General features: G+C 40.7%; 1 protein-coding gene across 5 annotated transcripts; it reads left to right on the forward strand.

Moving 5' to 3' along the window:
* Window positions 1-20,509: 20,509 nt before the first annotated feature.
* On the forward strand, window positions 20,510-82,067 carry Cep120 (centrosomal protein 120). Of its 5 annotated transcripts, none has more exons than XM_027400904.2 (22): window positions 20,511-20,651; window positions 20,804-20,869; window positions 25,037-25,193; window positions 26,875-26,989; window positions 29,587-29,728; window positions 32,488-32,636; window positions 36,415-36,612; window positions 38,959-39,186; window positions 40,113-40,329; window positions 41,531-41,708; window positions 44,294-44,443; window positions 45,059-45,241; window positions 49,199-49,219; window positions 49,418-49,514; window positions 49,599-49,754; window positions 50,698-50,787; window positions 51,871-51,963; window positions 53,273-53,434; window positions 56,512-56,634; window positions 63,551-63,649; window positions 75,095-75,240; window positions 80,287-82,067. In XM_027400904.2, exons 2-22 carry the CDS (start codon window positions 20,821-20,823, stop codon window positions 80,522-80,524), a joined length of 2,991 nt encoding a protein of 996 aa, XP_027256705.1. In that variant the 5' UTR covers window positions 20,511-20,651; window positions 20,804-20,820; the 3' UTR covers window positions 80,525-82,067. The 5 variants fall into 5 exon arrangements, with proteins under 5 accessions (XP_027256707.1, XP_027256708.1, XP_027256705.1 ...); XM_035440146.1 differs by lacking the exon at window positions 20,511-20,651 and adding an exon at window positions 20,676-20,694; XM_027400906.2 differs by lacking the exon at window positions 80,287-82,067 and having other exon boundaries at window positions 20,510-20,651; window positions 75,076-75,202.
* Window positions 82,068-144,179: the final 62,112 nt, after the last annotated feature.

The following is a 144,179-nucleotide window of genomic DNA, read 5'->3' on the forward strand; positions in this document are numbered from 1 at the left end:
ACAGTTACTATCTGATAGATGTAGTTATTTATTATTGACAGTGAGAATGAAGGCCAGAGAACCCAGAAGTGATTTATATGTGCACACAGGTCATGGTCCTTGTGTACTTTTCTTCCCATATCCTTTTCTACTATAAGAGTACAGCTTCTTGACAGTTTCCCTTCCAGAAAAGACTTGAAACTGAGGCTGTGTAGGTCTTCATGGAAACCATGGAGCCACCTGTATCCCCAGTTACCCTAGCACTGCTTTATTACACCAGCCTAAATTATTTGGCAGACAGGCAGAGGAAACTCTACCAATTGTCTCAGAACCTGAAGAGTAAGTGGGTTCCTGTCTCCATATTTGACTGAGAAGAATAAAAATGTAGAAAATGAAACTCAGTGACAGATGTATATATATATATATATATATTTCTGGCTAACTTTTATGTTATTTATTTCCAATGCATACAATTGTTTTTTAGTTCACTGAAGGTGCACTAAATAAATGCACATGTCTTCTTTGAGGCAGGATCTGGGATTGAACCTATGATCTCATTAGTAAAAGGTGAACACTCTACCATTGAGCTGCAGCCTCAGCCATAAATGCACAATTCTTGTTAGTAGAAACAAACACCAGAAACTTAAGTTTCCATTCAGAATCACCAAAACCAAATCTGAAACAGCACTTTCTGCCTTTATGAACTGTACAAAAAGAGACACATACCATATTATTTATTCTGGCTCTCCTCTAACTTCCTTTTCGACTGGGTGTGTATATTGGTGAGATAGCACTGTGTTCCATTATTTGTTCTGCAATACTGGGAATAGAACCCAGGGCCCTGCACTTTCTAGGCAAGTGCTCTGCAGCTGAGCTACAATTCCAATAATTTCTCAAAGGCATGGGGTCATTAACCCAGATCAAACTATAAGGAATGCATAATAAAAAAGAAAATTATAAATTTATTCTTTTAGCTCTTACAGAAAGATATGATGATGTGAAACCTTTGCACAAGAACAGAATTATCATGTCATTTTTTTTTAGTGTATAAAACTCCATCCTGATCATACATTTACTCATTTGCTACTTGTTTATGAAGCTGTTTTGTGAAGGTGTTTTATTTTCTAATTATAGTCAACTCCATTGGGGCAGAGTCTTTGGTCATTTTCTTGTATTCCCTCAATGAGTATCTATTTCAAAGCTTCAGAGAAATGAGCTAACAATATCTACATGTATGTGACACATTTTGTTAATAATAAAACAGATAGTACCAGGATCCAGACCAGGCTGGTGAAACCCACAGAAACAGTTGACCTGAATATTGGGGAGCTCTTGGTCCCCAGACTGATAGCTGGGATACCAGCTTGGGACTAACCCAGACCTAGGAACGTGGGTTTCAGTGAGGAGACCTTGGAGATCTACAGGACCTCCTGTAGTAGTTCAGTAATTATCCCTAGCACTTTGGGAACCCTATCCACATACAAGGATACTCCCTGAGCTTAGACACACAGGGGTGGGCCTAGGCCCTATCCCAAGGATATGATAGACTCTGATGACCCCTTATGGAAGGCCTCACCCTCCCTGGGTGAATTATATGTAATAGGTAGAGTTTTAGTAGGGAAGGAGGTGGTAAGGGAGGAGGGGAAGGAGTGGGAACTGGGATTGACATCTAAAACAAACTTGTTTCTAATTAAAAAAAAACAAAATAAAAAAAACAGTACCTTGAAGAAATTTTATAAACTCTCTTAAATTCTGAAAGATGTAACTTAATTGAAAATAAAGACATGATGGGTGGTGGTGGTGCAAACTTATAATCCCAGCCCTCGGTTAGCAGAGGCAGATGGATCTCTGTGAGTTGGAGGCCAGCCTGGTCTACAGAGTGAGTGCCAGGATAGCTAGAGCTGTTACACAGAGAAACCCTGTCTCAAAAAAAAAGAAACAAAGAAAAGAAAAGAAAATACAGACATGTTTGTTTATTTTCACAGAGCAAGGGGAATCTGCAAGTCAGCAGAGTTTGGTTTATATATACTGAGTACATATACGTGTATGTATGTATTCCCTGCATGACTTTATATAATATTTTATGCTAAACCTGATAAATAATCAAAACCAGAAGCCACTCATGGGGATATATGCCTATAATTCTAAGCAATCAGGAGGCTGAGGCAGGAGGATAACAGGTTTGAGGTTAGTTAGACTACAGAGTTAGAGTTTGCCTTAAAAATTAAAATAGAGCATTTTTTTAAAAAAAATCTGTTTATTTCTATAAATAGCACTCATCACAGAAACATAGTTGTTATTACATATGTACATATGCATATTCATGTGTCAGGTTTCATCAGTTGCTTTTAATCACAACCTTGGACCATGATTAAAAGGCACCTATGTTGTTATGCACTTGCACAGACATGTGCTTCCATGTGACAAGTGACTAAAAGGATTACAGCATGGCAGGCATAGTGGCCCAAGCCTTTTATCCCAGCACATGAAAGGCAAAGGCAGATGGAATACTGTGAGTCTGAGGCCTGCCTGGTCTACAATGGGAGTTCTAGGTCAGCTAGGGCTGTCTAGTGAGATCCTGTCTAAAGCAACAACAGAAAGGTTTACAACATACACTTTCTGCTTTTTCGAGACAGGGTTTCTCTATGTAGCTTTGGAGCCTGTCCTGGAACTCGCTCTGTAGACCAAGCTGACTTCAAACTCACAGAGATTCACCAGCCTCTGCCTCCCAAGTGCTGGGATTAAAGTCGTGTGCCACCAGACTTTCTTAATATTTTATTTTTATTATTTTAAGTTGTGGATGTGTGCATGTGAATAAAGGTTCCACAGAAGCCCCAGGTGTTGAATCTCTGGGTCAGAGGAGGGCATTAGATTCCCCAAATGTGGACTTAAAGAAAATGGTATGCCATCATGTGGGTGCTGGGAACCAAACCCAGATCCTCTTTAAAAATTAAAAAAAGAAAATAAGAAACTATTTCATATGTATAAGAGTTTTGCCTACATGTGAGCTATGCACCAAATGCATGCCTGGTGTTCGTGAATGCCAAAAAAGCACATTGGACCCCCTGGAATTGGAGTTTCAGGTGGTTGTGAGCTGCCATATGGATACTGGAAATAGAACCTGGGACCTTTGGAAGAGCAGCCAGTGCTCTTAACCACTGAGCCATCTCTCCAGTCCTGCATCATTTCTACATAAGTTCTAATTGCCTCTTGTGACAAGGGCTCTGCCTCTGAGAACATTGTCTATGAGATCTATGGTTCCATTTTTAACTTAAGGCTGTTTCTCACTGAAGGGCACACATCAGGACACCATTGACACAGAGGACAGTTTGTGCCACTGAACTTAAGCACCTGCCTTTAAGGTAACCAGCCCATGTCTGTTCGTACGTAATCTCCACTAGGAGCCTGACAATATCCATCAGCATGGAACCACCCATGAATTATGTCTGCATGGGCTCTGGATTTCAGTTTCTCTGTAATACTTCAAGAAGCAAGCTGAAGTGATTGGGCGGGAGAAAATATCTTCTGAATTTGTTCCATTCGGGAAATACCTTGCTTTGCCAGAGAGGTACTGAGCAGCTTAAACAGAAATGCATTTTCTCACAGTTATTGAGGCTGGAGACCAAGCTGGAGCCGTGAGCAGGCCTGGTTTCTTCTTAGTCTATAGACTGTATTTGTCTTCCTGTACCTTCACACTGACTTTCTTCTGTGTGTCTGTAGCCTGATTTCAGACCACCGGTCACACTGGGTTAGGGCTCACCCTATCAAGTGTGCCTCCTCTTCCAAGTCCCTTTCAAAAGTTCCCATCCCAGCTACTTCAGGTTGGGACTTCAGGAGAAGCAAGCTGTCTGGGTGTGGTGACTCATGTTGGAAATGGCATGGGAAGTTGAGACAGGAAGATTGGGAATTCGAGTTCATCCTCGGCCAAATGAAAAGACTACCCAAGACTGTCTCAATGCCCTTTCACCCATCCTGAGAAAACAAACAGTTTTGATCTACACGATCCAGCCCATAGCAGGAAAATTCAAGAATGTGGGAGCATACCCTGACCAACGTGGCATGAAGTTACAGCATATAAAGTAATGCCTCCACTGCCCAATAGCTCTAAATGCTGGCTTAGGGCCATACCAGAGACAGCTCTCATTTTACCTAGGACAGCTTCCTCTAGCACAGCATTTGCTGGAGAGGGATGTGGGCCCCTGAGCAGGATGTTAGGTGATATAAATAACATTGACTCACATAGTGAAAGTGATTTAATTTCCTTGCATTTCTGGGGAAGTCCTTGGACTGACAGTCTGGGTTTGTCAGTAATGATTTTAACCAGTGTTAATTCCTCCCTACTCAGTTCAAGACTATTCTTTGTTTTTTTTTTTTTCTTAAACAAACAGAATTTTTTCTTCAGGCTCAGAAGCCTCAGCATCTAGCCCTGACTAAAAACTTTTTAATTTTTTGTTGTTGTTGTTTTAGTTTTTCGAGACAGGCTTTCTCTGTGTAGCTTTGGAGCCTATCCTGACACTCCCTGTGGAGACCAGGCTGGCCTCGAACTCACAGAGATCCACCTGCCTCTGCCTCCCGAGTGCTGGGATTAAAGGCATGCACCACAAATGTCTGGCACCTTTTAAATTTTATTTTTATTATTTTATACGTATGACTGTTTCATCGGCATTTACATCTGTGTACCATGTGCATACAATGCGCACAGAGGCCAGAAGAGGGCCTTGGATCCCTTGGAACTGGAGTTACAGTGGACTGTGAGGGGCCTTGTGGGTGCTAAGAACAGGAACCCAGTTCCTCTGCAAAAGAGGCCAGTGCTCTTAACTGCTCAGCCCCTAAGTGTGTTTTCTGTTGTGTACTTCCTGTCACTGAATTCAGAAAGTTCCCTTGCATTTCTGTTTGTGGCAGGATACCGCTTTGCAATCGAAACAATGTAAGCAATAATGTTTAAAAATAAAACTGGTAGGGCAATAGCACAAAATCATGAAGTTGGCCTGTGAGGATCTGGTCTTGAGAAGCTGCCCTACTGTGTGGTATAAACAGGCAAACCTATCTTATTTGAGCTTTTCTCTAAGGGACAACTCCTTAAAGTGATGATGCTTGTTGTTCCCCCTGCCAGTATTATGTTCATCACTCATCTCCAGGGGCCCCAGTCTCCACTGGGACTATGAGGAGCAGAGTGGGGAGGGACTGCCTTCGGCTTGAATGCTTCCAAACATTGCCACATGCACTCAAAGCAAGTAGTTCACTGTATACCTCCATTTCTGGTTTCAGTATCAACCCTAACATTAGGAAGGCCCTTGTTTGACAAAGGAGCATTGAGCGGTTTGCTGCAGATCTCTACACACAAGCAACATTTTTTTTTTTAACTTGTATCCAAATACCGAGAAAATCCCCTATCTTATTCATAATTTTTCCCATTCTTGTTTTGTTTTACAAGTGGGTGTTCCATTCCTTCCTTCTCTGGATTTCTGATTTGATGCTGTGTGTACAGTCTAGGCAGTCCCATTGGGATGATAGGATTTGTTTGTGTAGCAGAGCCCAGCTTATCCTCAAAATTGGTTAAATGACCTATTTGTGTAACTGCAAAGGTTTTAGGAGAATTATTAGTGTATGAAAAACTGCTCATGGTAATCTAAAAAAAGAAAACATCATTTCTGGAAAGAGCACTAAATTTTAAAAACATATGACCAGAGTGGGTTCGTAAGTGATTTGAAAGCTATGCTAACTGTATTAAATATTAGTTAACAGTAGTTGTTCAGTGGAAGAAGAGATTTAATTTTGTATTCTTTCAAAAGGAGGTTTTAAGTGCAAAGCAGTCTTAGCACAATTAGTATATGATTGCATTTTGTTAGATGAACATCACAGTAAACAAAACTAATTTTCTATCTGTGGATGATCTTGAACTCCTGATCATCCTGCCTTCATCTCTCAAGTGCTTGGATTACAAGATTTTACCATCACACGTTATTTATTTATTTATTTATTTATTTATTTATTTGGTTTTTTGAGACAGGGTTTCTCTGTGTAGCTTTGGAGCCTATCCTGGCACTCGATCTGCTGACCTGGCTGGCCTTGAACTCACAGAGATCCATCTGCCTCTGCCTCCTGAGTGTTGGGATTAAAGGCATGTGCCACCAACGCCTGGCCACAGGTAATTTATAAGGTTTGGGGATCGAACCCACAGCCTCAATGATGCTAGGCAAGCACTCTACCAACTGAACTGTGTCCCCAGCCACAAATGAATAGTGCTACCCAAAGTGCATAGTGCTACTCAGTGTGTATTCCTGCCTGCTTCTCCCTTCCTGATTATACCCTAATTCTTCATTCTAAAAGTTTCCATTAATACAGCATGCTATGGTTAGGTAAAGAATGAGGCTTTTAACCATCACAAAATGCCAACGACCTTAAAGCAAATCTCAGTGAGAGGATTTGTGCTTAGCATCTGTTTTACCTGTAATGTCCTTGGCACTAATGTCAGTGCTGATAAGAAGTGATTAAAATACATCTCTTGGTGAATAATTCATGTATTACATCATCAAGTTGAAGAATTACATTGAAGATAAATTGCAAGAGCTCCTCAGAGGGGACCAGAAAAAAAAAAAAAATCCTTGCGCTTTTGAAGGCAGTTCAGGGTCAAATCATTTACTAACTTAAATGGATTGAGATAGTTAAACTGATGTTAATCTATAAAAAAAAATACAAGCACGGGAATAAGGCTATGAAACTAAAGATGACACTTTGGGCTTTGCCCTGCTCCGACTCTCCCCCTACCAAAGAAAGGAAGAAAAACCAAAGATGAGTTCCTGTCTTAGTTGGGGTTTCTATTGCTGGGAAGAGATACATGACCACGGCAACTTTTACAAAGGAAAACATTAGTTGGGGTGGTTTGCTTACAGTTTCAGAGGTTCAGTCCATTATTATGATGGCAGAGTGCAGGCAGACATGGTGTTGGAGAAGTAGCTGAGTCCTACATCTTGCAGGCAACAGGAAGTTCACTGAAAAACTGAGTAGTATCTTGATCATAGGAAACCTCAAAGCCTGCCCCTATGACAGCAAATTACTTCCTCTAACAAGGCCACACCTCCTATTTAGTACCACTCCTATAAGCTTATGGGGGCCAATTACATCAAACTTCCACAGTTTTTTAAAGAAGGTTGGAAACTAACTCTTTTGAAATGACACTATTACATTATCTGTTTTGTGTCTAGGAGATCAGTTTCCTTATAGTAAGGGAGGGGGAAGGAATTTTTTTTTTTAGTTACACCTAAATAGCTTAGTGTCAAAATAACCATGGAACACCTGTTGTTAGAAAAATCTTGTGACTTTCACACACATTTATGTGGAGTTCATTCTTCTTGTTTGTTTTTGTTTTTGTTTTTGTTTTCAAGACAGCGTTCCTGGATGTCCTGGAATTTCCTCCATCTACCTCTGTCTCTTTAGTGCTAGGATTAAAGTCGTGCACAACCACTGCCCAATGTGTTTGCTTTTCATAAACAGGACAGTGTTTATTTTGTACCCTATAAAGCCTTATCCACTTGACCCCCTTCTGCCACTTGTATTTAATCTTCCAGACTTACTCATTTTTACATATTATGATAGTGTGTTAAAGCAGAGGAAAGGACACATTTAAGCTGGCCGAGTGATGATTAAGATTTAAATTGATTTCTATTTTGTTGACACTGAATGTGAGAAGAAAAGAAATAGCTATACCAAAGCGCTTGAGTTAAGAAGAACTTCATTAAGTTAACTCCATTCTTTTAATGTAGATATGCACTGATGAGGTTCTAGAATGGAAGGTAGCATCTCATCAGGTCTACACAAACCATGGGAGCTGATTTATGTTTCCTGCTTTCAAAACACAAATCCATTGAGAACAAAAAAATGTGCATTAAAATATCTCAATGAGTGAAATTTTGACTGAAATAAATAATGTCTCTGGATGTTATATTCTTTGAAACTATCCATGGTTGACTTATGCATGGGTGGAAGGGAGAGAAGGACTGTGCTGAACATCGTTGCCTTGTTACCAGGTATCAAATTAAACTACTCGGGTCTCAAATGGATTTGAAGTTAATGAAAGAACAGACTCCTCGGCAGTTCTACCCTTTCATATCAAAACGGTAGCATTAGGGACCCATACTCCTGAGAAAAGGTTGGACAGGGGGAGAGTTAATTGATCTGCACAGAAACACTTCAAGGGAAAGGGCAAGGAAAGAAACTCGACTACATGTGTAAAATGAGTGTCCCCTAAGCTCTACTCCTAGAGGTGGTAAATTATCGGATGAGACGATAACAGGGTCCGCTGAGATGCATTTGTTAAAGCGTTTAATACTCTTAAATGGGAGCAGACTCGAGCCCTGAAAAAGAGCTGTTCAGGTTTCCTAAAACTTAGAAGCTTACTTTAATTAAAAACAGAAATTTCCAGTGAACACTACTGGAAATAGATATATGGCAAGTTGATTCAATTCCCTTGTGTTGGTTCAGAGGCTGATTTATCAAGATAGACAACTATGTGGATTTTAGTATTTGAAATTTGAAGAAACTGTTGGGAATGTTACAGTGCCTGGTGGTTCAGTGAAGGGGAAGGAGAAAGTTCTGGGAAATTTTCTGCTTTTTAAATTGAAAACATTGGAGGGAGAAGGGACTTACATGTGAAACAAGCTTGTTCCCTAACTTGAAATAATAAAAAAATTTGAAAACATTGAAGTGAAACAAGCTAATAATAATAATAGCAACAACAACAACAACAACCCTGGCATTTACCTGTAACAAACTGTTACCATGATCTTCTGTCTTGAAGAAATGAATAGGCCTAGTCTGGCCTTGAAAGGGCTCTGTAGCCCAGGCAGTCCTTGAACTCCTGATCCTCTTGCCCTCACCCCCAATTTCTAAAATTACAGTTGTGTCCCACTATATGTTGTTTCAATTCAGGCCTGGGTTCCTTGCTTCTAGTCTTGCAGCCTCTCAGTGAAGTCATTCTCTTTGGTGGTCAGAGTCATGTGACACTAGCAGTGATGATATCAAAGTATCTCTCTTCTACAGTTTTTCCTTTCTTTACATTTATAAAACAGACATGTGATACTGTCTAAAGTCAATCTGTTTGCTCTCATTTCTGACATCCCTGCAAAATCATCTCTTTATAGTCAGCTTTTCTGGGTTTTTAGTTATTGTAATTTCATACAAATATATAATGTACATTGAATCAGTCTTCTCATTATTCTTATCTCTTTCCCCTCCTGCCAAGCGTCCTCTTCCTCAAAAGTCCCCCTTCACCTTTTTTTTTTTTGCATATGCCCTACTGCATTTACTTAGGCTTGCTGCATGGTGGGAGGTGTTTACTTGAGCAAGGGTAGCTGACTACTAGCTATACCATTGAGACTTCCCTTCTCCCAGCAGCCACTAACTGCTTATAGTTACTCAGGGAATGGTGGGTCCCGATCTGTGATGGAATGTTGTTTGGCCCAGTCATGTGCAGGCTATGAGTTCATGGGTGCAACAGCCATGTGGTCCAGAGGACCGCATTCCACAGCACTCCTCTGTCCTCCGGCTCTTACATTCTTCCTTCCTTCTCTGCTATGTTCTCAGTCTTGAAGGATTTGATGTAGATGTCCCATTTAGGTCTGAGCACTCAACAATTCTTTGTTCTCAGCATTTGACTAATTATGAGTCTGCCCGTTAAGATGCTCACTGAAAACAGAAGCTTCTCTGACCAAGGTTGTGGGTACCACCAATCAACACGTGTATACATACACACTTAGGAGGTTGTATCAGACTTTCTTTGGGGCCATCAACCAGCTCCCAAATCATAATTGAGGAGTTATTATTAGTTGTGAATGCTCGGCCTTATTTTATGCTTGTCCCACTAACTCTTAAACTTAAATTAACCTGTTTCTCTTCATCCATATTTTGCCTCAGGGCTTTTTATCTTTCTTTTATTCTGTATCTCCTACTCCATGTCTGTCGTGCTGGCAGCTGCCTGGGTGGCCTTGGGCATCTACCTTTTTTTCTCTTACAGTCTCCCTTCCTTCTCAAGCCTAGATTTCTCCTCCAACTTATTCTATCTGCCCACCAGTTCCGCCTATCCTTCTACTGCCTAGCTGTTGACCATTAAGCTTTTTATTAGGCCAATCAGGTACCTTAGACAGGCAAAGCAACATATCTTTACATCATTAAACAAATGCAGCTTAAACAAATGCAGCACATCCTTTCATAGTTAAAGTAATATTTCACAACAGGAGATAGTATGACAATATGCCCACGTAGCAAAACAGCAGTATTAGGCTTCCCCCATGGCCTATGTCCTCATTAGTAATGTACTTTTTGCCAGGCTTTCAGGAACTCAACTTTTAAATGTCTTCTAAAGCAACATCGCAGGCATTCCAGCCCACTAACTGATTGATTTTTCACATTATTTAAGAAAACAGTTCTTAAATCAAATAGATTATAGTGTTTTTCCTCAATGTGTCAGAGATTGGATGGTGATTTTACCCACCTGTAGACAATGTTTCTTAGTTATGTATTCCTTTATATGTGTACTGATTATATAGCTAGCTGTACATGGCACTGCATACTTGTGATCCCAATATTTGGGAGGCTGAGGCAGGAGGAATGCCTCGAGTCCCCAACCTGAGCTACATAGCAAAAACCCTGTCTCATTAAAAACAAAGAAATAAAATTCATTTTCTACTGTATATCACTGGCATAGGTATAATTCTAGCATTGTAAGTTTAGTTTTTAAAAACCTTTTGAACAAGACTTTATTGGGCTTTCCATTTCTTCTTCTTTCTTTTGTGGTGGGGATGGGACAAGGACTTGCTGTGTACCCAAACTGGCCTCAAACAGTGACCCTCCTGGTTCAACTTTCTGAATATCCTAATTATAGGTGTGCACCACCATATCCAGTTATACTGAGCCTTTACCTACAAATATCCTCAAGGTATGTTTATACAGTAAGTCAACAGTAGTAAGGAAAATAGGCAAATTTATAACCTACTGCAAATCTTGTGCATCAATTTTTAGAATATTGTATATGTTTGGCTAATATTAGGATAAGCAAGTCAATATTGACATTAAAGATTCTTAAGCCAAAACTTTTTTTAATAACCACTGTTTTTTCTTGGAATTAATTCTTAGCTGGAACATTAATATGATTAAAAAAGCAATTCTTATCTATATCAATTTAAGACATGAACTAACATTTTATTACCACGTTCAACAATTATAAGGGGAACTTCCAGATTAATATCTGTTGCTAAAATTCCTTCCTTTGGGGCTGGAGTGGCTCATTGGTTAAGAACATTGGCTGCTCTTGAAGAAGACCTGGGTTCAAGTCCTAGCACTCCCATAGCAGTTCACAACTATTTATAACTCCAGTTCCAGGGGATCTGATATCCTCTTTTGATCTCCTCATCAGGCATCCAGCATCAGGCATGTATGTGGTACACTGACTACATGACAAAACACCATATACACAAAAACCATTTGATCCCTTAGGAAGATGTAAATTATATCTACCCCTCTTCCTTCAGACGAGCCAAGGTGTGATTCCACCAAAGTTTACTCTGAGCAACCAATTAGTTTATTGGACTAACTCACAAAGCGATTGGTGGAGAGTTATGGGCAGGAGTGTGAATGACTTTAAAGTAGCCACACTGGAAGGTCTTCCTCCAGCTTAAATAATGACTCCCTCGTGGCTGTGTAGGTGGAGCCCCCTCCCCTAATTCTTTCTTACTTAGATCTTCTAGCCTTTCCCAGAGACCCTAAGGCCATGTGCAATTAGGGCCAGAATTGCATGCAACTGTTTGGAAGAGTGGCTAGATGCTCAGGTGAGAGTCCCATGAGCCTCTTTGTCCCTTCTTCCAAGAGTAAGCTGAATAGTCAACAGCCCATCACTGATGACCTTTTGTGAGCAAGCCCATCTATTTCCTGAAGTTGGTGGCAGTTTAGCTTAGATGATAGTCTTATGCAACAACGTCCAACCTAACACACCTAGAAAACTTATGGCATCCAAGTGAACTCTCCTAAGAATATCATTTACATTGTGCCTAAAACAATGACTTCATTATATAATGAGGACAATAATGTTAATTTTAACTAACCCCATGAGCATTATGCAGAAGTAGGACATTACTTCCCTTTAGGTATAATCATTCTCCTGTTCCCTATTGCAAACAGCTTTTAGTGAGATCTTGGCTCTAAGGTGTAAGTGATGAAGGTCCCAAAGGTCCACCAGGCACTTAACGTGGACAGGGCTTGAGTAGAATAAAGGCTGAAGATGAAGTCAGAACAAATTTTCTTAGGATAATTTATGTTGTCTTTAAAACCATGCACATGATTATTGTATCCGTATAGCTTTGCACTTCTTTTAGACATTATTTTAACTTCCTACCTTTCATGAACCTTTTTTCTCCACAGCATGATGTGTTGTGTCTCTACTCCAGTATCTTGACCTGGCTCCATGCTCTCAGGAGCTTACGTTGACTCCCGACTGTGAATCATTACAGTAACTTACAGCAAGTGTTCAGAATCCCTGCACTCTGACTGTTATCGAGTGGCCCAAGGCATCCACCTTCAGGCTTTTTCGTGTGTGCAAAGGTGGAGCCGTCTCTCTTCACTGCCTGTGGTGTGGCTGGAAAGACCGGAAGAGGATCAATGTGTGTCCTGGGTTTATTCATCTGAACTTGGGTCAAGTACAGATAGGAAATGGCTTCCTTCTTCTACGCCTGCTTTCAAGTGTGCCCCTGTTTTTTACTCTCTCAACTATGAAGAACAGTTGATTAGATGTAAGGATTTTCCGATCACTTTCTGCTATTAACATGTCAGTTCAGCCCAATGTAGGCCAATTTCAAATTCTAACTCATAATTTGGAATATCATTTCTTCCCATCATCAATGTTTTCACCTAAGGGCTCAGATTAGGGGAGGGAATGGAATCCACTCGTCTTCTCTTTTTGGTAGCCTTTTCTTTCAATGAACTGGGATCAGATACGGAGAAAGACTAATTATCCTTAACTTAGCAGCCTCCCTTGTTTGTTACTATTTCTCTGTTCAAGATCCATTAGTCCCCCAGGCCTTCTGAGTGGCTCTCAGCTAAATGCAGTCCTACTAGGACTCCTGAGTAAGTTATTCTAGGAATGACTTTTAGGGGAGGGGCTTCCCAAGACTATATATTCTGTCCTGGGAGACCCACCTCACTCATAGAAGACTCCTCCCACTAAACTGCTTCTGAAACCCTACCAGTTCCCATGTTGGGTTTCAGTCCTCGGCATCTAGCTTCTGCAGTCTCTCCACCCCTTGGCCCATCCTCTTGGACACCAAGATGGCTCAGTCAAGGTGCCCAGCCACTCTATGCTTTCACAGGATTCTCACACATATTTTTAAAGTAAAATGTAGTTGCAAGATGTGAATCAATTCACCAGTTCTCTCTCTCTCTCTCTCTCTCTCTCTCTCTCTCTCTCTCTCTCTCTCTCACACACACACACACACACACACACACACACACACACACCACAATTTCCTTTTCTCTCTTCTTGGTTTAGGGTAAGGAGGGGGAAACCCTTTCACCCTAAATTGATTTATTATCTTTAGCAGCTGAGGCATGGCATTCTTGGCATCCTTTGGGTCACATGTGGCACTACCAGCAAGGCCAGCACTTCTATTTCTACTGGACATCCTGTAGGTTCTTAGCACCTGCTAAATCTGTACACACTTCTGACAACACAAAGTGTTATGTTGACAATGAAGCCATCCTCAACTGAAGATAGCATTGTGGTTTATGGCTTCACCAAACGATAACAGTTATTAGATCCTTTATTAAACAATGCTGACCCAGGCACTTGTGTGTTGTTGCTTAGGGGTGTGGTGAGAAACTGAGGGAGATTCCTCCCACTTACTCCTCCTTCTTACAGCAAAAGGGGGGACTGAACCCAGAGTCTCATGCCTTCTAGACAAGGGATCTACCACTGAGCTAATCTGTAGCCCTTGAAGGAGGTGTTCCTCCTCTCTGAACCTGGTCAATATGTCTAGAGCCTTACCTGGGATTTAAAGGGTTAGCTTCTTTTGTTATTTATTTGCTATATTCATTATATCATGGAGCAGCAAAGGATCACTTCATACCTTTCAAGTGTATTTATAATATCTACATTAAACAGAACACCTATAGCAGATACAATCTTGGTAGAACAGAAGAGCTCATGTTACTATTCACTGGAGTCACACTCCTATCTGTCACACTCCTATTTAGCCCATGCCTGGAAACTTCTCTGCTAGACAGTGGAGCAGGCTGTTTTTAGTTCTGCTATTGCCATCAGTCTGTCAAAAGGAAGTTTTGCAGAGAAGAAATCAGCACATACCAAACTTGCTTTGATAGGAGAATCAAAGTCCCATAGGGTCACAGAGTGGTCTAGAGTCCTTCACTCCAACACCCACTGCCAGTTCCACACTCTGGAGAACTTTCAACAATCTTCTTTAGTTGGAGGATAGCCTGGGCTACAAAGTAAGTTCAGGCCGGCCTAGGCTGCACAGTCAGACCATGTCTTAAAAATAATAGGCAAATGAACAAATCTGCTATCTCAAGAAGGTGGTCATTCTACCAGTGGCACAGTCTCTTAAATTATTTATTTATTTACTGTGTGTGTGTTCAAGCGAGTGCAAAAGTGCAAGCAAGAACACTGTATGTAGGAGGTTGCATGCTAGCTGCAGCATACATCTGGAGGTCAGAGGACAACTGCCTGTGTTGATTCTCTGCATCCACCTTTATGTGGGCTCTGAGGATGGAAGTCAGGTCATAGGCTTGTATGACAATTGCCTTTATGTATGGAGACATCCTAAAGCAGATGTTCTCAACCTATGACCCCCATAGGAGTTGCATATCAGATTGTAGTTATGAAGTAGTAATGTCTTAAGGTTGGGGTCACCACAGCATGAAGAACTGTTTTAAAAGGTCACAGCTTTAGGAAGGTTAAGCCTAAAGTGGAAACCTAAGCAGTATTTCCCCACTTCTTTCTTTCTTTCTTTCTTTCTTTCTTTCTTTCTTTCTTTCTTTCTTCCTTTCTCTCTTTCTTTCTTTCTTTCCTTCTTTCTTTCTCTCTCCCCCCAACCCCCATCTAAGAGTCTTATGCATCCCACAATGACTCAAACCCACTTCATAACCAGGTTGGCCTTGAGTCTTCTGATCTTCCTGCCTCTGTCTCCTGAGTATTGCAATTACAGGTGCTAACCATGATGCCCATGGCTAAGGGCATCATGGCTAAGGAGAGAACCTAGAGCTTCCTGCATGCCAGGTGAGTGTCTTAGGGTCTCTATTGCTGTGAAGAGACGCCATCACCACAGCAACTCATATAAAGGAAAACAATTGTGGTGGCTTGCTTTCAGTTCAGAGGTTCACTATATTATCATCACAGTGGGACATGTTGGCATGCAGGCAGACACAGTGCTGAAGAAGTAACTGAGAGCCCTACAGCTTGCAAGCAACAGGAGGAAGTGGTCTGTCTCACTGGGCATGGCTTGAGCATAGGAGACCTCAAAGCCTGCCTCCACAGCAACACACTTCCTCCAACAAGGCCACACCTACTCTAACAAAGCCACACCTCTCAATAGTGCCATTCCTTTTGGCAGGGAGGAGTGTTTTCTTTCAAACCACTACAACAAGCATTCTACCAACTGAGTTGTGTCCCTAACCCCTGAAGCTGCATTTTCTATCCCCTTGCCACAGTTCCGGAAGTTTCCCTAGATCTACATTCCTCTGCAGAGTAAGAAACCTTCTCTCAGCCTCTACTCTACACCCACCCTTGAAAGAACCACTGTGACAAACATGACAGGATTTTTCAGAGCCTATTCATACCTAACATACCTCTTAAAGGTGACACCACAAGGACAACATACAAAAATGTTGCTTTTATTTATGCCCTTAGGTTCAACCCAAGCTCCACTCAAAGCAAAAGTCATCACTGGCTTTCCACCCTGGAAACGGAATAAACCACTGATGTGCTGTGTTCTCATTGAGAGCAGGTGCTGGGAAGTCTTGCCAGGTTTTACCTTGCTGGTCACTGTTGAGATGGGAAACATCTGAACCCACTTTGTTCTTGGAAATCTAGAGAATTTGTTGATTCTGTCCCACAGAGGCAGATAGTAAACTGAGGCCAAGATAGCAAATCTTTGTCTTCCTCCCCTTTTCTTTCCTGCCCTCAAGAGATCCATCCAGGAAGTCCAATGTTAATCTCCAGCACATCCGCTCAGCCTTTCCTTCCCAGTTGTAGGCACCCTTTTCCTGATTACACTTTTCTTTGCCTTCTGGAGACACGAGTTATAATATGCACTTAGGCAAATTTGGGCTAGAGGTAACTAGTCTGTAGGCAGAACATTTTGTTGTTGTTGTTGTTTTACGCTGAAACTCATTCCCAGTATTTAGAAATTGGATGATTTCACAGCAGAGTCTATAATTCTGGCTTCTCGTGAAAACTGGAAGATCTTGGTAAACAGATATGTGCCAGGAATCAGCTGGTGTAGAGCCACCTCCTATGAAGCTGTGGTGGCCTGCCTTCACTCAGGCCCTGCCTGGTCACCACTCATTTCTAGTTTTGACCTACCGAGATGTTATGGCTTCATAAAAGCCAAGAAGAAAAATTGTTTGGGAGAACATTACCCCAAGAATATGGGTCTAAGCCAACAAGAGAAAATATAAGGAATTTGGTTATCTTTGCAGAAATAGAAAAGCGATAAATCTGACGATAACATCTTAACAAATGATCTTTTCACATTAAAACAAAAGCCCGCCATATTGGGAGATTTTAATTATGCCTGGGCCCTGCCCAGGTGAGATGCTGTCATGTGAGGCTGAGAGAGCTGGTGGTGCTGGAGAGCCCTTGCTTTGGAAAAGCACTTGCTTTGAAGTTAGGAGGACTGATGTTCAGATCCCCAGGGCACACATAAAAGCCAGACAGGCTAGACTAGCCAGAATTGGTGAGCTTAGATTCAGTGAGAGATCCTGGCTCAATAAAGTGGCCAGACATTGAGCAAGATACCTATTCATGGAGCCTATTCACAGTCTAACATAAACCATGTACATGTGCATTTGCACCTGTATAGATGTCTCTTCACACATGCGTCTATGCATACACTGGCACACACCACACACTCATACATAGGCAAACAGTGAGAGAAGAACGGTAAACCTTGCCTTACTCATGGAAGAGCTGAGCCTCTGAGCAAAACTCCTTGGCATAGTCGCAAAGTCATGGAACTTGGAGCTCAGGTATGCCTGATTTTCCCATGTTGAGCTCTACAATCTCCAATGAGGATTAGTGACCCTTTCTCAAGGGATGAAAGACATTCTAATCAATTGCCCCATTTAGTTATATAGGATGCTGCTTTAAAGGGCTATTTGCTATGGCACCAAATTAGTTGTGTTTTTGTCCCCGCCCCCCCCCCCCCCCCGCATCTTCCTGCCTCTCTCTTGAATTCATTTATTCTCGGACAGTTTCATACAAGTCAATGATGTATTTGATTGTGTGTGGAACTCTTTTCTCTCACCCCTCCCAACACCCTCCAATATGTTTGCCCCCTCCCGTCATGTCTGTTTGTCTGTCTTTTACCTGCAATCACTGAATCCAGTTCTTGCCAGAATGCTGGCTAATCTTGTCTCCCTGACCCTGTGCAGGTCTACTGCAGCAAGTTCATGGGTGCAATGGCCATGTCACACTAGCATGTCACACCACTGTCCACCTTATTCTCCAGCTCTCATATTCTCTCTCTCTTCTCTTCAGTGATATTCCCTGAGCCTCGGAGAGGTTATCTTTCTGTTTCTGAGTCAGGGTCTCACTCTGTGGCCTAGGTTGGCATAGAATTTATAGTAATCCTCCTGCCTCAGCCTTTTTAGTACAAAAAGCTGGATGCCTCCACATCATCTCATTCCTTTTTCCAAATGGAGGCTGTTTTTCTAAGTTCTCGAAGGTCAGGTTTTAATACCACGTTTTTTCAAATAATAGTTATTCAATAAGCGTGTTGATTTTATTAGTCCTGGGAGCTTGTTTTGATTTTATTAAATATATATCTGGGTCTGTTGATGCAAGGGGGGATGGGCTGAAAAGGAAAGTATTAATAAAATTTATAATCTCTTCTGTGTTGGGCCATAGACATTGTAGAAAATGAAACATAAAAATACTACATATCCAAAATGTGAAATAGATATAGAAAAAGAAAGGTTTGATGTGAACCAAGATGCCCTTTTGTTTGTAGAAATAGAAAGCTACATAATAGGATTAGCAAACTAATGAATTCAGTACCTGTCAGTTTGAATTTGCATACTTATATGCTCATAGTGTAATGACTCTTCCATTGTCTCTTAGATACGACTCACATATGCTGTAAACATTTCCTTATGTATTTGGAGACAGTAATTGGTACTTCATAAACTTATAATAAAATTTCCTCTCATGAGTTTAACCTAACATGTGATGTTTCAGGCCAGAACCGAAGCTGCTGCTGTCCACTAGAGCACAAGAAGGGAATTAGATTACAGAATCGTGGGTTTTAGATGATGATGGAATTACAGTCCATTACTACATGGCAACTTTCATATTACCAATTTTGTACAGTCTGTGAAAATAATGGCAGCATGCAAATGATATTGATGACTTTTTAGCAACTCCTGTGAGGTGATTTCACAAATGATTGTGTTGTTTAGGGAAGAAATCCAGATGCAGAGAACTGAAACAGGGACAGTGATTGCTCAGTGAATAAAAGCATCTGCCTGCCTCATGACCTGGGTTTCATCCCTAGGACCCACATAATGGAAGGAGAGAACTGACTTGCAGAAGTTGTCCTCTGACCTCTAAGTGTGGCCCCACAACACACACACACACACACACACACACACACACACACACACAGAGAGAGAGAGAGAGAGAGAGAGAGAGAGAGAGAGAGAGAGAGAGAGAGAGAAATATATTTTTGAAAAGAGAGTTATATAAAAAATTTTACTGCAAGAAAAATGGTGTGTGTGTGTGTGTGTGTGTGTGTGTGTGTGTGTGTGTGTGTGTATTCCACGTGTCCAGATGCCTGAGGAGGCCAGAAGAGGTCATTGGATCCCCATCCTGCTGGAATTAAAGATAGCTGTGAGTTGCCCCCATGCATGTCAAGAACTGAACTCAGGTCCTCTGGAAGAGCAGCAAGAATGGTTAACTGCAGAACCATCTCTCCATTCCCCCATCTTAGTTCATTTGATTAATTTTACAGATTTTTTTTTATGAGACTATTCCAGCTTGTAGTGATAACCTAACCTGGGCTTTCAGCCTTGATGGATATCCTAAAGGAAAATAAATGTATTTTTAAATAAAAAATTATAAATTATAAAAACAGTTTTATAGCAACTAAGTTATGAGATTATTCACCTAAAAAGATAACTATAATAGTGTTTAACATCACACTTTAGATAGGAAAAAAACCTACTTACAGGGCCATCATGTGATTCTGCCTACTTTTGATACTATTTTTTGAGGTTCTCCACAAAAGAATACAATACTCTATAATGCACATGAAGTTTAGTTTTATAGGAATACCACATTTCAGAAAAACCTCTGAGGAGTCCCAAAGGGGGTTTAGAGATAATCTAATGTAGCCCCCACATCATTTTCTTCCGAGGACAAAGAAGAGAAAGATAACAGTGCAGAAGATAGCAACAGGACTCAGAGATTTTATTATAACTGTTCTCAAAATGTCTTCTAGATTTACGGAGCAAGAAAGCAGCCGGAGCCAGCACACTGAAGCCCACTGCCTCGGTGAGATCTCGCTTCAACTGTTTTACTTTTTGCCCCATCATCTGTTATTGTGCTTTATTTTTGATTGTAAGAGAAATTCTCAGTTTTCTAGGTTTTAAGCTAGATTATCTTCAAAACACGCCTAATCTTTCCTGAAAACAAAGTTTGAAATTGGAAGGGGAAACGGGTTCACGGCATTTCCACGCCTTAACTTTCGGCCTTGATTTTACAAATTTACTATGTCTGGTTAAAACCTACACCTTTAAATAACCTCGCCCACGTGACCATGTTTTTGGCCTTTTTTTTTTTTTTTTTTTTTTAAAAGAGGTATTTCTAAGGTACAGCCTATTCGGGGAGGGATTACGTCAGCGTCAGCGCCAGCAGTTACAGTAACTACCGTATTGACACTACGTGTTTCATAGGACAAATATTTAAATATAAGCGCAAAACAGTTCACATTCAGGTCATTATTTTCTCCGTGACTTACTACATTCAGTTCTGTTGTGCCAAGTGCCTGAGAACTAGCATTAAAAAAAAAGTTTTATTTCTCAGATAAAAACTGAGCATAATGCTTAAAATACGCGGCCCTCCTACTCGAGGACCAGGAAGCGTTTAGGGCAGTGGTGCGGCTGCGCAGCCTGCGGGTGTTTGCTCCTGCCTTTCCGCAGACGACCAGGAGGTGGCGCTGCGGGCGAATGCAGTAGCGTCTCCCTAGGGCTCTGGGAAAGAGCGTAAAAGGGCGGGAGGTGAAGCGGGCTGGTGGACGTTCTATCCCCGACTGCCCTGGTCTCTATAGCCCTTTGTCCTCCAGCCTCCCCGGGGCTCTGGGCCTGCGGGCCTGGTTGCTAGGCGGAAGCGGGGCGCGGCGGCGTCCGCTGCGGCTGCCCGGGCGTTTGAAAAGCCGCTTAGCGGGCGGCAAAAGGTGCCGGGGCTGCGGGCGTGTGGGGCGCGGTTGCCGAGCCGGGGTAGGGTTAGGGTCTGGTCGGCGGCCCGGGGGAGCGGGGCCGGTCGCTGCGGAGCCTTGGAGGCCTGCGGGGTCCGGCTGCGCGCCTCACGGGGGTCTCTTCCCTTTAGACCCCGCCGCCGCGACCATGGTCTTCAAGTCCGACCAGTTGCTCATCGTCGTGTCCATCCTAGAAGGTGAGCGGCCTCCGTTGTCTTCTTTTTTTTCTTCTTCTGCAACTGCTGTTTCCCGAACCTCAGCCGAGTAATGTGTGACCACGGCTTTGTTAACCTTACGAACCCTGTCATCTCTGCTTTTGTAGTCCCCGAAGACTTGTTCAGTTGCATGGAGCTAGGGCTGTTAGGCAATTGATTTAAACATCTCCCCGGGGAACGTGAGTGCTATTAGGGATAAGTGATATTTAGCGTGACTAGCCGTAGCCCCAGAGAATGTAGGAAAAAAAAAAAAAAAAACCGATCTCCATCAGAAGCGGCCTGTCGATGGCTTTTATATATGAGCTGAAAGTGCCTGCAAAGCATGTTCTGTGCAGCAGCCCCCGCTAATGCCATTTTTAAGAACTTTGCCATTGACTTTAATGTACCATTTCAGATGTATTGCGGAGGCTGTTCCCTTTACGTGTCTTGATGGCGTACCTAGGGGACTACGGTCGTTAAGGTGTATTAAATGATCCTTACATGTTTGTTGAAGGAGTGATATTTGTTTATAGGGGACTTATTGAATGTCAGGTGCTGTGATGGAAATGCAGGTGGCCCTAGGTCTAGAAGCTACCAGTAAAGTGGTGGGGAGTGTGTCACGAAGGCATGACCTCCTCTTCTGGGGAATGTTTTCCTGAGGAGATGACGTGTATTTGGGTCTGAAAGCTAATAAAGGAATGGGTCAGATGACAAAAGCTGGACAGATGGTCTGGCTGCAATGAGCGCTTAAGGTGTGTGAAAAGAAGGTATGTTTTGCTCTCGGGTGCATTCCATAAGCATTGCTTCTATTCAGTGTAGTTAGCTGACTGCAGCAAAGTGGAGATTATAGTTGTTCTGTTTATTGGAACAGGTTATCAGTATGCAGAGTCATCGTGAGCGTTTATCCACAGTGGTATTTATTGGTTAGACTCCTGTCCCCTCATCAGAGAGGTATGGTACTATTTGGGTACTATTTGAGAAGAGGGAAGAAAAACAGAGTAAAAATAGTTTCTGAATTTTGGAATAAGAAATTGACCAGAAGCTAATATTGTCCCTAGCAATATTAATTGTCGCTCCTTTACTGCTTAAAAAAGCAAGCCTGAGCAGGGAGTGGCTGGCTCATGCCTTTAATCCCAGCACTCGAGGCAGGCGGTGAGTTCCCGTCACCACCAACCAAACAAACAAAGAACAAAACAAAACAAACTCACAAATAAACACCTCCCCCCCCCCCAGAATGAAGTAATTTTCTAATTGGTTGACAGAGGCTTTTAAATTTAGAACTGGCCCTTCTCTATGAAAAAAAGAAATGTAGTGATTTCCTGCCTTCCGTGATATAGGTGTCTGTTTATTTGGGGTAGACAAATTAGTGTGCAAGACACCACATTTGGGCAGCACTATAATAAAAACTTGATACAGACCATAAATGTGGCTTTGGCAGTAGAATAGGAGTAGGGTTTGAAGTGCCTTCCATCCGAAGCTTCAGACAGACAAGGAAGTGTTGTTACGGTGATTGGATATACCAGGTTTACAGGAATGAACGTGGTGGGTGGAAAGAGGCAGAAAGATGGCTGTGGTAGAGAAAGGTAAATGTTTAGGAATATTGTACTTGGTCCGAAAGAGCTAGGATGAGTTGGCCTGGGAGTACCTTGAGAGACAAAGAGTTAAGAGTTGTCATTCTAAGAGGAGGGTTGGTGGCTATGGCTGTAGTCCTAACTAAAAGAATGAACTGAACTCATGTTTGGTTTAGGAATTATATTCAGGAAAGCGAACCTGGAGTCAGGGATGTCGGTTAGGTTGCTTCCACAAACATACCTAAAACTGGCATGCGGTCCTCTCCCCATCTGGTTGTGTTTACATTCAAACCAGGAACCTGGGATTCATCACCGTCTTCCGAAGGATCGCCAAGAGTTGTTGATTTTATTATAGGTGCTATGTACACACAGATGAGTCTCCACTGTGTGCCCGGCTTCATACCTTCATCCTCACCTCACCTGATGATCTCAGTCTGTTTTCTAAACATTTTCTTTCCTTCCAGAAACAACTACTGCCCTGAACTACCTGGCAGTAATCTTTCTGATCAGCAGATCTTGCCTTAAAGTCTTCCAGAGTTCCCATAATGTCTGCACTCTTAGAGTAGAAAACATGGCCCCTTGTGGTAAGACTCCTGCTGGCCCTTTAGGTTTCATATGTCCTCAGGACTCCAGTTGTATCTAGCTACTTGTAATTTCTTAGTTACATATCTAGAAATGGATTTCTAGAACTGAATTTCTCCATCAGTCCAAATCATGGTGTGCTTGGTTCCAGAATAAAGAACAAAATAAAACAAACAAACAAACAAAAAACTACAGCATAACAAACAGACTTCTGTTGTCTGCCTCTTACTGTGTTAAAAAACTGTGGCTAAGGGTAGCTGGGAGGAAAGGGCTTATCTCATCTTACATGTTCCAATTTCAGTTCATCATTGAGGGAATGAGAGCAGGAACTGTAGCAGAGTCCCCGGAGAAAGATGCTTACTCACCATGGCATCCTCAGCCTGCCTTCTTTTATACCACACAGGACCACCTGCAAGAAGTGGCTCGCCCCACATCATGACTGTCGTTAGTCAAGAAGATGTCCCACAGACTTAGCTACAGGCCAATCTGACAGGCATTTTCTCAACTGAAGGGCCCTCTTCCTAGATGACTCCAGCTTATGTCAAATTGGCAAAAACCTAACCAGCACCGAGTTTTAAATAAGACCCTCTGGCTGACATTTTTAAAGGGCAATTTCATATTTATTTATATTTGTATCTGTGTGAGTGTATGTGCACACCTATTCACACCTCTAGAAGACTAGAAGCCAGTTTTGGGTCACCTCCTCAACTGCTCTACCTGTTCTCCGTGAAGCTAGGAGCCTTCGAGCCTCAGTGATTCCCGTTGTCCTGCAGCTGATGGTACATCAGCTGTGATTACAGGAAGCCTGGCTTGTGACTCCAAACTCCAGGCCTCATGATTGAGCAGCAGATACACTGTTAAGTCTCTCTGTCCCTAGCTGACATTCTGAAGACTGCAGTCAGGTCCTATCCTGTCCTGTCCTGTCCCGTCCCATCCCGTCCCGTCCCGTCCTTTCCTTTCCTTTTTTTTCCTTTCCTTTCCTTTCCTTTCCTTTTCTTTCCTTTTCAAACCAGAGTATTTATTTTGTGACTGATTGTCAAAATTCTGAAGATGAACTAAATGCTGAAACAGTTTCCCCTCGTTTCCATCCCTGGGCAATCTCTCAGGTGCCTCATTGGTGCAGTCCTGGTACTATTCTGTCTCTCAGCCTAGGCACTCCCAATTTTACTTTTCCTTCCGTGGGTAGTCCAGGTTGGCCACAGGTTGACGTCTGAAGGCCTTTGGATCACAGGGGTGGCACAGTGTGTGTCTTGCTGCATTGCTTCCAAACAGTGCAGTTCCTTGTCAGCTTGCCTCTGTGGGGCCAGAGAGACCCTGGCTTTGGTTTTGGTTTGTTTTGGGGTCCCATCTCATCCAGGCTCTTTGCCTCCACTTCCCAAGTGTTGGGGTTATCTGTGTGTGCCACCATCTCATAAAATCCAGGTCTTTGCTGCCCATTTAATTCCTAACCTAGTAGCTTTAATCCGGGTGAATAGCATGGAGAGGGGCCTATTTATTTAATAGTGGTTAAAATTCCCCTTCCTGTGATCTCTCTCACTAGACTAAAAAAACAAAATAATTACTTCAGTGCAAGATTGATAGGGATTCTTGCTGTTTACTTTCTTCCAGTTTTGAAATTTTCCCTTCCGCTAGACCCTTGGTTTTCTTTTTAGGACCAGAACCTGTTTTATTCTTTTTAAAGCCATTTATTTTACTGTTTGTCTTTCTACTTTTTAATGTGAGTCATAAGTGTGTTGCATGGTCTGATAACCTGTTAGAATTGCAGGCTTTCAGGCCCAACTAGACCTACCCAACCTGAATCTACATTTGTGCAGGATCCCCAGGTCGTTCATATGCGCATTAATATTGGAGAAGCAATGATTGCTAAGTTACAGCTTTCAGTTTATAAAAGTAAGTGCAGATGTATTTGTGAGATAGTTTATGCAATGTCAAGCTAGCTACCTGGACATACACCAATATTTAAAACACGTTTTGTGACCCTGTTTAATTTCTGTATATACCTGTATTCTTTTTTCAGGTCGCCACTTCCCCAAACGTCCAAAGCATATGCTTGTGGTGGAAGCCAAGTTTGATGGAGAGCAGCTGGCTACTGATCCTGTCGATCATACTGACCAGCCAGAATTTGCTACTGAGTTAGCCTGGGAAATTGACAGGAAAGTTCTTCATCAACACAGGTGAGGCTACTCTCAACTGTCCCAATATCTTTGTCCTCTTTTTGTTTGTTCGCTTGTTTGTTGTTTTATGGCTTTTAAGGTACATTTCATAACTTACTGATTATGGTGCTAATCGTATTTGTTGAATATTTTGTTTTGTGGGTGTGTCTGAGACAGGGTCTCTCTTGGTTTCATTTCTTGTTGCTGTGATAAAGCACCTGATGAAAGTAACTTGAGAAAGATTCAGTCCACAACCCCAGGCTCCAGACGTCACTGTAGGGAAGTCAGGGTTGCAGGAAATGGAAGCAGCTGGTCACATTACATCAGCAGCTGGGAGCAGACAGCAATGCGTTAATTCGTGCTTGCTTGTACTCAGCTCCCCTTCTCCACTCTTAAACAATTCAGGATACCCTGCCTGAGGAGTGTCGTTGCCCACAGTGGGCAAGTCTTCCCCCCTCAAATGGACTTAAAGTGTAACATCTTATTTTTGTTTATGAACTTTATGGCTAGAAATAGTCACGAACAGCAGTACTTTTATTAAATGACAAAAATTACTTTTTAGGGGGTTATTTTTGTTTTGGTTTTTGAGACAGGGTTTCTTTGTGTAACCTTGGCTGTCCTGGAACTAGCTTTGTAGACTAGGCTGGCCTTGAATTCATAGACATCTGCTTGCCTCTGCCTCCCAAATGCTGGCTTAAAAATGTATCTCTAAAAACTGGGCGAAGTATAGTTTCCTCTAACCTGAGGTGGGGCAAAAAGAGTTCAAGGCTGGCCTGGCCTATCTAGCATTCTATCTCAAAGAGAAAAAAAAAGAAAAGGAAAAGACCCACCACCATCAAAACTCCCACATAATAACTTCAGTACTAAATCAAGTCAGAACAGAGAATTTACAAAATGCAAGAATTCTTACTGCTTTTATTACTGGATTATACTATGGATTTACTTGAAGGATTATTAAATTCTTAATGGATGTTAAAATTTTGTCTTCGCTGGCATTCGGAATATTTGATTATTCTGAGTTCTTGTAATTAGCACTGTGTGATAAGCAACTTTGATTATTTAGGCTAAGAATTCCTAAGTGAATTTTGTGCTAAGTGGAGGTAAATAGTGATCCCATTAGCTAAGTGATGGCAACATCTATTCCGCTCTGTGCATGAGCTGGAATAGGGCTTCCCCAATTCCCAAAGAGCCCACACTACCTGTCACTGTCAGCTTACAGAACATTGTCAAGTGTTGTATTGCTAAATTTTAGTAGTTAGATTTTATGGAATTTTTTTTTTAAATTTTAAGTTTCCTTTTTTTTTAGTTATATAGGCAAATATGTATCTTATATGTGATAGTACTGTATAAGAAAGATAATTTTTTCATTCTCAAACATTCATGGTAATTTCTGACTTGCAGAAGGCCAAATACGTCATAAGTGTGTAGGAAAAATTAACCTAGTTAGTATACAGAAAACTAGATTAAAAATAATGGTTCTTTCCAGTTAAAAAGTCATTTAGAAAATACAGACTATATAATAGTTGGCCCAACAGACATATAATCTGAATAATAAAGTGTTCTTGAGGTTGCTAGAAACTTAGCATAATACAAGAAAGACTCATTGTTGCTCACACACATTCTTGTGCAGGTCACAGCACACTTGTATCAAACAGTATAATATAAGAAAGACTCACTGTTGTTCTCACACATCCGTGTGCAGGTTACAGCGCACTCCTATCAAACTCCAGTGTTTCGCCTTGGATCCTCTGTCTTCTGCCAAGGAAACCATCGGCTACATTGTTTTGGATTTAAGAACCGCTCAAGAAACAAAGCAGGTATTGTCCATTTGGTTCTGTTAATTATTATGATAGATAGTTGGTTAAATAAGTACCAAAAGACAGAACAGACTGCTGGGCCAGTTGCAGATCGTGGCCTTGGGGTGAGGTAGAGATTTGAAGGCTTTAGTTTTGAGTTGGATTTATTCTTGTGAATTGTCTTTCTCGAAGAGTGCAAACCTGGGTGGAAGTCCCTGGCCCCTGGGTGTGCTGAGCTTCTTTTCAGAGGCTGTCTCCTCCAGTGCCTCAATTCACTGAACATCTGTCATTCTCTGTTCTTCTGAGTTCTAATCTAGAAGTCTGCTACACGCTTTCCTGTGCCCTCCTTCATAGCCATCCAGTCCAGAGGATTTTGTCCCCTTGGAATCTACTCTGCATTTTTGTACCTGCTGCCCCAATTAAAGCTTCCATTGTTTTATACCTTGGCTAACATAACTTCCTACTTGGCCTCCTTGCTTCCTAGTTCTGTACCCTTGCAGTCATGTTACTTAGTTGTGTCTATTAAGTCCAGGCTCAGGACACTCTGCTTTCCCTAACCTTCCTCATGAAACTGGATACTTTTCAGAACTTTGGGAGACCAAAGTTTACAGGGGGATTACAAGTTTAAGGACAGCTAGACTACATACTAAGACCTCACCTTCTCCAAAATAGCCCCAAAATCTGATGATTAAAAATTTGTATCAAGCCAAAATCAATGTTTTTTAAAGTATCGGTACCTGACCACAGTGCTCTCGTATCTGTGAGTACTGAGATGTGCCTTGGCTCAGGTTTCAGGCTGCATCTTAATGCCTCAAAACAGCAACAGCACTCAGGAGGCAGATGTCTGTGAGTTTGAGACTAACCTGCTCTACAGAGAGGGGTCTAGGACAACCGGGCTACACAGAGAAACCCTGTATTGAAAAAGCAAAAAAACAAAACAAAACAAAACTTCAACACCCATCCTACCACTGAGCTGTGTCATTAGCTCTTATTTTGGGACAGATCACACTAAGTTACCTCTGCTGGCCTCAAACTCATTCTGTAGCTTTCAGGCCTCACCTCCCAAGTAGCTGAGACTACAGGGTATGCTACCAGGTTTGCCTTAACTTCTTTTACTGATTGTGTCTCTTTCAGGCTTGTGTAAATATTATATTTCTTATATTATTATAATAATCATATTAGAGAGCTTCTAAAAAAGAGCCTAAAAGTTTTCACAGTACTTCTCAACAGTAACGCATTTAAAGATAGATAAGGCTGGCCTTGAACTCCTAGTACTTCTGCCTATGCTTCCCAGAGTGCTGTGATTATAGGCATGCACCAGAATGCCCAGATACATTAAAAACATTTTTAAAAAACTTTAAAATTAGTGTCTTTTCAGTTTCCTTCATTGTTTTGTTTTTCTCTTTCCACAGTTTTTTTTTTAAATTATTTGTTTGTGTCTGAATGAGTGTGTGCTTTACATGTGTGCACAGGTGTGAAATGGCACCCCTGCTGACTGTGGTTCCTGCACCTGTGGTACACTTTGTTGTGACTTGAGCCATGTGTTCTGGCTGGGGTGGTTCCTGGGATTTCTTAGGGTGTTGTCTTGTGGGTAGTCAGGTAGTTTAACCACATGCTCTGAGAAGATCTTTGTTGTCAGTGTCTGCCAAGTAGTGGCTCATAATGCAGAGCTCACTGGGCCTTTTCCTTAACATTTTATGCTATTTCTTAGTTACTGTTCTATTGCTGTGAAGAGACACTGTGACAACTCTTATAAAGGAAAATGTTTAATTTGAGGGCTTTCAGTTTCAGAGCTTAGTCCGTTATTGCCATGGTGGGAAGCATGAAGGCATGGTGCTGGAGAAATAGTTGAGAACTACTTCCTGATCCACAGATAGTCTGGGCCTGGTGTGAGCTTTTGAAACCTCAAAGCTCACTCCCAGTGACACACCTCCTCCAACAAAGCCATACCTACTTTAATAGTGTCATACCTCCTGATACTTCTAATCCTGTCAGATATTTCAACTCCCTGCTGACTAAGCATTCAAATATATGAGCTTATGTGGGACATTCTTATTCAAACCACCACAAATAATAACATTTTCTTTTTCTTAATTGATATGAGCAAGAAGAAGAGACCTAATAGCACTGAGCGAAGGAGTTAAGGGAACAAATGATTAATTAGGCTTTTGTTACTGAAGGATGTTGTGAGATTGGAGACAGAAGGCTGAAGATAGACAGGTGTTGTTTTCTCCCCTGTAAAAGCATTGGAATAGTTGCAAAGAAGACAATCTGAATGTTTTGGTATATTTCTCAGAGGGAAATTTAGTTGCTGGATTCCTAATTAGAATTAATTTCTTTTGAAGAAAATGTGGAAAGAAGTTTTGTGTTCTGAGACACTTTTGCAGATTTGGCCACGCTAGAGCTCACTGTGTGGACCAGGTTGACTTGTAGCTCAGAGACGGGCTTGCCTTTGCTTCCTGAGTGCTGAGATTAAAGGCTGAACTACCATATGCCTGGCCTGTGTTTTTTAAGAGGTGAAAGGTACTGAAAAGCTGTATCGAAAAGTGAAAACTTTAAGGAACATTCTGAGTATTTGTCCCTGTAAGTTTCACCGTGCTTTCTGTTTTGTTACCTAGGCACCCAAGTGGTACCAGTTGCTGAGTAACAAATACACCAAGTTCAAGTCTGAGATACAGATAAGTATCACTCTGGAAACAGATACAAAGGCACAGGTGGATAGTTTTAAAGCAAAAGGAGCCCCTCCTCGGGATGGAAAAGGTTTGTCATTTCTGTCTCTTGTGGGTTTTTGTTTTATTTTGAGACAGGGTCTTTCGTAGACCAGGTTGGTGTTATTCTTTGTCCTCCTTCTCTGTCTCTCCATTGTTTGGGTTATGGGTGTGCACTGGCACATGGAGTTTGTGCATCTTCCCTTTAGGACCTTCTTGCACAGGTTCCTCTGCACTAGCACTTTAGGAAGGGTGATGTTGCTGGAACTGTGTACAGGAATACAAGCTGATTTACCCTGTGCATCAGGCAAACATGATCCATGCACACATGTAACATGTGCAGGCTTGTTTACAGAGGTTTGCTCTCATTTACAGATCTTAGAATCTGGGAAAGCTTTTGTTTCTTAACTCAATAGATACTCGAACAGAAAATTTTATGTTTTAAAAATTACTTAGAAAAATTTTCTTTCCAGGATGAGTATAGAAAAGCCTGCAAATGTAATATACTTTATTATTTGTGTGTAGTTTAACAAAGTCTAAGTACATCTTTTAAATTAAAATTTATTTATTGGTAATCATATCTTACCATGTAGCACTGGCTGGATGGAACTTGCTATATAGACCAGGTTGGCCTAAAACCCACTGAAATCTGCCTGTCTTAACCTCTGTCCTTGCCGCCTGAGGGCTGGGATTAGGGACATGCACCAGCACACCTAGCACACTCCCTCTGTCAAGCCTCTTTCTGAACACAGCTAGTCCCATTCTTGAAGGAGTTATCTTGACTTCTCTCTCTCATCTGCTTTTTTTTTTTTTTTTCTGTGTGTGAGTGTTTGCCTGCCAATATGTTTGTGCAGTGTCCTCAGTTACAGACAGTCGGGATGTGGCTGCTAGGAGCCGAACCCCGGTCCTCTGCAAGAATAGTCAGTGTTCTTAGCCAGTGAGTCTTTCCCTCCAGCCTGAGACTCTGATCTCAATACCATCATCACAGTCGCCATTAAGTTTCAGCTTATGTTTTTCCATATGATTTTAATATAGTATGCATTCAAATTGACACTTTGAATTCCTTTGTGTCACAAGATTTATCCTTGTTTTTTTTTTTTAATTTCCAAACTTAGAGGTTGTCTTCTTGATTGTGCTTTCTGTTTATTTTTCTTTTGTTTTGAGACAGTCTTGCAATGTAGTACTCACTATGTAGCTCAGGTTGACCATAAATTCATAGCAATTCGTCTGCTTCAACATCCAAGTGGTGGGGTTATAGTATGAGCCACTGTGCTCAGCTGGAGAAACCTATTATAGATACTATTTTTAACTCCTGAGCTCTGTTGGCCTTATCTCACAATAGCTGCCTGTGCTTAATGTGTGCAGCAGTATAGTGCTAAGTGCTTTGCTTTCAGAGTTTAATTTGATCTTCAACAACCACATAAAAGCTTTGTGGAAGGAAGAATGGAGACGGAAGAATACACAGTTTTCTGATACAACTAAATGACCTTGGGATTGGGATTTCAGCATTTGGCCTAAGAGTCTGTGCTCTTAACCATAGGCTGTTCTCAGGCAATGCTGCAGTAAACACATTCCAATGAGGTGGACCCCTAGAGGAGAGGGAATGCTTGCTGATGGTCTGAGTACATAGATTTTCATAAGCCATGAGACATTCCCACCTGAAGCTTATGCTAGTGAGCCACTAAGAGTACGCACTTTCCTGCATTTCCACCCGCACGTTTATCTAATTTTAGTTTGTGTATGACCTATTCTTTTCCTCCTTTAATCAGTTTGAAAACCTCTCAACCCTATCTAATCTTTTCACACTGATGCTCATTTGACTGTGTTGGTCTCTTCTCAGAAGTTTTTGATGGTTTTCCCATACTCTTAAAAAACAAAGACTATAAAAATTACCTGAGAAATGTCAGTGTGCTGAGGTCTGTCCTTGTTTCTCCAGCCACAGCTCTTTCTATAGTCAGTTCTTACTCAGTGATCAGTTCTTCGTTTCTGTATTTAATTGTGGGCACTGAACACAAAGCCTCAAACATGCTGGACAGGTGTCCTACTGGTGAGCTGTGTCATCAGCCCTTGTTTTGTATCTTTTGTTTTGAGACAGTATCTTAGTTGCCCAGGCTAGCTTTAAACTAGCCCTACGGCTCAGGCAGGCAGACCTTGGACATGGGGTCCTTTAGCTCCCTCCATATCTGGGATTTTAAGGCTACTCCATGAGGCTTCCTCAGCCTTCATTTCTTTGACTTTGTTAATTTGCTCCTTGCTCCTGTCTCTGTTACATACTGCCCTCTATCTGAAACATGCCTTATAGTCCCTGGTCTCTGTTTACCTCTCTCTATCAGCCAAGTCTAGCATATTCTTCATTCCAGAGTGCATAGATTCATAAATAAATGTGTGTGTTACATTCCTTTTCTGTGTGGTCTATTAAGTGATTTAAAAAATACTTCAAAATATTGTTTTTATGTACAGAAAAGTAAAGTTAAAGCTTCCTAGAAGAAATTAAAAGAAGCCTTTTGAGATACTGTGTCCATGAAAATGGCAATTTCTTAATTAAATAAATACAACAAGCTTTTAAATGTTTATAATTGGCTAGGTATTGTGAGATGAGCCTGTGATCCTAGCACACAAGAGATTGAGACATAATGATTGTGAATTCAAGGCTACTCATGCTACATAGTAAGTTCCAGGCTAGATTGGGTAACATAGTAAATTTTAAACCAAACTGGCCTATATAACAAAAATCCTATATAAAGATAATAAAATAGTTTAGACACATAAAGTATATATGTCTAATATATTTTAATTTTTTTGTCTGTAAAGTCCCTGCTAGCCTGTGTGGAGTCGACCCGAAGGACATTGTTGCAGTGTTGAATGAGGAGGGAGGCTACCATCAGATTGGACCAGCAGAGTATTGTACCGACTCCTTTATTTTGTCAGTGACCATAGCATTTGCCACCCAGTTGGAACAGGTAAGGTATTCCCTCAGATTTATGATTCTATCAAGAGTTTGGAATCATGTTTGTCCTCTGTGAGCAATTGTATTTACATACACATACCCACACAGACTCAACTTCCCATACATGCTTTAAAAATCAAATACAAAAATCTTTTAAAATTTTTTCATGCTAGTAAACATTTTTTTGCTGTAGATTTCAGTGTCTTGGCAACAAGAGAATAAATTAATTTTCAGATTACGAAGACTGACCGTCAGTAAACCATGTTTGTATGTGTATGTGGCATTGTAAGAACGAATGAAAGCAACTTCTACACTTGCTTTTTGAACAGTATACTTTGTGAAGACATTAGCAATGTCGGGAACTCTTGGATCTGGGATTATATTTCACTTTGTTTGTATGCTTATAAACATTAGGCTGCTGTCAAGGGTGCTAGCCCAAGATGAACTGTTCTTGTGTCAGAATCAGTACTTCCTTACACAGCACAAGAAGCAACGTAAAAATTGGTATATTTTCTTTAGCTTCTCTTTCCCCATCCTTGGTTACTTTTCTATGCTGTGATAAAACTGTGAGCAAGGCACCTTTCAGAAGAGAGGGTTTGTGTCTAAGCTTTTCCCAGGGAAAAAAGGCCATGTGACGGAAGACATGAGAGTTGATGGCAGGTATGGTGGTAGGAAGCAGATTGGTGATTTTTCTGTACCTGGAACAGGAAAAGGGTGGTTGTGACTGCTCCCTGGTTACATTTCCATTTGGGTGACACTAAGGCGTTGGGTTTTTCTCTCTTAGTGCTTACTCAAAGGCAGGGAGAAAGCAGCCCTGCGAAGGGTTATGACAAGAAGATACAGGAACATAGAGGGCAGCTCCTTCAGTACTGGATGGCCAATCTTACTTCTTTTTTAAAGCCTTGAAAGCTTTGAGTGAACCCCAGTGTCTCTGAATTATAGAATGTTAAAGAATTTCTAAAAGATTCTCTGCTTGTAGTGGCAATTACTTGGAAGTTAAATATAGTACGAAATATATGAAGCTGCCATAATACATTTTTATCATTTTTTTTTATCATGAAAGAAAGTAAACACTTCACCTAACTAAACTCCTTTGAGGTAATCACTGTTAAGAGTAGTGTACGCTCCTCCAGATATTGTACCATTCTTACTTACCATCAGTCAGCTCTGATCGGCACTATCATGGCATGTTATCTTTTAGCATCACTAAAGCAAAAGGAGGCACAAAATAACTAAGTCATTTTCTCAAGGTTTCATAGCTAGACTGAGAAGTGGGTGTTGTAGTGTGCCTCCAGAATCGGTGTTCGTTATTTTATACGAAAGAGTGTTTTTCCTGCATGCATGTCTGTGCACCATTTGTGTGTCTGCTACCCACAGAGGCCAGAAGAGGACATTGGATTCCCTGGAATTGCAGTTAGGGATAATAATGGTGAGCCATCGTATGGATGCTGGGAATTGAACCTCTGAAAAGCAACAATTGGTTTAAACCACTGAGCCATCTCTTGAGCCCTGTCTTATAACTTTTTAAGCCTAACAATACATTTTACTTAAGTTTCATTTCATGACAGTATGTAATTATCCTCTGTGATCTATGATATCTGACTGTATTTAAGGCATTTCCTATTGAGACAGGAAATGTTCATAGCTTAATGCTTAGCAGTCTTTTAGTGAACATTTGGAATCTGTTAGAAATGTTTTGTATCTTGCCCATTGTGCTGGCTCATGCCTGTAATCCCAGCACTTAGGAGGCTGAGGCAGAAGAATCTGAACTAGAGACCAGCCTGAACTACATGAGTACCTTGAAGAGACTCTACCTGGCACGAACATGGCAAACATGGTACTGGCAGGCCTTGCCCTTTTGCATTCCTTTTGCCTTGCTAAAAACCATTAGATTAATTCTTAAAGCTAATCACCAAAGTCTGTTCCCTTATTTGGCCACTTCCTCCTCCTGAGGCTGACACCAAGGTCCAGCTATCAAAGTATTTAAGTCCAATAATCAAAAGCCCCCTTTGGTTCATCTAATTAGCATGCCATTAAAATTAAACACCCTTTACATTTATAAACCACCATTTACCTATGTGTTGTCTCTGTCTCCTCTCTATCCACAGGCCTCTCCCTTGTTCCCTTTCATTTCTCCCTTGTCCTCTATCTCCTATCTTTGTCTCTTATTCCCTGCCCCTCTGTCCCTCTGGGGCAAATAAATCTCCTTTGTGCTGAGAACTTGGTTTTGGGGTGTCCTGAGCTGATACTGATCCTTTCAACCTTGACTCAGAAAACTAAAACACAAAAAAGATGTTTTCTATCTTATAAACAAAATACCATGTATTAGTCATGTATTTCCACAAAGCTAGCAGCTAAAAAGTGACATAATAGTGACATTATGCAGCCACTAATGATTTGGTCTTAAAGATGGTTTTGTTTGTTTGTTTGTTTGTTTGCTTGTTTTGCTTTTAAATAAAATGCATGAACTAAGATGCTAATCTATTAAGTAGCTTGGATTAAGACTTTCAACATGTTTTCATTTATAAAGTGGAGCCTTTTGCTAGAGTAAGTGTCAGCTATAAAGTATAGGATAATAAGAAAAGTTTAATTTAAAAGATTTGGCTCCTTCCAAAAAGAACTTTCACACATTCATGTTGAATTAAATGAGAACCTGAAAACAACAAAGTGTTTGGTCTCTTTGGACTTTTCTTTTGTTAAATTAATTAATGGATTACTTGGTGTCTCTTATAGCTCAGGATAGCCTCAAACTCAATGTACTGTTGAGGGTGTTCTTGAACTCTTGATCTTGTTGCCCTCACCTCTAAGTATTGGAATTACACACTTGCCTCACAACTTCTTTGTGCATTTAAAAACTTAATCAAGTTAAGTAACTGGGTGTGGTGGCGCATGCCTTTAATCCTAACATCAGGGAGGCAGAGGCAGGCACGTCTCCTGAGTTCAAGGCCGGCCTGGTCTACATTGCAAGTTCCAGACCAGCCAGCACTGCATAGTGAGACTCTGCCTGTCCCATACCCCCAAAATGTTAGGGCCTGGAGAAATGGATCAGTTGTTAAGGAGGCTCACAACTGCCCATAATTCCAATCCAGGGAATACATTGCGGGGTTTTCTGACCTCCATGGGCATTGACTACAAATGCTGCATTAACATACATGCAGGTAAAACACTCACATATATAAAGTGAAAATAAATCATTTAAAATTAATCAAATTAGTAATTTGGGAGCAATTAGAGAAGTAAGCTGTATGGTATATACCTAAAACCCACCACTCAGGAGGCTGAGGCAGGAGGATTGTGAGTATCAGAGCAGCTTGCCCTACATAATGAGACCATGTCTCAAAAATACCAAAAGCTGGGGATGTAGCTCAATTTTAAAGCACTTACCTAGCTAGCATTTGTAAGACTTTCAGTTTGGCTCCTAGCAGCACCACCAAAAGAAACCACTACCCAGACAGAAAGAAAATTCTGTATGGTTATTTTTTTCCTTCCTTCCTTCCTTCCTTCCTTCCTTCCTTCCTTCCTTCCTTCCTTCCTTTCTTTCTTTCTTTCTTTTTTTTTCCCCCAGGGTTTCTCTGTGTAACTTTGTTGACCAGGCTGGCCTTGAATACACAGAGATCTGCCTGCCTCTGCCTCCCAGATCCTGGGATTAAAGCATGTGCCACTACCACCCAGCCTGTATGGTTAATTTTAAAACTTGAAATGAGTGAACATTCTTGGAAGATTTTTGGAGTGCAGCAAACACATTTGGATTGCCTTAGATTCTAATACTCTTCCTCTCCTTGCATGTTTAGTTAATTCCATGTACCATGAAGCTTCCAGAAAGGCAGCCGGAGTTTTTCTTTTACTATTCTTTACTGGGAAATGATGTTACCAATGAGCCTTTCAATGATTTGATCAACCCAAACTTTGAGCCCGAGAGAGCATCTGTTCGCATACGTAGCAGTGTGGAGGTCCTGCGTGTGTACTTGGCTCTCCATTCTAAACTGCAGGTAAGTGCCTTAGCAAATTGTTTTCTACTAGAGATGCTTTTAAAGCATTGAATGTAAAGTTGAACTTTGTCTTAACCTGTATTGTGTTTCAGTTGTAGAGATCGTTTTGCCTTTTTGAATTTTTAGGTATTAAGGCATCAGGCCATTGGAATCGCAGTTACTTCAGAATGTTTGGAGTTAACACATTACCACCTAACTACTAAGAAAAGAGATAAATCGGTTATCAGTATTATGTAGCAAGAGGTAGTACTTAAAGCTAATTGAACCTGTGCCTACAGGCATGGTATTTGCATTATTTGTGGAGGTGGTAGCTGTCAGTACACAGATGGATTCTTCATGGCAGAATTTGAAGTTACTCTACTATATCTTATGGTGGTTAGCTTTGATCAAACAGTTGTTAGACTCTGCATTCAGGGCGGCTCATGAGAAGAGGCATTAAATGTTAGAGGTACTAAACCTTAAGGATGGCTCTGCTAAACCCAAGATATTTAGAAAACTGGAAACTGTATAAAACATGACAATTTGAGAAAAAGCACTTTCAGTTTTATTCTGTATCATATTCTTACCAAGAGCACTGACTTACCTGCTTCTAATGTCCACTCAAGTTATAAAGATGCTTTGTTTTGGTGCTGGAGACAGCTCAGTGGCTAAAAGTGTATACTGCCCTCACAGAGGACTAGAGTTTGTTTCTCAGCACTGATGGCAGGCGGCTCACAGCTGCCTGTAACTCCAGCTCTAGAGATCCCATGTCTTCTAGACTGGGCATCTGTGCTCACATGTGTACACACACACACACTCATATACACATAATTTAGAATATAAAAAATAAATTTAAAAGGAAAATATTTTGTTTCTAGCATATGAAAAATATTGTACATAAGAGCTGGTGAGATTGCTCAGTGGGAAAGGCATTGCCTCAAAAGCCTGGGAACCAGTTAAATTCCCGGATCCTACGTAAAGGTAGAAGGAAAGAAGACTCCACAGACCTGTCCTCTGATCTCAACACTCATACCCACATATATATATCGCACATGTGTGTGTGGACACACACACACACTAACAGTCAATCAAATTTTAAAAAATATTTTACTCAGTAACATTAAGGCTCCATAATAGTCCAGTAATGACTTTTTTTCTAATCTTCTAAAGATGCTAGCCTAGGGCTGGAGAGATGGCTTGTGGCTAGAAGCATTTGCTTTACCACACAACCATGAAGACCCACATTTGGGTCTCAGCACCCATGTAATACATGCTGTTAGTGGTTTCACACCCTGTAATCTTGCACCATGGCAGTAGAGGCAGGATGATCACCTGGGCCTGCAGGCTGAAATCATGAGCTCCAGATTCAAGGAGAGACCATGCCTCAAAAGAATATGGTGGGAAGTGGTGAAGGTGGACACTCTCCTCTGGCTGTTGCACTTGTGTACCCACACAAAGCTGTGTTTACACCCCCCCCCCACATACACACAGAAGAAGTTACACCCACTAATATTAAGTCTTGAGTTATAGGCCAGTTACGGTTGCATACATCTGTATTCCAGCACTCAGGAGACAGAAGCAAGAGGATTACAGTTCAAGGCCAGCTTTGGATATATAGTGAGACACTGCCTCAAAACATTACTGTCTGTCTCTTAATTCTGTGACTGTTAATATAAGAGGAAAGTAAGATAGTGATTGTTCTGTAGTGTACAATCTCCCAAGGCTTGAACATAGTAAAGGAAAAAATAGTGATTTATGCGTGCATGGTGTCTTTAAGGGGTGGTGACGTTGAACTCTCACTTGGTTGTTGTTGACTACCTTAGTTTTCTTTCCCAGTAGTTTTCCTTCATCATTTTTTACTGTTTAACATTCTGCTTTATAAACAAAATTTGAAAGCAAAATGGAAAGGAAAGGAATGCTCAATATCTTTGATGAGTGAATAATACAAAATTTGTGGTCTTAAAATTCCAAATCTAGTTGAACCACTGCCTTTTTTTAAGAGCTGTGCTTAATTAAGATGACAGTGGAAGAAAAATGATTGAGATAGAAATGTACACTCATTTTATTACACAATTTGCATATCAGTGTATAGTAAAGTATTAAAATAAGCACTGCTCACTAATGAGAGTAAACATGGCTGATAACATCTGAATATTCCTTGGTGATTGAAGAAGTGAAAACGTTAATAACTGAGTCACTAGTAACCAGTGTTAACAGTCACTTGAGAAGTCATTTTGTGAAGGTCAGTGAGTTAGCCCACTTCCTACTTTCTTTCGGTGGCCTGTTTTAAAGTTTATGGTATTTAGGGGAAAGGGGGGAAATGTACTCTTAAGGAAAAGCACTCTTACAATTTTTCCTTCATGTTAGATCCATCTCTGCTGTGGAGACCAGTCACTTGGCAGCACAGAAATACCTTTAAATGGACTGCTGAAGAAGGGCAGTATAGAAATTAACCATCATCCAGTTACAGTCGAGGGGGCTTTTACCCTTGACCCTCCGAACCGAGCCAAGCAGAAACTCGCGCCTGTCCCTCTGGAGCTGGCCCCAACTGTGGGAGTGTCAGTGGCCCTGCAGAGAGAAGGCATCGATTCCCAGGCAGGTGGTGACTCTGCTTTCATTTGTCAGTTTCCCAATGTCACTCCTGATCCTTGAAACTCTGTAGAATTCCTTGGTGTACAAGGATTTTATTCTTCTTCACTGTGCCCTGCATTTTACCTTACCTTCTTTCAGAAAGCACAGTGACTCTGCTTGGCAGTTTGGTGACTGTATGTGAGGCCTTGGCCTTTGAGACTGTCTTCTGTAGTGGGAACCATGTTTTCCTGCTCCTAGCTTGTAGCTATTTACTGTGTCAAAAAGGCAACTGGTACGGGAGGATGTGTGCTTTGGAGTCTACAGTGGTGCTTATTTTTTGCTGGACACAGCCCCAGCCAAAGCATGATCCTTGACACTTCCATGCTTTGTTCTTTCCTTGTCTTTTTTTTCTTTTCTTTCTTATTTTAAATTTACCCGAATGCACTTTATTGTGTCTACCTGTATAAACAACTCAACTATCATCTTCTTCTTTCAAAGAATTTATATGTAGGCTACAAATTAAAGATAAGAAAACTGAAATGAGAGTTTAAAAAGTGTGCACATGTAAAGAGGAGGGCGGAGAGGGAGTGGAACAAAGGAGTGGAAGAATGTCACCCCAGATATCTGGGTTTGCTGCCATTTTACTGTGTTGGTAGGAATAACTTCCCAGGGTCACATGGCAGGCCTCTTTTCTCAAATACCCTTTCTTAGCCATTAGGGTGCATTTTGGTACACAGCTCTGGATATTATGTTTCCTTTCTGTTCATCTCCCTTTTTCTGGTCCTAGATGCTTTAAGGAAATTTGCAAATTATGAAGAAAAATAGACTAGGAATGTCCAGACTGGGAAAGGAAGCATGTACTTTTTAAAAAAAGCAACGCCAAGTTTTTTGCTTAATTATGAAGGAAAGTATTTTGCAAATTACACTTTACTTTTAAAAATTGTTTTTAGTCTTTAATTGAATTAAAGACCCAGAATGGACATGAGCCTGAGCATTCAAAGAAGAGAGTTTTAACTCCCATAAAGGAGACGACACTCACTGGGCCAAAATCTCCAAGTGTGTCCCCCATCCCACCTCACAACCAGACACCTCCGACCAAAGATGATGCAACAGAAAGTGAAGTGGAGAGCCTGCAGTATGATAAGGAGCCAAAACAAAATGCAAAGGGTAAGATGTGCTTTTCCCACATACTGAGGTTCTGGGATCTGCAGTCATTTAATAAATATCTGAGAACATTCATGGGTGGCAGAACTGCATTTGGGAATCAAAAATGTGTGGAGGTATAAAATTTCCAATTTAATGCCACTTCAGCCTACTAAACTTTTAAATAAGGGTTTGCTAAATCTCTACTCTTATATTGTCAATAGTTTGTTCCAAAGAAATGAAAGATATATATCTCTTGAGTAGATATTTTTTTATTCTGAAATTTTAGAGAATAGTAAGTTTTGTAATAAGAGAGTTTGAGACTGTATCTAGTTTTTTTTCTTAGATTTATTTGATTTCTAGTTATGTGTAGTTGTTTATGTATGTGTGTGTACATGAGTGTAGGTGCCCATAGAGGTCAGAGGCATCACATCCTCCAAGAGTTACAGGCACTTGTCAGTGGGTACTGGGAATGGAACTTTGATCTGCAAAAGCAGTATGTGCTCTTAATCATCACTGAGCTCTCTCTCCATCCCAATATATCTGCTTTCACAAAAATGTTCCATCCATTGCTAAGGCTCTACAGTTATAACCAGTGGTATAAGCAGGCAGTGTGGAGTAGGAGTTAAATGTCTGGAGTGTAAGTTCACCTCCATCACAGAATAACTATATGACTTAGTCACTCATTAAGCATCTCTGGTCCACAAGGATTGGCCTACATGTATCTCTTGTCTTTCTAAGATGTAACTTTTATTGACCTATTTTATACATTCAAATAATTCCAATTAGTTTATAAAAATGCTAAAATTATCTGTACAGTAAATTGTAAGTCTAGCCTTTCAGGTGATCATCCATGCATGGATACCTCTTAGAACCAAGTCACTACCTGACTGGCTTTGGTCAGATGTTGTTGCTTCAGTTCTATTTGTTTTGAGGTTTTACAGTATGTGTGGAGAGTAACTTTGCTCCCACTGTGAAACCCAAGTTGACCTTAAACTTGTGATTCTCCTGCCTCAGCCCTTAAGGCTGGAATTCTAGGAGTGTCATACCATGCCTTACACCAAACTCTTTCTTTGTGTAGTTCTAGAATAAAAATTAGGCAATGTAGAACAAACCACTTTTTAAAATGCTCATGATAGACTCATTCACAAGCAGACCTGTCAAATTCTGTGATTGAGGGATTATAAGATGACAGCTTTAATTTTTCCTTTACTGTTTACTTTAGGCATTAGCTTCATCCCTGCGTCACTGACCCAGCCAGTGGCAACCTCCAATGCATCAGAAGTGGTGACATCAGGACAGAAGATTGCTGTTCCAGCAACATCACATCACTTCTGCTTTTCAATAGATTTAAGAAGCATCCATGGCTTGGAAATTAGCTTTCCAGTCAACTGCATATTGAGGTATGGTTTGATTTTGTTCTGGGAAAATGCCTTTGTCTTTAAGGTGGTGCAGAGAAACATTACCAGAGAAAATGTAGCTGCCATGAAGCCAGAGGCCTGAAAGGCAGTAAAGTATCCTAATGTCTGATTGGAACCAGAGTGGCTCCGGGAGTAGGGACTTACATATTCTGGTGTAATAGTTATAGGCATTTATAATCATTTATTGATGCTGTCATTTAACATGTAATTTTGGTTGCTTGTTTTCTGGAGAGGCACTACAGGTCAAATTGTGGTTTTTAATCTGATTTTTCTGTAAGACTGTATTACAGTGGGTGGGCTAGAGGGGAGGTGAGAGAGGGTGTGAGGAGTTTGGGGGTGTGGGAAGAGGGGTGGGAGGGAGAACAGTGATTGGAATGTAAAATGAAATCAAAAAACAAAAACTGGGGGAAAAAAAGACTGTCTTACAATGGATGCTATATTTCTAACACCTGCATCCTATAGCTGAGAATATAAAAACCATGTTTAATGAACTTGAAATGAAATGTGCCCTGTTCAGTAGAAAGAATTACTGTTTATAATCAGTTAAATGGCTTTATACAACAGACTATTTTAAGGTTGCATGTTTGTAGACATTGCAAATTGTAATAGAAGTTAAATGTATACAATGCTGTGACTGGAGGCATATTGAGTTCAGCTTCAGAAATCAAGCTAAATTTGATTTCTGAAGTTAAAATCAAGTGTGATTTTTTTCATTTGATTTTTTAAAGTTGTTTCTGCATCTTCCATACTTGGGTATGAATGATGCATAGAAGCAGAGACCCAGCACTGGGTGTGGTCATGAAGTTATTGAATGAGTCTTCCACCTCTCCTCAGTTCTGTAGTTGACATACAGAATGCTTGGGGTTATTACTAGGATGTGCCTATTGAGACACAGAAGAATGCCAAAAGATTGTCTCATGAAAACAGCTTTTCTGGAAGGGTTTGTTTCCTCTATTTTAAAATAGAATTATTACTTAACATGTTTTCTTTACTGTTTGTTTTTTTTTTTTGTCTTTTTTTTACCCCCTTTGCTGCCTTAAGATCTTTGTTGCTGCAGCAGAGTATGGTCTTAGTACACACAAAGAGGATGCAGGCCAGGAGCATGGAAATAGGTACAGCCTTAGATTAGATGCTATGAGAGGGAGCCTTAAACAGTCACGAGGCAGGGGCAGGTGGATCTCTGTGAATTTGAGACCAGCCTGGTCTACAAGAGCTAGTTCTAGGACAGCCTCCAAAGCCACAGAGAAACCCTGTCTTGAACCACCCCCCCCAAAAAAAAAAACCTGCACTAATATATATTTTACCATCAAGACCATTTGTTTAATGGTTAACTGGCCACATTATATCACTGATGTACCTGGTATTACGGTACATAAGAGAAATTAATCAATTTAGGAGGATGACAGATTTAGAAATTAACCAGTACATGAAGATAATAGCAATTCATTTGGTGAAGAAAGAGGGAAATAATATTCTAAACAGGAAACACTTGATCATGATATATTTGGCACTTGACATAGAGTTACCAGATGCTGGATTGATGTTTGGTTCATTGAAAGCACCTTTTAGAGTGGTGATGATTAATTTGTTCAGTAGACAAGTTTATATCATTATACTCTACATATGCAACTGTGTAATAGAATTTGTAAGGTAAAACTTGTGTTTAAAAATAAGTGGCACCTGCAGGTCTATATGGATATTTCTCTTCTAATTACCAAATGCGATAGTGGAATAGTAGGAGTTGAAATTGTAGATTGAGATAACTTGCTTCAGTGGGTCAGTAGTTATATATGATTGGGGTGATATATAGGATATAGTATTGTAGGAAAAGCAGTTTTTTACTAGTTGAGTTTAGATTTGATTAGTTTCATATATGAATAACAAGATGAAATAAAGAATAGCAGGATGAAATTTAAGCAAGCATTACAATGTCTGTAAATTTGTGTTTAAATTCAAAGAAGATCTAAAGCAGCTAGGCTTCTTATTTAATCTCATGTGGTTTGTATGATGAAAAGAAGTTGTGTGTGTCACTTATTGGATATGTACAGAATAGATTTGATCTCTTTTACCTTGAGTCTTTGTTCAAAGACAGAGTACTATGAACGTGTTCTTTTGGCATTGCCAAAGGGCAGCAGTTCTATATCAGATACTTACATTACGATTCATTAAGAGCAAAATTACAGTTATTAAGTTATCAACAAAAATAATTTTATGGTTGGGGGGTCACCACAACATGAGGAGCTGTATTAAAGGGTCAAAGCATTGGGAAGGTTGAGAACCACTGGCCTAAGGGCATTTTAGCCCATAAATAACAGGTCATTATAATACAAAAGAAGATTGGACAATAATTCTGTATATCAAGCATTTCTTGAGTGCCTACTATATGGCAGAAATTGCTTGTTTCTAGGAATGCTAAGGTAAAATGGATATGCTTTAAATAAGATACAGGCCAGTATTCCTATTTTATCTTAAATATTGTGTTTGCTCATAATGTATGCTTTAAAAACATCTGGCCTTCATGTCATCTATAGACTATACCATGAGACTTTGTGTTTCCTACATTCTAGGTACTCCTACCCATTCTTTGGCAGCGCGGCTCCTATTATGACTAACCCTCCTGTAGAAGTTCGGAAAAACATGGAAGTTTTTCTTCCCCAGTCTTACTGTGCATTTGATTTTGCAACTATGCCTCACCAGCTGCAAGACACCTTCCTACGGTAAGCTTTACACCCTTGCAAATGACATGCCTTCATGGCATGAATTTATACATATTTAAACCTACAGTAGTGCCTGCACTTGAGAATCAAGAAATTAGTTTACTGATGTCAGCAACATCTCTCCTGTTGCAGAGCTTAACATGGTTTATTGTAAGTCCCAGCTTAAGTGTTACAAGTGTTTGCGGTAATTTGAGGAATGAGAGAGCCTCGAAGGGAGCAAGAATATTTAGGTTTGATCCTTGAGCCAACAAATGTAGTCTATTTTCTTCATTTTCATTTTAGTTACGGGAAATAGATTTTTCAAGGAACGTTGGGCCTATGAAATGTGCTTTTCTCAGAGTATTATAGCCCAGATTTACATGTTCTTAAAGGAGAATGAGGGTTAGCTCCAGATTCTGTAATGACTTATGCGAATAACAGTGTTCAAAGAGTTTTCTTTATTGCTAGGAGATACAAACACAAGTATTTGTTCTCCAGAAGCTGAGCCTTTAACCATTGTGTTGAATAACTTTCCAGGTAGCAAACATCTAACTAACTATAGGAAGGCATTCAAAGACTGCTGTTTGGAAAGGACCGCTTCAGAGCTGACAATGTGGACATGGTTTCTCTCCTTAGGATCCCACTGCTGGTTGAACTGTGGCACAAGGATAAAATGAGTAAGGACCTACTCCTTGGGATTGCAAGAGTCCAGCTTTCTAACGTCTTGTCTGCAGAAAAGACCCGGTTTCTGGGTGCTAATGGTGAACATTGTTGGCGGCAGACTTACAGCGAGAGTGTGCCTGTTATGGCAGCACAGGGGTAAGCCTTGCATAGCACTATTTCACTTTTTCCCTCATTCTTTTGATGAATCTGGCTAAGAAACTACCCCTTTAGTCCCTTGTGTCTTCTTTCTGTCTGCTTTTCTTTGACTTGGGGATGAGTTTCTTGTAGTTGGCTTATTAGCTTTTTGATGACTATTTAATTAGAAAAGTGTAAGAATTTTTGTGGCTATATCATGATTCTTATTTATAGACCTTAGTGGTGATCCTTTTCACCCTTAGCCTGAGAATTGTAAATTTTATTTATATTTTGTGAGAGAAAAGGAGTATGAGGGTGTCTGTGTGTGTATGTGTGTGTTCTCTCCTGCCACCTGTGAGATATGAGAATTGAACTCTGTAAATAGTTCTTAGGGTCTAGATAATAGAGTCACATATAGAGGGAAATGCTGAGAGATCAGAGAGAAGGAGCAAGCCACAGCACACCTTACCTCCTTAGTATCTCAGCAGATAACAGAGCGATTTCTTGTTTTTCTGTGCTTATATCCTGTTTCTACCCAGCTACCTCACTTCCTGTCTGTGCAGACCTCCAGACCTCTATGGTTAGCTAGTGGCAGGCTCCATTCTATGACCCTCAGACAGGCTTTATTTGTAAAAGCAAGATATCACCACAGAACTCAGTTTGTCAGACCTATGTATGCCCTTTCTAAACCATCTCATTGTCCCTAGCCTTTGTATGTGTGTGGGTCTGATTATATGTCTGTGTACCACATGTGGAGACCAGAAGACAGCCATCAGATTCTTTGGAGTTAGAGTTACAGACCCCGGTGAGATACCTGATCTGGGTACTGGGAACCAAACTTGGGTATTGCAAGAGTAGCAAGTTCTCTTGACAGTTGACCCATCTCTCCAGCCCTTAGCTTGATGGTTTTAAAAAGGAGCTGTTAATTATTATGGTCTTGGCTTTTGTTTTACTTCCAATGCTGGGGTGTTGTCCAGGGCTTTGTGCACATTGAGCTGGGTCTCAATCTGCAGAGCTCTGGACCAGAGTTTAGTATCTACCATTTGATCTCATTATTTTAAGTTTATATTTTGTGTTGTTTTTTTATTAAGAATGCTGTGATCTTTTTTGTTGTCGTCATTACATAACATGTTTATTGCACTTTGTGGAAATTAACTGTAAAACAAAAAAGTCACAATTATGCTAAGTTTTATAATATCCTTGAGATAAAAACAATGCAGCAAGTCTACTCCTCAGCTGTGTTTTTTTCCACTTGAAAAATATTTTAAAATTTGCCTGAAATTTAAAGCCTGAGAATGATATAAATACTAGTTTTCCATAAGTTTTTTTAAAATATTTTTTTAATTTGAATTAGAAACAAGATTATTTTACATGACAGTCCCAGTTCCCTTCTCCCTCCCGTCCTCCCCTACCACCCCCCCAACTAAAATCCTACCTATCACATATCCTTCTATTCTTCACCTGACTCAACCTTTCTGCTCCCTCATGACTTCTGCATCCTTCCTCTTCTTCCCTTCTCATTCTCCTAGCTCCCTCCCCCCTCTTCCCATGCTCCCAATTTGCTCAGGGGATCTTGACCCTTTCCCTTTCTCCAGGGGACCATGTATGTCTCTCTTAGGGTCCTCCTTGCTTACTAGCTTCTCTGGCAGTGTCGATTGTAGGCTGGTAATCCTTTACTCTATGTCTAAAATCTACATATGAGTGAGTACATATGATGTTTATCTTTTTGTGATTGGGTTACCTCGCTCAGAATGGTTTCTTCTAGTTCCATCCATTTTCCTGCAAATTTCAAGATTCCATTTTTTTTTCCCCGCTGAGTAGTACTCCATTGTGTACATTTTCTCTGTCCATTCTTCATTTGAGGGTCATCTAGGCTGCTTCCAGTTTCTGGCTATTACAAATAGTGCTGCTATGAACATCGTTGAACAGATGTCCTTGTTGTATGAGTGTGCTTCTTTTGGGTGTATGCCTAAGAGTGGAATTGCTGGATCTTGTGGTAGACTGATTCCCATTTTCTTGAGGAGTCACCATTCAGTAACAGTTTTTAAGTTATATTATCACTCATGGCTTGGGATATAGCAGTGATAAAACACTTGTCTGGCACACACCGATCCCTGGGTTCAGGCACCAGCACCTACAAGAGAATAACAAGAGTGCTCTGATTGGTGTTGTCAACTTCACATGACCTAGAGCCATCATGGAAGAAGGACTCTGAAATGAAGAATTGCCTTGACTAGATAGGTCTGTGGGCATATCTGTGTGGCATTGTCATAATTGCTAACTAACATGAGAGCCCAGCCCACTGTGGGTAGTACAATCTCTGTAGAGTGTATAATAAAGCTCCTGAGCATGAGACAGAAAGGTAAGCAGCATTCCACCGTGGTATTTTCTTCAGTTCCTCCTTGAGTTCCTGCCCTGACTTCCCTCAGTGATGATGGACTGTCATCTGTTAGCCAAATAAAGCCCTTCCTCTTAGAGTTGCTTTGGGTTATTGTTTGAGCTTTATTGCTACAGTAAAAACATGTTTTTATATTTTAATCATTGAAATTTGTCAAACTACCTTTTTTGAGTTAACAATAAAAATTGAAGTTCAAGTCAATATTATATGCCATTTATCCTCTAAATAAAAACCTAGTGAGAATATAGAAAGAAAAAAATAAGATTCAGCAAAAATCTGAGATCAAAAAGTACCACTAAAAGTTTCTCTTTACTCTTATCCACCCAGAGTCACAGCCAGAGACGGGAAAGTTTGTGAAAAGCTTTCTTCCCTTTGTGGATATGGAACAGTGCCTGGAGAATCCGTTATCTGTTAACAGAGTCATTTTACTTCATTTTGTTACAGAAAAAAACTCTCTTAAAGCCCAGCATTCTTTTCTGTTGTCATAAGAAGAATATAGTCAAGTCAATGGTTGAAGCTGTTTAATGTTCTTTAGTTATTTTTTATTGCTCTGCTTTGTAGACAAGAAGTTTTAGATTCACTGAGAACTTCAGTTGTGTTCAAGCTTTTTCTCCAACATAGTAGTGTTTCATTTGAACATCTTTTCTTGTGTGTACTATGGCATATGTGTGGAGGTCAGAAGATCACCTTGTGGAGTTGGTTTTCTTCTGGGTTCCAAGGATTCAGCTTAGGTTATCAGGCTCAAGTGCCTGTATCTGGTGGGCCATCTTGCTGGCCCAAGTACTTCATTTTACTTCATTAAAAAAACCTGTGAAACTGGAAGAAAAACAAATGTGGATTTGGTTAACTAAAGATCGATTAGTTATTTGAGATCTGTTTATTAAAGTTTTGTTTTTAGATAATATTATGTTTTTTTAGTTGCTAGAATTTTTCCTTGAATGTTTTGTTTCTTGTTGTTTAATAAGTAATACAGTTCTGTGATATAGAAGATGCTAATTATGGCTAGAATAGTATATAATTGTCTTACTGTCATGGATTATCTTGAAGCATTGCTTAGATACAGGAAAAGATTAACAAGTGTGTATTCATTCCAGAAAGGAGGCAAATTTTGAATAACTTACTTAACAAGGGGGGTGCTGCTGAATATATTTCACTGTAAATGCATTAAGTATATTTCAGAGGCAGTAAAAACTACATTATTGTGTTGGGTGTAGTTCGGTGGGAGAACTGTTGCTCAGCATGTATAAAGCCCCAACAACAAAACTAAGGAAAAAAACTCCTCACGTTTAAAAATTCATGTGTATGACATGAGAACTCCTAATTCAAACAAGAAAAAGGTAGAACTGTCAGTGTGCATGCTTGTACATCTACAGAGGAACAGAGAATAGGAAATAAGTGCAGTGTGGCTGCTCACCCCTTTAATCCCAGCACTCAGGAGGCAGAGGCAGGCTGACTTTTGTGAGTTTGAGGCTGGCCTAGTCTACATAGCAAGTTCCAGGCCAGCCAAGGCTAGTAAATATGCATTATCAATAATTATCTGTGGGCTGTTCCACTTTTTATTTAACCTTTTTGTTTTTCAGAACAAGTACACAGCTGTTTAGGTAAGTTTTACTAAATGTAAGTATTAAGATATTGTGCTGATCAAGTAAAAGCACACACTTGAGAGGCCATGAAGGTTGGGCCAGTTTAAGCAGCAAGAGTGGGGTGCAAAAAATGTTACTCCTGCATACTATAGGCTAGGGAGTGGAAAGAAAAACAAGTTTCTGCGAACTTGAAGCTAATTCTGATTACATTTGTAGGTCAAATAACAGGATAGTGGATCTTTCTTTCACAATGACTCTGGAAGACTATGGGCTAGTGAAAATGCGTGAGATCTTTGTATCTGATTCGTCTCAGGTAAATATAGCTGTCATTAGATTCCCAAACTAGGAATGAAGGTGTATATGCATGTGTCACATACACTTCTCTTTCACATCATAGGGTTTGTCTGCTGTGCAGCAGAAGCCATCTTCTTCTCCTCTTACAGCTCCATGTCCTTCTGAGATCCAGATGGAACCTCGAGAGACCTTAGAGTACAAGGCTGCGCTTGAGCTAGAAATGTGGAAAGAGATGCAGGAAGACATATTTGAAAGTCAGGTAGATTGAAATTGTATTCTAAAATCTCTACAACTGGATTTTCTCTCCATGTTCTTGTCTATCTTTGACTATCAACAATATCTTAAGATTATTTTTAATTTTTTTTAGCTATATGTATGCATTTTTGTTGGTGTTGGTGTGTGCACATGAGTGCAGTTGCCCATGGAGAGGAGAAGAGAGCATTGGATCCCCTGGAGTTGTAGTTATAGGTGTTTGTGAGCAGCCTGATGTAGCTGCTGGGAACCAAAGTTGGGTCCACTGTAAGAGCAGTCTGAGCTCTTAATGGCGAGCCCTCTCTACAGCCACACAGAGGGATGTTTCTTACTGGCTTGCTACACATGCCTTTTTTGCCTGCTTTTTTTCTTATAGAACCCCAAGGATGAAGGGATGCCCAAGGATGACACCACCCTGGGTTGGCTCACTCATTAAGAGAATGTCCTACAGGCTTGTGTACAGCCAAATCTTATGAAGGCATTTTTTGTTTTTTGTTTTTTCGAGACAGGGTTTCTCTGTGTAGCTTTGGAGCCTATCCTGACACTCGCTCTGGAGTCCAGGCTGGTTTCGAACTCACAGAGATCCTCCTGCCTCCTGAGTGCTGGGATTAAAGGCATGCGCCACCAACGCCCGTCTGAAGGCAGTTTCTTAACTGAGGTTCCCTCCTCTCAGATGACTTCAGCCTGTGTCAAGTTGAAGTAAAACCATCCATCCCAGAGGACCTAATGCCATTTTCTGGCCTCGGTGGGCACCAGGCATGTGTGTAGTATACAGACAAACATTCAGACAGAACATCCATACACATAAAACAAAACAAAACAAAACAAAACAAAACAAAACAGAATGTTTTAAATGACATTGGTAATCAGTATTAGTTCCTAAACTGAAAACTTCTTTTGCTTATTTGGAATATTTGTCATTTTCAAGTGACTATTTCTTCCTTTTGTAGCTAAAACAGAAAGAATTGGCTCACATGCAGGCTCTTGCAGAAGAATGGAAAAAAAGGGACCGGGAAAGAGAGTCACTAGTGAAGAAAAAGGTAAAGAAAAGGCCTATGTGAAAACTGAGAGAGGAAAAGAAGAGCATTTGTGATAGCTTCTAGGTGCATTACAGAGTCTTTGGAAGGAATAAACTTTTTGGCTCCCAGCATGAGACAGATAGACGAGTAACTAATGAGCCTTGAGCAAAGCCAAAAGAAAAAGACACTTTAAAGTCTCCATTCCTAAGAAATGGCCATTTAAATGGGCCTGCACATGTCTTAAATATTGTCCTCATTTACTTTTGAGCTTTGTATTGCATATTATTGAATTCAAGAGAGCTGGACAGTAGGTTAATGTTTTGAAGTTTTTACTTTTTTATGCTAATGAGTTTTTTAAATGTCAAAGTTTGAAAAATTCAAATGATGAACTAATTTGAGAAATTAATAAAATTGCCACAATGGGACAAATCCAGCTTGTGTCCTTGCTCTCCTCAAAGAAATTGGTTTCAATATCAAGAGGTTAAAATGAAATCAACCATACCAACTAGGACGTAGTGCAGTGGTAGGCACACACATTTAGCATGCACATGGCCTCATGTTCGATCCTCAGCATTGCAAAATACATGACGAAAGCTTCACTAGGTGAGTTTTGGTTTGCTCTTATTTTGGTGTTAAAGATTTTTTTCCGTTGAAAGTTTGATTGGTTTCCATGTATATTAGCATTTCTAGCATCTGAGTCTTGAGAAAGCTGACTGAGGCTGGAGATGTGGCTGTGTTAGAGCACCTACGTAGCAGGCACATGGCATCCTGGGTTCCATCTCCAATACTACAAATAAATGAAATTGGAAATAAAAGCAAATAGATCTTAATGCTGCCTTGTATCCCTCACATTCAAAGGCAGATGTGGAGTCGTCTCTTTCATCCTAAGTACATTTTTGAAAGTAAAGATTTCATTTTGTCTTAAAGTGCTCTATTTTGGAAGCATCTTGTGTCCTAGGAAGCACTAAGATAGATGATTGATCTTAAAAAAAAGTTGCAGACTACAGTAAAATCAAGTGTATATTGGGGTATGGGGGAGACATTTGAGAAGTTCACTGTGTTGTCTTGCAAATTAAGATCGTTTTTTCTTTTTCTGTGTTTTAGGTAGCTGAATACAGTATTCTAGAAGGCAAACTTCAAAAAGCCCTCACTGAGCTAGAGAACCGAGAGCAGCAGCTTGCCAGTGTAGAAGTGGAGGTATCACATCTCTCTGACCTTGGTTCCCTGGTTTGTGTAGTCCATCCCCTTATCTTAATTGTTCTCTGCATAATGTAACAGGCATTACATGGTTATTGTGATTCAGACATGGAGACAATGTGTTAGGATGCTAGGATTCAGCAGAAGAGCTATGTTACTTAACCACTTTTGCTCACCTCTGTAGTAGTGGTGTTACATTAATTTACCATTCTGTGTAAGAATTTTTAGTGTTTTCTCTGCCTGGAGAAGAACAAGTGGGGCATGTTCAGAGGTATATAAACCTGAATGGGTCTCAGAGGGAAAAGAATATCCCTCTTACTCATTAAAGGTTTGATCCCATGTACCTATAATCCTAGTACTCGAGAGGTAGAGGCAGGAGTACAGCCTGGGTTGCATAGCAAAAAAATAAAAAATAAATTGCATCCCAAGACACATGAAAATTTGTTGTAACATTATACATAGTTAATAGTACATTAGGTCTTAACTAAATTACATCCTAGGACTTTTCTATAAAATACAAATGTGTAATTCACATAAATTTTATTAAACTTACAAGCATATAAAGCATAAAAGTAACTACAATTTTCCCATATTGTTTGTATGTCTCTTTTCTATCTGCAATGTTTAAGATCTCATTGATAAATACTCTGACTTTATCATTTACATTTCTGGAGTTTTTAAGTGAGTTAGGTGTATTGGCCTAATTAAATCTATCTTCTAAATGGGTAGGCAGAAATTGGAAACTTCTAGTGTGAAGAAAGAAACTAAGTCCAATTTTCATATAGTAAAAATGAGAATTTTAAGTGGTTAGGACCCTTTCAACTGAATATGTAAGTTGTGTGTGGCTTGTATATTATTAGCATTGAGCCACTGAAAATTAGTATATATAATCATTTAAGTCTAATAACTATAAGAGGGCATGAATTAAGTTTATAGTGTATGCATGTGCGCATGCATTTTGGTACACACATGCACTTGTTTGTGCATGCTGGTGGAGGCCAGAGGACAGCCTTGAGTTGTTCTTAGGAATGAATTCTACAGACTAATGAGCAGTCTGGGCTTGCTGTAGAGCTTCAGGATCTGCCAGTCTCTTCCTTCCCAGCACTGTGCATCACTGTGCTTTCATATATGGGTTCTGGGGTCATGTTCAGGTTACTGTGCTTATGAGGCAACTACGTTGTGGGCTGAACCATCTCGACAAGTCAGTTTATAAGTATTTTGACATTGATTGACTAATCTAAGGCTAGGAGATGAACACCGTCATGCAGCTAGTGATCTGCTAGCCTCCTAAGGTTGCGTTTCCTTTCAGCTTCAGAGAGAGAGAAAAGAACTGCAGTCAGAACGGGAGCGGAACCTTCAAGAACTTCAGGACTCTATCCGCAGGGCCAAAGATGACTGTGTTCACCAAGTGGATCTGGAGAGGCTGAAGCTGAAGCAACTGGAAGAGGACAAGCACCGGCTTCAGCAGCAGGTGCTTGAGTTACTGGTTCTAGAAACCAAAGTGATGAAACCCACTGTGATTTGGACTGTTGTATTCACTGCAGAGATTCCAATTGAAGTGGGATTTTTTTTTTTTTTTTTTTTAAGCTAACGCTAAGGGCTGTATTAGTATAATTTTCTTACCCTTAGAACCATTTGTGTGAAACTGTAGGATTCCAAGTAACTTACAATGTAAAGGCTTTTTCTGTAAATCTCCTCTTAGCAATGTAGACATTTACTAGGACCTTAATGCTAGAACTATACCAAAATAATCCAGTGCTTTCTAGAAGCTACATTTTGTAAGACAAGTGTCTGCCTTCTTCTTGCTGCCTCAATTTACAGTCCCTTCATGTGCCCGTCCCTCCAGGCAATTGTTGGGAGTTCCCCATAGCCAGGTCACTTAGGTGGAATGGGCATCTTCATGTCCACATTTGCTGAACTGTACCCACATCAACACTGTCGTTTTTGGTTTTGAATATCCTCTTCTCAACTATTGCCCTCTGCTCCCCCCACTACCCTAACACACACATACTTTCCTCCACCCTCTGGCTTCCTTCTGTGCTGTTCTGCAGCCTTTCTCTTTTCCCTTGTCTAGCCCCTATTAAGCTTCCAGCTTGTCCAAGCTCAGGGCTTACTTCTCCTTCTTCCACATTCTTAGTCAGGGCTTACTTCTACTCTTCCTCCACAGTTATAGTCAAGACCTTTTCTCTGCACTCAAGTCCTCCACTTCAGATTGCTTTTTTGATATCCTTACATGGATATTTTAAAGACATTTTAAAACAGTCTTTCCATTATACTTACCGTGTCATTTGTGTCGATGACAGGTCATCTGAGCCCATGTTGCAGCCAGGTAGTTTTGAAAATTGGGAAGCACGGCATTTTTGAAAACCTTCCCCTGCCTTTTCACCATTCATATGGTGGTGATGAGGGTTACTGGCCCCACAGTCTGATAGTTTCTACCCATCTGTCTGCCTGACCTCATCCCCCACTGTTTACCTCTGCTGTGTACTTTCTGACCACACTGGTCTCCTGTCAGTACACCCTGCTTGTTTTCCCCCACAGGACTCATTGTGTTCTGTTTTCCATGGGCCCTCTAAATTCTATATCCTTCCTTTAATTTTATCAAAATGTCGCTTATCCCAAATATTTCCAAGTCCAGCTCAAGCTTATGTTAAATGTACTTCTGTAATATCACTTTATTTTTCTTTTTCTTTACAATGTACCAGTTCTTCTTTTCATTTAATGATCATTCAATCAGTTTCAGATTGTTGCTCCATAAAAACTGCTTGGTTTATAGCTCTGTCCTGGAGTCCAGCCTGGGTGTTGGCAGTGATAGGGGCTCAATAAATATTTGTAGAAAAGGGAGAGCAAAGATCAGGCTGTTTAAAATTCAGCTTATCTGTCTTGAAAAATTTCAGTGCAGATTAGATGTGTATGATGAATGCTTCAGGGCCTTCTGTCATGAATAGTTTCCATAGTAGCTCAAGGTTCTCTCACCCACATTGTTTACATGGTTGTAAATATTAATTTGGTTTTTGCTGTGGGTCTCATTTAACATACAAAAATAGGTATTATCATGGGACTCACCATTAGTAGTGCTTTTCTTTCAGCTTGAGCAAAGGTATCATGGAGTCAAAGGAGTACTTGGGACACACACCTCCATCCCCAATCACATCCACACCATCCCAAGATGAGGCCACTGAGTTACAGCTCTGTAGCAAGGGCCTTGGTGACAATTTGTATTTTGGAAAAATTATCCAAGGCACATTTTTATTCTTGATGCACAGTTTTAATCAGGAGAGAGACAGATGAATTTTCCAGTTTTCTCAAGGAGCAGAAGCAAAGTCCTTAACATGTACATATCACATTTTAGGCATAAGAGAAATTTGGGGCCGTTACACTGACATGGTTTCATATATTAAATATGCTATTCTAATTAGACTGGTAGAAGAGACCGTTGAACACAAAGAGAACTGATGAAGATAAAAGTATCTGTGTGCAAATAGGTAAAAGCAGGTACCGGAACTCAGTGATAGATGTCTTCCCAATGACAGAGTCCACTGTGCCCTAACAGCTTTTACCTTTTCAACTGGATTGTAATGGCAATAATTGCATATGGCAATGTCCCTGAATGGTGAAGAACCAAATATACTATTACTGTATTTCCTGCTTAAAATATAAAAGTGGGGGCTAGGAAATTGGCTTGGTCAGAGAAGGTACTGGCCGAGCAAACATCTGGACCTGAGTTGGGATCCAACTAGCTATGTAAAAAGCTGGGCATGGTGACATGTGCCTACAATCCCAGCACTGGGAGGTAGCCACAGGAGGCTCCCTGGGGCTTGCTGCTCAGCCCATCCATCAGTCAGTCTGCGAGTGCTTCAGGTCAATGAGACAGAGACCTCCTTTCAGAGTAGAAGGTGGAGAGTAGGTGGGAGAGATTCTGATGTTGACTTCCGGCAGCCACACATGTGTGTGTACAGACACATCAAACACGCAAAGCAAAGGTATTTTAAAAAGTGAGATCACTTCAGAATGGTTTCTGCTGATTTTGGAAAACTGAATATTCGGAAACTTGTCATGTAGGGAGCAGCAGCTTCTTTTAAAGGTTACAAGTGTTGCATAACTTTACAGAGTCCCTGTGCTCAGCCAAATGAACATCTTTCTGTCCTCTGTTAAGTACTTATAATTAAGCCCCCCTCCATCCCCCATAACTTAGAAGGTATTGGGAACTTTCATCAGTTCTGCAGGGTAAGGAGCTTCTGCTCCTGATTACCCCTTGGGTCTTTGGGATTCCTTCAGGAGTTTAGCCCTTTGATCCTTGACTTTTTAACCTATTTTTTTAAAAAAAAAAAAAAAAAAAGAAAGAAGGCTTTTTTTGTTTGTTGAATTCTTAAGTACTGATTGTTTTCTTTTTCCTTCTTTTGTGTGCTTTCCATATGTTCTACTGTGACATGTTTTTGGATAATAATGACACTGTTGATCCCAAGTTGTACAGTGTCAAGATTGGCTCATGATTGCTTTCAAACAGCTACATGTAATGGCTCTAATATACTTTCTCTTTACATACAGCTTAATGATGCTGAGAAAAAGTATAAGATTTTAGAAAAAGAGTTCCTCCAATTCAAAGATCAGCAAAGCAACAAACCAGAAATACGGCTGCAGTCGGAAATAAATCTCCTCACCCTGGAAAAGGTACCTATGTCAACCCCTGTCAGCATAACTAGCTCCAGTGACCAATTTTAAAAGTCACTAATAATATGTGTGTCTATATTGCTGTGCTGCACTCTGCAGAGAACGTAAGTTGTGTGACAGGAGTTCATTTGGTTGTGTCTACATGAATAGAATGTTGAGTTGTGAACAGAACTGACCACCATAGGAATAAAGGAATTAAAAAAAAACTGTCGGGGCTGGGCAGTGGTGGTGCATGCTTTTAATCCTAGCCCTTGGGAGGCAGAGGCAGGCAGATCTCCGTGAGTTCCAAGCCAGCCAGGGCTACACAGAGAAACTGTCTCAAAAAAACAAACAAAAAGCTGTTTGAAGGTGAAAAGAACCAGATTTAAAATATGAGTAGGTGTGTTTAGAAGCAAGTTACAGCCAGTGTCCTGTCCCAGTTTACTCAAGGTGCCCCTACTGTTGCCATATCTGGGATCTCAAATCCTCTGTTTCTAGTGTTGACCTTTCAGTGTTGTGGTGGTCCTTGTGATGGTTCTGTTTCTCTACTTTCTGGACTCAATGTCCTGCACAGAAGCACTCAGAGCAGAGACCCACATTCCCTAGCCTTTAGCTTAGAGAAGGCATATTCATTCTACTTTGTTTTCTGTGGTTCAGATGCGATCATGCCTGCCATTCATATTGAAATTCCCCCAAAAACAGAATGTGCAGTGGTTAGGCATTGCAGAGTATGAAGTCAGGATGCCATCATGACACAGTGGGAGAAGGTGCCTGTTACCCAGCCTGATGACCTGTGTTCAAGCTCTAGGAGGGACAGAAATGCCTACTGCAAGCTTTCCTTTAGCTTCCACATGTGGGTTCTGGTATTCACCTGGGCGCACTGTGTGTGGGTGCATGTGCACACACAGTCACACACACACAATTTTATAAGATTGAGCTTTACTCTGTGTGTGTGTGTGTGTGTGTGTGTGTGTGTGTGTGTGTGTGTGTGTGTGTGTATGTGTATGTAGATACACATATATATATTTGCATGAGTGTATGCCACGAATGTGCAGGTACCCAGAGAAGTCATAGAGGGCATCTGATCCCTTAGAGCTGGAGTTACAGGTGCTAGGAACTGTACTCAGATTCTCTGGAAGAGCCATAAGTGCTCTTAACTGCTGAGCCATCTCTCCAGCCCCATAAAATATTCTTTAAAAAGTGTGAATATCCAACAGCCATCCAAAGGTGGGCATATGCGTTGAGATCTGAGAAGAGGAGGAAACAGCAATGCAGAGAACTGTGAGAAGTTGTCCAGGGAGTCCTTCAGAGGCACTGAGGCAAGAATTAGAATTCACAGACGGCCAGCCTAGAGTATATCATGTACCAGGTAGGTTTAAAACACTGGCTTTTAAAGCCATGGCAAGGGAATTAGGTTTTGCTCTGAGTCATTCATAATGGCAGTTACCATCTTGAACACATAACTATGTGACTGTCCCACATTCTGACTCGGCCACTTAGTTGTGTCATAGTTGATAGCTTCTTCTATTTATTTCACATTTTTTAAGCAGGGGTAATAAAATGAGCAAAATGCTTAATGTAGAACCTGAGGCATTTTCTCTTTTATTTAAACTTTGTCTTTTAACATTGCTGTTACTTTCTATGTTATATTTTATGTTTGTAACTAAAATTGACAACTTTAAAATTGATGAGGGATGGAATGCAATCAAAGAATGCATGGGCCATGTAGAGGGTATAAAGTAAATTTTTCTTCTAGTTTGAATTTCATCATAGTTTTTCTTTTCTTTGATGGTGAAAGAGCAAAACCCTCAATAAAGCTCCATTATGACTGTTTTAACTGTAGACAGAGTTCGCTGAGATGGAGAGTTTGTGACTAGGCAAATGTCCGAGTGGCTCCCTGAAACTAGCTTCCTGTTTTTATTTGTGAATTAAGTAGAATAAATGATTTTACTTAAAATGGAAACAAAATTTAAATATTTTAAAAACAACAAGCATAAAACCCTTGAATAGTATCCCATTGTTTACTTTTAAGTAGTAGAGTAACGGATCTTTACATTTTTTGAAAAGAAATCCAACTATTGTTTAAGAGGATATGAACAGGCCTGATGTGGTGGCGCACGCCTTTAATGCCAGCACTCAAGAGGCAGAGGCAGGTGGATCTGTGAGTTTGAGGCCAGCCCAGTCTACAGAATGAGTCAGAGTTACATACTTGAGACCTTTTCTTCTTTTTTTAAAAAGGAGGATATGCCCTTCCTCTTTAAAGAAAGACCTGAATATAATGACCTACTAAAAAGCTGTGTCTTGAGTGCCTTTGAGTAGCAATTCTGAACTGTTTGCTCTCATGACCCTTTCATACATCACAGGAAAAGGATATATCTCTTATCTATAGATAAAAGTGTTATTGATTAGAGAACTGCTGGCTTAAAAAATAAAACTAGAAGTATATTGAAATATTTATTCATTTAAAATATAAAACCCAAGGCAAGATGGCTAGGTAGCTAAAGGTGCATGCTACCAAGCTCTACAGCCTGAGTTGGACCCTTGGAATCCTGTGGAAGGAAAGAAACAAGTCCCCTGAGTTTTGTTTTTGAGATAACTGAAGTATGAGAATCGTCAAAATGAGAGTCTGACCTCAGGTTTCAGGAGGTCAAAATTACTTTCACAATAATGTTAAGACATCACTGTCTTTGTTTCATTCCTTGATGAGTGGGTTTTGGGGAGGGGTTGTACATGTGAAGGCAGGTGATCTCTGAATTTGAGGCCAGCCTGGCCTACAGAGTGAGTTCCAGGATAGGCTCCAAAGCTACACATAGAAACCCTGTTTAAAGAGCACACACACACAAAAGAGTACCAGGAATGTAATGAGAGAAATGGTCTGTGAACTGTCTCTAGTAGAACAAAGGCATGCTTCCAGCATGTTTTAAGTGTACAGTAGAACAACTTTTTAGCTTTTTTGGGAAATTCCTTGTAACTCTTTTGGGAACCAGAAGAGGGCAGTGTCTTATTCTGAAATGGTAACAGATAAGAGCATGGAAATGCCAGCCAGTGAAACTGTCTGAACTGGCTTACCAGAGTCTGAGGAAGAGCTTGTTTTTGTTGTTGTTGTCTTTCCTTGTCTTGCCTTTCCTTTCCTTTTCTCTTTTTCTTTTTTTTTTAAGACATGCACTATGGTAACTATGGCTGACTTTGAATTTAGAGAGAGATACTGCCTGCCTTTGCCCTGTTAGTGTTGAAATTAAAGGTGTATGACACCTTGCCTACCTACCTGTTCTTACTATAACTTCTATCTATTTTCACCAAAAGAGTCTAAAATTAACACAAAGATAAACTTTTACCAAGTAATTCTTGATTTATTTTATTATTACGGAAGTAAATAGTTTACTGCTATGTGTGCCTGTGTGAGTGCAGGCACTTGAATGCCTTGATGTGTGTGTGGATGTCAGAGGACAACTTTTGCAAGTTGGTTCTCTCCATCCACTGTGAGTTCCAAAGTATTGCTCTCAACTTTATCAGGTTTGTGCTGCAAGCACTTCTACCCTCTGAGCCATCTCGGCACCTGTACCCCACCCACCTTTTTCACTGTTTTGAAATCCAGTCTTCTACTTTACCTCAAGATGGTCCAGCACTCACTTTATAGCCTAGACTGGCCCCAAACTTGGGAATGGTCATCTGGGTGCTGAAATTACAGATGTGAGCCATAGTACCCAAGTATGTGAGTTTTCTTTAACCTAGAAAGAAAATATTATTTACATAGTTCTTAAATGGTTGGGACAGAGAGACCCTGTCTCAAGAAGAAAAGAAAAGAAAAGAAACCTGAAATATGGAAAGCATATATTTTAGTAGGGCATACAGAGTTTGAAAAATCAACATAGTAAAAGAATATCAGCATTTTTAATCATGCTAAAATTTGTGTCATATTTAAGAATATTTTGGTATCTTGTGTGTCACTACTTTTAGAACAAATAGGAAAGATGGCAGAAAGTGAAAGCATGCTTTTCTTTGGGTGATTCACTTTTAAACACTGTTGCATTGTTTCAGAGATGACTTGGAGTAGTAAAAGACCATGACTAATCTAATCCAAAGGAAACCATTTGGTGTTTCATATGTAATAGATTCAAGGCAGCCTTATATAGAGGTAAAGTCTGAGGTGAACTTTATGATTGAGGCAAGCAGAAGAAAAAACAAGAAAAGAATTGGTAGGCCAGGAAGCTGGGTGAGGAGGTTTGCAAGGCACAGGGACACAAATATGGCTGGGCACTGGGGTTTCCTATGTAAAATCCTGAAGTAGGTTGAGCAAGAAGTACAGAAATTACACTTTGGATCCTAGGCAAATAGCTGTAATAAATTTTTCAGTAAAGAGTGAATTGATAGCAGTTTGCAGGACTTGCAGACATATTTGAAACTGGGATGATACAAGACACTTTCATAGTCAAAGTGAGAAGAGAAGAGCTTGGGCTGCACACATGGCAACAGAAACAGAAAGTTCAAGGGAAAAATAGGTAGCTAATCGTGAGGAGTTTGACCTGGGAATGGACTAAAGACAAAGAGAATGCTGTGCCTTTGATAGAGGAATCAGGAAACTTGTCCTTCTGCAATCAGGGTTGACTTAGGTCCTGAGCTATCTCATTTCAGGGGCATTTAACTTAGCTTATGGTGTGTCACTTCAGTCATGGGACAATGAAACTCTAAATAAAATTACAAGCCAAGGATGGTAGTGCACACCTGTAGTGCCAGCACTGTTAGTGCAAGGGGTCAAGAATTCAAAGTCAGTTGATGCCAGAAACCACTAACAATAAGGACTTTTAAGTTGACTTTTGTATACCCTGAAATTAACAATTTGGAAATCTAAGATTGTGTGCTCTAGGAATGAGATAGATGTTCTCCCAGCCACATGCACATATACACACACCTCAGCATTATGGCTGCCTAACCAAGACCATAACAAAGGCAGTATAAATAGACATGCTAACTTGGTAGCGGGGGATCTCACTGGGTCCTACCCCTAAGCAAAGAACAATAGGCACCAAGAGACTGATGAGAAAGGGAGAGATAGCTTTTCCCAGGGATTTTTCCCAAAATGGTTCTTCAATACAAAGTAGTCAGCCATAGAACATATACATACAAGCAACATTAAATGGATTCAGCTGCTTGTTTTATATATCTGTGCATGCCTACATACATAATACACACACACACACACACACAAATAATAAAGAAAAGAAAAAGAGGTCCTGAGTTTGAGAGGGAGTGGAGGGGACATGGGAGGAATTAGAGGGAGGAAAGGGAAGAGAGAAGTATTGTAATTATATTTTATTTATAGTAAATAATAAAACTAAATAAAACCCAAAAGTTTTTGGCTACATGTATTATCCTAGGACTTGGGTCTATATAATTCTTTAGAATCACAAGCACCATATCCTTAAAAAAAAAAAAAAAAGTTAGGGATTATTGGTCAGAATGGATTGGTGCCTCAGATTTACCAGTAAGTTTTTAGAAATAAACATATGCCAAATGACAGGTGTTTTAAATTAGTGTATATAACTATTAAAGTATGAATTATTTTTATATTTATGCAAAACTGATAGAACTGCCTAGTCCTTACTGTTGGAGTAGGTCCATGGCCCTCATCCTTGGTCTGGTCCAGACCTTGTCCAGGCCCCATATACATGCTCTCAGAGACTGTCTCTGCTCCTCTGAGGTATGGCTTGTTGTTAAATTACCAAGTGAAGTATATGAATCACTGGGCATAAGTGGGGGGATTATCTCCAGTAATCTCAGCAATATCATTCAGCTCAAGATGCTTGAGTCTATTTGTGAAATGTCAACATATCTGAATCCAAGCACTAGGGATTTGTAAAGTAAAAAGACCTCCACTCCAAGTAGTCATATATAACTGCAGGGAATGTTCTGGTCCTTTGTGACAGGGACTTGGCAGTCTGCTTTTCCTGTCATTTGAGTTTGCTCTGAATCTTCTAACATTAGACTTTTTATAGTCTTCATTTTTGTTTTCTCCTAAAATATTAGGAGTTGTATGTATGAGAAAAACTAAACTTGATTTTTTAAAAAATCAGCTAGTTCAGAGTAGGCAGTGTTTTACTGTAATTCAAGCAGATTATTATATTATCACTAAATAGTAAAACTGTCTGCTAGCTACATGAATTTGCTTGGTACATGATTTTAAGCACTGAGTGAGTACATTCCAGAACATAGCCAAGTTGGCTTTAGTTCATGCACAATAGATTGCCTGCTGCAAGCATAAATAACCAGATTTTTAATTTAATCACGTTAGTGTTTTTCTTTATATATTTCAGGAAAGATAGAAAATAAAAGTGAGATGTGTGTTATTAAGGAACATTATTTTTTTCTTCCTCTTGGGTTTATTTTAACATTCTTAAAATATTTTTACATTTTTGACTTTGCATCTCTTAGTAATTTGCTTTCTGATAAAACAGTGCACCATTTCCAGGGTTCTATGGTTTTGCCAAAAGTTAAGAAAGTATCTTCCCAGCTCTCCTTATTACAGGACAGAATTCCACCTAATCATGGGCCTCACAAGGAAAATCAGCCTACTGAGATTAGAGCGTCAGCGAACGCGGAATGTTAACAGTTAGAGCTGTCTTTTGTTAAAAAATGAATGTATTTTTCACTCTGTGTAATATACACATTTAAATACATTTATAGTAACTGTCTGGAGGTTAAGACTAATTCAGTTCTTTTTTGTCTCGCCTGCAAGGCAATAAAAATAATACTATATTTTAAACAAGAAAATGTTCATGTGCCATAATATTTATAGTAAATTATGTAACAGCTTTAGACTATGTCATATGTCACACTGTATAAACTCTTTTCTTAAGCCCGACTCTTTGTATATATTATCTTTCAGTGATTGCACACAGTGGTATAGTGTTTCACTTGATATGATTTTAATCACTGTTAGGTTGAACTTGAAAGAAAGTTGGAATCTGCAACCAAGTCTAAACTACATTACAAGCAGCAGTGGGGACGAGCTTTGAAAGAACTTGCCAGACTCAAGCAGGTATGTGGTTGAGAGCGGACTCTGTCTCCCTTCACTGCTTTATATGTTTCCTGTTTGACATTGTATGTTAGAGGTCCACAGTGGCCTCTCCAGTGCCGTGGTTGAAGATCAAGACCGTTTGGGTTTGTTTTTTAATGTGTTGTATGCAGAATTCTCTTTTCATAATTAAAAGCTGCTTTTTTATATTTTTTAGTTTTAGTTGTCAGCTATCTTGTTGGAAACACAACTACTTCTTCCCTTAGAACTCATTTTTCATTAGGACTTCACTGAAGGGGACAATTTGGGTATAAACTAAATTTACTATTTAACATTTGAGAGCACATTTTAAAATGATTTTTGTAGGAAGACACAATTACTCAACAATGAAAGCTGTCATAGGGGAGTTTTGCATAATTTTAGGTTTAAAAGACTTGTTAGTTTTCTGAAAATCCTTGTTGACATTTTCCCTTCCTAGACAAGAATGTTATTTTCATGAGAAATTTATCTTAATTTGGGCCATAGTTTTTCCAAATGATTAAGATTCAAGAGAATATGAATGAGACTTATTTTGAATATAATTTATTGGACCTATTAAAAGATCATGAATGGTTAATATACTCTAAAAATATGTGAGCTTTATTTCTGAATGAAATGTAGTAGTATATAATGTCTTTCAGATTTATATAGTTTTTAGAATGTTTCCATAACAGTACATCAAATACCATTCAATATTTTTGTGGTATTATGCTAATACTGATGATCTTTTTTAGAGTACTACCAGACTGTATGGGAATTACAGAGTAGTAGACCATGTATGCCAGTGGAACTTGTAGCTGTGTTCAGATTTATGCATTACAGGTAGATATCAAAGTATAGATAATACACAGAGTGGATAAACTCCAAGTTGTGTAGCCTTTATTTGAAATTGTTTGGATCAGAAACATTTTAGATTTCAGAATTTGTTCATATTTTATGATATTTGCATAAGTATAAATGCAAAATCTACTTGTGTTTCAGTTGTACATTAATTATATAGTTACGAGGTATTTTTTTTCTTTTATTATAGTGTTTTTAAGTATGCATATGCCTGTCTCCTGATCACAGTAGTCCCATCATGCATGCTAGTGCTCAAAAAGTTTTGGATTTTAGAGCATTTTAGATTTTTCATTTTCAAATTAGCAATATATTATTATTATTTTGGTTTTTTCGAGACAGGGTTTCTCTGTATTACTTTGTAGGCTATCCTGGCACTCTTTCTGTAGACCAGCCTCTGCCTCCCGAGTTCTAGGATTAAAGGCATGAGTCACCGTTGCCCAGCTGCAATGTATTATTTTAATGTTGGCAGAACTAGTGTGGGCATTTTGCATAGTAGTAAGATCCTCCTAAACTCAAGACACTATATTCAGTGTATATACATAAATACAATGTGGACCTAGCCCTCAGGGAACTGAGAATTCGGGAATAAGGAAGAAATAGTTGTAACTGTTGCATGAGCACTGTACAGAAGAAAAAATTGTTAGTTACAGCTTAGGGATGGTGTCTGGCCTCAGAAGGATAGTGTTTCAGATGGACCCCTAAAGATGAGTTATTAGGATAGTAATAGCAAAACTGGTTGTGACAGAGCAAAGTAGTAGTTGCCATAGTGACTACAATGGTTATTGCAAAGAATCAAGAAGTAGAGGAGGGCCCATTTTAAAGGACACTTCCAGTAACAAAGCTTGAAACTCAAATTGTAGCAATGGAAATGTAACAGGAAGATTCGGTGAAAGATGATGCAAGGGTTCAGACATAGATTCTGGAAAGGTTTTTCAGCTTGGGAAATCTCAGATCATTTTCATTTTTAATTCTAAAATCCCTGGATATCAGATCATAGTCCCATTTTACAGATGAAGAAATGAGACTGTTGTCGTGTATGCTCACAGAGGTACTACATGCTAAAACTGAGACTGAAGTCCAAGCTCTTTCCTGTTAGTTTCGGTGCATAGATGACAAGGGTTTCCTGAAGCAGAAGTCATGAGTTGGCATATCCTAGCAGGAAAAAAAAAAAAAAAAGTCATCATCTGTTAGCGAGAGCAGCTCTGAGGAAAACTGTCTTTGAGGAAGAAGCGGCTGGACTTCATAAAGTCGTGATGCCAAGATACTTAGGCAGCAGGATACTTAGGTGGAAGGTAGTAGGGAGAAGGCCTTGTGGCACAGGACTCATGGGGAGAGATGAGCGGAGTAGTTAAGTAACATGCTGCTTCCCAAAGGGCTTCTTCCAGAGCTGTTCCAGGCTTCCTTGGAAGTCACAGTGCTGCTGGGGGATGATGGGCATAAGCCACCACATCAGGCTGAAGGAGGTTGTTGTCTGTTTTGTTTTTGTTTTTGAGACAGGGTTTCTCTGTGTAGGCTTGGCTGTCCTGGCACTCGCTCTCACTCTGTAGACCAAGCTGACCTCAAACTCAGAGATCCACCTGTCCGTGCTGGGATTAAAGGTATGCTAACTGAAGTCATTGTTAAATTCTGCTTTAACATCTAAATGCCTGGCTCTTCTTTCCTATGTGAGCTAGTGCGCATTGCCTACCGTTCCAGCACTAGGGAGGGGAAAGCAGGAGAGCAAGATTTCAAGGTTTTCCTTGACTCTATTACTATTCCCAGGTCAGCCCAGAAAGGTGGAGGAGTGGGGTTGGTCAGAGGGTCCATGCTTGCTGAGCAAGTTTGAGGACCTGAACTTGAACACCAGCCCCCATCTGAGAAGGGCCAGGTGCTACAGGGCGCCAGTTAGCCCGGCACTGGGGAAGCTCATAGAGGAAGGGTGCAGTGCTTCTGGCCAGCTAGTCTAGCCAAATTGGCAAGCTCCAGGTTCACTTTGAGAGACTCTGTCCCAAAGAATAAGATAGAGAATGATTGAGGAAGACACTGGTGTCAACCTCTGGCCTTCACAGGCATGCATGGAAACACACTCTAAAAAAGGAACAAAAATGAAGCCAAAGATTATGAAATCTTCCCACCCCCAAAATTCCTCTTAGCTAATCCTACAGCCTCATATTTTGGTATCTTCTAGAACTTCCCATTTTACTCTATTTTCTATTTGTTTTTTTTCTTCCTGTGTGTTTTCACTCTCTGGCTTAAAAAATGGCAAAATAATTTTTATTATTTGTTCCTAATAAAAGAGGATATCATTCTCAGTTTCTTTCTCTTGAGTTGCTGTAAATTTATTAAGGAAAGAAAACTTGAATACGTATTTCTCCAAAACTTAGCCCATTGGAGAAACTGAAAGCAGCAGTCTCTGGGCTGGGGAGAGGGCCCAGTGGGGAAGCACACCCCGTCTGTATGTCAGCACCCATAGGAAAAGCTGGCATGGCTGTGTGTGCCAGAACCCCAGCTTTGGTAGGAGAAGACAAGTCCATCCTGGGAGCTTCCTGACCAGCAAGACTTAACCAAAACAGTGAATTCTGCTGGTTCAGTGACATACCCTGTCTCATCGTATGTGGCAAATAGCACCAGAGGAAGAGAGCCAGTGCCCTGCTCTGGCCTCTACATGTGTGTGCATAGGCATGGCTATCTACTCGAATGTATGCATCTCACATAGCAAATATATACACAATAAATATTAGTTTAAAAATAGCAGTCTCTGAGTGAGTGCAATGTGTTTAGTACTTTCTCAGTTTAGAATAATTTTATTCCTTATCCTGTAAACTTTCTGCTTTAGAAACAATATTATAAACAACTTTTGAGGTCACTAGGAACCTTTGATGTTTTGCAGACCATACTGAAATGCAGTAATTTAAGAAAAGCAATAGTCCTTGGGGTCTTCATAGTGAATTATGCTGTGCCACTAACTGTTTTTGGAAGATTAAAATTAGTAACATCATTAAATTGGCACATTTCACATGTGTGAAAATTACTTCTAATTTTCCCTAAAACTCTTTATTAAAAACACATTTATTTTGTGTTTGAATGTAAAATTGGAAGTGTCTCTCTGCTTTTGTTCAGAGAATTGTTTGTGCAACTTTTCTGTTTAAATTGGATTAGTACCATGTTAATTTTACATTGCCTCTAGTGAATAGCCACGAGGCTATAATCTCTGCCAGTAATTTGTCACATCAAATCCCTCTGGAGGGCCATAGAAAACATTCGTGTAGTACGGATTAGACGGTGAAAGCCATATCTTAGATTGTTAATAAATGTTAATGACGAAACCCAGCTGGTAAGGCTTGGAAATAAGATCTAATGCTCCGTGCCCATTGCCAGAAAAATGTTTAAAGAGAGAGTCCCATTACTCAGAGCTGACCTAGTAGAGTCAATTTATGAATTAAAAAATTGTAACCTTCTACTTGTCTAGAAGAAAACTTTCCTTCTTATACTCAGCCTCAATCCAAGTTGTGAGTTTTCTAAAAAAATTTTTTTAGTAATTGATGGCAATAGATGTAACCAGTAAATAAATATGACATGAAATGAGTCCTCATTTGAAAACAAGGGGTTTGGTATCTTGGGACATTAGGAGTACTAGCTTGATATACAGGGCCAGTTTAGTCTCTTTTTTTCCTCTTTGTGAAAATATGCTGTAGAACTATTTTTAGGCAGGACCTAAGTAACTGCTTGAATACCTAAGATTGTCTGCATTGATCTTCATGTTCTAAATGATAACATCACCGAAACCACTTCCAGAATGTCGATCTGTAAGCAGAATAAAAGCTGCTATTGTTTAAAAATTAGTGCATTGTTGTTATGAAATATGAATTGGTCATAAAAATTGAACATTTTCACTGTGTTACATATTTGAAACTCTTACATGTTTGTTCCCAGGACAGGAAGCAGAGCTAAGATTTTCTTTAGTAGCACGTGGGTCCTTTACCATATTTGTGCACAGTAGATGTGTTTAAACGAGCCAGACTATTTAGTTAAAGCAACGCAGACTTCATCGGCTGACATCAGCACTATCTTGTCCAGCCTCCCGCGTATCCACTCGGAGTAATTAATTTGATTAATTTATAAGTAATTTAGCCAAGGATGGGGATGTAAATCTTTGTTTAAGAAAACAGTTGGAGGTCCAAGTCTTGGTTAAAAACTGTGTCTTGAAACCATCCAGGCCCTCCTACTGACTTGTCAGCTCTGGGTTATTTTCAGAAAACTTGACTTGAGATCCTTAGTTTAGTTCTGCCTTTTTCCCACAGACTTGGATGGTATGTGTGAGTGGGAGAGTAAGTAGTGGCCACTCTGTAGCCGCTGTTTAGTCTAGTGTATGCATGTTTACATCTCCTTTCTGGATTTATAGGCAGCCAGGGCAAAATAAAGATTATACTCACTTGATTGAGGGGCCTTTAACCCAGAGCACCTGGCTGTGGAAAGCCTTGCCTGGCCCTTGGCTTTGCAGTTTTTGCATGCATATGTAATTACTAACAGTAAGCCATGCTTGCTTTAAAAGTCAAGGCATTTAAAAGATTCTTGGTGTGTCTTAGAATAAAAATGTTTCAAGTTGGGATGTGTTGTTAAGAAGTTCATTTTATGAACAACTTCAGTAGCCTGAAGTTAAATAATCAACTTCTGTTCTTTTTTTCTCCTTGTAGTCATATTTTTCCTCATTATTTAAAAACAATGCAAATTTTGCTAGATGTAGTGGTACATGTTTGCAATCCCAGCATTCAGGAGGCAGAAGCAAAAGGGCCAGTCACTACAAGTGCCAGGCTAGACAGAACTGTACAGTGAGACTGCACAGTGAGAACCCTGCTCAAACAACTGTAGATGCAGCACTCTGAAACATAGAAGTGAAAATCAACAACATTCTTATCTCCTCCCCAACTAGATAGTCATTTACTGTATTTTTGCCCAAATATTTTCCTTTCTTAAAATAACTTGTCTAAAGAATGTATTTATTGGTCAGGCGGTGGTGGCGCATACTTTTAATCCCAGCACTTGGGAAGCGGAGGGAGGCGGATCTCTGTAAGTTTGAGGCCAGCCTGGTCTATAGAGTGAGTTCCAGGATAGGCTCCAAAGCTACAGAGAAACCCTGTCTCGAAAAACCAAAAAAGAGATGGGGGTTGTATTTTGGTGAGGGTATGAACACCCATGCTTGTATCTATGAAAGCCCATATGTCTTCCTCGATTGCACTCCACTTCATTTCTATTGAGACAGGGTCTCTCAATGAACTTGGAGCTCACCAACGGGCTAGCCGGGCTGTCAATGAAGCCTTGGGGTCCTCCTGTCTCCACCTTCCCTGCACTGTGGCACACCGCCATGCCTGGCTTTCCATGTAGAGGACGGCAGTACCAATGCACATCCTTAGGCTTGTGCAGTAGGTACTTCAGATTTCGAGCGTCTCCCCACCCTCGTACTTTTAAACTGGGCCTTTCTCAGCTGTGCCTCCTGCCTTCTTGAGAGTACCATTGTCTTGAATTTTAGCATTTATTATTAATCTGCTTTTCTTTATAACTTCAGCACATAAAACATTTTTAAAAATATACCCAGGTAAGCCTGGTGGCATAGAGCTGTAATCTCAGCTCCTCATGAGGATGAGGCGGGAAGATGAATGCAAGGCCAGCCTGGGCACTTTAGTGAGACCTTGCCCCAGTGAGTGACTGCCTCTGTCTCAAGGCTGTAAGGAGGAGAGTGACAGAGCATACCCAGCCTCTTCTGTCATCTCTGCATAGGCAGTCATACACAAAATGAGGTAAAAGAACTGGAATAAACTGGTAAAGTGATTGCCTAGCATCTTTGGGCAGCCATGTTTAATGCCTAGCACTGGGCAATTTTGAAATTCTAAAAACCTTTGTAAGTAGTATTATTTATTTTCATGATATAGTACCATGGAATAGCCATTCATGAGGGTGCCACAGTCATGTAGGTTTTATACATAGTCTTAAGTGAAACTGCTTTTTACAGGTTTTCTTATGGTAAGGCGGTCCTGAATGGTTCTCATATAAGTAACAGTGTCCAATTGAATTTCAGATACTAGAAGAATACATTCACGTTTTTAAGCTTTACTAAATGTTGCTCCATTATTTCCTGAAGTGGCTGTGCTAATTTTAACTTTCCAGCAGTTGTATGGGACTGCAGATGTGGCATGGGGAGAGTACTTGCCTAATGTGTATGTGTAAGGCAAGCTCAAGGCCCGGTACCAAAAAAACCAGCACACAGCAGAACACAGTAACTTCTCATGCTGTTGCCTGTATGTACCTACTATTAGACGTCTTCAAAATTTCACTATGATATTAAAGTTGAAATAGTATTATTTTGTGATTTCAGTTTTCTCTTACTCACTGATGACTTTTAGCATCCTTTTTATATGCTTGTTGGCCACAGTAGTCCTCATTAGTGGAAAACTGGTTATCATTTGTTTGATAGAAATATATCAAGTAATCTAGATTTTGCAGTCATCAGACAAGAAGTCTAAAATACTATAATTACTGTGCTCTAGAAAATAGGTAACACAATGGAAAAAGTAGACATTCTTGAAAGAAAGTATTGTAAGTGAAATTAAGAACTAAACAGAAGAGTTAAGAGCAGATTGTAAACATAACAGAAAGTGGATATGGTAATTAGAAGATAGGGTAATATAAATTATTAAGACTGAAATAGGGGAAATAAAGATAGTGATTACAGCAAAGAAAGAGCATAGAGATTAAGGGCTGGGGAAATGTCTTCATGTGTAAGCATACATACATACATACATACATTTATATATGTGTGTGTATATAAAATCTCCTTGTATATCCAAGGAGATCTTTGAATGCATAGGAAGCCATGCTTACAAGCATTGTAATAAAACTGCCCCAAGGCAAAGCAGCTTATTGAAGGCTGTGCTTGGGAGTGGTAGATAGGCGCACACTTCCACTGAGCGTGGTTAAGAGTAGCAGGTGACCTTTTGTTTGTTTTTTTGTTTTTAGAGACAAGGTTTTTCTGTGTAACAACACAGGGTATCCTGGACCTTGCTCTATAGACCAGGCTGGCCTCGACTCGAAGAGATTATAGTTTAGAACATGCCCTGCTCACAGGGATACTGAGCTGGAAACTTTAGTAAAATTCAATTACATGGGGGCATTTCTTAAGTAGTTTACCTCTAATAACTCATTGTAAATTCAAGACAGTAGTAAGATTAGAAAATACTTGAAATCAAAATAATAAAAAATGCAATAAAATAAAATGCAGTATATAACATCAGGAACTTTGTGGGGAAAATGTGCTTAGAGAAAAATTTTAACCAAAGAAGTGTCTGTTTTCTAGACAGAGCTAGGGAGATAGCTCATTCAGTAAAGTACCCTCCATGCATGAGGACCTGCTTTTGAACCCCATCCCCCATATAAAACCCTGGTATGGTAGCTAGCATGTGCTTGTAATCCCAGCACTGGGGAAGCAGAGACAGTCAGGTCCTTGTCCCACACCAACCAGTTAGATCAGTGAGCCCCAAGTCTCAGTATCAGCTCAAAATCAAGGTACCAGAATAACATCCCAGGTTTACCTCCTTATACAAGCACATAAACACGCATGCTCAAAGCCAAAAGCTGTTTCTTTGAGAGGAAGTCTGTAGAAACGAGAGGCTCCCTATCAGTAACAGAATGTTCAAGAGAAAGAGGACTCCAGATCCTCCCAGCATATGAAGAGATTAGGACACTATGAATAACTACATGTGAATCTGATAAACAACCTACAAAAGTGGCTCAGGAATTAAAAATAATCATACAGCTGTTAGGAAAATTGTAATAGTAATATATACAGAAAAAAATACTTGACATTTGAATATAAGTGAACAGTGTGAAAATAACCCTAACCCCACAGACTATTTGAAAAATATCTTCTTTTATAAAAGACCACAGCATAATAGCCATGTTGTAAATCTTAAAGTTAATCTATATATAGAAATTACAAAAGCAAAACTAGCCAGTTAGTCTCAAATAGGTACAAAACCTGGAAGGGTCACACCCTGGGTTGCTCACTAAACAAAGAGGTGATTTTCTACTTAAGAACAATACAGGAGGGTGGCGCACACCTTTAATCTCAGCACTTGGGAGGCAGAGGCAGGCGAATCTCTGTGAGTCCTTGACCAGCCAGGACTACATAGAGAGACCCTGTCTTTAAAAATACAAGACAATATAGGAGGTAAAGTCATAAGATCATATGAGGAGATGTAGAAAGAATCCACGGACATTCACAATAATATGTACTAAACTAAGAACAAAGGGACATTTCTTAATTTAATAACAAGTGTTTACATTAAATCTACAAAAAGCTTTCTTTAAACTTTGAATTTCCCCTGAGAACTCCATTTTCTACTGACATTATGTTAGAAATGTTCCATTGTCTTAAGTAAGAGAGCTAGGGATACAGAAGGGATGGTATGCGCCTTACCTAGCATGTACAAAAATAGACAAACTCATCCTAAGTGGAAAATACTGTAGGTCAGTTGTTGTGCACCTGCTAATATCACAGCTTGGCAACACTGTGCCGTGGAGTATATTGGTTATTTACCCTCATGATCCTGAGAATGAGGCAAGTAGCTGCCCCCAAGTCACAAGTACTATGTGTCTCCTATAGCATTGTGAAATCAAAGACTAATTCAGGAGTCACTGGTATGTAAGGGTCTCTGTGCATAGTTTTTGGTCTTCTATCAGAAGTAGCTAAGTTAACCAAGTGTTCTGGGACTGTATCAAAAATCAGTTTTTTCAACAGAGAACATTAGACAGCAAAATAAATGTAAAACCTCTGGCTTTAGAAGCATCTATAATCAAAAAGAAGTGTAGTTTAAGTTATTGTTCTTAGCACATAGAGAGCCATAGAGACTCACCAAACAGAAGTAAAAAGCGCCCAAACTTAGTTGTAAACCACGTCATTAGTTGTCAGTGCTGTGAAAACCCACAGAATGAGGCAGAGTTAATCTTAGCTTCATCGTAACATAAATCCAAAAGGCTTTTGTTCTTGATTTTTCTTTCTAGAAACAGTTATTTGTGTGAAAATTTAGAAACAGGAAGAACTAAATTTTGAAGACTGCCAGAGGTAGATTACTTAGCCTGACAGATACTGAGATGGACTTTTCTCAGACACTGGAGTCAAGCAGTGTGGTGTTAATGCACAGGTAGGAAGCAGGTCAGTTCAGTGCATCCACAAACATGTCCTCAGCACATGGCAGAGGTGATCCTGCCAACATTGGACCCAAAGTCAGTTATAGTCCTACTGATCTAAATGATGCTTTCAGAAGGTACTATAAAAGAATAGTCCAGGATGGAGAAATGACTCAGTGGTTAGGAGCACTTGCTGCTGTTCCAGAAGACCAAGTTTGGTTCCTAGCACCCATATCGGGTGCCTCACAGCAGCCTGTATTTCTAGGTTCAAGAGATCCAACAGCTTGGCCTGGCCTCCATGGATACCCACACACATGCACATATAAATAAATGTAAAAATAGTATCTTCAAGACTGATGCATGTCAAAAAACAAAGAGGGCCTGCTAGAAAGGAATTGATGGAACCATGTGGGCTATGTTGAGATGAAGGAATTCTGTTCATCCCAAAATACTGCTGAAAGGGTGAAAAGGCAAAATAGAGTAATGGGAAATCTTTGAAATCTAACACAAATAAGCTAAACAGCCACAGAGATAAAAACCTCAGATATTTTAGTAAGAACTTTATAGATAAGCTAGTGTGACTGGGAGTAGGTGTCATGAGGGAGAGCAGACTCAGGAGTTATGGTAACCTTTTATGTGTGTGATTTACATTGTAACAATTTAGCAAAATATCCCTTGCATTTAGTCAATTTTCTGTTTGCTATAATCAGAAAATAATTTAGTTCGAAAAAAGAAAGAAAACATGAACTGGGCATGGTAGCACACACCTTTAATTCCAGTGCTCAGAAGGCAGAGGCAGTCAGATCTCTTTCAGTTCCAGGCCAGCCAGGGCTACATAGTCATATCCTTTCTCAAACAACAATAAGTACACACACACACACACACACACACACACACACACACACACACACACACACACACACACACACACACACACACAGAGGACACCACCCATTGACCCTGCTGTCTCTTTGAAGTTCTGCCCTAAAGAAAGACTATCCCTCATATATAGAGAAATACATGGGGGGATTTAGAAGCTCCAGGTTACATTGTACGGGTTCTCACTGCAGCACTCTTACCATGGATTTTCTCTTATAAGTCATGGAATAGCTTCATCCTGAAGAGTGTCATATTCATCTTTTATCTCCCTCTCTGGAAGAATTGTTAATTTTTTAAAATGCAGATTCCTCCAAAGAAGCTGCTCTTGCCTCACAGTTCTTATAACTGTTCAGCAAACCCCCTTCTTCGTTGATCATAAGTTATGATGTCAAAAAGAGAGAGGGAATAAAAAGATTATCATGAGAAAAGTGGGTCTTTTCTAAATATCATTTGGCCCAGAATTGTCCAAGTACTGTCCCATAGTCTCAAGTCCAAGTCATAGAAATGGGCGCATTCCCGGTGGTACATGTCAGTTCTTCCATTTCTTTTAAGAGGGAGCAAGAAAGCCAAATGGCTCGCCTTAAAAAACAGCAAGAGGAGTTGGAGCAGATGCGACTGCGTTACCTGGCTGCCGAGGAGAAAGAGACAGTGAAAACTGAGCAACAGGAACTGCTGGACATAAGGAACGAACTGAACAGGTACGGTTGCTACAAGACGAGATTTCCTTCTTGCTAACATGGCTCTGATATAACAGCCTTTCAGTTTGGTCTTCCTTGAGCTTAGGAGGGTACTGTGTCAGATTGTTCACACAGAAGGTAAAATGAACACACACATGCACATTTGTGTTGATATGCTATAAAGACTGTTAGTAAGTTTAATTTCTGTATTATCTACAAATTTGATAGGCAAAAAAAAAAAAAAATCATTTACCAAAGCAATGTTTAACACATGGCATAGCACTTTTTCAATTGTTTTAAAGATTTGTTTTTTTTTAAAGATTTGTTCTTATTACATTTATTTACATGTAGGTGTATGTCTGTGCATGTTTCTGCCACAAATGTGTGGGTGCCTGTAGAATTCAGAAACAGATGTTGCTTTCCCTGGAGCTGGAGTTATAGACAACTGTGAGCCACCCAACAGGGGTTCTGGGAATTGAACCTAGGTCCCCTGGAAGAGCAGCAAGTTCACTTAACCACTGAGCCATCTCTCCAGCTACTTTAAGATGTTTTGTATGACAGCACATTTTGGAAAGTATGGATTGTATTATTTCATAAATGGACACACTATCTGAGCCTATAACACAAGTTGCCAGATTATGTTTGTTGAAGAAAATAATAACAGTACATATTTAGCCCTTAAGCCTGGCCTGGAGATGACCTTTACAATTGACATTATTCAGTGAACTTCTAAGTTCTCTCAACTTAGTCTAATTGAGCTCTGGGCCCACATTATATTGTTACTGCATATTTTCATACATGGAGCTATCATAGGATACCAGATAGACACAGATGTGCATAAACTGGGCCTTACTCCCCTGGAAGCCACCTGTTGAAGCCCAAACCTATATTTGGAGATGGAGCCTTTAGCACCCACTTAGGTGTAGATGAGGTGATGAAAGTGGAGCCCTCACAAGGGGATTAGTGCTCATCTAAGAGACACTTTCTTCCCCTTCTTGTGTGGGGACAGATAGAGCAAAAAGGTAGACTGTGCTAGAACCCTGATATTGGACATGGTAGAAGCAGGAGTAAATCATTTTTTGAGCTACCCAGTCTGTCCTGTTTTGTTCTGACAGCCCAAAGGCTACTAAGTGTGCTGTGTTCTTGATAAAGGTGTGCTTGTCCCTTGAATATGAAGTCAGAAATGTTTTCCTTCCAAAATCACTATCCTGAAAACACAATAGACAGAGCCTTAAACACTACATTTACTGTTTTCTTATGTTTGCATCCATATGGTGGGGTTTATAAATTAGGCACATTAAGAGATTAATAATAACCAATAAAATTGAATAGTTACACCATACTATAGTACAAGTTATGTGAGCATCAGGCATTTGTCAGAATACGTTGTATTCACTCCTCTAATGATATGGTTGCTGATAGATAGTTGGGATTCTGTGACTGGTTATTTGAGCACATACCCTCCAATGCCATACTAGTCCATCAGACAGCTGAGACTAGCAGGCAGGTAGCAGATACAGCAGAACAAAAGGATGGTTGATGACCTGCGCAGATCTGCTGGGCAGCCTGAGATTCCAGTACACTACTCAGAAGACTGTGTACTTTAAAACTTAGAAATTACTTTTGCGGGGGGGGGGGGGCATTTTCTATCTAAGGCTTTTGTGGTTAGTTGAAAGCACAGAAAGGAGAGCCGTGCACAGCTCAGGGTGTAACTGCTTTGTTTATATATGCTGCTTAGTGATTCCTAACATGAACTGCTTGACAGTAGGGTTAAGGAGGAAAAAAAATAGTCTCTAGAATCAGATGAGCTCAGGCTCCATGATATTAGCTATGTGGCTTTCCAAAAGTGTTGAAGTCTTTCTCTGTAATTTTGTCCTCATCTATGATCTCATTTCCAATCTTACTCAGTGAGTTGCTTTAAAATTTTTAGAATGGTAAGATGGGCATATAAACCATTTAAAACAATCTCTGATACAGTAGGGCTCAATCAGAGCATATTGTGTTACTAATATGAATAACTAAATTTGAGATTTCTTATATATTAATTCTAAGTTCCCTTTAACTGGTATTAAGTTATCCTGAAATAGTCACATAAAAATAAACTTTCAAGTATTAAATTCGGTAAACAGAAGCATAGGCTCAATACAGCCACAATGATATGAAAAAAAAAAAAAAAAAACTTAGTCTTAAGGATCTTTGGCAGAGTTTTCAATGAATATTTGGTATCTGCAGCATTGTAGACTTGGAGACCATGAACCACTGAGTTAGGACATGACCTGTATAGCTCAAAAACCAAAGGTATCTCTCAGTCATGTGCTCAAGTCTCTTTTTGTTGCTTAAAAGAATACCAGAGGTGCCTATTAACCTGTGAATCATAGTGAGTCTTAATAATAATCTTTATGCATCATGACTAAGAACTGAAACTGGTGAGATTAGGTGCATGAGACAAATGCAGTGACCTCTTTGTGAGTTAGTAGAAAATCACTGAGATAGGAAAGATGTGTGAAACAGCTCACACAGAGAACCCAATGGCCACACACACCATTGTGACTCCGCTGCCAAAGAGTTGGTGCAGCTAAGGACAGGCACAGGCCCCATGTTCGTAATCACTGCAGAAAATGTCTCTGGGGCTCTCACCAGTGTGTGACATCCTTTACAAGAAATCAGATACCTAGATATCATCAGTGCAGTGGGACATGCCAGCAAAATGCAGTATACCATGGCATCCAAATGGTTTAAAGAGAGTTGGGTATATTGAACCTGGAGAAGAGAGCCCTTGGGAAAAGGGTAACTAGCTATCTGAAAATATCTGGAGGACTGCCATATTAGAAGGCAATAGGCTTCTCCTCTTGGATGGAAAGACAAAAAGCATTAAGAGGATTAAAAGGCATACTGAGCTCATATGACAAGGAACTTCTTAATAGCAGTCCTGTGGGTTCTGAGGCAGGAAGCAAGTGAGTTGGATAAGCACAGCATTTGTCAGGCATGTTATCAAAGTTTACTGTTGGAATTCTAAGGGTCCTTAGCTACCAAGTTTAAATGTTCTATTGTGATCATGACAACTTCAGTAAATACTTGATAGGGGTAATTTTAAAGGGGACATGATTAGACCTGCTAATATATAGTTTGGCACCATGGATCATGAATTTGCCTAGAAGGTCCCTTCCTCCTAGGTGGCTATAATAATTAGCACAGAGAGGAGAGGAGATGGCTCAGTACATAAAAAGTGCTTGCCATGCAAGCATGAGGCCCTGAGTTTGAATCCCAAGGATACAAGAAAAGAATGCACAGTGCTCCATATCACTAATCCCAGTGCTCCTGCTCCTATAGAGAAATAAATAGGAAGAGGAGACAAGAATTCACAGAAGCCTCCTGGGTCAGCTAGCCTGGCATATAACACAGAATGACAACAAAGAGGTTCTGTCTCAAAGTGGAAGGGAGGCAGTACCTGAGGTTGGGCCTCTGTCCTCTGCACTGTACTGGGGTATGCATGAATGTACACTTAGGGTAAAGGAAACAACTAATCAGAAATAGGTTCTTTCTCATCTGCGTGGAAATTCAGTGGAAATTGGAAATGTTGCTCCACTTCATTGGCATAGCACTTCTCAGTATTGACATTTTTTTCTAAGAACAGATGAGGATACTTGACGACCTTCTTAGGCTGTGTCCTTTAGTGTTCTTTTCTTTTATAAGGAATTGAAGTTTTGTGTTCCAGAACCATCTGAACAAATAAAACTCTTTTCTGCTGGTAACATGCACTGTCTGGGGCCAGGCCTCCTGATTCTACTTCCTCTCTCTCCCTGATCTGTGTGTAAAATGAGACACAGAACTGTAACAAGTTCTTAAAGAACTGAAGTTAATCCTAAAATGTTCTATCACAAGGTTTCATATTCTTTCTGCTAGGAACACCACTATCATTCTCTCTCCATTTTCAAGGCAGTATTCTGTTTGAAATATTGGAATGCCCAGACAGTATTTTTCCCATCTCCCTCTCCAGCTGAGGTCATCAAAACTGTGAGCAGGAGACACACAGATCAAATCTTTGCATGTCATGCCTCTGGACTAGGCTTCCGTGTACACAGAGTTGTATTTTGGATAAGTAATGGGAGACAAAAGCTCTTTCACAGGGTGCACTTTCCTACTTGAGTCACTACACATGCCCCAAGATCGTTTGGCATAAGTAGCTATTTAGTGAGTAAATTTAAAGAAAATACTGTGTTCAAATAGCAAAGGTTGAGTTATAACTAAAGATAAAGAATAAAGGATGTTGAATGATGGCACATCTAAGTGGTGGAGTACTGGGAAACACTTTAGTTGTGATAAAAGTGATAAAAAGCTTAGGGCTGGGGAGATGGCTCAGTGGTTTATAGTGTATACTGCTCTTCCAGAGGAACTGAATGTGGTTCCCAGTACTGATGTGAGGTGGCCCACGGCTCCAGGGCGTCTGACACCTTCTGATGGCAACTGAACTTGTGTACATCCCACACTCAGACACAAATGTTACATATAATTAAAAATAAGTCTCTTTCTAAAAAATTAAGTAGATAATATGCATCTTAATTGAAAAAGTATTCATTCTTGTTTTCTAGATAAAGTTGGAGATTATCATATTTTTTTTTTATTCAGGTCTACAATTTCTGTAGTTTAATGGTGTTTTGGGTTTTGTTTTAAGTGCTAGGACTGAATCAAGGGACTTGAAGTTACAGACAAGTGCTGGCTCACTGACAGTGAGCTATGTCCCAACCCCCTGCTTTTGTGTTCGAAAGTGTCTTGCTTTACAGCCCAGGCTGGTCTGGGATTTGTGGTCTTCCTGTCCATCCCTCGGAGGTGTTGGGCTTAAGGCGTGTTGCACTGCGCCTTACTGTTGCCTTCTGTAAAAACACAAATTGTGTTTTTACAAATGGATCACTTCTGACTTGTCAAGTGGTAATTATTAGTTTTTGTTTTCTTCCTAGCACTAGTAAATTACTAGTAAAGCTTGTGAAGTTTCTTGTTTTTAAGTAGTACTGTTAGGAAAACTAAAATAGTTTTTGTCTGCTAGAGTGGCGTTTGTTCTTGCCTTCTCAGGTTAAGGCAGCAAGAACAAAAACAGTACCAGGACTGCAAAGAGATTGCAAGTGGGAAAGTGAGCAGCCCGCAGGGCTCTGCACTGGAAGAAGGCCTGGATGACTATTTGACACGGCTGATAGAAGAAAGGGACACTTTGATGAGAACTGGTGTATATAACCACGAAGACCGAATAATAAGTGAACTGGACCAGCAGATCAGAGAGGTTTTGGCCAAAAACATTGCCAGTAATCAATGACATTTGGGAAATCTTTGCAGATACTCTAGATCTGGATTTTAATTTTTATGCAAAATCCTCAAAAGGAAGGAAAATGACTATTTTGGAATGCTCTTTTTAATTTTTTATAAGCTGAATTTTATATGTTACTGTATATAGTATTTATTTGATTTTACTTACGCTAACTCTCCTAGGCTGATTTCATTTGTAACTGTATTATAGATGCTCATTTAAAATGACTTTTCAGTGTTCTTCAGTTTAATATAAAAAGAGCTTTTCACAACTTGTTCTGGGAGAATTGGCTACAATAATTTCCAGCTACGTAATTTTTCATGTTGAGCCAAGAGAGTAGGAGTTGCACTTTAAAAATGTTGTGCCCTCTTCCCTCCTATTGTAGATATCTTCAAGTTGAAGCCAATTATAAATGTAGCCATTTTTTAAAAATCATTTTATATAACCAGTCTTTTTCCCCTCACTGTGGTATTTGCAGTCTCAGGCAGAGAAGCCGTATGGCATTTTGGGTGACAAATTAACCGTTTGTTTAAATACAGTTCATCCAGATTAAGAACAATTGAATACCAAATTTCATCATATTCCACTTTAAGAATACAGGATAATAGCTTGATCCGGTCTTCTCTTATGGTCTCCCACTCAAGACCATATGAGGTTTTTTTTGTTGTTGATAAAATTATAGGTTGCCTTTATTTCTCAGTGATAGCAACACTAAGCCATTACAGCTTCATAAATAGGATATGGAAACAGATACCTAAGATAGCATTAGCTGAAAAACAAACAAACAAACAAACAAAAAAACAAGAGAAGCTGAACTAAATTTTTACTCCCTCTCCATTGAGTCTTTTTTCAAAGGCGCCTGAGAGTGAGTTGATGCAGTGCCATGTCCTATAAACCTCCGAGTTCCTTTATATCGTGTTCTCCAGAGCCAAATATCCTCATGATGGCGCAACCACTATCTCCACGTGATGCTGAACAGGTTAATCAGCAAACTCCCAGTTCAGGTCGGGTCTTAAAATACATGAAGTTCAAAAATTCTGATTCCCAAATACAACAAATTGAAGTGTATACTTTAGGGAGTATGTACTAATAACCAGTAACTTCAACAAAAGCAAAGTAGGTTATGTGGTAATGTTCATTAAATATATTTCTTGTTTGTGAAATTGAAACCCCTATAGGCATCATATGCTTCTTTTCTTTAATTAGTGAAGTCTCAGTCTTCTGAAAGCAAACCAACAGTAAATAACAGAAGGGTCATTGGATGTGAGGGTGATGACACAGATAATCATAGCAGGGATTTGAAATATGAATTATGGTTACATTGTCCCTGATTTTTTTGGTGACACATGAATGGAGCAAAAGTATTTTTGTTTTGGAAGAAGGTACTGACCCAATGCTGGTTCCTCCACCTGTGAGGCCTGGAGCTTTCCAAACACTAGAGGGGGCCTTAGAGCAAACAGAAAAGGACTTTAAAATCTATGTGTGCTTTGCCTTCTAGAAAGCCATCTTTGAGCTGCTGTAATTTGACAAATAAAACCCTAACTGTGTGCAACCTTGGGTTCTGTGGTCTCTTTTTGTTTCTAAATGGAGTGTAGGTGCTGGCCTATTCCTGTATTTGTATTTTTTCCAGGTACCCCTGCCGCACATTTGAAACGTGGGGAGAAGCTGAAATGGTAACTCTTCACTCCATCAGCAATGGTCGTCACATTGTTAAGTGGTGCTTCCCACACACACACCGATCACTCGGTTAAGTTGTTGTCCATGTGTGGCTCCGACTATATCAGCTAATGTCTCTGTAAAGTCTGTACTTTTCTAAGGATGATGCCTGAGAGGGGTGCATGTGTTTGCAAGGTAGAGCTAGCACTGGGTCTGGATACACTGAGAATTCCTTCACAGGGCTATCCCAGTGAAGCAGGTATAGGTGTGTAGGGTGGTCTGAAGATGTCCTGGGGCTCTGTACCAACGGAAAGGTAAGTCATCTGACCTATGATTTTTTTTCCGCTGACTGGTCAGAGGAATTCTTGGGTCGTTCCAGTATTTATTGTGTGTCTGAAAGCACTTGAGACCAGACTGACTGGTTATTATAGCTTATAGGAAGGACTCTGTCTCTCTGATTTAAAGTGTGGTCTCTCCAGACCCCAGGAACATGGGTTTCTGTGAGGAAACCTCAGAAATCTACAGGACCTCCTGTAGAAGTTCAGTATTTATCCCTAGCATAGGTGTGAACTTTGGGAGCCCATTCCACATAGAGGAACACTCCCTGAGCCAAGACACACAGGGGTGGGCCTAGACCCTATCCCAAAGGATACGATAGACTCTGATGACACGTCCTATGGAAGGCCTCACCCTCCAGGGGGAGCAGAAAGGATATGTGATAGGTAGGTTTTTAGTTGTTGGGGGGGGGTGGTAGGGGAGGACGGGAAGGAGAAGGGAACTGGGATTGTCATGTAAAACAATCCTGTTTATAATTCAAATAAAAAAAAGTTGAAAAAAAAAACCATAGGGCGTGGCCCTGCAAAAAATTATTAAGTGTGGTCTCACTACTATTGTATCTGGCTTACCTCACGATTTTTTTAAAAAGCATTTAAAATTTAATAGTGTGTGTGTACATGTGCATACGCACATGTGTTCATGATGTGTAAGGAGTGCGGTATACTGTGTTTGCTGTGAGCATGTGTGGGGACAACTGTACAGAGTCAGTTCTTTGTGCCTTTCCATGGGACTAGGGGTTAACTCGAGGTGCCAGGCTTATTCGGAAAGCATCTTTGTCCTCTGAGCCATCTTGCCAGTCCCCCTAACATGGTATTTACCTGATAAATTTCATATAGTCCACATAAAATTAAAGTAACAAAGGTTATGCCAGCATCATCACTATTTAAAATATTTTTGTTACCCCCAAAGAAAACCCCTATGCAATTTAATCATTCACTTTCCTCTGTGCTGAGTCCCAGGTAACCATTAATCTCCTTTCTGCCTCTATGAATTTGTCTCCTGTAGACATTTCAAACAAGGGAACCACAAACTTTATATCTAAAATTCAAAGATATTAACAAGCCTAAAGTGTAAATCTTCTCTAAGTAGTTCTTTAGTATAAAACTTGAGATGTGGACCTGATAGATGCATCCAGAAGGCTGGCATATGAGTAGGCTCAGCTATTTTATCCATCATCTAAATATTGACCATAACTAGTACAAAGTAGAGAGAGTAGTTGAGCATCCTGCTGCTGGAACTAGACTGCAGGGCAAGGCACACGTTAGCCATTGCTATAGACCAGAACTGCACGGTTGTCACGTGCTGTAGAGTCTGTGGGTTATGTGAAGGACACTCAGTCAGGACTCAAGTCCTGTGAGGGCAGGGACCACCTTTACCTTAATTTCTGCCATATACCAGAATTAAAGTAGTTCTTTAGTTCTGCTCATTGTCCATGGAAGATTGGTTCCAGGAGCCATGCTAATACCAGAATCTGTGAAGACTCAAGTTCCATGTATTAAGTGATGTAGTGTTCAAATATAGCTGTTGCACAGCCTTCCATATAATTAACTCACCTACAGAAGATAGATCCCTTAATACAACTAAGCACTGTGTAATTAGTTGTTATTCTTTATCATGAAGTGAACAATGAAAGAAACATCCATACAGGTTTGGTCCAGATGTGATGTTTCTGTGTTTTTGATTCATGGAGGCAGTCCTTAGATACAGAAGTTGATTGCATTTGCCAAGTCCATATAGGGGTGAGTAAAGATATAATCCTGCATGTTTTGCCTGTTAAAGTTCAGGTTCCCTGGCCTGACTGGCTGTCTTATGAATCTATGGCCTGACTGACTGCCACTTTGTTGATGGTAAGTGATTCTGTTTACTAAATTGGTGAAAACCATAGTTTTAAAGTCATAGATATAGAAAATAGAAGAGGGCTTTTCCAGAGGATTGGGAGTTGCTGCCAAACAGTGGCAGAGTTGTTGCTCTTGGTACGGAAATAGGTGAAACACAGTATTCATTAGCTGTTCAACAACACAATAGCATTCTGGAAATGCCAAGCTTATGTTCTATGTCTTACACCAGTACAAAAATACCTACTTTGAGTTTTGCCTACCTTCATATCTCCTGCTTCTAGGCTGAATGGTATCTGCCCAAGTGCGACCTGTCCAACCAGCCCTTCACACATGTTTATAGTACCTCTGTGAACAAAATCCTCGGAACTGAAAATTATATCCTTCCTGTTTTATAACATTAAAGACCTATTGTCCTTCAGAAAAACAAACAAAAAAACGAGAAAGACAAAGCAAAAAAGAGACTTCTGCTTTTTAAATTTAGTAGGCAGTCCAGACTTCAGATATAAATTTGAGAGAATTTTCCTATACATTACTAGTAGTCAGCCTTCCATGTAGTATTTTAGACATATATCTTATATGTAGATCTCTTGTTGATTGATGGTCTTAACTGACAGTGATTTGGGTGGGAATGTCAAATAAAATCTACAATTGCTTTTACTTAGGATTTAAACTTTACTGTGTGACCCTTGGTAACTATATATAGCCTTGGAACCTACACTTTACACTGTACACTTTATCTGCCACCCACTCTAGAACAGTTGTGTCTTAACTGATGGGCCATCTGTATCCACGGTTGGGCAGACAAAGATGAGTTCATCCATCTTGAGGTAAGTGGGAAAGATATTTGCTTAAGGACCTGATTTTATCCAGTTGCACAGACATTGAGATCAACAATTAATAAATGAGGTCTCCTGAAACTGAGAAGCTTCTGTAAGGCGAAGGATACAGTCAGCAAGACAAAACGGCAGCCCATAAAATGGGAAAAGATCTTCACCAACCCCACATCTGACACAGGGCTGATTTACAAAATATATGATGAACTCAAGAAGCTAGCCACCAAAACACCAAATAATCCAATTAAAAAGTGGGGTACAGAACTAAGTAGAGAATTCTCAATAGAGGAATCTAAAATGGGTGAAAGACACTTATGAAAGTGCTCAAAATCCTTAGCCATGAGGGAAATGCAACTCAAAACAACTCTTGATACCATCTTACACAGGCCAGAATGGCTAAAATTAAAGACACCAATGTCAGTGTATGCTGGAGAGGATGTGGAGAAAAAGGAACACTCCTCCATTGCTGGTGGGAGTGCAAACTTGTACAACCACTTTGGAAATCAGTATGGTGGTTTCTCAGGAAAATGGGAATCAGTCTACCCCAAGATCCAGCAATTCCTCTCTTGGGCATATACCCAAAGAATGCACACTCCTACAATAAGGACATATGTTCAACTATGTTCATAGCAGCGTTGTTTGTAATAGCCAGAATCTGGAAGCAACCTAGATGCCCCTCAACTGAAGAATGGATAGAAAAAATGTACATTTAAAATGGAGTACTACTCAGTGGAAAAAAAAAACAATGGAATCTTGAAATTCGCAGACAAATGGATGGAACTAGAAGAAACCATCCTGAGTGAGGTAACCCAGTCACTAAAAGACAAACATGGTATGTACTCACTCATATATGGATTTTAGACATAGAGCAAAGGGTTATCAGCCTACATTCCACACTGCCAGAAGAGCTAGGAAACAAGGACGACCCCAAGAGAAGATTGATGGTCCCTCGAAGAAGAGGAGGGGGACAAGAACCCCTGAGCAAATTGGAGCAGGGGGCGAGAGAGGAAGGAGGTGAGAAGGGGAGGGGGGGAGGAGAACAAGAGGACTGAGATGGGAGGAATAGAGGGCAAGAAAGGAGATGCCTTGATAGAGGGAGACAGTACAGGTTTGGAGAGAGGTCTGGCATAGGGGAAGGGTTAAGGGGTCCACAGGGATGACCCCAACTAAGAATCTAGGCAGTGGTGGAGAGGATGCCATTGATGCCCTTCCCCTATAATGAGATTGATGACTGCCTTGGTTGCTATTTCTAGAGCCTTCATCCAGTAGCTGATCGAAACAGAAGCAGGCACCCACAACTAAACACTGAGCCATACTCCTGGAATCCAGTTGCAGAGAGGGAGAAAAGATGAACAAAGGAGCCAAGACGGTGCTGGAGAAACTTGCAGAAACAATTGACCTGACCTAGTGAGAGCACGGAGACTCTAGTCGTAAAGCTGAGAACCAGCATTGGACTGAACCAAGCCCTCTGAATGTGGGTGCCAGCTAGGAGGCCTGGGCAGTCTATGGGACCTCTAACACTGGAGTCACTGTTTATCCCTAGACCATAGATGGACTTCCTGGGCCCATTCCCTGTGGAGGAATACTGTTACAACCCAGATACAGCAAGGAGGGCCTAGGCCCTCCCCCAAATGATGTGACAAAGTTTGAGGGTCCCCTGTGGAGGGCCTCACTATCCCTGGGGAGGGGGTGGGGGATGGGTTGGGGGGTTGATGGGGAGCATGGGAGGGTGAGGGAATGGGGGGATAGATGTGTAAATAAGAGTGCTTCTAAAATAAAAAATAAAAAAATAAATTTAAAAAAAGGATCTGATTTCTACTGGACCCCAAAGAGCAAGCAAGTTTTACATACTCTACACAGTGGTTCTCAGGTCAAGACCCCTTTGGGAGTCACATTTCATATATATATATTATGACTTATAACAATAGCAAAATTACAGTTATGAAGTAGCAACTGAATAATTTTAGGGTTGGGGAAACTGTATTAAAGGGTCACAGCATTAGGAAGGTTGAGAACCACTGCTCTTACGTCACCTTTGGCATGGAGGTGGAATCCACAAGTGTCAGGAATGCAGCAGTGGGAAGGCCACCCTAGACTTAACACCTCTTTCTATTTGCTTCTCTGGGGGTTGTCTTGGTGTTTTCATTAGAAATGTTTGTACAGATGTAGGCCCTTCAGATACAATGTTGCTGATGTGGAGACTTGGAAGTGTAGCTTGCAACCCAAAGGGCTGGAGATCTGTTTAGAGAGATTAATGTATAGATAAATAATTTATGGACTCATTCCTAAATGTACAATGGTCCCTAGAGGCTTTTAAAGATGTGGTCACTGTATTCTCAAGATTGTAAGAATGTTGTTTAACCTGTCGTTATAATAGGGACCTAAAATGAGGCCCATTCGTCATCTCTTCTTGGAAGCACTTTACCCACAAATTCAAATAGCTTATAAAAATTGGGCAGCGTGGCTCTTTCCCGAAGAACTTGTTAGCTAGTCAGAAGCAGACTAAAAGTTGGCTAGAACAAAGAAAATATTCAGGCAAAATCGTTCTTTGCCATGATTGTGCCAATGTCGTAGTGAGTGTTGACACAGTAGAGACAGACACTTTCCAATGCTTTAGCCAGTTCTCATCCTAGCAGACCAAGTAAGACTGAAGGCATTTCCAAAGCAATCTAATGAGATGAAAAAGGGTTGGTTACTAAACTTTCCATTTATTTTCTTGAGAGAAATTCTGACCCTCTAACACAGTAGTTCTCAACCCGTGGGTTGCAACCCCCTTGGAGTGGGGTGGGGATTGAACGACCCTTTCGTAGGGGTTGTCTGAGACCATCAGAAAACACAGATATTTATGATTAATAACAGCAAGGACAATCACATTATGACTTATAACAATAGCAAAATTACAGTTATGAAGCAAATGATTTTATGGTGGGGGGGTCACCACAACATGAGGAACTGTATTAAAGGTTCAGCATTAGGAAGAGTGAGAACTACTGCTCTAACTTGAGTTGAGTTCAGGCTGTACAAGACACAGTGCCCTGGATGTGGCATGGCAAACCAAGACCTTGAGGCATTAGTATTCAGCACACAGCTGTCCTCTCCCAGTTTAGATTGGAGGAGATAGTTGAGTGGACTGCCTGCTGTATCCCCCTGATTGTTGCTTTGAAGAAGGGCATTTCAGTGCCTAATTTAGATTCCTTGTTGGCAGATGAGATTAATGGTCCTTTCTTGGCTTCTGGCAGAAGTTTGTTTAGGTAACTACCTGAAATTTATAAAATTTGCACAAAGAAAATAAAACTGCCAAATAAGAAATAGGTGTGTAGAATAGTTTTTAGAAGCACTTCAGCCCACAGACTTTTTCTTTTTTGCCAATAAAAGTTGTATTTGCTGCCACAATCATATCTAATACCTGGTTGCCAACTTAAAAAAAATTTAAAAAATGTAACTGAAGAAAATCACACTTGCAAGACTGCATTTAGTTCACCATCGTTCCCCCTGCCATCAATACCCCCTTCTTTCTCTGTGTCCTTGTGACTGTGTGATTAACTAACAAACAAAAAATGGCCTTTGAGGGAACGTAGGAGGTGGCTCAGTCGGTAAAGCACCTGCTTCATAAGCATGACAATCTGAGCCTGGCACCCCTGGACCCACATATGTTAGTGTCCAGAAGTCCCACCAAATGACCATCAGTCAAGTGTGCAATCAACAAGAGTGCTTAATTTGCAAGCAAAAAATACCTGCATGCAGGGGTGGCAAAATGGTGGCCCCAAGGGAAGCTCCCAGGCTCCTTTTAAGCAAGATTAGGGGGAATTCCAGGGAGAGGAGGTTAGTCTGAGGACTGATTGTTGGGTTTAAACATAAAGTTTATGGGTTGCTATAGGATTGGTTGGTGGCTTAGTGGTTAGGGACTTTCTAGCAGCAGGGTAGGAATCCTGATAGGTTGCCCTTGAGTTATGATCTTTCCCAGAACTGCTTGTTCAGATCTAGTAAACTAAAACTGAGGCCTGGTCCCTGGCAGGGATTATCAAGAGTCTGTCATGGCCTTGGTTTGGCTCCTTGGTTCTTTCACATACAAGCCTGACACAGCAGCACTGATCTGTAACCTCAGTGCTAGGGGACAGAGACGGGCAGATCCTTGACACTCATTGGCTGTCCTAGCCAAGTAGATGGGTTCCAGGTTCATGGAGGGAATCTTGTGAAAATAAATAAATAAATAAATAAATAAATAAATAAATAAAGCATGGGACATGTGTTGTACATTTTTAATGGAAGTATTCAAATGGTAAAGGATCTCTGTGAGTTCCAGACCAGTCAGAGCTATATAGTGAGACCCTATCTCTAAATAAATAAATAAATGAATGAATAAATAATAGATAAAGGTAGAGGTCATAAATAAATAAATAAATAAATAAATAAATAGAGTTGGAGGGCCAGTGTGATGTCTCAGCTGGCCATGCCACTTACTGTGCGAATGTGGCTATCTAACATCTACCCCTGGAACCTATGTAAAGATAGGAGGAGAGACATGACCTCTACATGTGCGCCATGCCACTTGTTCTCCCCTCAACCTTATACACAGACATACATGCAGATATTTTTAAATATGTTATATCTAAAAAATAAAAGTTGGAAAAGATAATGGAGGTAGGTCTAGTGGAGGCTGAGGAGGAGGGTCACCAATTCAGGGGCAGCCTGGGTAACTTATTGAATAAAAAGTTAAATGAGAGCTAGGGGTATAGTTCTGTGGTAGGGTATGTGTCAAGTGTATGTAAGCCCCAGATTTATCCCCTAGTACCAAAATAAAAAAAATGAAAAATGAATAAAATAGCATGTCCATGTCTTTCTCCTCACACCACACACTTCTTGGGGGGGGAGCAGGGGAGGCAGTGCTATGTTGAATGGTAGACAAAAGTTGCTGATTGCAACATTATTCTTAAAAGCTCTAATTATGTATGTTATTCTGTGAAAAGGAACTTTTGCAAATCTAGTACAAGTATTTGGATACTGACTTTAATAGTTACAGGGTTATCAAAGCTGTTTGAACCAGAGAAGCAATTTATGTCATAAACATCAGATAGTCTTGCTAGTCATGGGAAATCTCAGAGGTAGGCTATGAGATTTGTTTATTGGCTTGTGCTTTGAGGAGGGTTCAGTGGGGGACGGGGAGGAGTGTAGGCAAACCTTGCTGAAACCTGAGGTGCCATTAAAATCTGTAGGGCCCAATGTGATTCATACAAGACAACATTTGCCATTTTAAAACAAGTACTGCTGTAGTCTGAATGGGTCCTCAGGGCTCCTACCGTGAAGCCTAAGCACCAGACATGAGATCAGGAGAAAGTCTTTGGGAGAGGAACACACATGAAGGTGAAGCCCTTAGGACTGGGATTCATGGCCTGTTGATGGAGACTCGGCATCCTTCTCTGCCACATGCCAGGTCTTGGCTATAAGGTACCATGTATAAGCAGAGGCATTGAAGCAACTTGGCTTCTGGCATTTTATCACAGCAGTCCAAACAGATTATGAGAAGTGACACTATTAGCCAGGTAAATAAAACCTTTGACCAAGAAAAAAAAATCTAACATCTATTTCTTTTTTTCTTTTCTTTTTTTTGGTTTTTCAAGACAGGGTTTCTCTGTGTAGCTTTGAAGCCTATCCTGGCACTCGCTCTGGAGACCAGACTGGCCTCGAACTCACAGAGATCCGCCTGCCTCTGCCTCCCGAGTGCTGGGATTAAAGGAGTGCGCCACCAATGCCTGGCTAACATCTATTTCTTATTTTTTAAAAAAATCCCCAGTAAAGTAGATAGAAGAGAAATTCTTCCTAGCTTAAGCTGTTTGTGTGAAAACCCACAGCTGACATGACATTATTGGTAACCTGGAGATTTCCGCAGAGATCAGGAGCAAAGCAAGTGTCTGCTCAGACTGTGTTCAATGTTTTATTGAAGTTCAGAACCACCGAAATAAGACACAAGGGGAAATTAAATGCATTTAGATTGGAAAGGTAAAACTAAAATTCTTTTTTTGTACAGAGGATATGCTCAAGTGTCTAAATCAAATATCCAATTCAGTACAAAGTTAGTAGCGGAACCAGTAAGGGAACTTGGCAAGGTTGCAGAATATAGATCAATAGGAGAAACATAAGGATTGGTCCCATCTCAACAAAGTCAGCACAAAAATATGCAGGACTTCAAAATAAGTGGAACAAAGGGGTGAAATACATCCTTTCACTGTTTTCCTGGGGAAAAGGGAAGTACAACTAAGTAACTCAAGGCCTGCCACATGTGTCTGTCAGAAGTGTGCCTGTTCTGCCTGGATTAAAGCCTGGACAGGAATAGGAAATGACATCCTGTACAAGAACAGAAAAAAAAAAAAAAACATAAAGTCCATATGGGACCATAAAAGATCCCCAATAACCAAAGCAATCTTGAGTAAAATGAACAAAGCTTGAAGGCATCAAAATACCTGACTTTAAACTATACCACAAATCTATGTAAACAAAATAACGTGGTACTGGCATAAAAATCAACATGTAGACCAATGGAATAGAGAATCCACAAATAAATATATAAACGGTACCATGATGCTTTAACTTGGTTGCCACATTGATGGAATTTAGGATCACCATGGAAACAAATCCCTGGGTGTTTCTGTGAGGGAGTTTTCAGACTGGCTTAACTGAGGTGAGAAGACTGTGGGAGCACGATCCCAGACTGAATGAGAGAACGCAAGCTGACAGCAGATACTCCCCTACTGTCTCACCTTCCCCCATGCTGGACTGTACCCTTGTCTTCCTTAACTTTTCCATCACTCCAACAAAATACTATGACCAAAGCAACTTATAGACGAAAGGGCTGAAGAGATGACTCAGTGGTTAAGAGCACTACTTTCTCTTCCAAAGGTCCTAAGTTCAAATTCCAGCAACCACATGGTGGCTCACAACCATCTATAGTGAGATCTGGTGCCCTCTTCTGGCATGCAGGCATACATGCAGACAAAACACTGAAGACAGAACACTGTATACATAAGAATAAATACATCTTTTTATAAAAGGGGGGTTACTTGGTTGCTCACAGTTCTAGAGAATTATAATTCATGGTCATCCTTGGGGAGCATGGCAGCAGACAGGCAGGGGTGGCACTAGGACTGGAGCTGATGCAGAAAGTGAGAGCTAACTGAGAACGACACGGGCTTTTGAGACTTTAAAGCTCACCCCCAGTGATACACCTCCTCCTACAAAACCATGCTTCCTAATCTTTCCTAACAGTTCCACCAACTGGGGACTGTCAGCTTCCAAAGAACTCTGAACAAATCTCACTCAGTACTTGGGGCTTCTCCCAGAACTTCTCACCTAATCTAAACCTCAGCCTGGGCTCTGGGTTTCCCTCTCTCCAACTTCTATCTCTATATATCTCAGCCATTTGGTTGGGACTCTCTTTTGGTTCCCTGTGCTCTCTCAGTTCCCTGTTCCTCTCTTGGCCTCTTGGTCCACAGCTCCTCTCTTGGTCTGTTTGCCCTCACTCCTCTCTTGTTCTACCTACCCCCTCCTCTCATGGTCTGGACCCTTCCAGATGCCTCTGGCTGTTTTCTCCCTCATATCTACAATAGAACTAGTCTCTTCAACCTTATCTAGGGTGGTCGTGTCCTCATTTTCATTCAGGGATCAAATATTCAGACATGAGCCTGTGTGTGTGTGTGTGTGTGTGTGTGTGTGTGTGTGTGTATGTGTGTGTGTGGGGGGGGGGTCATTCTCACTCAAAAACCACCACAACCCTTAGACTGGGAGCCAAAGTAAAAGCCTATTTGTTCACAGCAGTAAGACAAACCACTGATACAATCAGCAAAACATGCATGCATTGGATAAAAACAGTCTCTGCAATAAATGGTACAGGGAGAACAGGGCAGCTGAATGCTGGAAACTAAAAAACTAGATAGCCATCCCAGCACAGGCAGAAGTCAACTCAAAAGCCCTAAACTTAAGGCAGTGAGAAACTTTCTGAACAGGATTCCAACAGCATAGACAGCAAGTGAGAGACCACACCAAACTGAGAAGCTTCTCCAGGGCAAATGCAGTCCATAGAAGTTATTTGATAGTGCTTAGAGGTTTATATTTTGCTTCCTGTTGCAAGGAAATTGAAGCAGTTTGTGAAGCTACACTCAATCCAGAAGGAAACAAAGATTTTGAAGGAAGAAGAGAAAATAGACGTGGCAAACAGTAAATTCAGGGGAAACCGTCATGAGCAGGATTAATGTCCTAACTGATACTTAGTGCCACTGATACTTACTTCCGACTGGAAGTCACTGAAGTGGCACATAAAGCTAGAGAGCAGTGCATGGGCAGGTGGTTGGCCTAGCATTGTGAGGACCTGGATTCCATTCATCGCACAGCCAAAAGACAAACAATCCAAACACCTATGGCAAGGATACAAGAACAGCTGAAGTGGCCTGAGATTACTGAGAAAGTAATGAGTGCTATAATTGGCTATAAACATTGTATACCCAGAGACAGATAGGAAACCTTCAAAGTATACGTATTTATCCAGAATACTTGAGCTTATATTAGGCCCAGAAAAATGTTAGATACTCAAAACAAAACAAAACAAAAAGCAGACTTTGACAAGCAATAAGAATCCCAAGAGGCAAAAGAGCTTCAACATGGAAATTTCCTAAATGAGGTAGATGGCTGGCTCCCCTAGTAAAGGTGCTTGCCATTAAGGATGACAATCTGAGTTCAAGCCCACGTGGTGGAAGAAGAGAACTCAGCCTCCAAGCTGTCTTCTGACATTCACAGGTGTTCCAAGGCACACAGGTGTGCACATGAGTACATGCACACATAAGTAAGTCATTCAATTTATTAATTCGATAATACCTTTTCAAAATCAAAGTTACCTAAAGGGTCTCATCACACGCAAAGAGAAAAACGGAAGTCCAAAGAAAGTATAAATCTCCACAAAATAAAATATTTTTAAAACAGTGTTAGTCAAACTTTGTTACAGTGCCGTTGGCAAGATAGTGAACCAGGAAGTTCAAGACCTTCATTTTGCATGAACAAATGCAAAATTCTCTGTTATTGTAATTTTGGTTGTAAGCCTGCTTTTTTTCTTTTATAATATTGAAGAGGCAAAAATGTGTGTGTGTGTGTGTGTGTGTGTGTGTGTGTGTGTGTATGCATGTGTGTATGCATGTGTGTATACATGTATAAGGCTATGCTAAAGGATAACAGTATATAAGGATATAATTTGTGAAAACAGAGTTGGAAGACCTCTATGATAAATTTTTGGATGTAATTGAAGTTAAGTCATTATCAGTTTAAAATGGATGATTTGGGGGCTAGAAAGATGGTTCAGTGGTTGGGAGCACTCACTGCTTTGTCCAGAGATTCTGAATGTGTTCCCAGCACCCACGTCAGGTGGCTCACAACTTGTCGGGGTCCGCAAAGATATGAAGTAGGTGGTTCCTTACCTCATGGGACCAAAGAGCAATAATAGGAAGTGGCCAGAGCAATATGTAGCCTCTGAGGACATGCCAATCACTTGGATCCACTTCCCCAACAGAGGTGCTGGTGTGCACAGTTCCACAACCTCCCACAGTCTATTCAAATTGTGAACCCCATAAACTTAAAAATCCTCCATTGCATCAGAGCCTTCACAATCTAATCATTTCTAGAAATGGTTAAATGGCAGAAAGACCTAGAAATGGTTCACTAAATGCATCACATGGGATGGAGTAAAGAATACGAAAGTATCAAGTGTGGTGGTGCATGTCTTCAATCCCAGCATCTGGAAGGCAAAGGCAGGTGGATCTCTGTGAGTTCAATGCCAGCCTGGTCTAGGGCTACTTTATAAGACCCTGTCTGGGGGAGAAGGGAGAAATAATAGAGGGAAAATAAACAGGTTTTTGCAAAGTTTAACAAAACGCTCAAAGCTTTAGCTAGTTTGACTAGCAAAAGAACCTGAGTGAAGGTGGTACGCATACATATACTCAGGTTCATACACACATAGAATAAAGTAAACATATAAACTTCATTTAGAGGGGAAGGAAGGGAGGGAGAGGCAGGCTGGAGAGATAGCTCTGTAGTTGAGAACAGCTGTTGCTCTCAAAGAGGACCTGGGTTCAGTTCACAGCACCCCCATGGTAGCTCCACTTCCCAAGGATCTAACACCACCTTCTGACCTCTGAGGGCACCAGTCCTGCTTGTGGTGCATGTGGTACATACATGCAGGCAACATGCCCACACACAGAGAATGAAAAAATAAATATAAATGAAATAAAATAATAAAGATACAAGAAAACCAACCCAACATAAAAAAGGCAATCTGAAAACTCAGTGATTAAAAACCTGAAACTCCTTTTAAGATCAGGAAGAAGACAAAGACACCTGTATCCACTCTTCTCATCAGCATAGCATGGGAACCTTAGAGAAATTAGGCAAGAAAAATGAGACACATTTGAAGGAAGAGGTTAAATTCTGTATTTGCAGATGGCATGAGCTTCTATGTAAAAACTGCTAATGTACACATACATAGATCCTGTTAGAATAAATAAGTTCAACTGAATTTTGTAGTATCAAATCAGTGAGGCAGGGTTACTTATGCCTAAATTCTCCCAGACTAAGGCAGGAGAATTGTCATGAGTTTGAGGGTCAATGTTGACTACATAATGAATTCCATACCAGACTGAGCTATAGAGTGAGACCCCATCTCAATAAAGCAAAGCAAACAAAAATTTCAACACACTAGGAAATGATCTGAAAAATAAATTAAAAAAAAACAAACTATTCTTTTACAGTAGCTTCAAAAGCATATGGTGGGCATAAAATTAACCAAGACAACTATGGTGATTAATATTTATTGCCAACTTGAATGGACTTAAAATCACCTAGGAGACACAGCCCTGGGAATGTCTGGGAGGATGGTTCCTGAATGGACTTGGAATCACTTAGGAGACACTACCCTGGAGATGTCTGGTAGGGTGGTTCCTCAATGGACTTGGTATCACCTAGGAGACACTGCCCTGGGGATGTCTGGGAGGGTGGTTCCAGAGTGTTTTAACTGAGAAGGGAAGACCAGCCCATTCTGAATGTAGGTGGAACTATTTCATGGGATGGTTCCCTAGCTCTCCTAAAGGAGAAAGAAATGTCAACACATCCCATTCTCTGCTTCCTGGTCTTCCCAGGTATGAGGAGCCCAACTATATGCTCCTTCAGCTGTGAAGTCTGTACTGAACCTTCTTAAACTGTAAACCAAAATCAATCCTTTTCTCCCTAAGTTGTTTTTTAACAGGTATTTTATTACAGCAATGAAAAAAAAGTAACTAATGCAGACATAAAGGCTTGTACACTGAAAATATGAGATGCTAGAAGAAATTGAAGAAGCCAATAAACAGAGAACTAAAAAATTCCATGGTTATGGATTGAGACACTCGGTATTGTTTAGAGGCTAATGCTGCCAAAAAGAGATCTATAAATTTAATGTAGTGTCTGTCAAAACCTATTTTGCTTTGTGGAAAAAGATGTTTAAAATTCATGTGGAATTTCTAAGGGGCCTATTCAGTGTTCTTACTGCCATAACAAAAATACCAGAAGCTGGGTAACTCGTAAGAAATACAAATGTATCTTACATAGATCTAGACCATAGGAAGTTCAAAGTCAAGGCATTAGTAGATTTGATGTCCAATGAAGGCAGCTTTCTCTCTGCTCTCAAGATGGTGCTTTGTTGATGTTCCTTCAGAGTGGGTACGTGTGTTGTCTTCAGATGATAGAATGGGAAAGTGCTGCTTTCACCCTTGGTGGTTTTATAAGGGCTTCTCCCATCACTCAAGGATCTGCTCTCTTTTTAGTTGCAAAGACCACACCTCTCAAGACCATCATGGTGGAGACCAAGTTCCAACCTCAACTATCAAGAGACAATGAAGAATGAAAATAATTCTCAAAGGGAAACAAGCTGGATTTCTCATATTTCTGATTTCAAAAGATACCTCAAAGCAACAGTGACCAAAACACTGATTGGCCCTTGAATATGTGCAGCATATGAAATAGAATATGGGATATAGAATCCAGAAGCAAAGCCTGGCTCAGCACAGCATACGAAGTAGATCTGGAAAACAGAAATACAGTGTCCAGTGTCTTTGTAAGGGGAAGGAGTCTTTCCAGTACACAATGCAGGGTAAGCTGAACAACCCCAAGCCTAAGAATCAAGCTGGGGTCTCACCTTCAATGTACTAAAAAATTAACTCCATGCACCAAAGGCCAAATGTAAAACTGAAATTATAAATATCCTAAAAGATGACATAGGGAAATCTTTACAACATAGGGCTTGGCAACAGTTTCTTCAATATGACATGAAAGCAAAGGCAACAAGGAAAATAATAGATTCTAAATTAGACTCTTACACAGAGAAACTCCATTGTATGGGATATGATTCAGGTAAAATGCAGGATGGGAAAAATGTTTGCAAGTCATATATCCATATCAGAACATTCAGAATACATACGAATTCCCACAGCTTAGCAACAAGAATGTAACTACCCAATTTTAGAGTGGGAAAGGTGCTTAAAGAGGTCTCTCTCTTCCCACAATGGTTACATAAATGGCTGAAAAAAAAAAAAAGAAAGATGTTTAACATCACAGATTGTTGAGGAAACGCAGATCAAAATCCACAGTGAGCTGGCCACCCCTGTTAAGATGTCTTCTCTCCCGTTACTGGCACATAGCTCCGGAAACCTGAGGGCTCTTTAGAATGTAATTTTAGAATGTAAGTGTCACGATATGCCATTGAGAGACTAGGGGCACCAAGTAACTTTATGTGAAAGATTGTGTCTGAAAGAGGCCTAGAAAAGCTCCCATATGAGCCCAGACTAGTATTTACTAGTTTTGAAAGGGGAAATTGCCTTGCAGAGTTACTTTCTCTTAGTTCATGTGTCCCTTTGTGTGACACTGAGAATATTCTTTTCTAGCACCTGGGGCCCCCTGAATCTGAGTTTGCATTTTAGAAGCTACACAGAGTACTGGACCAGAGGTCGTGCTGTACCAGCTACCCTATAATCCCAAGCACACAAACACAACACCCCACACCTGGTTCAGTCACACACAGAGATTAATACTCATGATCAGGGCTGCCCAACAGCACCTAACTCATGTATTTTGTGTAAGAATATTGGAGAGATACGGAGGAAGACTAGGGAGCTCAGAGCAATTAACATCAGGAAAAACTAGAGCAGTGCTTCTCAACCTTCCTAATGCTGCGACCCTTTTATACAGTTCCCATGCTGTGGTGAACCCCAACCATAAAATTATTTCCATTGCTACTTCATACTGTAATTTTGCTGCTGTTAAGAATCATAATGCAAATATCTGTTATTTCTGATAGCCTTAAAGGGGTCATGACATACAGGTTGAGAACCGCTGGCTAGGGCTTTTTTCCTCCCTTCCCTCCATGACTGGGAATCTAAAAGTGAAGACATTTTAGGAGATTATGCAGAAAGATGAGGTATTGTGAGCATACTTAGACACTTACCTCATTACCCTGAACATCCCAGAAGGACATAGCGCAGCTTACTGAGAAGGGCAGGAGAGATGTGGTGAGAGGTGGCAGGGTTAGGACAGACAGTAGCCTGCAGCTGTGGGACCTAGCGGGCCTAGGAAGGCCATGGAAGATACTGAACGGCAGTAGGCTTCCTGGAACCCACCAAGTCCATGAATGACAGGGGTTGAAAAGGGTTGAAAGAAGCCAAATCATGGGTGGGCATTGCACATCCGAGACTGTGGCAGAGTGAGAACTCAAAAAACTTAGATATCAGGAAAACAACCCGATTTTTAAAAATGGGGTACAGATCTAAACAGAATTCTCAAAAGAGAAAACTGAAATGACTAAGAAACTCTTAAATGTTCAACATCCTCGGTCATCAGGGAAATGCAAATCAAAACTACTTTGAGATTCCATCTTATACCTGTCAAAATGGCTAAGATCATTAACACAAATGACAGCTCATGCTGCCAAGGATGTGTAGTAATCAGTCTTGGGAGGACCCAGACTGCCTCGATTGATGCTTTTAGACACAGTGATTCACCATTTCCTCAAGTTCACTTATTATTATTATTATTATTATTATTATTATTATTATTAGTAGTAGTAGTAGTAGTAGTAGTAGTGTTTTGGAGACAGGATCTCACTATGTCATCCTGGCTGGCCTGGAACTCAGTTGCAAGGTTGACCTTGCAACTCATAGGGATCCACTTGCCACTGCCTCTTAAATTCTATGATTATAGGCATATGCCACCATGCCTGACTAATATTCCGATTTTTAATGTGTCTTAGTTTACTTTTTAACAGAGTTGAGAGAGGTGTTTTGGTGTTCAAGGTTGGTCCTTTCTTCCTCTCTCTCTGTCTCTTTTTTAGACAGGGCCTCTATATTCTAGGCTGTCCTTGAACTTACTAAGTAACTTGGCATGACCTTGAACTTCTGATTCTTCTGCCTCAACTATCCAAGTGCTAGGGTTGTGGGCATGAACCATTATGTCCAATCAAAATTATGTATTACTTGTGTATTTATAAGAATTATACATTTGGAATTTTTCCTACCACACAGTATTGAAATTCTAAAATTTTATCCTCATCTCTCCTCCTTAAAATAGTTTTCTTTTTCATTCTATCTACTTCCTGGCAGATGAGGCATAGTTTTCTGTGCTCATATAGATGACAGTCACAGAAAGCCATCCCAATTGCCTATGGCTTTGAGGGGCACTCAGATCATTTTTGGACTGATGGTAACAAATGAAAGGAAGCCTGTGACAGTTAACAAGCAATAACTATTCCAAAAGAAATAAGGTTGCTCCCAAATGTCATCCCATGGGCCAAAATAAATACAACCAGGGAAAGGGTTTTAAAAGGTGAAAGAGAAGCACCTCAGGATGCTAAGGTTATTTTAGAACATGTCAAGATGGCTCAACAGGTTGCTTATGCAGGTGCTGGCTGCATAAGCCTATAGACCTGAGTTCAATCCCCAGGACTGCCCTCTATAATTACCTTCTGATAGCCATACACTAGCTGTGAAATATGCATACCTGTCCCATCACACACAAATACATACATACATACATACATACATACATACATACATACATACAGGCCAAAAAATATTCCCTTGTGAAAAGGGTAGCTTAATTCCATTAAGTCAAAAAACAAAGTAAGTAAAACTAAAATGACAGCAAACTAAGAAAATGTTTGCAGTGTATGTGACAGACTGATGCCTTTATATATAAGGAACAATAAGCTGTGTGTGCAAGAATGTATACAAATGGATTTTATAATAGTAATCAGTCAGTCAACTCAGTTACAAAGTGAGATGTAGCCTATGGGACTGGCCCCCAGAGGCAACAGTAGACATTTGTTAAAAATGATGTGATAAAAGAATAACTGGTAAAACACAATTTAAAAAATACTTGGAAAATGTTCACATCTAACTAAATGAAAATTATCATTACACAGGATGTTTCATATGAAACAATTTTAAGTAAAAGTACTTTTTGATAAAGTGGCCCAAATATTATTACCTCACAGAGATGTGATTATTGATACCTTAATTTTTCTTTTTGGTATTTTTCAAAAATTTGGCAATGAACATATGGATTTTAATCAACACCCTTAAAACACACCACAAGCAGATTAAAAACAAACAATGAGTGGGTGAAACATTCCAAAATACTTAACAAAGGAGTATGCATGTTTAAAAGAATGTTCTGACCAAAGTAAATTATTCAGTCTGTTAAAAAAAATCCATCCAACTTACCTGTTTATACAAATAGCACTTTTTCAGCAAGGTTTCCCAGGGACTGTATTTAAAAACCACTCCCCCTTCTGTCTCAGAACTGCTCCAATCACCAATCTCAACCTGAACTGTTCCCACGCCCCCAACATGGCCTATTATGTTACATAATTTTATTTTTATTATGATGACTGCATATCTGTTTCTCATAGAATGTTGCCAGGAATCTAATGAGAAAGTAATCCACACAATTACAAAATGTGACTTTTTTTAGATTGTACAATTATGAGTATTGATTATTTTCTTTAGATTATGCAGTTTTCTGCACTGAAGAAAGTGTTAAGTACGTGTGTGTGTGTGTGTGTGTGTGTGTGTGTGTGTGTGTGTGTGTGTGTGAGCGCGCACGTGCGTGCATATAAAATATATTTAGCCAGGTCTTCAGGCAAATCTTTATCCTCAGAATCATTCTAGATGCTCCCATTTTCAAACACTTGGTGAGGAAATGCTTTTACACACCTCCCCATCAAACTGTGCTGGGGTTTAATATCCGTGAGAGTAAAAATCCCTTTTCTGCTGAGTTTCTACTGTTGCCCTTGGCAAGTTAGTTGGTGCCTGTGAGTCTAACTCTTTCAAGGAGTGAAAAAGGTGGGTGTTTTTCACCATGGAGAGATGACAAAGGAAAGAAAGAAAAGGGGAGAGGAGAGGAAAGAAACAGTAAACGAAAACTCAGCTGCACTTCTCTGTCCTCTGCCAGCCTGAGGTGAGGGCTGAAGCAGGAGTAACAGCTCCTGTCCTCAAGGGGGTCTGAAGCCTGGAGTCTGGAGCTTGGGGCTTGGGATATAGTGTTGGCTCTCTGTTTCTTATTGGAACCTGAGCCAGCTTTTATTCTGCAGGCATCTGCTCCTTGGTAGCACCCTTTAATGACTCCCTGCTGGGGGTGAAAGTTGACAAGTTTGTGTATTAACACTGTTTCCATTGTTTGTTTGTTTGTTAAACTACTTACAATAGCTTATCCTCCACCCATTATCTGTAGCTTTATTTATTGGAAGCTCTCTTTTGGTTTCCTTTTCATTTGTAGCTGACTTTTCCTTCATACAGACATAAAAAATGCTTAGGAGGTTCTAGAACATTCTCAACTTGTGGGTCATCACCCCTTTGGGGTTGCATATCAGATGTTTATATTTCCATTCATAACAGTAGCTAAATTGCAGTTGTGAAGTAGCAATGAAACAATGTTATGGTTGGGGGGTCACTACAACATGAGGAACTCTATCAAAGGGTCACAGCATTAGGAAGGTGAAGAACCACTGTTCTAGAACAACTTTCAGACTGACCTAGGGCTTGGCATATGGCACAGCAGGTAAAACGATGCTCCCTACCAAACCTGGAGTCCTGAGTTCAATCCCCAGGACCCACATAGTGGAAATAAATGACTCGGCAATGTATTGCACACGCACGCGCGCGCGTGCGCACGCACGTGTACACACACACACACACACACACACACACACACACACAGAGAGAGAGAGAGAGAGAGAGAGAGAGAGAGAGAGAGTGACAGAGACAGAGACAGAGACACAGAGACAGAGACAGAGACACACACAGAAAATAAATTCTATAAAAAAAATCTTAAAGAAAAGACTGGTCTAGGTGAGATGCATAAACAACTCTGTAATAGAATGAGTCACACTGAAACCACAGCCAAGAAATAACAAGCGATGCTGTTGCAGGCATTTGGTCTGACAACCAAGACACAGGGAAGTGGCTGCTTTCTGGCTTCTATAAGTCCTGCCTTTTTCTCCTTCAAGAGGAGGATAAACACAATGGAGGCTAAACTGGTCATTTCTCTCACAGAATGTTTTTGATAAGCAAACTTTGATGGTTTTCTTCAAAAGAACCCAAATTCCTTCACCGTTTCCTTAGGAGCCTTTATTTTCTAACCATATTATTTCTTGCAGAATTGCTTTCCCACTCTCTGCACGGTCCTGAAGCTGTGGGGCCATGTCTAACACCAGGGTTTCAGCTGATGTTTGAACTCTGTCAGCTCTCAGGGTAATTTGGCCTTGGCTCAAATTCTGAACTGTATTTCCATTTTTACATCCAGATAAAACATACTTCCTTAGGCACCCATGATATTGGAATTCCGGCTCACTTGTCTCCACATTCAAGTCACTTGTGCCCTGTCCTTTCTATCATGGGCTGCTGGGTCCTTGTAGTTTAATGCTACGGTTGTGAGAATTGGGGTCAGGACACCTGGCATCAAGTTCCCACTTTGTTCTTCTTCTGAGGCTCTGGCTATATCTAGTTTAAACCTTCCAGCCTGCACTAGGTGACTGTGAGCCCTGACTACAAGAGTAAATGTGCAGAAAAAGCTTTCCACACTGGGCTAAAGAATACATTCTCTTCTGGGTCCATTTTCTTGTTTTGTGTCATGCTCCTCATGCCTCCCTCTCCCAAGGAGCTGCTCACCGCCTTTCAGATGCCACCCTCAAAGTTCCCATCAGTGAGCCTCCTACCTCCACCCTGACCTTTTCACTAAGGGGTGTCCCATTCAAATACGGTTAATAGTACCACGTGCCCCTCCTCTTCAGTTCTCGGAAGAGCAGCTAGGTTTCTGTGCATACTTTAATTGCAAGTAAGAAGACTGGGGACTTGAAGGTCATCCTTGGCTACTTGACTTAGGGAGTTTGAGGCTAGTCTTTATGAGCTAGCTTGCTTTCTATTGGTGTGATAAAATGCTGACCAAACTGAACCTGGGGAAGAAAGAGTTTTTCCGATTTACAGATTACAGTCTGTCTTAAGGGAATCCAAGGCAGGAACTCAAGATGAGGGAAACCCTGCACATGGTCATAGCAGGCAAGGAAGCAAACCATGAAGAGATGAGAATGAAAACTCAGTTCAGATTGACTTCATCAACCTGGATCAAACTTCAGAGAGTCTGATGCTGGGCAGTTTATTGTCAGAATTTTTAAACACAGTGTAATTTGGGAAAAAAAGTTTCCTGGTATAATACAATCCATGATGCACAGAAAAACATAATTATATCAAAACTCAACTCATGGTACATGTGGTTTCTTCCAAAAAGATGGGTTCTAGAGATATGCTACCTGTACTAGCTTAAGGGCCTAAGGAAGGCGCTGGTCTGGTTCTGGTAATGCAGACAGCATATCGGTCTTTTGGACTATTAACTACCTCAGGTCCATGGGAAGGCCCTAGCTACACAGATAATTGTCATATAGACCATTATGTATCTCCAATCCTGGTTGTGGGAGCATGGGAGGCCCTGGCTGTAAGGGTCAGTTAGATTATTAGTCGCCTCTGGTTCCAGTGGTAGGAGCTTGCTATGACCTGATCCAACAGATAACACAGATCACCAGGCTGTTAATCGCCTCCAATTCCCAGCCTTCTGGATAGCAGAACAGGTTTTATGTCCATTCCTTTGAGAGGATAATCCTGTGTGCTTACCATTCCTGGTTTTCCTGGAGATCTGTGATCACAAGAATCTGTGTGCTATGTTCCCAACATCAAGGCAGGAACATGGAAGCAGGAACTAAGGCAGAGGCCATGAAGGAGTGCTGCTTACTGGCTTGCTTCCAGGTTCATGTTCAGCTACTGTTCTTATACCTCTTAGGACCACCTGCCCAGGGGTAGCATCTCCACAGTGGGCTGGGCCTGTCCACATTCATCATTTATCAAGAAAACTCCCTCACAGGCTTGACTACAGGCCAATCTAATAGAGGCATTTTCTCAATTGAGGTTCCCTCTCTCCAGTTGACCATAATTTGGATCACGTTGACAAAAAAAAAAAACAAAAACAAAAAAACAAAACCAGCATATTGGGCTACATGAAATCCTATCTCAAAAACAAAGTAAATGAAACAAAAATAAAAATAAAAAATCATAAGTAAATGCGTAGCTGATATCTGAAATTCATTGTGGCCCAGGAATGCTCCTAACTGATACTTACCAGCTCTGACTTTTTGGGCACTGGAAGGTTTTTGTTAGTACTCCAAGCTCTTGAATATAAAGATGAAAACAGTGCCTATTCCCATGATCATCATGACATTACACGTACCAGAACATATATGCCATTTATGCTGTGTTGGGTACATGGTCCTCTCTTGGTGAAGACTGCCTGACCTGGCACTGTATGATATGCTATTTGCCTGTATCTATGTCCTCTACTAACCTTGGAAGCTCCAGAAGGGCCATGCTTTGTGTCTCAAGTACAAGACATACTTACTTAGAACAGGCTGGCTGATTACAATATATCCACAGGCATAAAGCTTAAACTGTGAGTAAAAGGCTCAATGGCAGTGCACTTGTCTAAAATGAGCAAGATTGGAGTTCCATCCACAGCACAGGAAGTGGGGCTGGGAAGCAGGGGGCTTAAAAACCTTAGAAAAATCTCTTCCAAGTTTCATCCAAGATATCGATAACTATTTGCACACACCACAAACTTCCTTCAAGGGACATTATCATGCTATTTGTTATTGCTTGTGAAATAATTATCAGCCAGGTACCAAGGTAAAGACGACTCTGCTGGGCATTTTGAATAATATAATGAATTGATTGAAGATGCTTAGTAGAAAGTTAAGATGCTGTGTCAGCCTGCTGCCCATGAGAAGCATCGGAAGAGGAGATGGGTTCTGTTTGCTGGTGGCAGAGGAAGGAGAACTTCCAGTCAGACAAATGGAAAAATGCAAATATTAACAAGCTCTGCTTCTGCCTCCACCATGCCCATCATTTTGGTAAGAGAGAATACTCCTCTCAATTTACTTTTTTATGTTTCTGTCTTATATTTCTGCCTTCTCCCTTAGCGATTTTTAAAACTTTGTTTTTAGAGACAACTTGAACCATTTTCATAGTATCAAGTTTTTGGTCTTAAAAAGAAAAAACAACAAGCTATCTTGAATGTAAATGTAAAAAAAAAATTACACCTCTTAAGTCAGCAAAATGTTTTATTTTAGTTAGTTCATAAAAAGCACATCCTTTCCAAAAGGAAATCAATATGTCTAAGAATTACAATAGCCAATGTGTGGGATACACCTAAATGTCCATCAATAGACGATGGTAGGGTCTTATGTGTATGTGTGTATGTGCAATATGATGCATTGTTCACGCTGCCACTATGACAACCTAAGTGAACCCAGAGGGTATTATGCTGAGTGAAATGAGCCAAACACAGAAGGGAAAATATTCTATTACCTCACTTATATGTGGAATCTAAAAACTTTAATCTCACATAACTAGAGGGTAGAAGTTGTCAGAGGTGGGGAAAAGGGAGGAAACATATCAATATGTCATCAATATACAGGATGAAAAAGTTGTAGAGTTAATAGTATATAGTTGTGCGCCAGGTTGGTGGTGGTGAACACCTTTGATCCCAGCACCCGGGAGGCAGAGACAGGTGGATCTTTGTGAGTTTGAGACCAGCATGGTCTACAAAAGCTAGTTCCGGGACAGCCTCCAAAGCCACAGAGAAACCCTGTCTCGAAAAATCAAAAAAAAAAAAAAAGTATATAGTTGTTAGAAACAAAGAACAAAGGAATACACAAAGCAAAAGCAGTTCAGCCATGCAACTTTTTGTCAAAAAAAGGGTGGGGGGATGGCAGGGGTGGGAGGAGGGGGATGCTAATACCAAATCCAGTTATCAAGAGTACTAGGGCTAAGCCAGCTCCTGTCTTTTACCCCTGACATAGGTGGTGATTTTGTCTCACCCTATTGGTGGAACTGTGATGTCACAGTCTGATGATGGGTGCAAAGGGGAAGGGTCACTAAATATGAGTCCTTCAGTCCTTGATGTGAATAAGGAGGAGGAGCAGGAGGAAGAAGATGACAAAGAATAATTCTTGCGTAATCGTAATCAGTAACACTGACTAATAATACTTAAAATTGGGGAACTTGCTGATCTTAAATTTCTCTCTCTCTCTTTCTCTCTCTCTCTCTCTCTCTCTCTCTCTCTCTCTCTCTCTCTCTCTCACACACACACACACAGTAGTTATGGGAACAGATATGTTAATTTCATTGATTTCAGTAATTACTTCATAGTGAGTGTGTACAGTATGCACATAGCAAAACATCACTTGCACACTTTAAACACACACATTTTTGTTTCCCAACAATATCTAAATCTAGAATAAATGCAATTACTTTTATTTTAAATCAACTATGTATGTTTCAGCAAAGTGAGACTAAGTTGGCACTGTGAGTACAGGCAGCTTCACCTGGCCAGGGAAGCCTCCTAGGGGAGGCATTACTTTTGGGGCAGGGTGGGGTGAGGGTGGGGGGTGTATTTGTTTTGAGATATCTGACTGATGACCCTGGTGATTCAGTCTAACAGTGGAGTTACAGGTGTGTGCCCCATACCAGAGAACCTTCCTTGAGAGTGCAGATTAGATGCTGATTGGGGCAATAAGCACATGGCTTTAGAGAATGAAGTGTAGATTTTATGTGGCAATCACTGAGCCACTTGGGCTTCCTCAGAAAGAGGGCTTCCCTCCTAGAGAGACCCACCCCAAGACAAATAGCTGGATTCCTATCCTTGTTTATATAGAGACAGTGGGCATATGCTCCAAGGGGCTGGGTGGAAGTCTACTGAGGGGATTCTGGGAAAGAACTAATCTCCAAATAAATAAAGTTAAGCATAGCGGTGAACAATTTTAATCCCAGAACTCAGAAAAGAGTCAAGCAGATCTCTATGAGTTCAAGTTCAGTCTTGTCTATACAGCCAGAGTTTCTGGCCAGTGAGGGCTACCTAATGAGATCTGTTTTCAAAAAAACAAACTGAACTAAATAAATAAATAAATTAGAATTAACTATTTTTTTTTCTGTTTTGACACTGCTGTGAGAGAATGTGATACCCAGAGCCTTAGCAGCCATCCTGGGCTCTGGAGTAAAGCCAGTGTATTCAACATGTTTTATCACAAGGAAGAGAAGAGACTGACTGGTCTTCTCCCGATACCACCAACTGCTGTACTTAACCATCGTGATACATGATACATGATATATGAAAAATAAAGACGTACTAACAGCTCTCCCATCTTGACCATCCTGTCAACCAAAACCATGTGCCACTTCAGTGTCCTTTGCCATCTCCACTGTACCACTCATTTTCAGAAGAGTCCCCATGAATCAACAGGATGCTTAGGGCAGCAGGCTGGCCAGTGGAAGTTAGGCATTAGTGTCTTGCCATTTCAATTTGGATAGCAACTGATTGAGCAACGGTTGCTAGAAGACTACAGAGGCTGGAGTAGCCTGGTCTTGCATCTGTCAGTAACCGGGGGAGACAGTGAATGTGAACCATCTTGAGTGGAGTGCCTCTTACTAGCAAAGGCAATTCACAGATGATGCTGACCGCCAAGGGCTTTGAGAGTGGGCACTCCCAGATGCTGAGAGGTGGTTGCTGAATGGGGGAGGGGTTCTGGATAGCATACCCACCCCCTCACAGGGTTTATAGTTTCTTTTCCTTTTTCCTTCCTTCCTTCCTTCCTTCCTCCCTCCCTCCCTCCCTCCCCTCCCTCCCTCCTCCCTCCTCCTTTCCTTCTCTCCAGTTCTCCCTCCTTTGTTTCTTTCTTTCCCCTCCCTTTTTCTTCTCCTGTCCCCACCCCCATTCTCTCTTCTATCCTTTCCCCCTTCCTTTCCTTTTCTTCTGTCCTGGGGATCAAACCCACCACTTGTCAGGGCTAGACAAGGCCCCCTCCACTGAGCTACACATCCAGATCTCCTTAATTACAGCTTAATTGTAGAATTAAAATTTTTACAGTACAGAACACCTCAAACCTCTGCAAATGTGGAAAGATGGTGAACTGCTGATTTCCCAGTGTCAATAATAAATTGAGACTGACTTCTGTCATCTTGACTCGTGTCTCATGTTTTTTTTACTTGTATGCCTCCCCTCCACTCTGTTGGAATACCTTAAAAAAGCTCAATATATTGAAATAATTACTCAAGGTTTATTAATCTCAACATAATGTAGTTTATTAGCATATCTGTCTGTCTCTTATTTTTAAATATGTATGTTTAAAATTATTTATGTGCATGGATGTTTTGCCTGCAAGTGTATTTGTGTACCATGTATGTGCCTGATGACAGTGGAGGTCAGAAAGAGCATCAGATTCCTTGGGACTAGAGATAGAGATGGTTGTGAGTCACCATGTGGCTGTTGGAAATGGATCCAGGGTGCCCAGTGCTCTTAATAGCTGGGCCATCGCTCCAGTTCCTAATGTGTCTCTATTTTTGAAGGTTCTCACCGATTAGAACATTTAAAATAAACAGCATACAGCTTCCCCCTCCTCCTGAGTTTGTTTCAGTGGCTTCTTTCTCAAGAGTCCTGAAGAGATGCCTTCTGGCCCCTCCTTCACCTGAAGGCAGAGCACTAAGCAGTATGGCTTTGGATTTTGGTGAAACCAGGGAGAGTTCCTAGTGCTCCATTGCTAGTGTCAGAGGGACGACCGGAAGCTGTGAAGCATGGCTTGGAAAATGAAGATTTTGTAGTTCCCAAGGTCAGTAGACCCAGGTTTTAAAATAGTGCTTGTTTTTGCTATGCCCTCACTTTTCAAAAATCCTCTGCATAATGACCCTGTTCAATCATGTTCACTTCTAAACAACCATGTCTAGTGACACTTCTTACAAAATGCAAGGTCTCTGCTCTATTGCCATAAAAGGGATTCTAGACCCTAGGATAACTGAGCAAATGAGATTTCATCCTTCTCAAGCAGTCAGGTGGGAGGAGCTGGGGGCACAACCTGGTATGTGTGAGGCCCCAGGCTTAATCCCTTGCCCCAGGATGGGGATGTTTGAAAGGCGGATGCTGGGGCTGCGGGTGGTTTGCAAATGTGTAGGAGCTCCTGAAGGACTTGCTATTTACCTTGTTTTCTAGGCATGCACTTTAACTATGGTTTATTTTCTCCATGTAAGAAGTCTGACTACAAAGTTAGGCAAACTTCAACAATTTTCACCCATTCCTGGGGGGGGGGGGGGAGGAGGGGGTGTCTTTTGCAGCCCAGGCAGGCCTTCAGCTTAAACAGAAGATAACCCTGGTTTCTGATCCTCTCCCTCTACCTCTTGGGTGGTGGGATTACAGGCATGTACCACATACCCAGTTTCATTCAGAATAAGAATTCAAACCCAGGGCTTGGTGCATGAAGGCCAATATTTGACCGGGCCACATTTTAAAATTCTTCCTCAAAATGATATATTTGTTTTTTTGATATATGATCTATTTATGATATAAATGATATATTTATTTTATGCGTATGAATATTTGCTTGCATGTTTGTATGTGTGCCACATGTGTGTCTGGTGCCTGTGGAGGCCAAAATGGGGTGTTGGGTCCCCTGGAACCGGAGTTGCATGTAAGTGCTGGGAACTGAAGCCAGGTCCTTGGCAAGAGGAGCAGTGCCCTTCTTCACCTCTGAGCCATCTATTCCGGTCCTATTTTTTATCTACTAAGTGATTGTGGAGAAGCAAAAAGTTGAAAAGGGACATGTGTAGTGTGCAAGGATGGAGGGCTGGAGCTTGCTGTGCCTGTCCTTAAAGGAGAAGGCTTACTTTTGAGGAAAATCCAGTCAAGTGTGGTGATCCATCGCAAATGGTTACTCGGAGCACAGAAGGAAGCTAACTGTAACTCTTACAGGTAAAATCACATTTATGCTGTCCAAGAAATTGAGGTATTGCTCTTGCAACTCCACGAGTGGCTCAAATAATGAGTTCAAGGCTTAAAACTCAAAGGCTAAAGCATATAGTTGGAGGCTAAATGCTCGTTTTTATGGTGCTTCCAGGGGACTTATGATACAGGTATTTCAAGATCACAGAGAGGAATGCCATTTTAATATATTTCTAATGTTCAGTATCATCAACACTGGGAAAGTCTAAGGAAATTATTTGCTTCAAAGAAGTAATGATGTGGAGAGTCAAGGATAGTGGGGTATGCCCATAAGCCCAGCACTTGGGAGCTGAAGCAAGAGAATCACCATGAGTTCAAGGCCAGCTTGGACTACATCACAAGCAATTAAACTAGCCTGGGTTACAGTGTGACACCCAGGCTCAAAAGCAAACAAGCAAAATACATGAAATGAAGTTATACAACAAAACTGAGTTTTCCCTAGATGAGGAGGTGAATTTTTACACTGAAAATTGATTGCCTAAACATGCTATAGTAATAAAGAAAGCACAGGATTATCTCAATAATGTAAACTTGTCTGCCAAAGCTGAGCATGCAGTCATGGAAAGTTGTTACTAAAGCAGGAACAGAACTTCCTGCACAAAGGGCACCTACTGTAAACCTCACACCTAATCCAACATCTAGAGCTTTCCCTGTGAAAACACAGCCTCCTGGGGGCACCCTTCTCCAATACAATTAAGATAGTAAATAAGTTAAAATTTTAGAATGTTTAAGATTTGTTGAATAAAAAAACTGTTGTTATTCCCAGAGAAAAATCGAGTCTAGAAGAAAATAACCAGTAGATAACATAACAAGTTGCTGACTGTCAAAACCAATGCTTAAAACTCAATCGCACTTCTTCACTGAGGCTGGGGGGTGTGGGTTCACTGGCAGAGCACTTGCCTAGCACAGAGGACTTACTGGGCTTGGTCCCCAGCGATGCAGAAGTGAATGAATAAAGAAAGAAAACATCGATACATCATAAAATATAAAGGTTCTGTGAATACATTTCAGAGAACATGTATAAAACTATGATGATTGATTTAAATACATTAGCAAAGTCTTAAATCATATACTATGCTGTTGGGTTAGAAAGTTCAATATCATTAAGGGTAGAGTTCTTCAAGTCAATATTGAGGTATAATATGATTTCTATTAAAAATCCCCAAGTTTTATTCTGTGTCAAGTCATGGGATGATTCTAACAAGTACAGAGAATCACAGGACCAAAGGAGAATTGGTTTACCATGAACGGCTGGCTATTTATAATGCATAATAATGGAGGTTAAAGATAGGCAAATCATACGATAGAACAGGGAACCCAGAAGAGAAATGCCAATGCTATTCTGCTTGAACTGCTATAATAAGATGCTACAGGCTGTAAGGCTTAAGGAACATTCATTCTCACAGCTCTGGAGGCAGGGAAGTCCAATAGCGGGATGGCAACTTGGTTTTGAGTGAGGGTCCCTTCCTGGTTTAGGAGTGTCTGCCTCCCTACTGAGTCTTCTTGTAACAGACAGCAATCTCTCTTCCTCTTTCTATGAAGCCCCATCCTCATGACCTCATAGTTCTTATTATATCCCAGGAGGCTATGGCTTCAACCTGAGGATTGGGGTTACAACTCAGTAAACTGCATATGCTTCTGGGTACTAAGTTTTTGATGGAAGCTACTACATTTCAAGGACTCTCAAAAGTGACAGGGAGAAAACTGAATATTTACATGGTCCACAAAATCAGGTCCGTATCTTCTACAACAACATGAAATCTGGTAGATTTAAAGTAAATGTGCAAGGAAAATGCTAAAATTCTTGACAGTATACCAGACTGGGATTAAAGAAGTGTTTTTCTTTTTCTTTTTCTTTTTTCTTTTTGGTTTTTCAAGACAGGGTTCCTCTGTGCAGCTTTGGAGCCTATCCTGGCACTCTCTCTGGAGACCAGGCTGGCCTTGAACTCACAGAGATCCTCCTGCCTCTGCCTCACGAGTGCTGGGATTAAAGGCGTGTGCCACCGACGCCCGGCTAAGGAAGTGTTTCTTAAATAAGACAATACACAAACCATATAGACAAAGACTGAAAAAAATAAACCACGTTAAGAGAAAGTGGGAGATACCCTTGAATGAATTGGTACAGGAGACCGCTTCCTGAACATTACACCAGTAGCACAGACATTGAGATCTACAATTAATAAATGGGACCTCCTGAAACTGAGAAGCTTCTGTAAGGCAAAGGACACAGTCAGCAAGACAAAAGGACAGCCCACAGAATGGGAAAAGATCTCCACCAACCCCACATCTGATAGAGGGCTGATTTCCAAAATATGCAATGAACTGAAGAAGCTAGCCACCAAAACACCAATAAATGAAATTAAAAAGTGGGGTGCAGAACTAAATAGAGAATTCTCAAAAGAGGAATCTGAAATGGCTGAAAGACACTTAAGAAAGTGCTCAAAATCCTTGGCCATCAGAGAAATGCAACTCAAAACAACTCTGAAATACCATCTTACATTGGCCAGAATGACTAAAATCAAAATCACCAATGACAGTCTATGCTGGAGAGGATGTGGAGAAAAAGGAACTCTCCTCCATTGCTGGTGGAAGTGCAAACTTATAAGACCACTTTGGAAATCAGTATGGTGGTTGCTCAGAAAAATGGGAATCAGTCTACCTCAAGATCCAGCAATTCCTCTCTTGGGCATATCCCAAATAATGCATATTCATACATCAAGGACATATGTTCAACCATTTTCAAGGCAGTGTTTGTAATAGCCAGAACCTGGAAACAACCTAGATGCCCCTCAACTGAAGAATGGATAGAGAAAATGTGGTACATTTACACAATGGAGTACTACTCAGGGGAAAAACACAATGGAATTTTGAAATGCACAGGCAAATGGATGGAACTAGAAGAAACCATTCTGAGTGAGGTAACCCAGTCACAAAAAAGACAAACATGGTATGTACTCACTCATATGTGAATTTTAGACATAGAGCAAATGATTACCAGCCTACAATCCTCACCATCAAAGGAACTAGGAAACAAGGACTCTAAGAGAAAAGTGCATGGACCCCAGAGAAGGGAAAGGGGCCAGGATCTCCTGAGCTAATTGGGAGCATGAGGGTAGGGGAGAGGGAGCTGGCAAAATGAGAGGAGAAGAGGAGGGGAGAAGAGGAAATGGAGAAGCAGAAAGATTGAGTCGGGGGGAAGAATAGAGGAGAGCAGGCTGAGAGATATCATAACAGACGGAGCCATTATAGGTCTGAGGAGATTAGGGAGATTTCCAGAGATCTACAAGGATGACACCAACTGGCAATCTAGGCAATGGTGGAGAGGATACCCTAAATGCCCTTCCCCTACAATGAGACTGATGACTACTTTATATGCTATTCTAGAGCCCTCATCCAGTGGCTGATGGAAGCAGAGGCAGGCACCTGCAGATATACACTGGACTGGACTCTGGAACCCAGTTGCAGAGAGGGAGAAATAAAGATCAAAGCTGTTGGGACCAGGCCGGTGAAACCCATAGAAACAGCTAGCCTGAACAAGGGGGAGCACATGGACCAGACTTCTGTCTGGGAGGCCAGCATGAGACTTATCCAGACCCCTGAATGTGGATGTCAATGAGGAGGCCTTGGCACTCTAAGGGGCCCCTGGTAGTGGATCAGTATGTTTCCCTGGTGTAAGAAGGGACTTTGAGAGCCCATCCCACATGAAGGGATGCTCTCTGGCCTGGACACATGGGGGAGGGCCTAGGCCTGGCCCAGGATGATGTGGTGGATTTTGGGGAGCCCCGGTTGAGGGCCCTACCCTCCCTGGGGAGTGGTGGGGTGATGGGGTGGGAGGTAGACAGGGGAGGTACGGGGGAGGGGAGGGAGAGGGAGAGGGAGAAGAGATTGACATGTGAAGCAAGCTTGTTCCTAATTTGAACTACAAAAATAAAATAAAAATGAAGAACCCTGTTCATCAAAATTCAATATAAAGATAGTGAAAGGACAAGAGTAGATACTTGTAATGCATATGGAAATGAGCAACCCAACCATGTATCTAGTACTATAACTTACTTAGCATTGCAAGTTAAAATCGCAAGGGTCTATTTTTTTAAACATTTTTAAAAATTACTTTCATTTTATATTCATTTGTGTTTTACCTGCATGTATGTCTGTGTGAGGGTGTTGGATCCCCTGGAGCTGGAATCACAGACAGTTTGAAACACCATGTGGGTGCTGGGAATTGAACCAGGGTCCTCTGAAAGAACAGTCAGTGCTCTTAACCACTGAGCCATCCCTCCAGCCCAGAAGTGTCTGTCTTATTGACTAAATTTGGAAAAAAAAAAAAAGACTGACAATAGGAAATACTGGTGAAGGTGTGGGCAGTTTCTATATTTAAATATGGCTAATGAGAGATGTGTAGAAAACAGTTATGATGCACACTCATGATCTAGTAAATCCACTCCCTGCTGAACCTAGAAAACTTCTGGTGTGTGTGCCAGGAGAAATATATAAAACCATTTACAACACTCCAAATAGATAAAATGGGAAAGAATCCAATTGTGGACCAGGAAAGAATGGAGGATACAACGGCAAACATGAATGAATTATAGCTACATCAGCAGGTCTCTCAGAAACATGGTACTGGGGAAAGCATCAGAAATATGCATATGGTTTCATGCATATAAGACACAAATATTCACATCTATTTTTAAAACTTAAATACTTGAGTTCACAAACACAAACGTGTGGTATGATTACCTACTAATAAGGCAAGGGATTCTAAAAGCTCCAGACTGGATCATGGAATTTCAAAGCCCATAAAACAAAATGGCTATGGTCTTTAATGCTACATGTTTGCTGTTATTATTTTTTAAACGTTACAGCTATTTTCAATATTCTTTCACATCAATTTAATTTTTTTAAAGGAAACACGACCTGCAGCAATCTTTTCATTGATTTCATCTAATCTGATTTTTATGAGAATATTTTCCTATAGAAATCGTTTCCAGATATTAATATTGGAATAGCAGCAACGGATAAATCCTCATTATCCCAAATAAGATGACAGGAAATCTTCAAAGAGAAACTTCAGGCAGAGGTGGAGAGAGAATAAAATAACCACCCGCCTTAAACGAAGCCAACTCTGGCTCGCTTGGAAAAGGCGCAAAGGAGATGCACATCCCCCTGGCTGACATTGCCTTTAATTCCAGTGATAAGGCTGTAAATTCTCTTCCAAGGCCTGGAGTTTAGTGTAAACACTCCAAGAGCCTGCAGGACCACAGAGAGAGAAAGAAATGGCTTGGCTCTGGTTGCCTTTCCTCTGGGGGTGGGGTGGGTAATGTTCAGTATCAACTGTTGAATCACAAAAAACGAACCCTGGGCATCTATAAAGAACAAGAGCAGGGTGTGTCTAGCACTAGGAGAGGGATGCATTGCCTCAGCAAGTTTTCTGAGGTCCTATCCATCGCCCACCAGGAGCTGGGGATTTGTTGCACTTGCTAGACCTGGCTACTCAGGCACTCGGATCCTCTATCCGCACTTTGCTCTTCCTTTTAGGAGCTGGAACTGTTGAACCACACTTTCCTAGGGCGCCTGCGTCTACTCAGCCTCCGGAATAGATTCGTATAATATGCCAGAGCTAGCACTTGGAGAATAGAAAAATGAAAGCCGCGCAGGGGATGAGGATGATGGATATGTATTCCCATGTTCACGTGGGAGAATGAGGCGCATCTTGCTATTAAACAACATTGATATGCACTGCTGAGAATGAACAGCCTCGGGATGCAGGAGGACTGTGCAGCCTGGGGGAGAGTTGGCAGCCTGCAGCTCCCAGCTCCTCTGCCCTCCCGCTCCTGTAACTTCTCAGATAGCGGTTGGCAGTAACGGCCCAGTTGCAGCACTTAAAGCTGATGGATATTTATTGTGTTTGTTTGGAGGGGAAAATATCCCACTCTATTGTTAATGACTCATGGAGTGTTAGCTTCATTATTTTAATGATTTAATAGTTATTGCATTAAAATAAAAGGTTCCTGAAGCTCCTGAGGATTAAAAATTGATAAAAGTTAAAAGTCAGTTTTATCCAAATGTAATTTGCGTACAGTAAAATCCACTTACTTTTCGTGTAGAGTTGGACTTGAATCTTTGTACCTATTATGTTCCTGTTCTGTTCCCCTCTGCTGTCACCTTCATCCCAGGCAGTCCCCAATCTGATTTCTGCTACTGGTTGGTTTTGGTTTTAGTCTAAACAGAGTTTGCTAATATACATACATATTTTCCAGATTTTATTTTTAATTATGTGTGTATGGGTGTGTTTGTACATGTGAGTGGAGGTACTTGCAGAGCCAGAAGGGGCTGCTGGATGCTCTGGAGCTATTGTGAGTCACCCAGTGTGGTGTGGGGTTGGGCACTGACCTGGGTCCTCTAAAGAGCAGGTATGCTATCCTAACCATTCGGCCATCTTTCCAGGCCCTGTATTTTTAAGTCAGGATTTTTCTCTATTCTGGTTAACTTTCATTTGTCTCTTGATTCGCAATGACCAAGAATTTACTTTGTTTTGCCCCCCGCCCCCAATCCGACTTGGAACTAAAGCCAGCAAAGTAAAAGACTGCGAAACTGTTAGACTCACCGCATCAGTGCCACACACACTAACTGGACAAGTTAACTTGTGAACCCCAAGTGTCAGCTCCTGGGGGAGCAAGACAGGATCTATTTACACCATTCATGAATGGAACGAAAAGGAAAACTCTGGCAGATCGGGCAATTATGAAAGAGCAAAACGTGAAATGCTGTCGGCTGGAATCACCTGTGATGGTTTCCTCCAGTCTGGTTACTTGGTTGGGGCCCGCACAGTGAGGTAGCTGCCCTTGCCGTGCTTCTGAACCACCTTCAGAGAGCTGTGGGGGTTTGGGTGACATGGTGGTGCTACATGGATTCAGTCAGGATCATTTCAGTTCAGACTGAGCTGAACATTCTTCATGGTAGATGACTGGTCTTCCCACTCCTCAGGGCACGGTCCCTGAGGCACAAGGCAGCTGAGGAACCCACAGTTACTGATTTGCTCCCTGGCACATTGTTGGTCCATTTCCACGTCTTCCAGACCATCAGCTTTGGAAGCATTCCAAGATCACGTGATCACAGGACTCTATCCACAAGGGCGAAAATGAGAATACATACTGGTTTTTGTGCCTTCTATTTTTGTTACCGACCATATCTATTTTAATGGCAATTAAACTCCCCTGCCCTCCCTTATCTCTGCTGGCTAATGTATTTAATTCCACCGCCCCAAAGGGAATAATCCCCACTCTAAAGCCTGTGCAATATTAAAGACCCATGAATGCTTAATCAGAGCAAACAGAGGATTTGGTTTGTATAAACTGCAAAAAGCTTGTGTCTTTTATGTCCAGAGAGCAGGACTGAAAGAAGATGATGATAAATCACTCCAAGAAACAGCATAATGTAAATATTGTATGTTTATTTAAAACTTCATGCAATCATTTGTCTCAGCGCTACAGGCCAGCTTCAGAAAGTGACTTGCCATAATGAGGTTTGGAGGTGAACAGCATTGCAGACTGACATGACATAATGCCTCCTCTTTCTCCAGCTACTCATAGGGAGGAAGGTATAAGGTTCCAAGCAGACCAAAAGCATGCAAGAGGATAATGAAACAGCAGCACAAACCTCTGAGACAGACAGCATTTCCATTGTTTTTAAAAAGTGTGTGTGTGTCTACAGATAAAAAGTGTGTGTGTGTGTGTGTGTGTGTGTGTGTGTGTGTGTTTATGAGAGAGAGAGAGAGAGAGAGAGAGAGAGAGAGAGAGAGAGAGAGAGAGAAAGTGTGCCCGTGGGAGAATGTGCATGTACCTGAGTGTGGGCATCAATGTACAAGGCTATGAATGTGGTCCAAGGACAACCTTGGGTGTTGGTCCTTGTCCTCCAACCTTGAGACAGGCAGGATCTCTTGTCTACAGTTAGGCTCACCAAGATACCTGACCTACTAGCTTCTGGTGTTCTGTTGCCTGCCTTCCATCTTGTTGTAAGAAAGTGAGGATTACAGATCTACATTGAGTCTGCTCTTATGCAGATTCTGGGTTCTGAACTTAACAAACACTTAATTCACTAAGCCATCTCCCCAGCCTAGTATGGTTTTAGTGAGAGTAAAAAAGATGTGATTCTTTGATCATCTTTATAGAGTTGTAATTAATGAAAGAATCTAAATCCATATTATTTTCAGTTTGCTGCTAATCAAAATGAAATAAAGGTGCCAGGGGTGTATGTCAGTTGGTAAAGGGTTTGTCTAGTATCCATAAAGCCATGGGTTTATGGATACTAGACACATAAAAAGACACCCAGCACCACAGAAATGGAAATCAGATGTGGTGGTATATGCCTTGGATCTCAGCACTTCTGAAGTAGAAGCAGGAGGATGAGAAGTTCAAGGTCATCCTTGTCCACATAGTGAGTTTGAGTCCAGTCTGGGATATTTAAGACTAGGAAGGAAGGAAGGAAGGAAGGAAGGAAGGAAGGAAGGAAGGAAGGAAGGAAGGAAGGAAGGAAGGAAGGAAGGAAGGAGAGAAGAAGGGTAGGATGGAAGGAGAGAGGGAGAGGGTTTGGTTGCTGGATAAGTGGCCTGTAAGGAGTTAGAGTTAGGCAGGCTCTGGCTTTAGGGTGCTGTGGTAAATGAGCTGGCTTGCTATCAGATAATCTGTCTAAATCAAAGAAGATAAGGACATCTTAGAGCTACCCAGTGGCACTTACAGTGGTGTATTTTTCCTTCATTTCTTCCTAGGGAAAGCGATGTGTATGTTTTTTGTGTGAGTGTGTGTATTTGCGCGCGCGCGCGCGCGCGCGCGTGTGTGTGTGTGTGTGTGTGTGTGTGTGTGTGTGTGTGTGTTGCTTGTCTTATTTATAAGTTAAGGTTTTAAGTAAGGCTTTAAGAATCAATGATGCTCTCCAGTTGACATCAGTAAAGCATTAATGATAACTTGGGATTAATCCAGCACTTTCAGGATTGGTTAAGAGTGCTTACTGCTCAGTGATGAGAACCTCAGTTCATATTTCATCTCCCATGTAAATTGTAATATGCATATATGTGCACATGCATGCGCGCCCTCTCTCTCTCTCTCTCTCTCTCTCTCTCTCTCTCTCTCTCTCTCACGTGCGCGCGCACGCGCGTGCACACATACACACACACAGAGTAATCTTTTTTTTTTTTTTTAAAAAAAAAGACTACAGAGCCAATGGTGCCAAGCCTCTGCCCTCTAGAGAGTGAGTTAGGATTAAAAATAAATGGGACATATTGCCATAAAAGACAATAATAAGCTTTTCAAAACTCTTTACAAACTTGTATCTAGATATGATCAAGTTCATACAAGTCCTTGTGGAAATAAGTTACTGGAAAAAAACCCAAAAGAGGGGCTGGAGAAATGGTTCAGTGGTTAAGAGTACTGGCTGCTCTTCCAGAGGTCCTGAGTTCAATTCCCAGCAACCACATGGTGGCTTACAACCATCTGTAATGAGATCTGGTGTCTTCTTCTGGCCAGCAGGCATACACACAGACAGAACACTGATTATATAATAAATAATCTTAAAAAAAAACAAAGGAGATGTTCACTGCCAGGGGAGAAAATTGGTGGGATATAGAAGACAGAACCTGCTGGAAGGATGGGAAGGCAGAAAGAGGGCAGGTGGAACCCTGAGATTAACTGCAAAAGGTGCACTGAGCTACCCCCAACATACTACACACCAGCACTGTCCTTGTTAAGGAGGCTGGGATAGAGCTGGGAAGGTAGACAGAGTTCTTGCCACTTTTGAATCTATAAGGAAAACTTAGGATAAACATGTAAGCTTTTTTTACTAGACTCACTTGCCATTCTACTTTAGATATGTTTAGTAGGGTACCTATTAATGGGACACCTGTCAATTTGTCTTCCTTCTTCTCTCCCCTGGGAGATCCCCTCCCTCAATGGGGAGAATCCCCCTAGACTGTCTACCCTTCTTCTCCCTTGGGTGGATGTTTATGGATCATTGGAATCATCACGTAAAAGATTTGAGAAGACTAGATTGTTTTTCAGGGGACACATATTTTAGCAGGACACCAAGTCACAGCCAATGATGGCATGACTGCCGGAAGCCATTTTGACCCTGGAAGAAAGGGCCTTCCTCAGCCATCACAACGCCAAGCCAAGCAGATGTCCCCAGAGAACCTATTCAGCAATGATTGATGTTTCATAAAATTAACATGAGGTGGTTTTTTTCAATTTGTCAACTAAGCTGATCACCTCAAATTATTTCTCAAAAATCATGTAAGTATTTAAAAAGGTTACTAGAATAATAAAAAAACAAACCTTTTTGAAAGAGGTTATGACTATATTCCCTTGTAGTTATTTTCACTTATCTTTCTTTCCATTCTTTCTCTAAGGATTATGGGACACATTGTTTATTTTGTTCTAGTTTTTACTGAAAAATGTATTCCTTTATTTTCCCATTGAATAGCCTGGAGGATTTCTTGCAGATTCTTTAATTTTTGTAGCCTCCCCTCTTTCATTTGTGAAATATGGGTTGTTGTATATGATGCATTAGATTGGCATGGGGATTTGATGGCTGAGTGCATATCAAAAGCTGAGCACCGGTGAAGGGCTCTATAACTTTTAGTGAGTATGAGACAGTTATTATTTTAAATGCTGAGAAAGTAGTGGGGAATAAAAGCCCTTGATCTCGTGAGGACATTCCCTTGGAGGAGTTCATAGGCACCATAGGTCAAAACAAAGAATATAATCTGAAAAACTACAGCAGCTGAGGAGGAAGCCCCATCTGCAAGTAAGTCAAGGCCTGGGTAGATCCTAGGTAGAGGAGAGGAGTTGGCAGTGGGAATCTAGAGGAAGATTGAAGGAGAGGCAGAAGTCACTCCCTGTTAAAGGACCAAGCCTAAGCCACAAAATTTGCATTCTGTTTGCCAAGCCTACCTTTGAGTCTCCTGCATGTCTGGCTTCTTCCTTGGCTTTTTAACACCCCCAATGATGGTATAAAATGCAGACACTTCTGTGTGTTTCCTGGGAATTTCTGAGAGGGCTGAAGAGGTAGACTCTTAAGGGAACTTCCAGGAATAAACACCAGCCTCATTGCATCATTGGCTCCTGTGCTAGCACTGGGCCCTGTGCTAGGAGGAAGAGGAGGTTACCTGGGAACTGCAAGGATTCTGCTCCTAGACTCCCCACAGTCACCTCTGTGAACCAGCACAGTGATGATTGCCACTGTCCTTGGGCCTCTATATCTCAATGACAATGACCAACTCAGTTCCTGGACCAGGAAAAACCTGGGTCAGTTTGATCTCCAGCCAGGCTGTAGAAAAGCAGGTGTTCTGAACTCTAAGGTACCTCAGACCAAGTTTAGATTCAAGTAGGTTTACTGCTAGACACAACTGATACAAATCAAAATGTCCAATTATTCAACATGGCAAAATCTATGATAGCAGCCTTATCAGTAATCTGTGATGCTCAGAATGGCTTCCAAGGAAACACTCAGTTGTCTGAATTATAAATGTATTAAAATGAGTGTCTTCATTAGGTATATGAAGATGGAGTTTTTCTTAGCCTGAAAATTGTCTCCCTTAGTGAGCCAGATCTCCTGTTATATACCTGGGCTTAGAAAGAACTGGAATAGGAGGGTCCTTCTAGTTATACAGTCTAATCAGTGAAAGTGGGTAACACTTGGGACAACTGGGGATGCTAATGGGCAGGGATATCTAGAAAAGGGGGAGAGGCATATGACCCTTTTTATACAGTGGCTCTCTGCCCTCTACTGTTTCCACCCTGTAAGTTGTCCACATCAATAGCCCCTACTATTTCAAAGAAATGCAGCAGAGATAGAGAGAGAAGAGAGGTCTCCCAGAAGGGAAGGGGAGTGCTCAAGACCTTCTACCCTCCTACCCGTACATGTTGTTGGTAAACCCTGGTAAGGAGAAATATATAGTATACACCATAACCCTCATGGAGCTACAAAGTTGCAAATGCATGACATACTCTAGCATGCAGGAAGGAGGGTAAGGCAGGAGTGTGGCAAATTCAAGTCAGGTTTGAGCTTCCCAGGAAAGACACTGTCTCAAAAAGAAACCCTCCTGCAGATGACGGATGAGTCACTGCCCAGCTGTGTGCCAGAGCCCAGCTAGGTGCATTCTGTCACTTCCCAGCTAGGGAATCCTTCTTTGTCCACCATGGCTGTCTCTTAATACCCACAAGCAACTTAGTTTCAAGACTCTGCTCAGCACAGCTCCTCTCTTGAGGCCCTAGCTTAGCTGGGAGTTCATTCACCTTCCCATCAGGAAGACCCTAGGACCAGAGTTCCCTTGGGTCATGATGCTTGGTGGGGTATCTAGTACACAAGCTGCCCTCCCAGCTGGACTTGGGGGTGGGAGCTCTTGAAAAAGGGTTTTTCTGAAGGAAAGATTTCAGAATTAGTTCATAGTTTTCAACCCAAGCACCAGCCTCTAGGGCGGGTCTTGTAGTGATCAGATGGTAGAGTTGAGAATTGAATGGAGCCCACATAGATCCACTAACCTTTTGTCACTGTGACTAATCCTCCCCCAAATTAACTTATTGTTATTATTTCAAAGGGTTTAGTGCATCTTGGTTCTGCTGTTTCTGGGCCTTTGGTAAAGTGGAATTGTCATGGCAGAAATATGGAACCAAGCTGTTGCCCCCACAGCAGCCAGGAGGGAGAGAGGGAAGGATGGAAGGATGGAGGGAGGGAGGGAGGGACAGAGGGAGAGAGGGATGGAGGGTGGAAGGGAGAAAAGGAGGGAGGAGGCAGAATCATAAACTAGATACACCCTTCCAGAGCTTGCTCCCCACCCCCAGGGACCCACTTCCTCCAAATAGGCTCACCTACTAAGGATTCTACCACTCTCTAATGTCCCTTGATGCAACCAGAGCCACATGATCTAATCATCTTCCAAGGGCTGCATACCTCAGCCCACTGTCCCATTAGAGTTGACATCTTTAGCACCTGAGCTTTGGGGATTATTTGAGATCCAAATCTAACCACACCTTTGATCACCACGATATATTTATAACATATTAGCACACATACTATCCACCCTTTTGCCCAAAAGAATAAATGAGGAATTTGATCAGTTAATAGGGCAAAGAATTGCAGGAAGGTTTCTGGTCTCAATATCCCAATAATCGCAGTCTTAGGCTGGATTTGAACAGGTTCAGCTGTTAGAATGAAGGTCCAATCCAAAAGGAGCTAGTTTGCTCTGTGATAACATGTGACTAGCATCATGGATCCCAGAAGCCTAGAGTCTAGAGTCGGGTCCATTGGTAGGTGTCAGTCCATTTCACCTGGATAAGGCTCAGGACTCTGATGGGTTAAACCTGTGAAAACTCTCAGCTGTATTTCCTGCTGATGTCCATGGCTCATGCTTCCCAAATGCTGCCTTCAACAAACTTCAGAGCTGGGGCTTTGAGTTTTCTTGACTGATTTTTACTTTCTTTGAAAATGTCTTTCCACACACACTCTAATGGGGTGAGGGGACCTACACAAATAAGAAGTCATGCTGGCAGGTGTCTTAATGGCTCCACAGTTATAGAGCCAAGAGCTCATTCTCATATCTTTAAAAATGTCCAGGCCCTTGTGGGCTTGTTATTGTTTGCACAGTTCTATTAATAGACTTCCTCCCTGGTCCCTGCAATGTATAGTATAGTACATCATGGCATGTTTTATGAAAACACTAACAGACTCTATTTTGGAAATTTCTCTTTTCTTCCAGACTTGACATTGCATGTTTGATCAGAGGTAATAATAATTTATACATTTGGGGAGGGGGAGGTACGAGCTACTTGTTTTAGTTTCTCAAAGTGGGCAATGTCAGTCTAGAGAAAGGTCCATTTGTGAGTTAAAATCCTTTGAAACACAGAACACATTCGATTCCTGAAAGCGGCTCCAAAAGTCTGTTTGCTTTGCCTCTTCAAAGTGCTCAAATGCAAGCTGAAAAGTGTTTCAAAGGAAACCCCACAGCTGTCTGTCATCCCTGGGCTTGATGAACACAGGCAGGGACCCACAACTCCTGGCTCAGCTCTGAACATCACTGACAGTTCAGGCAGGACATCCCAATTTCCAAAGCAGTCATTAACTTCATTGCTATTTTTGAAGGAGTAATTTCTATCCATAGCTAAAACTTTAATTATCACAAAAGACTCTACAAATAAAAGCAAATCTATTTTCTATACCAGCTGCCCACCCATCCCTCTGATTTCCATTCCTTACTCTGGTGGTATTCTTGTAATAATATCCCAGGCCTAAGCACTGCATGGCTTGTAGCCTACACTACACGCTTTCTTCACTACACACTATATCTCAGAGATGACTCATATCAACAGACACAATTCTACTGAATTTTTAAAGACTGCTTAATATTCCATAACAGACTTGACAAGCCCTCATTTGATTTGAGTGCATAGGTTGTTTCAGTTTTCTGCCGCATAAGCAGTGCTTCAATGAAGCCCCATTCCCAGGGAGGACCTTAGGGAGTGCTACCTGAGCAGAGAAGAATCTGCTTCTAACACAGCAAAAGGAAGCCTCGGAAGGGTCAGGTATGGCGGTTTGGGCACACTTTTGTTTGGTCCAGGTGGCTACCACACCAACATGATTTTAGAATTATGTGCTGCCGAAGCAAACACTCCAACATTATTTTAATTCACCTTTCTTCTTTAAACCTAGAAGCATGAAGTAGGTCTTGCAGCCAGGAGGTTCCATTCTCAGATTTTTACTGGAAAGGGTAACCTTGGCATATTCCTTATTTCTCTCATTTTGTTTTCTGTCATGCAAAAAATAAGAATGTCCTTACCAGTTACCCAGGACCTTTTTTATGTGCTATTAGGCATATTTCCAATAGAAAAAAATAAATTGTGGGTTATTTTAACATTTTAAAAATTCAAATCTCAATGAAATATTCTTGCTTAAAACACTGAAGCAGAATCTAGACAAGCCTCTAAATCTTGGATTACTAAATAGAGAAAATATAAGGCAGAGGGGAATAAATTAAGCTATACCACAAAGAATCAGCCAAATCAGAAGATGGGTGCTCTCCAAGACAAGCTGCCTAGCATTTTCCAATAAATCACACTCTCATACGAAGACTGCAGTCTCTGCTACAATAAAAGAAACTTAAAAGCAGCAACAACCCAATAACCCAATACAAAGCTGAATTTTGATTTTGATATAAAGTGTCCATAAATACCACCTCTCTGAGACATAGGGAGGATTTCAATACGTCCAGAGAGTGACCAAGTAGTTTTGTCAGCTAAGATAACGATCTAGCGATATGGTTTGTGTTTAAGCCTTAAATAGAGATGCAGTGTTTATCAGTGAATGATGTGATTGATGTTTGGGATTTAGAATATTCTAAAAAAAATTGTGTGTGTAGTAAATTACTGAAGCTAGGCTATGGGTACATAGGATTCAGCATACTGTTCTTTTTCATTTTGGGATCTTAATTAATTCTCTGGGGCTGTCATTGCAAAGAAGCAGAGGCCATGTATATTAAGCCGTAGAAACTAACCTTAGTGTCCTTGTACTGGAAGTCCAAGAGCACCATGCCGGCACTGCTGGTTTCTTGCTGAGCCCCTCTGGTTTCAGGATGCCCAGTCCTCCATCTCTACATCTTCCTGAGAATGCCTGGGTCCTAATCTCCTCATGGATTAGAGGCTACCCCAACAACTTCATTTAACCTTAATTGCCTTCTTAAACCCCATGTCTAAATCCACTCACCTTCTGAGGTTTGGAGGATTAAGACTTCAATATGAACTTTGCAGGGAGGGGCACAGTTCAGCCATGACAGTACTCGTGAATTTTTCCATACTGAAGCAGTCACAAGTAAGAGATGTAGCTTGTGGAGGACACAGTTGCTTATGGGCAGCTCATCTAATAATGCAGCAAGCAACATCAGGTGAGTCGGATCCCCTACCCACAACTGATTCCAAAAGCCACTGACCCCAACCGGAAAAGGTTGATTTATTTGTTTCAGTTATTTGATAAGCCCGACAACCTGAAACTCTAAGGACCCACTTCAGAAGGATTATATATTTTATGATGTGAAAAGATCACTCCAACCTTGGAAAATGTTTACATTCCAGGAAAGGAGAGAGCTAAGCTGTTCCCTGGAAAAAGAGTTTGCAGGGGGATGGGCTGCTGATTAAAGCAGAAGGGTGCTGGCGTTTCGCTCCTGTTTTCTTTAAACTTGAATAGATTTTCCTTAAACTTGAATAGATTTCTTTAGGCACCCTACCTGATCTTGATTTCCCCACCTATTCTCCGCCACCCACCAGCTAGCATTTAGGGAGTATAGAAAGACCATTTTCTTTGGATGGCCATATTTCTTGATTTTTGTCTGGGGAAAAATTATTTTCACAATAGTTTGTTAAGAGCCACATCCAGCAAGGTGTGGTGGCACACAAGCCTTTAATTCTAGCACTTGGGAGGCAGAGGTAGGCAGAGCTCTATGAGCACAAAGCCAGCGAGACTACATAGTAAGACCCTGGTTCAAGCCCAAACAACCTAACAACCAAACAAAGACATGATTCAGTACTCCCATGAGGGAAAACCACAGAATGTCCTCTTACATCAATATTTTAAGTTCTGGCAAAAGGGGGAAAACATAAAATCAGAATATTGAAATATTCAGATGAAGTTTTTTGTGACACATATGCAGAATTAATTTTCTTAATATACAGCAAACGATTATAAATCAGCAACAATAGCATTTACAATCTAATATGTCGATAAAGGAAGAGTGAGCACAGGTGATTGGCAGGCAGTGAAAGGCTATACGCCCACGTGAAGCAATTCCAAGAGCACGTAGCTCTGGGTGAGAGCAGTGCTTGCCACAGCTGCAAAGAGATGCTGCATCTCCTTCATCCAGCAAAGACAGAGCAAAGGGCATGAAGAAAGAGGAGGTGTTATATGGGTGTGGGGACCCATGTCTGTAGTCCCAGCACTCCAGAGAAGACAGGAGAACATCACAAGTTCTATCCCAACCTACACACATAGTGATATCCTGTTTTAAAAACACAAAACAGCAGCAACAAAAATTGAAGAGCTGTTGGTGACAGTACAAATGGATTTGCAATGCACCTTACAGAACACAAAATAACAGTATCTATGAAATTCAAAAGTTCATTTTCTGCGCCCCTCGGGGATCCACTGCTACCCACTCTAGAGAGAAACCTGTGTGGGTGCAAAAGGATGAATGCCTGGGTCATCTTAAGTAGGCATGCTGCAGAAACCTTACACAAACAGTACTGTTAGGGTCCGGATGGAGATAAATCATGCCTTGTCTGTATAATGGAATACTGTTGTGTCTTTAATGAAAATGAAACAGCTTTATGCTTTCTGGCATGAATGATATGGTGAGTATGGGGGAAAGCTAAGAAGATTTCTTGTGTAACAGAAATCACTGTGTACAGAAAATCAGTTGTGCTTGTCAGTCCCACGTGGAAGGACATGGGCTGGCCTGCTGGCACTGGGTGTCTAGGGATGAGGTGGTGAGGGAGAGTCAGGTGGGTGTAAGCTTTGGCTCGGTGCTATTATATACTCTGATACAGTCAGACAAGCACATACTAGTTTTGCAGTCTACAACCTCAAGGGGAACATTATCCAATTTTTATAAGGTCATGGGAAATGTTCAAAATGCTAATAGGAGACAAAACTGAATTTGAAAAATAGTAAAAATTCATATAACAAAGAAGGGAATAGCACACACCCAGGTATGACAGTCTATGACATGGTGATGCACTCCCAAGAATTTTTTTTCTCTCTGTTACATAAAGTCTCTGCAACATACTTACATGGCTTTCACCATTCTAATACAGTTAGAGTTGGACATGGTGGTGCCTGACTGTAATCCTAGTACTCAGTTGGCTGAAGCAGAAGGGTCACGAGTTCCCAGCTAGCCTGGCTTTACAGGAAGAACCTATTATACAAAAAACAAATTTAAAGCAAAATAAAATAATCATACAAACCTTCTTACTTGACTTCAACAAAAACATAAAAATATCCACCTGTTTGTCTTGCAATGGGTCAGTGATGAGCAAAGCAGATTGAGATGAATTTCAGAGCTAACCCAAACCCCTCAGTCCTGGATCTATGATGATCCCAAATCCAGAGAAGTTTGCAAAGGCATCCTGGCTGGGCAGCTCAGAAGCATCTCAACTGGACACACAAAGAGTCAGCTCTTTCCTGTGACAACTTTGAAAGACACCGATTCTCCTTGCCTCACACCTCTGCTTGCACTTAATGCTTTTTCAGGGGAGCCTCATAAGGTACACTCCCCTTGATCTGCCACAGACCACACCAGGTCTTAACACATGCTATTTGAAGTGTTATGCTTTGGCCATCAACTCTCTTTTGTAATAGAAGAAAAAGGGGGTGGTGTTTTAGCACCTGAAACTTTTTGAGGTTGAGATAAATGGCCTGGTAGAGCATGAGTTAGAAGGGCATGAAGATGGACAGGGTGGTTAGAGTTCCACAGCCACAGATAGGGAAAAAAGACGGGATTTTGCTCTGAGGATAGTGTAACTATGTTCCCTTTACTGATTATTTATTCTCCAGGCTTGTAGGAGCTCTTTCATGTCTCTGAACGGTTTAACACTTTTCTAGCCCATGACCACCCAAACATGCTGTTTGCTCTGTGCAGAAAGCTCATTTTTTCCCTTCTGTCACCTGGCCGGTGCCAACATATCCTTCATTTCTTAGCTGAAACACCACTTGAAATGACGGTGGCCATGCTTAACTGTAGTCAAGGTCGTGTCCTATATCAAATACTCTTAAATCTCCTTCTACTTTTCCTGGGTGGCACTTGCCATGGCAGACATAAGTTGATGGCATATATGCTACTCCTCCACTCTCAGCACTTGGAAGAACCTAGACATTTTCAAAAGCTTGTTAAGTAAAGGAATAAATGTAAAAACTAAAATTAGGCAAGCTTAGTGTTTCCTTGATCAAGGTTGACAAAGGCCATGGAAGCTTTAAAGTAGAAAGAGAAGGCATCCACATAAGCCAGGCTACTTGATTTACCGAGGAGGGATGGCACCAGGGTAGATGTCACATGTCCAGATTCACTGTGCTGCACCCAAAGGACCTGCTGTGGACCTGGAGATGGACCCATGCTTCTTTCTTGGTGAACTCTTAAGGCTTGAACAGGGTCCTGAGGGAAATGAATTCCTTGAGAGGAACTTTTTCTGGCTGCTAATCACTGACTAGAAAAGAAAAAATAACGTAGGCAGCATTCGTATTTCACTGATGGATTTAGTTACAGAGATTAAAGTGTCAGCTTGGTATGGGTCCAGCATGGCTCTGGTTTGACAGTAGTTTCAGAGTGAAGGTAAAAACATACAGATCTGGCTCTTTTGACATGTTGGGTAGCAGTCCCGTGGGTCTTTGGTTCAGTTTTTCACAGTGGGGTCTGTGGCTCCAGGGAGGCCCACAGCTAGAAAGAATAACAGGGGTATGCAGTTCAGTCTTGAGACCTGCTGGCACCAAAGTGTGGGAAAAGTTCTCACAGGGCCTGCCCACAGTCAGCCTAGTCCAGACTAAGGTTATTAATCTTTCACATCCCCAAACACTCAAGGCACACAGATTTGAAAAGGGAAAATAAAGTGAGATAGCAGGAGGCAATGTGGTAGAGTAGAAACAACAGCAAGGGCTGGACCTGGGAGATTGACCTCGGTTTGTCAACTGAAACTAAGCAGGTCATACCAGGTTTTGCCCATCTGCCTACCAAAAGCCTGGGAAGGTAGAGTCTTGTGGTCAGCTGGCAACTTTGACAGATCTGAACTCACCTGGACAGTGTGGGTAATGCTTATGGTCCCAAGATTCCAGTCTGGACTTTCCATGGTCTTAGCTGTATGCTTTGACCCTTGGTTCTCTCATCGGTGAAATGAGCCACACAGGACTGTACTGTAGAGAATAAGAGATGTTTGAAGCTGAGCAGAGGGTTGGATAAATCACTTACAGCACAAGCATGAGGACTAGCGTTAGGATTTCCAACAGACATAGGAAAGCATTGCACCAGTCTTTGAGGGGTTGGGGTAGAGAAAACTGTTTAGCTAGACTAACTGAATCAGAGAGCTCTGATTAGGTTGGCTAAGAGACCCTGCCTCAGTAAGTAAAGTGAAGAGAGACGGAAGAAGATGCTTGATGTCAACTTATGGCCGCACACGCCTGCATGCATCTATGCATTAACACATATACACACACACACTATACACATACACATGCAATGCACTCACATTCCCTGACCTTTAACAGGCTGTAGATACAAATGGGGTTATGTTAATAATGATAATTCATTCCCACTGGCACTGGTAATTGCTGGCTTTGCACAGAATTCCCTGAAAGTTAGGAAACAATAACTCATAAGAAAGAAGAGCTATACATGAATAGGAAATTATATTTTGTTGTCTCGATTTTTTTCCTCAGTTAACTTATTGCATGGTGGACTACCTAAACACCTGCCAATGTGTACTTTCAGCTTCTCTGTAGACAAAGGGCCATGGTGTATGTGTGTTTAGATTGTGTTTTTAGCCAAGCTCTTTGGAAGAACGAATGATGTCAAATATTCCCCAAAGCTCCAGACAGTACTGGGCACATGGCTTGAATTCCGGGAACAATCACACTTTTGAGTTAAAAAAATAAATCCTCAAATTTCCCTTTCCTTTGGCCTAGTGGGGATTCTGGACTCTCCTTGACGCTCCATTCACTTCATGGCAAGAACTGAGCTTTTTTGGTTCCTTTTTGGCCTAGTTTTGTTTTCTCTGCACCAAATCTTATTAAATGGCATGGAATCATCTAGAAATCTCACAGGCACACCCCAAACTGTTCTCACATGGGTCCTCCATCCCCATGAACAAATGGGTCATGTTGAATTTTAAAATTTCATGAGTAACAGAAGACACCCTGTGGCATGCTTCTTCCGATCTCTCTTGGCTTCTGAAATACTTGATGAAAAGGTACCAGTGAGCAGATGGAAAAGGGAGCCTAGAGTGTCCTCTACCCCTCATCCGAAACATTATATTCCATTTCTGCTTCATATCAAGGAAACCTAGACACAAGCTGGGCTCTTTGTTTCAAAATGGACTTCTAATCTTCTGACCCTCCAGTGCCTACTCTTCTGCGAGTATCCCTGGGAGAGAGACCTGTTTGGGTGCATAAATAAAATCACTAATGTTTACCTATATACACCCCAACACTTCTGCTCCTAAAATGACATTTATATTATGCTCTTCCCCGCTGTATCTTACATGAGGGAGTTTTTATGTGACACTAAAAAAATACTGGATAGCAATCTTTATTAGCCCCATGGTACCTCAGGCCATCAATACTCTTCCAGTCCTGATGAGGTCATGCAATAGCTCTTAATCAGAGTGAAAGAGAGCAAGAAATACCTTTATTAAAAAATCAATTAAAAACCAGTTGCCCCAGGTTAAAAAATAAAATAAAAAGCATAACCGAGTCTGAGAGGAGGACTAATCAGGAAATGAAGCGGCAGCAGGTACTTCCAGGAAAAAGCCAGAGACCACTGAACACCTCCGTGCAAGGCAGTTTCCTTTGGGCCTTGAAATCAAACCCTTCTTTCCAGCACAGCATAAAAATGCAACCTCTTCCCATTCCCAAGTATGTGTTCTGCATTATTTTTCTAGGGTGATGGCTATTCTGGGTTGTCAACTTAACTATATCTGGAATTAACTAAAACCAAGTGCCTGGGTATAGCTGTGAGGGATTTTTCTTGATGGAATCCTTTGAAGTGGGAAGATCAATCCCAAATCTGGATCTTTTGAGATGGGAAGATCCATTTTAAGTCTGGGCCACATCTTCAGGTACCAACCCACATAACGGACATGGTCACGTCCGCACCTGTAACCACGCCAAAATGGCGTGGCCACTGTTACAGATACACAGGCAAATACATCGCTACAATTATAGACATATAGTCTGAAAAAACTTCCCTGTGACTAATTAAAAAGATCAAAAGGTCAGCTGTTTCACAGGTCCCAGAAGCATCAGGTGCAAGAATAGCAAAGAGCCCGATTTCAAAATGGCTGCTGCGTGGACACTAGATGCCAGAGCTCTGAGACTTGGGAATGGCAATTTTATTATGGGATCCTTGGCAGCTGGATCACAACTATTACATGAATATCCCTGCTTACTACATACTGCTTCAGGAAACTCAATGAGTAAGGAAACAAGATTCCTTCATAGTTTAAAGGGGGCATTGACGAGTGCACAGTGCTACTTAAACGTTTCAACATAACAGAAAGCTGAACATGGGTCCACATGTGTTTCCTTTCATTCCTCCCCACTGATACTTCCAGGATTTAGGATACAGTCATTTAGAAAAACAGGCAGACTCTGATGGGACACAAACATTGTTCATGTTCAGTTTTGGTTCAGTTGGGATTCCTTTTTTTTTTCACACGAGTATGCATATATTATGTTGCGTGTATACCTGTTCACATGTGTGTGCAAGTGGAGGCCACAGGTTGATAATGGGTGTCTTCTTGGATCATGCTCCCATAGAGCAGGGTCTCTCACTTTTGTGGATTTGGCTAGTCTATCTGGCCAGCTTGCCCCAGGGAGCCAATCTCTGTCTCACAAGTGCTGGAATTACAGGCAACTTGGAGTTCTTTATATGGGAATTATATAGCAGAGAAACTAGTGTTAGATTTATTTATTTTATTATTTATGTACTTATTTTTGTCAAGAAGGGTCCAACCTACCGTCCCTCCAGAGCAGACTTCAAGTCTTTCCAGGAAAATTAAATTTGGGCCTAAAAACAATATTGCCTTAAACTGTATTTAGTAAGGTAAATTCCCGTGGTAGAAGCCTGATGTTAGATATTTGTCTTTGCTTGGAAAAAATAACATTCACATCCAATAGTTTGTTTTTGGAAGAAAACAAAGTTAGCAGGAAGCAAACAAGAACAGCAGAAGTGCTGCTGAGAGTGACTCCTTAGTACTGGGCTGATGGTGGCACCTCATGGGAAAGGCAGAATACTGCATTCCACGATGACCAAGGTATCAGATGGTGATGGAGCAAAGTCAGAGGGAGGAGTCAGATCACTCCTGTGAACCCATGGACCCACCGCTCTGGAGCCCTGGAAGCCCTGGACACCCTGGAAGCCCTGTTAACTTTTGTTAATTAGTTCTGGGCATTCCTAGTCTTTCATCTGTTCAGTAATTTCAGTACCAGGCTTGCAAAGGATGCTGTGCATCCTTTCTAGTCCTGCCTTTTTGCAAACTTTCTGTTTTATTTTATTCTATTCATTATTATTGTGTTTGGATGGGGAGAGGCACTTGTTGGGCATTCAGGCAGTCCAGACAAATGAGATCTCCCCTTTCATCCTAGGCTCCAGGATCAAACTCAGGTTACCAAGCTGATGCAACAAGAGCCTTTATTTGCTGAGCCATCTTGTCAGCTTAACTGTTTCTTGCGCTTAAAAAATTATCATCATCATCATTATTAAAGTTCTTGTTTAGGTTTATTTACTTTATTTTATGTGTACACTATTGTCTGAGTACCATGTACATCAGAAGAAGGAATTAGATCTCCCAGAAGTGGAGTTACAAATGGTTGTGAACCTCCACGTGGGTGCAGAGAATAGAGCCTGCGTTTTCTGAAAGAGCAGCCAGTGCTCTTAACGACTGAACCATCTCTCCAGACCTCATTACTTTTATCTTTGTGTGTGTGTGTGTGTGTGTGTGTGTGTGTGTAAGTAGTTGAGTGCTGCTTGGTGTGGATATGGGAAACTAAACTCATGTTCTCTGGAAGATCAGTATGTGCTCTGAACTGATGGGCCATATCTCCAGCCCCTCTGGCATGGTCTTAAAAACGAAACAGAATCTTCCTTTCACATGGAAAGGTATTCATGCTAATTCCTGAAGATTTTGTTTTGGCTGCCTGCATGGGATTATTACTTCTTTCAAATAGATGAACCTGGTCTTTGATTTGTGTCTAGTTCTACCATGGCCTTTACCAATGTAGGCATGCATTTTATTATGTATAGTCTCCCTGCAGACCTGGACTTCCTGGCTCCATTGTCAGGGTTAGCCCAAGATCCAGAAACTACTCAAAAACAATCATGAAGGGCTAAATGAACAAGAGCAGAGTGGGTTTTTTTTTTTCTAATTTAACCTCAAAAAAATATTTCTGAAATAAACACTTATTAGAAGGTCATTCAAAGAGAGATCACCTAGAAAGTAGATTTGAATGACTTCTTCTCCAGGAGTCCTTTGTAAATCCTAATTAGGCCTGGGTTGAGTCTCTGGAATGTAGGCATTTAATAAGCTCCCAAGTGATCATAGAGCAAACTCCGCTATAAATAGCCATAGGAAATAAATTGGAAAATAAGAAAGGATATTTCATCTGAAGACTTTTTGTAGGTACAATAACCATTGACATCTGACATACATTTAAAAAAATAAGTTAGCTATGGTCACTGAAAAGACATTCTGTTTGGATCTGGTCACTTCTCTTTAGGAGCATGTGTTCACTAAGTGAATTTTTGTTGTCATTATTATTATTATTTAATGCTTCGAGAGAGCAGAGAGGCATGACACATACCTTCTGAAGTTGCTGAACTAGAACAGTCCAATTGCTCTCAACTCCATTTCTCTGTCTCAATTCTTGATGTAAATGAAGGGTATTCAGAGGCCATCTGAAGGAAATTTACTGCTTATTTACTTTCGTAAAACCCTTGAGTCCTGTGAAATCTTCTTAAATAGGTATCAGATCTAGGAACAAAACTGGAAAATTGAATGGGAAATGCCATTGGTCAAAGAAAGACATAATTGTTCATCTGTTCAGAAAATGGCAGCCCAGTGTGGTTGGGCATAAGCCTAGGGTGGTGTTGGTAAACACATATTTTAAAGAAAAGCCTCAGACATGCCCCAATTATTGTATAGATGTCCATCTTAGAGCAGGACAAATGGTTGGTAACTCTAATTGGCTCCATGAACAAATTCAAAGTTTGAAAAGGCTAGGGAAAGCATGAAATTGTTATAGCAACAGTTAGTGGGAGCTTCTTGATAAAACATTACTTAATTGAGATCCTCAACCAGAATGTGGCCCCTGGTAGGAAAAGTCATGAAGTGCTGTATATAAGCTTATAAAGTCATTGTGCTATACGATGACGATGCCTCTTATGGTGAATGGCTGCGAATGTGAGTCAGGCACCCCTTTCTCCTTCCCAGCCTCAAAGGCAGCAGGCTTTCATTGCTTATTTGCATTGTAGTGTAGCTGAATATGTATTCTGTTAGCATCACCTCTGCCAGATATTAGAAGGATAGGGTGAAATGAACCATAGCACCTGACCAAGAAGGGTTTATAATCAGACAGAAGAGTTGCCTAAAATAAATAACATCATAAGGGTAGAATGTGCTAAGTCCTCAATCGTGGGATAGATAGAGCTTCTCCAACTTTAATGTGCCAAAGAATCTGGGGATCTTGTTACCCAGCAACTTCTGACTCCGTAGGTCTAAGACAGGCTTAATAGTTCCCATTTCTAACAGCTCCCAAGTAATGCCTATGTGAGGGTCGCTTTTTTGAGTAGCAAGCATTAGCCATCCACATGGAGTCCATAGGATATGCTTTGGAATTCAGGAAATGGTGTAGACACAATGTGTGAGGTTTCAGACATGTAGATGGTATTTAAAGCTACAAGACTGAAATCACCAAGAGAGAGCTGAACAGGGAGAAAACCAAAGGGGTGAATGTCAGGCCTGCAGCTCGTGCAAGTGAATTTGACTGACTCTACACATTTCCCCTGAAAGTAGTGAAATCAGGATGCTCATATACAGCTTCACAGAATTCAGACTTGAGGAAATAATTATTGTTCTTGATGGTCTCGGAGAAATCTAATGCATACAACGCATGGCAAAAAAATAACACCAGTCCCATGAAGTCATGTCACCTGGCATTTATACAAATACAGTCATGTAAAACATGCTAGACTGATGTGCTACTCAGGGATTCTGATAGTTCCCCAGAACATGTAAGAAAGCAACTTGAAATGACTTTCTTAATGCTGCAAACACATTATCCCTCTAACAGAGGGCAGGCTATAAGACAACACATCTCTGTTTGATAATTGCTTTATTTTCGATTAAGACCGGCAATTTTCTTGTCAGAGACAGGCATGAAGCAGAAAGGCAGCATGGAAATGTGCACAGCGTGGACAGTTTCTGTAATTTGCCAACCCAGTTACGCTTATTTTCTTTCGCATTTAACAGGGCAGATTCGGTATTGGTCCTGAAGTCTTCTCTTGTGGTCTTTTTTTTTTTTTTTTTTTTTTTTTTTTTTGGTTAAAAAGCCTCTAGGGGCTAGAGCATTATTAACCCCGTTAGGTGTAGACTTGTAATTCCCTTCTGAACTGAACTGAGTCTATTACAAGAGTTCTTGGGGAAAGTGGCTGAGGAAGTGGGGAAAGCCGGTAATGGATGGCCAGGGTTTCTAAGCCCATTTATCCTAGTCATTAACACAAATGTGCAAATCCTCAGGATTGCACAGGCTTTCTGTAACCAGCCAGTCACCATGTGCTAATGCATCTTTTAAATGTTAGCATATGAGTACTAATCCAACCTTCCCCGGGGCACCCAGGGTGGGATCCATACAGAGAGAGAGCATGATCACTGCTACTAACTCCTTTCACTCACTGAAGAACACATCCGCAAGCCATTCGAAGCCTCCTTTCTGCCTCCTTTAATTAGTTACTCATTTTTAAATTTTTTCAGTCTCAGGAGACATATAATAAGTTTTACATATAAAAATTAATTCAGCCAAATGGACATGCATGGATGTGTCTATACAGTCACATGTATATAACACACAAAGAGAGAAAGAAAACAACTGATGCAAAAACAATGACACGTTAATATTTGTCAACAGTAGTGACTATCCTGCTGTTTATTATATTCTTGGTTTTCCATGCTTTTTAGTTTATTTTTGCAGCATTTTGGGGTTCAAATCCAGGGCCTTGTGCATGGCAGGCACGTGCTCTACCATGGAGCCAGATTCTTGCTTCTTGCTTTTTAAAAAATTTTACCTCCCCCCCCCGAAGTGATAATAGGTTTAAAGTACTGCAAAGAACTCAAGGCTAACAGCTTTGGGGGGCCCACAACAAACTTCTGAAACTGATCTCCAATTTCCTAGTGTTTTTCTATAAGTGGCTTTCAGGCGCTTGGTCCAGAACTAACTGCAGCTCCCATGGGGTCATGAGAATCTCATGGGAGATTTCTGTCAGCATCCCTGGGAAGGGTGCGAACACACCAATGCGGAACTGATTTCATCCTAAGGGTGCCGCAGCGCTTCCTTTCTGGTTTCCATTTTGTGTCTGGGCCCACAGAAAGCTGATTTGACACAGGGCATTTCTTTCCTTCTTATGTTCCATTTAATTACTTCTAACACAGACATAAAGAAGTTTTAAATGTGCTTTCAACACCCTCTTCTCAAATACTGTGTTCCAAGTTTTGGTTCAAACTTGGGCGTCATGAGACGGTTATCAACACCTGACAGGAAAGCGCATAATGAATGGATTTCCCCGAACGCCTGCTTGACAAGACTGCCCATATCTTTTCTTGTGAAAGCATAGTACGGATCATTTCTGTCTACTCTTTGTGCATATCATTTTTGTAATTGACCTTGGTGTTACAGTAATCGCTGGCCTTTATGAGAAAATCAGCTCTGTCTACGGACATTGGAGGGAGGAAAAATGAAATGAGAAGTGACAACAACCACTCCACCATTGTGCAAGTTTCTGACTCGCTGCCTACAAGACACATTTGTATTTGGGAAATGCAGAGGAAGCACTCACACTTGATCTGTGGATCATTTTCTTTATTAGTTTTAAAGAAAAGACGATTAGCAGACTACATTAGGAAAACAAACCACCTCTCCCCAGAAATTTAAAGGTGTTAGAAATGGCAGCTAGATAAACAGATATATGTCTTTGTATGGATCCCTCATCATTTTAGCAAGCATTATTATATTAGAGTTATTATATTTGTACATAATAGTTTTAATTTCTTATAATGATTTTACTGTATCAAATGAATAGAGACTATGTAGTGAGTGATAAGCCTAACACATAGACATAAAAATTAATTGTGCTGTGTGGAATGCCAGAAACAAGTTGAGAGCTTTGTAGGCCATCTTTTAATTTAATACTTACAGCTTTACCCAACTGTCACCCTTTACTGAAAGAGCTGTATTTATGTGTTCTTCAGATAAAGCAGGCATATTTGAGAATCTAGCAGCCAAAATAATCAGTTGCTAATCTACATGTCCCTTGTAATACTTTGGACATTTTAAAATAGACACATATGGCCTATTTGAATATACAAGCAAGTACACCCCTACAAAGAAAAGACAAACATTTCTGTGCAAATGAATAGTGTTTTAGCGAACAAGCACTCAGACGTGAGAGCTGATGTTTTATGACTTGACTCTTAGCCTCCATAAAACACGCTCACAAGGCAGCATTTTCTTTGGGGATAAGTCATAACTTTGCCATGGAGGGCTATTAGGGGACCATTTGCTGACATGAGACTGAACCTACAATTCCCACAGAGAAATGTTATTTCAAAAAGAAGGCTGACATAGGGGTTTGGGGGAAAATCCCCCCAGGGGATCTGACCAGAGTATCAGGCATGTAATGCAATTTCCTACATTAGAACAAAGAATATGTTGGTTCCAAATTGCACTATGGCATGAGTGTATCACTTCTGTATTCAAGGCAGCTATGGGTTTGTGTTTAGGGAAAACCAATTGGATGGGTATGCAGCTTGATCTTTGGGCTCTGTAGGCTTGCACAAGATTGTATTTCACAATCCTAGTGTAGGTATGGGCTCCAGAAGTCCCCCCACCCCACAGATAATACAGGCTATTGACAGACCCTTTCGCTGAAGACACCATATTATTTAATTATAGGACATAGTTTAAGCTGAAACAGCTGGAAACATCTTTTCTGTGACTAACCCTCAGAGTCCTAGAAGGTGCTATTTAGACTTCTGGTGTGTGTGTTGTGGGGTGGGGGGGGGTGATCAAAAGTATTACTCAGCTGTTGGCCCAACATGTCACACAGCTAACCATGCCAGACAACGTGTGTCCATACTGATGCAATAGTGGCATGGCTATTATATGAACAACCAGCTGCTTTCTGGTTGAATGTGAGTCCCTTTCTACACAGGAGAAAATTGTGCTTTGTTCTGTGAACCTGGTTGAAATTCCATGACTGGAAGGGTCATAGGCCCTAGTGGGAGAGCTACTACTTTTGTTGTGATAAGTGGACATAGTATAAAACTACCCTTCTAAATATTTACGCTTATGCTATAGATCAGTGTTGCTGTCTTTGCAATGGGTGGCAGTTACTGCTGAGACTTATAACTAGCCAAAGAACTGAGAATAAGTGACTGGTGACTGTTCTACCCTAGATGGAACATTTCTCTCTCTCTCTCTCTCTCTCTCTCTCTCTCTCTCTCTCTCTCTGTTTCTCTCTTTCTCCATTTGCTCCAGCATTAGAGGGAGAACGTTGTAGAAGAGGAGGCACAAAGAATGTAAGAACTAGAGAAAAGGGTGAAGTGTTGGCAAATATTGCCTTCTGGGCATGCCATGGCAACTTTACTTATGAAGTCAGAGCAGATGTAATTATATGCATAAGACCTGTAGTGACTGAGCCCATCAATGTTTTTCCCTGGAGTGAGGACTGGACGAGTATCAAGAGAAGGTAACGTGCATGAATGATAAAAATAAGGGAAATCCTCTTATTTGGCCTGTAGCTGGCTCAGAGTTGTGCTTTTGATGATGAAGTACATTCTCACCTCTTCCATTATCTTCCTGTGTGTATTAGGGGGAAGTTGTGGAAAACTCAGCTAGTCAAATGTTGCTTTCAATGAGAAGCCAGCTCCAGTATTGTCTTGCTCAACACTGATTCTGAATTGTTGACTGACAGAGAGCAAATGCTGCCTAAAATACACACACACTGAGTTTATTTTAAAAGCTCTTCATCTGAAAGAAGATGGTTTTCTTTCTTTAGGGACTTTTGCTATTTAAGCAAAACAACCCTCCGCACAAGCACTAGGCTGTGTGCTAAAATAAAATTTTATGTTTTTACTTTCCCTTCGTTTTGGCAGACAGGAAATTATTTTCCTGTAGTCATTTGTAGGACCTCAGGGTAAAATTATATTTCATAGTTCCCTTGTTCCCAGGCTATGGAGAGAGAGAGAGAGAGAGAGAGAGAGAGAGAGAGAGAGAGAGAGAGAACTTTATGTATATTTGTCTTACAAATTTGCTTGATACTCTTGGGAATAATTACGTTCTTGTATCATTGAAGGTTAGTAACTCCTGAGGATTGAACTTTTTATTCTAATTAATAATTTAGTAATGCAGCTAGGAAAACTTGAAATTAATGGACAATTTCTGATGTTATTATTATTTATTAAACTAGTTCTTTGAAACACATGGCGAAGATCATAGCAACTACTAAACAGAGTATTCATTCTTCCACTTTCTGGGGACAGACAAAGCAGAAGAACACAGTAAAACAGTGGCATACAACATTCGAAAAGAAGAACCACTGTAGATGACACCAATCTATGCTGGTGAGGAAAGATAGACCCAATGGCTGTTGGGAAGGGCTCTTGATGAGTTCATCTTTCTCAGTTTGCTATTAGAAGTTGAGTCAGTGTCAGACATTAGGCTCAGGACGTCAGTAGAGCAAACAGGAAGTAATGATCAAAGGGAGGAATAAAAAGAAATAAAAATAGAAATACTTATAAGTACTACTACCTTCAATAAGAAACCAAAGTGTGGGGGTTGGGGATGGGGGTTACACTTAGTAGGAAGAAGTCACATTGAGTGTTGGTAGTGTCAACCACAGTAGCTAGGGTTACCGCTTTAGAAAGGGGGGATGGTAAGGTTAGAAAACAGAAATGGGCAAGCAGGCAGTGTAGGGACAAGAGCCTAGGTTTGTGTTCCCAGACAAAATCTTGGAATATCCTTGGTTCTGTCCTGACCAGAGACCAAGAATGCCAGAAGAGCGCTCTGATTTTTTTACTCTCCTACCTGGAGGCTGCACAAGAGAGTAGGTTAAAGTTCCAGTCTAGATATTAATCCCTCTGGTCAACAGCTATGGAATTGGATTTCTGGATTTTCACAGTAGGAGTGGATTGTAACTATTCCATAATTCTAGCACATCTCCTAAGTGACTGAAATGCTTTTAGGGTCTCGGCTCTTGAAGGGACAGTGTTACAGTAGCCTTGGAGACCACTGAGGATATCAGGGTTTTGTTGAGGACCATTAAGAGAAAGTTATTTTCTTCTAGTTGTTGGAAACTTGACATTGTAATCTGCTTCAAAGATTAGAACATTATATAACTATTGTCTCCTCCCTTGAGAATTAATCTTGGTGGGCCTGTCAATCACTGGGCTACGAGAACACTCCTAGGGATGGAAGACTCACCTAAAACCATGTTAAGGAGAGGGAAAAGATAATCATACTCTTAATAAGATGATGGGATTTTGCTCCCTAGACACTCTGCCCCCAGACACTCAGAAACTCACAACTTTACCCTTCCTTCCTTCCCTCCTTCTCTTCTTCTTCTTCTTCTTCTTCTTCTTCTTCTTCTTCTTCTTCTTCTTCTTCTTCTTCTTTCTCTCTCTCTCTCTCTCTCTCTCTCTCTCTCTCTCTCTCTCTCTCTGTCTCTTCAAACCTTTCCTGGATGCTCTGAGCTTTCTTATGTTTTCCCTCTGAAGCTCCCCCGCCATTTCTGCCACACCTCTGTTTGTACACCTCCATGGCTAAAGGTGTGGCTTTCTCACCTCTTTTCCATCTCACTCCTCCTGGCATCTGTGAGGACTTACAACTTGCCTAGCTTATTTTCCCCTTAAACTTTAATAAAATCTTCCTTCTGAGTCACTTAAAAGATTCTTTTATCAATAAGACTTAGAACCACAACAGGGAACCCTGATTTTCCTAGTAACAATACTGAGCCATTAGTCTTCATCTAGATGATACAGTTATGAACTGAATTTCATTAAACTCAATTTCCTGAGAAGAGCTGAAGACTTTCCTGTGATATTCAGAACATCCATGAACTATGTCCAAGGACAGCTAACTTGTGACTTTAGTGATGGTTTATATTGTTGAGCTATAGGTATCGGGTTATTTGGCAGTTTTGATCTCTATGTCAAATTATATGCTATGTCATGAGAAGTTAAGGCTACAGATCCAGTGATCTTGAGATTCCCTGTTGGCTTGTTAAGTTAGAAGAATACAGTTTTCCAAAAAAAATAAATCAAAATAATCCAATTATTCTAAAATTATTTCAAATTACAAGGGAAATATTTCATCCTTCTACACCTGACATGGCAAAAAGGTTGGGAAGTTTGCTGAACTGGAGGAAAGAAATGAATCCTTATAAAAGAATGGGATAAATAAAATGTATAATTGAGACCCCACAGGTTGGGGGAAAATACAAATAATCCATAGTTTGACATATAACCAGAATGAAAAGCTAGAATACCTAGTAGGGCATAGGAGTGACAACACCAGAAACATGACAAGGATGTCTAATCTCTCCATAACTATTCGATAGAGTACTTGACACCTAACCCTGAGCAATAAGACAACTGAAGAAGATCAAGGAGATATAAATAGGAAAGGAAAAAGTCAAAGTATCCTTATTTGCAGATGATACGATTTTATGCACAAAAGACCCTAAAAATTACGAGGAAGCTTCTACAGCTGACAAACAGTTTCAGCAAAGTAGTAGGATACATAAAGAGTAGTATCCTTTCCATATATAAATGACATACTGAGAAAGAAATCAGGGTAATAGTTTGTTTCACAATAGCACCCCCCCAAAAAATATTGGGATAATTTTTACCAAGCAAGTAAAAGACTACTGTAATAAAACTTTAAGTCATTGAAGAAGACACCAGAAGATGGAAAGATCACTCATGTTCATGGATCAGTAAGATTAATATTGTGAAAATGGCCATCCTACCAAACAAAAGTAATCTACAAATTCAAATGCAATACTCATCAAAATTTCAACACATTTCTTCACAGATCTTAATAAGAAGACTTTAAACTTAATATGAAAGCACAAAAAATCCAGGATAGCTAAAACATTCCTGAATAATAAAAGAACTGCTGGAGGTATCACCACCCTAGATTTCAAGTCATATTACAGAGCTATAGTAATAAAACAGCATGGCATTGGCACAAAACAAGTACACTGACCAATGGAATTGAACTGATCCCCAGATGCAAGTCTACATGCCTACAGACACCTGAGTTTTGGTAGAGAGGCCAAAATATACACATTGAAGAAAAGACAGCATCTTTAACAAATGTTGCTGGCCAAACTGGATAGCTGCATGTAGAAGAATGAAAATGCATCCATATCTATCACCCTGCATAAAACAACATCTACCAAGGACCTCAATATAAGATGACATACCCTGAATCTGATAGAAGAAAAAGTAGGGAATAGACTTGAATTCATCAGCACAAGAAAGAACTCTCTGGACAGGACACCAATAGCACAGA

The sequence above is a fragment of the Cricetulus griseus genome, chromosome 2, assembly GCF_003668045.3.
Source record: "Cricetulus griseus strain 17A/GY chromosome 2, alternate assembly CriGri-PICRH-1.0, whole genome shotgun sequence".
In the NCBI taxonomy this organism is placed as follows: domain Eukaryota; kingdom Metazoa; phylum Chordata; class Mammalia; order Rodentia; family Cricetidae; genus Cricetulus; species Cricetulus griseus.

What these genes read in the sequence shown, in the direction of transcription:
- Cep120 (XM_027400904.2), top strand. Translation starts at nt 20,821, where the DNA reads ATGGTCTTCAAGTCCGACCAGTTGCTCATCGTCGTGTCCATCCTAGAA. An exon ending in CGTCGTGTCCATCCTAGAAG is followed by an intron (nt 20,870 to 25,036) that starts GTGAGCGGCCTC and finishes TTCTTTTTTCAG; the next exon opens with GTCGCCACTTCCCCAAACGT. An exon ending in CTGCAAGACACCTTCCTACG is followed by an intron (nt 44,444 to 45,058) that starts GTAAGCTTTACA and finishes TTCTCTCCTTAG; the next exon opens with GATCCCACTGCTGGTTGAAC.